General features: G+C 40.4%; 10 protein-coding genes and 4 pseudogenes across 13 annotated transcripts in view; 12 read left to right on the forward strand and 2 right to left on the reverse strand.

Annotated features, from left to right (window-relative positions):
* Positions 1-56331: 56331 nt before the first annotated feature.
* On the forward strand, positions 56332-59804 carry LOC133712882 (G-type lectin S-receptor-like serine/threonine-protein kinase At1g61500; annotated as a pseudogene).
* On the forward strand, positions 59672-60034 carry LOC133711597 (G-type lectin S-receptor-like serine/threonine-protein kinase SRK). Its single transcript, XM_062137702.1, has one exon. The coding sequence runs from the start codon at positions 59672-59674 to the stop codon at positions 60032-60034; it is 363 nt and encodes a 120-aa protein (XP_061993686.1).
* A 3572-nt stretch (positions 60035-63606) lies between these two features.
* Positions 63607-65509, forward strand: LOC133711598 (probable leucine-rich repeat receptor-like protein kinase At1g35710). The gene is made up of 2 exons (XM_062137703.1): positions 63607-65389; positions 65475-65509. Exons 1-2 carry the CDS (start codon positions 63607-63609, stop codon positions 65507-65509), a joined length of 1818 nt encoding a protein of 605 aa, XP_061993687.1.
* A 21-nt stretch (positions 65510-65530) lies between these two features.
* Positions 65531-67057, forward strand: LOC133711599 (MDIS1-interacting receptor like kinase 2-like). Its single transcript, XM_062137704.1, has 2 exons — positions 65531-66586; positions 66729-67057. Exons 1-2 carry the CDS (start codon positions 65632-65634, stop codon positions 67055-67057), a joined length of 1284 nt encoding a protein of 427 aa, XP_061993688.1. The 5' UTR covers positions 65531-65631.
* Positions 67058-72221: 5164 nt separating this feature from the next.
* Positions 72222-74898, reverse strand: LOC133711602 (uncharacterized; annotated as a pseudogene).
* Positions 74899-78543: 3645 nt separating this feature from the next.
* Positions 78544-82246, forward strand: LOC133712881 (G-type lectin S-receptor-like serine/threonine-protein kinase At1g61500; annotated as a pseudogene).
* Positions 82247-85818: 3572 nt separating this feature from the next.
* LOC133711603 (probable leucine-rich repeat receptor-like protein kinase At1g35710) lies at positions 85819-88099 on the forward strand. The gene is made up of 2 exons (XM_062137705.1): positions 85819-87747; positions 87962-88099. The coding sequence occupies exons 1-2, from the start codon at positions 85819-85821 to the stop codon at positions 88097-88099; spliced, it is 2067 nt and encodes a 688-aa protein (XP_061993689.1).
* Positions 88100-88181: 82 nt separating this feature from the next.
* LOC133711604 (MDIS1-interacting receptor like kinase 2-like) lies at positions 88182-89269 on the forward strand. The gene is made up of 2 exons (XM_062137706.1): positions 88182-88798; positions 88941-89269. Exons 1-2 carry the CDS (start codon positions 88246-88248, stop codon positions 89267-89269), a joined length of 882 nt encoding a protein of 293 aa, XP_061993690.1. The 5' UTR covers positions 88182-88245.
* A 5200-nt stretch (positions 89270-94469) lies between these two features.
* LOC133711605 (uncharacterized) lies at positions 94470-97063 on the reverse strand (annotated as a pseudogene).
* Positions 97064-98111: 1048 nt separating this feature from the next.
* LOC133711606 (MDIS1-interacting receptor like kinase 2-like) lies at positions 98112-100754 on the forward strand. Its single transcript, XM_062137708.1, has 4 exons — positions 98112-98452; positions 99405-100051; positions 100185-100367; positions 100660-100754. Exons 1-4 carry the CDS (start codon positions 98112-98114, stop codon positions 100752-100754), a joined length of 1266 nt encoding a protein of 421 aa, XP_061993692.1.
* A 2547-nt stretch (positions 100755-103301) lies between these two features.
* On the forward strand, positions 103302-108566 carry LOC133711607 (uncharacterized). Its single transcript, XM_062137709.1, has one exon. It carries the CDS (start codon positions 103302-103304, stop codon positions 108564-108566), a length of 5265 nt encoding a protein of 1754 aa, XP_061993693.1.
* A 3337-nt stretch (positions 108567-111903) lies between these two features.
* Positions 111904-113164, forward strand: LOC133711608 (uncharacterized). Its single transcript, XM_062137710.1, has 2 exons — positions 111904-113021; positions 113113-113164. The coding sequence occupies exons 1-2, from the start codon at positions 111904-111906 to the stop codon at positions 113162-113164; spliced, it is 1170 nt and encodes a 389-aa protein (XP_061993694.1).
* Positions 113165-119144: 5980 nt separating this feature from the next.
* LOC133710329 (uncharacterized) lies at positions 119145-125225 on the forward strand. Of its 2 annotated transcripts, none has more exons than XM_062136373.1 (15): positions 119145-119351; positions 119768-120049; positions 120140-120219; positions 120504-120604; positions 120746-120871; positions 121082-121151; positions 121529-121615; positions 121703-121768; positions 121887-121979; positions 122209-122265; positions 122365-122493; positions 122599-122689; positions 122939-123027; positions 123840-124033; positions 124830-125225. In XM_062136373.1, the coding sequence occupies exons 2-15, from the start codon at positions 119827-119829 to the stop codon at positions 124969-124971; spliced, it is 1548 nt and encodes a 515-aa protein (XP_061992357.1). In that variant the 5' UTR covers positions 119145-119351; positions 119768-119826; the 3' UTR covers positions 124972-125225. The 2 variants fall into 2 exon arrangements, with proteins under 2 accessions (XP_061992357.1, XP_061992356.1); XM_062136372.1 differs by having other exon boundaries at positions 119149-119351; positions 119787-120049.
* A 15096-nt stretch (positions 125226-140321) lies between these two features.
* The window catches only part of LOC133710537 (putative clathrin assembly protein At5g35200), a 5904-nt gene continuing 2046 nt past the window's right edge, over positions 140322-144179 (forward strand). The window contains exons 1-15 of one of the 3 annotated variants that reach the window (XM_062136635.1): positions 140322-140434; positions 140808-140937; positions 141028-141097; positions 141319-141416; positions 141693-141834; positions 141915-142015; positions 142284-142367; positions 142612-142662; positions 142747-142812; positions 142909-142974; positions 143062-143142; positions 143236-143313; positions 143551-143706; positions 143795-143870; positions 144011-144162. In XM_062136635.1, coding sequence (XP_061992619.1) covers positions 140854-140937; positions 141028-141097; positions 141319-141416; positions 141693-141834; positions 141915-142015; positions 142284-142367; positions 142612-142662; positions 142747-142812; positions 142909-142974; positions 143062-143142; positions 143236-143313; positions 143551-143706; positions 143795-143870; positions 144011-144162 — 1305 coding nt within the window. In that variant the 5' untranslated portion in view covers positions 140322-140434; positions 140808-140853. Of the gene's footprint in view, positions 140435-140807; positions 140938-141027; positions 141098-141316; positions 141417-141681; positions 141835-141914; positions 142016-142283; positions 142368-142611; positions 142663-142746; positions 142813-142908; positions 142975-143061; positions 143143-143235; positions 143314-143550; positions 143707-143794; positions 143871-144010; positions 144163-144179 lie in introns of those variants that run through there. The other 2 variants (XM_062136636.1, XM_062136637.1) reach the window with 2 other exon arrangements.

The raw sequence follows: 144179 nt of genomic DNA on the forward strand, positions 1-144179 counted from the left end.
GGAAATAAGTGGAATTGCGGAAATCGAGAGAAAATGGTGAAAAATTGAGCAAAATGGAATTTCCGACAAAATGACAAAATAGTCAATGCGGGTCAACATGATCAACGCCATCAAGGGAGCGGAATATAATTGTCTCCGATAGTATTTGCGGAAATGCTTTGAGAAGAGAGAAGAAAATAGAAAAGAAAAAAAGAAAAGAAAAAGAAAAAGAAAAAAATAATAACAAATGACCTTGCTTTTCTCCCTCCCCCCCCCCCCCCCCCCCCCTATGTGCATATGTCTTTTTTCTTTCCTTTTTATTTTCTCTTTTCTATCCTCTTACCCTCTCTTGTGCTGCCATGTGGCAGCCTATCTCTTTTCTCCTCACATCCACACAACCCACGGTCTCACCCTTTAATTCCAGACCCATATATACTCTCCTACACCGAATCGAAGAGAGGAGAACCCGAGAACAGTGCCGCACCACAAAACAGAGGCAGCCATTTGGGCTGCTCTCTTTCTCATTCTCTTCTCCCATCCTCTTCTCCTCCATTTTCCATATTTTCTTTAGTTTTATTTTAGGGATTTGAAGGATTTACTCACCCAAAGCTTCAAAGATTCATGAAAGACTTCTCCTCTACAAGATTCAAGACTTGGGTAATTGTGGGAGTTGTAAATCAAGACTGGTCATGCGAGCTTTTTAGCTATTTGTGACTATTCTTGTTTTCTCCTACACTTCTCTTCTCTTTTGTATTTGAATTTTGTAATTTTGATGTCTATGATTATGGGTTGTGAGTAATTTCCTTGTTGGGGGTTAGGGTTGTGTCCCTAACTCAAATTTTGTGTAAAAGATGTTTAATTTAATGTAATGATGCAATTTTCATATGATGGATGCTTATATCTATTTTTGTTGGGTTAAAATGCATGTCTAGGAGCCTAGTCAACTCTAGGGTTTGTATTTTGAGCATGTCTAGGACGGAGTTAGAGGCTTGACTCCCTCTAATTCCTAAGCTAGAAACCTTCAATTTCGTATTCGAGGGGTTATAAGCATGGTGATTTACACCCGTTGCGTGATTGCGCGGGCGGGTTGCTTAGTAGTCTAATTCCTCAATCTCTACGCCTCTTGATGTGAATTAGTGACCCTTGAACCGGCTCTAATTCATGCCAAGTGAGTTTCTACGGCCCTTGAACCGGAGTAGGAAACGGCCCTCGAACCGGAGTAGGAATACCATGAAAGGGAATTTCGGTCCTTGAGCCTTGAACTGCCTTGGATACGACTACCGCCAAAGTAGGAATTTGCATCTACATTAAATTAGCTTCCGACACATAGAATTTGGGTGAAGGAGCCTCCCTAACACCCGACATTCCCATTTATTTGGTTACACTTTTATTAATTTATTTGCATTTTTATTAATTGCTTTACATTTTCATTACATTTTGTTAATCTAAAATCAACTCTCAAAATATTGAACTCCAACTCATTGTAAATATTCATCACTAGGCTCTTAGTTTTGATTAGGCTTTGGTGAAAATCAAAGCTGAGCATTGCTAAGGCTTGGTGCCTTAGATTAGCATTTTTATTTATTTTCTTTTTTTCTTTTTCCTTTATTTGCTTAGTGACTTTAGTTCCGACTATCCAAGGATTGTGGGTTAGCCACTAATCCCCGTGGTACGATAATTTTGGGCTTAATATTTCCCTATCTTGACACGATTCGTACGCTTGCGAGAGTTTATGAGTCAAGTCAGGTTACAACGGAGAGGGATTAGTTGGCTCTCGTTAGTTCAAGGTCGTTCTAGCAATCAGAGCTCCGTTTTCGGCTAGAGAATTTTGGCAAGTTGATTTGGGTAATACTTCTTTTCTTAGGCTTTGTTATAGTTCATGGGTGGAATGTGAGATTATATGTTAGACTCATGACCGAGTATGAATGAATTTTTGATGGGTTTCTAGTTGCTAATGGAAATTTGCAAACTTTCTCATTTGAGGCACAACCGTACCAGTAATTCTTTTCTTGTTTATAATAATAACTAATTTGTTCAAGTAAATCCAGAATATGTGTCTGGCCCAAACTCTAGGTTACTTGACCTAGTTGTAATAGGGTTATGAGTGTTTGAGCCCAAAAGTAATTTTGGCAAGATCCTTTAGTGGATTTAGCACAGCGGGCCGATACTTGCGGCCCAAAAATAAGCTTACTCGGGTTTGGGTTACAGCTTCACCCATTCCGTGATTCATGAGGAAAACGAAGCCTTATTGGAGTCGGGTAGCGGGGATTGAATAGGAAACTTCAATCAATATTTCTTCTATGACAAGGAACAGTCGAAACCCTAGGTATATATACCAGGTTTTAAGGACGAAAAAAGGATCTCTCTCAAATCAATCAATCCCAGCGATTACAAAGCCTCCCCGGAGAAAACCTTCAACCTCACTGAAACCCGGTGACCGCGCGCCAGTCCTAGTCTCTCCAAGAGCCGACTGTCAGCATCACCAGATCAACCCGGTGACCGTACTTCCAGTCCCAGTCTCTCCAAGAGTCGACTGCCAGTGCCACTGCCACCAATACTACCAGCGAAGCAAGGGTAACGCCCTCACAACCCAGCGAAGCTAAAGTCACGCTTTAGCGCAACCCGTGCTTTCTCCAAACTTCCCAGTGATTGTTCTGCTTAGTCTACAATACTAAGTATCGATTCGGTGACGTGAAGAGATCACACCCAAAGTCCTTATCCGTAAGGCAGAAAGTCCTTTCTCGGAAGGCTAGAGAAGAACCTTGTGGCGAGGTTGGTGCTCTCCTCGTCCACAACGCTTGAAGAAGAAGTCAGGTCAAGGGACTCCCCCGACGACTGCACCCCACGGTGCTGGCACACCCGCAATCACAGCAGCAAAAGAGACAGTTTGCAGGCCAACTGGTTTCCGCGTCAAACATTTTGGCACACCCAGTGGGACTAACTAGTGTCTCTTCGTCAGCATTAGCCATTGGGAAGTCAAGCGAAAATCCTTACCAGAAGGTTTATGCTAACTGCTCAAAGCATAAGACCTCCAGTCACAAGCCGCATTCTCGCGCGGATTGTCGTGGTCTTTCTGAAGAACAAGTGACTAAAAGATTCTCTCTTCATTCCCAATCCTCCGATATGTCAACCGAACAGGGAGAGAATCACCCTACCTCTATTGAGGGTCAAGCTGTCACTACTAATCAGGCCAGCGAGCCTGTTAACACTACCGCTGTCTCCAATACAGTGGGAAGTGAAGAAAGAGAGGCTTTCGTTGCGAAGCCTATTCCAGAGGGAGCGACCTCTGAGGTCAGTTTCGCGATCATCCTGGAGAATATTGAAAATCATCGCAAGAAGATAGCTGCTGATCTTGAAAGGGAAACCGCGAAGACAGACCGGATCATACGCGAAATAAACCAGCGTATTTCCCGACAGGCTGAGGATACTAAGCAACATATTGCACAAACAGAGAGTGCATTGAGGGCTCATGCTACAGGTATCGCAGATGAGCAGAGTCAGCAGCAGAAAGTAATCATAGAGGCCATTGCGAACCATACCAAGCAGACGGTATCAGATATGGCAGGTCTTCGCAGGGACGGAGCGAATCTCGCGACCGAGGTGGCCATGCAAAGAGCTGAGTTGAACCAAGCTAGAGAAGTGTTGAATAAAACGTTGGGAGATCCTAACGCTATCCTTGGCTCTTTGGGCTCCCTTGGCCAACCGTCTGGTTCGGGAAAGTACGTGCCGCCAAACCAGCGAGAGAAGGTTAGCAGCAATACCGCTACGCCTTCTGCAACTGTTGCTGCTACGCCACTAAAAAATAAAGAATAAGCATTGGTTATCGGCAGTAGCAAAGAAAAGGGCACGTCGTCAGGCGGACAGTCTGCCAGACAGAAGCAGCAGGCATCAAAAGGTAGTGAAACTTCGTCCGATTCCACCGTGTTCGTTCAATAAGACAGCGATGGGGCAGAAAACGTATATCAAGAGCTGCCAGGAAGCTATTACGGGATTGACCAGGCTGGTAACCCGGTCAAAATAACGGCTTTGGAAAAAGAGATGCCTATGCCAGCAGTGACTCTTCAACAACCAGCTACAACTCGTGTTGTACAGATAGGAGAAGGGGCAGCAACTGTAAACCAGGCAGTACCCTTGCAGGCTGCTCGCCATATTGTGGCGACACCTCCTCCTCCCCCTCCGGGCCCAGAATATGTGAGACGAGATGAGGTGGAGGAGATGATCCGGCTGGCTAATCCTAGGGCCCAAATGGACGGGGTCTATGAGGGGCCTTTTCCACCGCATATAATGCTCGCTCCTTTCCCCAGGGGTTATAAAAATATCATATTTTCTACTTTTTTCAGGGGAATACACCGAGAATGCAATAACTCACCTGGCCAGGTTCAAGGTACAATGCGGTCAGTATCAGAATGATGACATCCTCAAGTGTAGGATCTTTGGCACCTCTCTTTCGGGAGCTGCCTTTAGATGGTTTTCCAAACTCCGGCCGGGAACAGTGGCAGATTGGCCCGCAATGGAAAAGCTCTTTCGAGAAACTTTTGGAGCCATTGAGCCTGAGGTTGATTTGGCTTCTCTCACTCAGATGGCCCAGCAGCCTACTGAGTCCGCTGTTGCATACCTCCAACGTTTCCAGATTCAGAAGGCCAAACTGAACGTGATCCTGCCTGAGAAAGAGTTGATCAAATTGGTAATCAAGGGCTTAGAGCCTCGCCAGCGAAAGAAGCAACATGGCAGCATGATCCAGTCAATGGGAGAGCTTATCACAGAAGTGGGCAGCTTTGAACATCTTCTCAGAGAAACTGACGCGAGAAAGAATGCGTCCAAAGGGACATATGTGCCAGGAAAACATCGCACCGTTGCGGCCCTGCACTATCAGCCAGCTACTTATGACCCTTACTACCATCATCAGGAAGAAGAGATGGTTCAGGAGGAGGATGAGGAAGAGGAAAATGATATTGCTGCCTATGAGCTAACAGGGAGAAAGAATCCGGCCTTGAAACAACTGAAAATTGCCAAAGAACCTGTCAAGCTCAGATCAATGGCTTTCACCAAACCTGAGTTCGCGACATATACATATGATGCCAACAAGGCACACGAGATTCTAGATGAGATGATCGCCGCGAAGATGGTAAAGACCGACTTTGGACCATTTCCTCGACCAGATCAGCTGAAAGGGAAGAAGTACTGCAAATTCCACAACCTGTGGAATCATAATACAGCTGACTGTGTGAAACTCAAAGACCAGATTCAGGTATGGCTTAACAATGGTAGTTTGCAGGTCGAAGCCCCAGTAACAGCGGCAGCGCTCGTAGACCTGAACCCTTTTCCGGACACTGGGATCAATATGGTTGACGTGAACTGGTCAAAGCAGAACCGGAGGAAACCAACCCTGGATTTGAATACAAAGGGGCAAGGAGACCAATCTGACAAGGATGAGGCCCCTGCAAAGAAGAAGGCTGAACCAGTAAGCCAAGCCTCATCCATGGTCCTTTGCTCGCGATGTAAGGAAGAGTGTGGCATCCAGGTGTCACATGAAGAGGTGGAGCAGACATTTCGTTTTGGCTCTCTCCCGCCCATCAAGTGGGCCTCACCATCGAGAAACTATCAACCTTCTAGCCCTAGAGAAAAAGATAAACTGGAGTCCACATCATCCCCAAAGGACTCCAATCTGTTCAAAAAGCTGAGAGCGGCCGCGGTTGATCGGAAACAAGAGGAGAAGGCTACTACCAAGCACAAAGATATTCTGAACAAGCCCTATATCCCACCTGCTTCAACCGCCACCATCAAGGAGGGCAAGTGGTACACTAGGGAAAAGGGGAAGGCAGTGGAAATAAGTCATTCCAAGAAGAGGAAACTGCAGCGCCGATTTGGGGAAGCCAAGCGCGCGCTAGAGGCTCTGGACCAGGGCCTAATCAAACCTTCGCAGTTGGTCAAATCACCTGAGCAGTATCAAAAGGAGATGGAGGCACTAGCTGCTAAGCCATTAATGACTCCCCGCAGCTTCCAAAAGCAAGCGAGCTCAGCATCAGGGGCATCTAAGCCCAGTGTTTTTTGCAGGATCACCGACGAAAGGAAACCTCCGCCAGCTTGAAAGGAGAGTTCGCCGACTAGGCGACCGCATATCAGGCGCAAGTTGTTTCGTGAAGACCCAGAGGCCAAATCCTCAGTTTTTGAGAGACTAGGGGGCAAGGACAAGACTACCGATACTTTACAGTGGAGGCCTAAAAAGGTCCAGAGTGTAGTAGTCGCCCCTTTTGAGGCGAACATAGCAAGGGAACCAAAGTCAAGCTCTCCTAAGCAGGTTACCAGGATACAGGAACATGAGCAATGTGAGGTAAAAGGTCTTACAGAGGAATCATTGGTAGACCGGCTGGCTAAGCAATTCAACATTGATACCCCTGTCAACGAACCCAAGCTGAACCTGGAAGAGGACATTGACTTGACTCATAAACTCTAGCAAGCGTACGAATCGTTGTCAAGTAAGGGAAAGTATTTGAACCTTGATTATCGTACCTCGGGGATTAGGCGTTGGACCTAACCGAGGTAATTGGCGGTAGAATCACTCAAATGCATACAATGAAAAATAAAAATAAAATAAAGTAAAATAATATTCACAAGGCACCAAGCCTCGGCAATGCTTGGCTTAGCTCACACTAAGCCTAATCAAAGCCACTAACTTGTAGCCCAAATGAGTTATGCACAATGGAAGGTAGAATTTTGTTCGAGAGTTTTGAATTGGAATTAACTAAATTAAATGCAAACTAAAATAAAAACAAGCAATTAATTATCAAGCAAGAAATTAAAATTAGATTTTCAAATTAATGGGAACATGGGAGTGTCGGGTGATTCACACTAACTATCTTGCAAATATCGATACCAATTTCACAAATGCATGCATTTCCTATATGTGTCAAGTCCCATATCTAGTACCGGTTAAGGCTACTAAACCAATTATCCTTTCGGTGTATTGACTATGCCGGTTAAGGCCACAATCAACTCTCTAATTTGGGCATTACGCCGGTTAAGGCCGCAATATCTAAAATTAGAGGCCTAGAGTGCAAGATAATAGAGACCCAAGCAAGCTTAGCTACAATTAAGTTAGCTAATGATTACCACACTTAAATCCTAGATGCAACAAGATCAATAAGTTGTCAATTTATCAATCTACTCATCACAATTGCCCACAACATAATTTCAAAGGGTGACAAAGCCTAGAAACATGCTTCTAAGGACCAATAAATTCGGATTTAAAGCATACACAATGGAAATTGCATTTATTTCATTTAAAGCATTAATATTTATACAAGATGAGTTAGGGCTTCACAACCCTAACTCTCAAAATTGAACTACTCACTCATAATTAAAACAAGATTTAACATCAAAACCATGTACAATTAAAATAGATGAGAAGAGAGAGGATAAGCTTTGCCTAATTTCAACAATGCTAGAAAGCAAAGAAAACTAAGCTAGCTTGAATCCTCCTAACTACCCAAGATGAAATTAAGGTCTTGATGATCTTCCTTGATGAATTTTGAGAAGAGCCCAATAATTTAGTATGGAAGAGTGAGTGAAAATGGAAGAGAGAAAATGGGAAGGAATGATAAAAATGGAGGTGGTTGTTTGGCTGTAGAGAAGAAGAGAGAGGATTGGGGTTTTTTGTGGATTGTGCGGCCGAACTGGGATTTTCGTGAGAGAGAATATATATTTCTTCAATTAAAGGAGGTGGCTGGTTATGAAGATTGAGATGGATCAGGAATGGACGGCTGAGATTAAAGAAGAAAATAAATGGTCAGTGAGGAGTCTGGGAGGAGGGAGAGAAAGGGAAGGAAAAATAAAAGAAAGAAAGCTGCACGTGGGATGAGGAGTGATCAGCCATGCTGACGTCATGATGACGTCAGCAACTTCAATTTCCTTTTTTTTTTTTTTGTTCTCTTTCTCTTTCTTTTTTATTTCTTTTCTCTTCTTTATTCTCTCTTCTCAATGCACTTCCGCATATAATATCAGAGGCAATTGGATTCTGCTTCCTTAATAGTGTTGACCACGGTTGACCCGCATTGACTATTTCGTCCTTTTGTCGGAAACTACAATTTGCTCCAATTTTGTACCATTTTCTCTCGTTTCCGCAACTCCGGTTATTTCCTACACAATAAATAAAAATAAATTAATTACATAATAATTGACTCGATGATTAACATATTTTTAGTGTTTTAGATACAATTACATGCATAAAAATGCATGTGTATGCATGTAATCAGACATGGATGGGACAGTTATGACTGATACGTCCTGCAACATGGTTTACGTATTGCCCGCGAGGTATGCACTACCGGTCGCGAGCAGGATTGTGTGGAAGCTGAGGAAAGTAGTGCACAACCCTTGCAGATTACGTCAGCGGTCACGACATCTGTGGAGGAGGCTGTCTTTCTTGAAACAGAGGATGCCAATAGCAGCGAATTCTTCATGAGCTTCACCAGGCCAACACCTGCTATGGTCCAACACATTCGACCTTTATACATCACAGCGGAAGTTGGCGGTACCAAAGTTAGCAAGATCATGGTTGATACCGAAGCTGCTGTTAATGTTATCACTACCAGGACCATGCACTTGCTCGGGATCAAGAAAGAGAAAATCCAGTCTACGTCCCTTACACTCAAGAACTTCGCGGGGACTGTAACAAAGACCCTGGGATTACTTTTCTTGCGCATCAAGGTTGGCCCTGCAGAGGGAGTTTATGCTTTCTTTGTGACAGATTGCTATGCAGCCTATAGCGCTATTCTGGGCAGAGACTGGATCCACAGGAGTTATTGTGTTCCATCAACCCTCCATCAGGAACTCATTATGTGGAACAGGGAGACAGATAAGGCTGAGGTGATCAAGGCGGATCCTCGTCCATTCCCAGTTTCTGCGAATTATGTAGATGCCAGATACTACTTGGAGCATATTACTCCATTGCAGGTGAGTGGTATCGACAACAAGGGCCGCCCCACAGGGGTGACGGCCTCAGATCTGGCATAGTGGGGGCTCACGCTCGCAAAAGAAGGCTTGGAAAGGTCTGGCCACGCTGTGCTCAAACCCTTAAACGATTAATGGATTACGACCTTCCGGAGGAAGGGATAGAGGCCCTCCACTCGCTGTATGAACGGCTATCGTCGTACTTAGTGGAAAAAGAGGCCTATGATCGAATAGCGACCTTAGAAACCGTCAATGAAGAACTCTCTAATCAGGAACAGGATGATGAGGTAGAAATTCAGCTTGCTCCGGCAGCGCTGGACGATACACCCCCTAAGGTCAATCTTGGAACAACAGAGGAGCCTATGGAAGTGGCTATCAGCGCTTACTTAGAGCCTAGCGAGAAACAGAGGCTCATTGACCTATTACTGGAATTCAAAGACTGATTTGAGGAGAAATATAAAGATATGCCCGGCCTATCACCGGACTTGGTTTGCCATCAACTGCCAACACTTCCTTACAAGAGGCCTGTGAAGCAAGAGCTGCGACGAATGAATTCAGAAACCCAGGTCCTCGTCAAAGAGGAAGTCGAAAAAATGCATAAATCAGGCATTATCAGGGTGGCCAAGTACAATCAGTGGCTATCCAATATAGTGCCTGTTCGCAAGAAGAATGGCAAGATGAGGGTCTGCGTGGACTACAGAGACCTTAATGTTGCTACACCTAAAGATGTTTACCCCATGCCGGTAGCGGATATGTTGGTAGACGCCGTAGCAGGACATGAATTGCTGTCCTTCATGGATGGCACAGCAGGGTATCACCAAATCCCGGTCGCAGAAGTGGACAGGCATAAAACCGCGTTCAGGTGTCCTGGGTTCGCGAGCGTTTTCGAGTATATGGTTATGCCTTTTGGGCTCAAGAATGCTGGGGCCACTTATCAGAGAGCCATGAACCTAATCTTCCACGATATCCTGGGAAAGATTTTACAGGTTTACATCGATGACGTAGTGGTGAAGTCTAAGAGGAAAGGGGACCACATCACAGATCTCAGGAGGGTCTTCGAGCGCATGCGACAACACAAACTCAAGATGAACCCTGCCAAATGCGTGTTCGGAGTTCAAGCAGGAGATTTCCTGGGCTTCATTGTCCATCAAAGGGGAATTGAGGTCCCTGAAGACAAAGCAAGCGCAGTCATCAACGCATCCCCTCCGCGAACAAAGAAGGAGCTACAGCGCCTGTTGGGTAAAATCAACTTTCTCAGACGTTTCATTTCTAACTCTGCAGGTAAGATCCAGCCCTTCTCTCCATTGTTGAAGTTGCAAGGACATAACGAGATTGTATGGGAATCTCAACATCAAGAGGCTTTTGACAAAATCAAGGTCTATTTGGCGAGCCCACCAGTGCTTGTTCCCCCTCGGGCTGGGTTTCCACTAAAGCTATATATTTCAGCAGCTGAGGCTTCCATTGGCAGCTTGCTCGCCCAAGATGACGCGGAAGGGGTCGAGCATGCCATCTTTTACCTCAGTAGGACACTTACGGATTGCGAGACAAGGTATACTCCTATGGAAAAACTGTGTCTCACATTGTAGTTCTCCGCGTGCAAGTTGCGACACTACATGTTATCCTTTACTACATGCATCATAGCTCAAACCGACCTGGTTAAGTACATGTTGTCGCGACCTATTCTGAGAGGTCGCATTGGCAAGTGGGTACTAGCTCTATCCGAATTCTCGCTACAATACGTTCCACAGAAGGCAGTGAAGGGACAGGCTATTGCAGACTTTCTAGCCCATCACCCTATGTTGGATATTCCCCCAGTGAAGGAATTAGAGATAGCGACCGCTACCACAACTCGACCAGATTTGGCACGCATTCCAAAGTACGCCATATGGCATCAAGCCACGGTCTCCTTGCAACCCTGGGTATTATTTTTTGATGGTTCCAGAACTGAAACATTAGCAGGGGCAGGGATTGTCCTGGAAAACCCAGCAGGTGACCGTTTCTCTTATTCTTTCCATTTGGAGTTTAAATGCACAAATAACCAAGCAGAGTATGAGGCCCTTATCATTGGCCTAGAAGTGTTATTGGAATTGGGAGTGAGGGACGTTTAGGTACGCGGTGACTCTCTGCTCGTGATAAATCAGCTCCACGAGAAGTACAGGTGACAGGACCCGCCCCGAATTTCCCCCTGAAATCCGAAGTGGCCCTGCGGGGCCCACCTTAGAAGAAATTCTACCAAAAAAATTTGGCAGAACTTCCCCTAAAATGGACTACCCAAAACCTGTTAAAAGACACAAAGTACTTCAAACAAACCAACCTTATACTCCTGGAGCCACCTGCTCCCCAAATCACAACTTCAATTTCTCAAATAACAGTCTCAACCCAAATACAATATTATTCCCACAGCTTATCAGAGCAATATTAATCTATTAGGTATCACAGAAAACAGAAATAGAATGAGTACGCGGAAGCAATGCTGTTGGCTATGCCTCGACTCCATGTACGCCCGACCATAATTAACCTAGCCTGCAACTGGGCATTTGAAACCGAAGGGCCCAGGGGAAAGTACATAAAAACATTAGTGTGAGTGGACAAAAATAAATAATTGTAAAAACAGAAGAGTGTATACTTTCCCACATTTATCTCTTTAAAAACCCGATGCATGCAACAATTTAAAGAAACACAACTTTAGTTCAGCTCAAGAAAACCGACTAGCCCCGCTAGCCACAACCAAGCAAAGAGGAAAGAACTCTGATACTCAAGAAAATAAGACCAGCCCCGCTGGTTAAGGGAATTGGACTAGACCCCGCTAGCCCAGCAATAATATAATGAGTAGGGGAAGATGATAGTCATACGAATGAGCCACCCAGGCTCGGGTGATAGCCTCCCAGGCTAAAGTACTCCCATATACTCCCGTTATATACCCACACGCCACTATGTGTAGCGATTAGGATACTGGGCTTCAGCATTACTGTCACAAAGACAGTAACTAGCGCCACAAAGGCGGACGGGCTTCGGTGATCCCATCACCTCGCCACAAAGGCGGACGAATCAATGCTAGCAATGATAATACTCACCCAAAGTATGGCAAAAGAAAATCCGAAAACCGCATAAATCCATAAAGCCTCCCCAACTCTCGCAAATGAATTTCCAACGACGTGTCCCACACGCCAAGAGTATCTCCATAATTCGAACAAAACCAATTTCCAAAATCATCATCAAGGCATCCCCAATGCCAAAACAGAAAGTCGATAAAATAAATAAGAAATAACTTCATCGAAATCCCATTTCGAAAATCTTTCCAAAAATCTCAAATCAACGAATAGAAATATACTTAAAAAGTATAATTCCGGAAATCACCTCGGAAGAGAATTCATTGACAATCACAATATCATAATTAAAGAAAGATTTATAAAGAATTTCTGAAAATCAATTCATATTCTCAAAAACAACTCGTAAATCCAAATCCGAGCATAATAGATTCGTTTCAGAAATTCATATGGAAAAACAATGCCAAAATTATAATCCAAACCAAATATTAGGTCCGATGAATAAAACGATAATTAAATAAATCAATAATTTCAAAATAAATGCATGCATCATTATTTAAAACAAAAGTCCACTCACTGTACTAGTTGGTGACCATGCAAACGAGTTCATTCGTCAAGCAGTAGCTCGATATATCGTCCTGTACACAAGTACACTTCCGTAAACGACAATTCGAATAAATAATTACGAACCTAAACGAAACCCGAAAATCCCTATCTCCATTACTTCTCGGATTCAACCCAAATCACACCCATAACACCAATTCCTCGATTTACATATTCCACAACGAAAACGATAGAAATCAGACGGCCGGATTTCCCACAATTAAATCACAAAACTCCGAACTTCGGAAAATCACAAACAATTCCAAACTCCTCCAAAATTCACCAAACTTCACATACAAACTCTACAACATTTATAGGATTTAATTGGGCTAAAACAGGAATTAAAAACCAACCGTACACCGCCTCCACGCGCCACCCACAGTGGCGGCGAGTGGGGCCCACGCGCCGGTGGCCACCACCTCCGATGGCCACCAAATTCAGGCAGCACCACCTACTCATCTAGCCCAACGTTTCTCTCAACTACAACAAAGCCAGAATATGCCTAGAACTACCTCAACAATTACGGTGAAGATTATACCCAAAACGTGAACAGTGTCAAGAAATTCAAACCTCAAATTCTTCCTCCACGCTATGAATCGCTGCACAAGATTCGGGGGGTAGCATCTACATCCCAAGGCGCTTCCAAAGAACTGGACTTTATCGTCTGGGGTGGCCGGAATCGAAAGAAATCGGCGTTGACTCAAACTGCTACAGTAAAGTTTTCGGGCTTGATTCTTCGTTTTCCGGCCAAACCGCCGTGAGTTACCGCCGTGGGGAGGTTGTGTAGGAGTAAAGGAGTCCAACGGTGCCACTCATTCGTCCCCAGGTGGCCGGAATCGTGAGGTGGCCGGAGCTGCAGATCGCCGAAGGAAAAGAGGAAAACGCGGGGGAGGAGGAGAGAGAGAGAAAAAGGAAAAGTTACCTGCCAACAGTAGAAATTCAAATATATACTACTTACCGTGAACAGTAACTTTCATAATTTCGCTTATAACTTTCGCATACGAGCTCCGATTTTTACGTACCACAAATGCACGCGCTCGGTTTAACGTCCTCTACGACTTCCATGAAGAACATTTTCTCAAATTTTGGCCCGAACTAAAAGTCAACTTTTAGCGCCACTAAAATTACCGAAGCGACAGTAAAAGTGAAAGAAATTGTCGTTTACCGAACAAGTAACTAGTAAACTGGTAATTTAAGATACGGGACGTAACAACAGGTGTGCAAGCTGTTTGCTCGTTCCATATTTGAATCGCGCCATCGAGCTACTGGATCAGTTTGATGACGCAGATTTGGAATACATTCCTCGCGAGCGCAATTTTGCGGCCAATGAGCTTGCTCAACTGGCTACAGGCATTACATTGAAATATGGGGTTCGCGAGCGCATTCTGAAAGTCGAGCGCCGCACGCTGCCTTCGTGGCTCGCTCGGCCTGACCCGCCTGACGATCTGGTCGTCGCAGTCCTAGAGCCTATTAACGTCGATTGGCGAATCCCATTGATCGATTACCTCAAACAGCCAGACCCTACAGCAGACAGGAAGATTTGTTTTCTTGCCTTAAACTATTTCCTCAGGGGTGACGAGCTGCGCCGCCGTGGGGAAGATGGCATAGACTTTCGATGTGTCTATGGCCGCGAAGCAAAGCGTTTAATGCGCGAAGCACATGCAGGAGTATGTGGCGCCCATCAAGCGGGCCCTAAGATGCGTTGGCTTATCCGCAGACATGGGTATTATTGGCCCAACATTTTGAAGGACTGTATCACGTTCGCGAAAGGATGCCAGGATTGCCAGGCACATGGTCCAGTGCAGCACATCCCCAACATTCCCATGCAGCCTATTATTAAGCCTTGGCCTGCACGAGGATGGGCATTGGACTTGATTGGGATGATTCACCCTCATTCCTCTCTCCAACACAAGTTCATCATTGTGGCCACTGATTTCTTCACCAAATGGGTCGAAGCTGAGCCTTTGAAAAAGGCTTCAGGTGCCACCATTAGACAATTTATTTTTCACAACATCATCTGCAGGTTTGGTATCCCTGAAGTGCTTGTCTCAGACAGGGGGGCAGCTTTCATGGGCGGTGAGGTAGAGAAACTCGTCAACGAATTGGGCATCCAGTTCATCCACAGCACTCCATATTATGCTCAGTCCAACGGTCAAGCAGAGGCCAGTAACAAGATTATTATCACCATTCTCAAGAAGATGCTTGTTGAAAACCCTCGCCTGTGGCACGACACGTTGTATGAGACACTTTGGGCTTATCGCACCTCCAAGAGGAACCCTACTGCTACAACACCCTATGCACTAATGTTTGGTCATGACGCAGTTTTACCCTTGGAACTCAACGTTCAATCCTTGCGCGTCCAGGATCAGCATCACTTGATCGGCGAAGATTATGTCCAAGCGATGTGGCAAGAGCACGAAGACTTGAGCGAGCAGCGCTTAGCGGCTCTGGATCATTTAGTGATGGAAAAATAGCGTATCGCCCGCGCCTATGATAAGAGGACGCGTGGCCGTAGTTACAAAGAGGGCGACCTTGTTTGGAAAGCTGTTCTGCCCTTTGGCGAGAAGTTGACCGGTCGTGATAAATGGACTCCGCGATGGGAAGTACCCTTTGTTGTTCACCGCATTCTGGAGCGCGGGGCCTTTCACCTCAAAGATTTGGACGGCGACATCCATCGCAATCCCATCAATGGGCGGTTCCTGAAGAAATATTACCCTAGTGTTTGGGAATACGAGGACCCTCCAGATCCGCCTTCTTCCTACACTGGGGGGCAACCATAGTCTTCCTCGGCTCCCATCATCCCTTCATATTCAGGCCTCTCCTGTGGCCTTAGTTTCATGGATTTGCTTCGCCTACGAACACTAGGGGGGCAACACTCTATACAATTATTTCAAATCCCTTGACAATATGTGTTAAGAATATATGTAATGGCCTATGCATGAGGCCTTATGTTATAACAGTTTTTTTGAAACAATATGTGTAATCCCTTGACAATATGTGTTAAGAATATATGTAATGGCCTATGCATGAGGCCTTATTTTATAACAGTTTTTTTGAAACAATACTCAGAAACTTTCATTCATAAAGTGGCTTTGCGGCCAGAAACTTTCATTCATAAAGTGGCTTTGCGGCCAGAAGCAGTTCAAATCAAAACAATTACATTTGCGGTTTACAAGGCCAAAAGTGGCTTAAAAATCATAAGAGTTGCAGATATGTTTAGAATTTCTGGATCTTGTGGTGACAAAGGGGGGCTGTGCTATGATCATGTATACTCTCCCTCTCTTCACCCACATCCCTCCTCTGATGTGAGTCACAGCTGCTCTCATTTGTACTGGAGGCAGAAGGAAGGAAATAATCCATCGCAATCCTTCTAGTGGCTTACCGTCCGGGATGGAGAGGGTCTTCCGAGAGAATGCGACTCATAACCACATCTACCTCCAGGGGAATAACAGAAGTCTGACAGTCTGTCCCCGGAGGTAGGCTGCGGAAGAAGAACAGCCGGCCTCGAGTGGCCTTCCGCCCTTCTTCTGCCTGCTCCACGCGAGAAATCTGAGGAGAGGGATCCCTCAGAATCAAGTTCTGCAGCGTTAGGAGCGCCGCGTGTTCTTCAGCCTAACGGAAACCGGGGAATCCCATCCGGATTTCCAGAGACCAAAGACATGCGGATGGACTTGAGATTAGGCCATAAGACCTACCCAGGCATTGAGATTAAGCCATAAAACCTAAGGATTTGGGGTTGAGGCTGAGATCGTGAGGAGAGGATTTCAGAAACAAAAGGAAGAGAAGTAGGGTTTGTGAAACTATTACTGGGGAAGCCATATTTGCTTGAGTGTTTATTCTCCAAAGTACAGGTATTTATAGGACCAACTTCAGTGGCCTCGACTGTGCGATGGGCAGTTGGAGTTTTTTCAACGCCATCAATAAGAGTATCGATGGAATTGAATGCAAGGATCTCGGAAATGAAGATAATTGAAAACGCGTGGGAAGCGGGGCAATTTTCAAGGAGGTAACCGCTTTGTTTCGAGATTATCTTTTCAAACAGTTTCAATAGCAATAAAGGCAAGTTAAATGCTAAATTGCCTAAAAAAAAAAAAATTTGAGCATATATTTGGGCTAAGCAATGTGGGCTAAATATTTGAATTATTAATAATAATATTGTTCATACAAATATGGGCCTGATACTGGAATACTAGAGGCCCAAAAGTCTTCGGCCTGCATGGGTCAAGCGAAGAAAAAGCTCGTCCAGGCGAAAGCTAGCATCCGCAGCAGCTTGTGCGGCTTGTTGGGCTGCTACACGAGCTTGGGCCAGTTCTTGGGACAGCATCTTGAAGGCAGCAAGGGGTTGTTCTAATTGAGGCTCCGCATGGGCAAGCCTAGCAGTGACATCAGTCAACCGGGCCTGAAGGGCCTGAATCTGGGACCTCAGATGGTTCTTCTTGAGCGTCAGATCCCTGATGAGGTCAGCTTGGTCACCCAAGAAATCACGCGCAGTGTCCGTTTGACGAGTAAGGGTCTGGTAGTGTGTTTCGGTCTGCTTGGCTTGAGCGTTTGTAACCGCCCTCTCATTGAGCCCTTGCGGGAGATTCTGCAGCAGCTGGTCAACCTCTTGAAATTGGTCTTCAGTGACAGCGCCCTCGCGGAGAAGCACTCTCAGATACTCCAAAACTCTCGCGGGCGCGCCAGGAATTAGAATATCAGGACCCAAGAGGCGACGAAGGCCTTCTCTGGCATCGTCTACGACCCCAGGTGGGGTCACTTCGAGCACACGAGCTAACCGTTCTAAAGTGGACGGAGTAGGTTGCTCAGCGACAGGGGCCTCAAGAGGCTCCACGACAGGTACTGCTTCTGGCACTGGTTCAGGAAGTTCTCCTATTTCTTCGACTTCAATGATTTGGGGGGCATGAGGAGCAGGTTCCTGACCAACCACATTGGGAACAGGTTCAACAGGAGCCTCATCCGCTATTTCTCCGACTACCGCTTCTACATTTGGACCCTAGAAAGGAACATCTTTAGAATGACCAAGTCAAGGGTAAAGATAAAACATTTTTTTGTTAAGAGAGGTACCTCTTCAACTGGTAGCTTGCGGGAATTTGCTGTTGGTGCTGGGGCAGTCTCACCAGAGGTTGGACCCGAGTCGGGCACTGTTGATTCCAGAAGGAGAATTGGTTGCTCGCGGGGAGTATGGAGGAGCGGCAACCTTTCTTCAAACACAGGCGAGCTGTCATCTATGACTTGTGCCGGGACTATAACCAACTGCATGTTGCTTGCAGCATTGATCGCAGAGGGAGAGTCACCATTGGTTTCTTGGGCTTGCGTGCCAGACACACCCTCGCCGGCAGTAGAGGAGCCTTCCCTAACTTGCCTCGAAAACCTACGACGAACCTGAAGCAGAGAAACGTTATAAAATCATACATAGCAAAACAAAGTATCAATGCTCACTTTAAGAGGAATATTACCAGTCGATCAGCGACTGGTTCATCTGTTGCCCATAGATCGGTCCGGAATTCAGCGCGACTGCGTTTGCGCGCTAGAGCAGCAGCAATCTGTTGGGATTTAAACAAAGTCAAATTAGAATTTGAAAAGGCTGCTAAAATATACGTGCTAAGAAGAGAATCCTTACAGTTTGAGGGTCATCATCATCAGAGGAAGAGTCCTCTACTTCAGGCTTGCTCAGTTTTGCTTTCTGTTTAGCGGCCGGGCCAGTGGCCGGAGGAACACCCACGGCGCGATTGCTTGAAGGCGGTGCGCGTCCCTGCTATAGACTTCGAGTTAAGGGGAAGAGTTTGGAGGTAAAAAAATGATCAAGGAAACAACGAACACGCTAAGGCAATTACCTCTGGAGGATGCTCGCGAATTACAATTCCAGCCTGAACCAAGCGCGGGGCTCGCGCGGGTCGCGGAGCCGGCTCGGGTAGCGGAGATCTTGCTTCATCATCATGAAAATGAGCAAGTTCTTCAGTATCAGCGTCGTAAGGATATTTCAATTCTTCGAAGATGGCCGCTTCGTCATCTCTTTGCCTTCAGCAGTTAACAGAGACTTCCTTCCACCATTGATCATAATCTTCAGCGGTCCCATCCACGGGGACGATATTATCCGCCCAGTCAGGGAGATCGACCAGTACAAGCATGCTTTGTGCTGGCGGAGGTCCATTTAAGGGGCCAATTCTGCGCCAAGAGGTGTTGTAATTCCAGGCATCATAGAGGGGAAATGGCACCAATTGGATAAGACCAAACTGGCGAGCAAAATGGTTGGGAGCATAAAGCTCATAACTGAGTTCGTCAGCAGCGAGCCTAATGTCTGAACAAGAGATCGCGCTGCGAAAGGCTAAGCGCGCGCGATAGCTATAATCAGGTGCCCCAGGAAGGAACCCATTTTCAAGAGGAGCGGGGAATCTCCTATTAAGTATTAGATCGCAGTAGGGCATCTCGTGCAGGAGGTACAAGTATGAGAAACACTCAGAATATGGTGGAGATATGTACCTCGCCTCGCGACAGAACCATTGACCAAGAAGGGCATCAGCTGGTGGTAGCAGTGGAATGTCGTCACGGCGGAAGAATGGAAAGTAAGTTTGAATCCAGAAATCAAGGATCCAAAAGGGGCCAGAAATGCTAGTCTCAAAAGGATGCATTGTGGCTTGGTATAGAGTACGGTAGAGGGCACCCAACACTGGTTGTCCTAACCCCACGCGGCGGCCGTTGTAGAGGGCCGTTGCTAGAAGAGTCCAGGCGCCAGTGGGCTTACAGGCAGAAGTACAAAATATGAACTTGCAGAGCCAGTACTCCAGAAAAGCAATACCACCAGTCGCGTTGCGCTCTTTGCGATAGTAAGCCAGCCACCGCGGGTAGGAACCGCTATAAGCACTGCGACCAGTTTGGTCCATGGTTGATGTGAAGGTATCAGAATCAAATTGGCCATGCAGGTAGGGCTCGCCATCAATGGGCAACCCAGTAATGGTGAGGATATCCAACAATGTTATACTCATTTGGCCAAATCGAAAGTCAAAAGTATTGGTAGCAGTATGCCAAAAGCAAAGGAAGGCAGCGAGTGGTGAGCGATTCCTACCGCGAGGAAGGCGAAAGCATAAATCGATAGTGTGGGTAATACCTGCCACGTTCCAGCGAGCCAAATCTCGTGCTCTCACTTCACGATACCAGGAAAGCTCATCTGCGCTAATTTTGGAAGGCCAATGCCCTATTTTTGCCCGATGATTCTGCGCACCCCAACTATTGAAATCTGCAGGGGTCCTCCGGAGGACCTGAATGGGTCGACGAATGGGCAGGCTGTAAAGGACGAGAGCGTCAGCGGGAATGGAATCTCGTGGTGTCGGACCTAGTCCGGCATGATGGTTTGGAAGCCTGAGAAGCAGAGGTCTCTGGACGGAAGTATGGATGCGACAGCGGGCACCGATGTTGGTTCCCCAGGTGCGAGCGATGTTATCAGTAAGCTCTTCTTCCTGATCGATGATCACCTTCTTTGGGGGAGCCATTTCTGGGCTTCTGCAAAGTGGGTATGGAGCGAGAGTTTTTTCTGGGTTTAGGAGACTGGAAGGGTTTCTGATGTGACAGGTCTAGAGTGGCTGCGGTATTTAAATAAAAGATTTTGTGAGGGAAACGATGCGACGAAAGGACGTTTTGCCAAGCGAATAGACGCAAACTTCATTAATTACATCGTTTCGATCATCAGATGTGTCGTTTTAGTCCCCTTCAATCAGTTACATTTTCGTGGGCCTGATATCGGGGCCTGGGGGGCAATGTTTGAGCCCAAAAGTAATTTTGGCAAGATCCTTTAGTGGATTTAGCACAGTGGGCCGATAGTTGCGGCCCAAAAATAAGCTTACTCGGGTTTGGGTTACAGCTTCACCCATTCCGTGATCCATGAGGAAAACGAAGCCTTATTGGAGTCGGGTAGCGGGGATTGAATAGGAAACTTCAATCAATATTCCTTCTATGACAAGGAACAGTCGAAACCCTAGGTATATATACCAGGTTTCAAGGACGAAAAAAGGATCTCTCTCAAATCAATCAATCCCAGCGATTACAAAGCCTCCCCGGAGCAAACCTTCAACCTCGTTGAAACCCGGTGACCGCGCGCCAGTCCTAGTATCTCCAAGAGCCGACTGTCAGCATCACCAGATCAACCCGGCGACCGTACTTCCAGTCCCAGTCTCTCCAAGAGCCGACTGCCAGTGCCACTGCCACCGATACTACCAGCGAAGCAAGGGTAACGCCCTCGCAACCCAGCGAAGCTAAAGTCACGCTTTAGCGCAACCCGTGCTTTCTCCAAACTTCCCAGTGATTGCTCTGCTTAGTCTACAATACTAAGTATCGATTCGGTGACGCGAAGAGATCACACCCAAAATCCTTATCCGTAAGGCAGAAAGTCCTTTCTCGGAAGGCTAGAGAAGAACCTTGTGGCGAGGTTGGTGCTCTCCTCGTCCACAACGCTTGAAGAAGAAGTCAGGTCAAGGGACTCCCCCGACGACTGCACCCCACGGTGCTGGCACGCCCGCAATCACAGCATCAAAAGAGACAGTTTGCAGGCCAACTGGTTTCCGCGTCAAACAATGAGCTTGAGATATTCTCGGAGATATTCATATATATATCCGATTAATTGTACGATTATCTTTCCTTGTACAACTCTGATTCTATGTCTTGTAATCCTCTATATAAAGAGGCCCTTATTATCAATGAAAGTACGACTCAATTTTCTCCCAATTTTGGTTTTCCTTAAACACGTTATCAGCACGAAGCCCTAACACTGAAACCCTAAATTTGTAGCCTTCAAACCCCAGCCACCACCACCCCATATATTGAAGCCCTCAATCCCAGGATTCCAGAACCGGCGGCTGAACCACCGGAACCGGCTGGAAAACCAACGAACCGGCCACCGGAAGTATTAAACCAGCCCTCCAAGAAGAAAGAGAAAAGATTCCTACACGGTTCACCAGCTTCCGGACAACCTTTCACCGTCAAACTTGGCAGCCATCACTGTCCTGACCCCAGGTTCTTGGAACCGGAACCGAAACCAGATCCTCCGGAACCGGCCAAAAAGTGACCAGACCGGCCAGCCTAGTGGAAGAATTCCAGGCAAGCGAAAAAAAAAAAAAAAAAAAAAAACAGAGAGATGCAGCCCACAGAGGCGGTCCAAAGAAGAAAGAAGGCTCGGCCCAGAAAAGAAGAAACCTGACGGGGCCCAAGTTGAAGAAAAAAAAAGGGGCAGCAGGCCTGGGCCTGGGCCAAAGAAGAAAGAAAAAAAAAAAAAGTAGGGAGCAGCCCAGCCCAGGTCAAACTTCGGTCAACCACCGCCGACGAATTTTCTGGCGATTTCCGGCTACTTTTTCCGTCCAAATTTCCCGGCGACCTATTTCGATGTATTTTTTACTAAAAGTTCCCGTTTTTGAAGTTTTTATTTCTTTTCTCTTCTTTTTCTCGGGGACTTGCAAACTCCCTTCTTCTACCCCCCTTTCTGCATCATAGGGGAGACCTAATTAAGCCGAACTATGGGGGTTCGTGCTCACTCCAAGCTTGGAGCTTGTTGAGATCTCCAAAGTTAGAGTTTGTACAGAATTTATGATCAACCACTTACGTCATTGTTTCGATCTAATCCAATACCTCTTGGAATTAAATTTCTTAGAAGCGATTACGCTCAGAAATTCATAATTTCTTGGGAGCAACTACGCTCAGAAATTTTATATTTTTTTGTGGTAGCCTTTTAGGCTCCGAAACTATCCCTAATTTCTTGTTCTCTTTCAGGATGAGTAACCTGAACAAATTGGACTTTACTCCATTGGGAACAACTGGCTCTGGATATCACAGGTGGGTTCGTGATGTCCGCCAACATCTCAAGGCCGATGGAATCCTGGATACGATTCTCGAGCCTAGCCAGGACATGCTAACTGTTGAGCAAGCTCAAGCTTTGGAAGCAAATAGAGCAGCCTTAGAGGCAAATAAGGCGAAAGCCATCATCCTAATGACTAGTCATATGGATGATTCGCTCCAGTACGAGTGTATGAATGAAGAAGACCCCAGAAGGCTGTGGGTCTCACTCGAAGATTGATTTGGCAACGTCCGTAACTCCCTGCTTCCTGACCTATAAGTGAGATGGCATAGCCTCCGCTTCTGTGATTTCAAGTCAGTTCTTGACTATAACTCGGAAGCACTTCGCATTAAATCCTTAATGGAATTCTGTGGTAAAGAGATCACAGATGCGATGTTGATTGAGAAGACTCTCTCTACCTTCCCCGTCTCTGCATTGATGGTTGCTAAGAACTATCGAATCGATGTTACTGTTGGACGGATCACAAGGTTTCATGAGCTCATTGGAGCTATGAATGTCGCTGAAAAGCATGACAACATCCTTGTGAAGAACTATAATTCGAGATCCGTGGAAACAGAGCATATTCCGGAATCCAATTATAGTTGCGCCCATAAGAGAGGGCGCCAAGAGCGAAACCCTAATCTTAGGGATACTTCTGGACATTCTGGTCCATATAATCGCTCTACTTGGGAAGGTAACCGCCAAAATAGGCAAACACGGAACAGAAGAGGTCAACGTGAAAAGAGAGAGGGAGGCAACACCTCTGGCCATGTTGGTGGCACCACCAACACTAAAAGCCATCTAAATGACGCTTTCAAAGCGCCTCAATCAATGGAGTCTGAGCAAAGAGATGTATGTTCTCGATGTGGAGTATCCGGTCATTGGGTACACATTTGTAGAGCTCGTGAAGAAATTGTCACCGCCTACAAAGCATATTGTGAAGCAAGAGATGCTCACTATGTGGAACAAGAAGATCAAGAAGATGATCTAGAGTGAAGGGTTGTAGACTACAAATCTGGCTGGGATAAATAGATCGCCAATTCTGTTTAAGTCTTTATTTTTCCAAGAGATGTAATAGGTAATTGCCATATACTTTGTAGTAAATGCCATTGGTTTAGTTTTTCTTCACATAGGCTCATCCAACATAAGTCTGATGTCTAGGAAGGTTTTGAGATAAGTGGTACTTAAGCGAGCTTTGCTCCACTGACATCTCTCTGCTCACCTGGTCATATTTATTTTGGAGTTACCGAAAGAAGTCAAACGACTACCTTTGTTTTGCATTAGCTAGCGTTTGGATTAGATTCTCTTAATGGTTAAGAGACAATGATGTACTCCGTTGGCTTATGAATAAAATTTCGAGTTCTTTTTGTTATGACTCCATTTTGATTCTGAGCATATTACTTTGTGACTACGATGGCTGGGCCATCAGTATTAATTCAAGGACATGGAATAGCCCAAGTTCCCCTTGCATAATGGCACCTTGATTACCATCACAAAAACTCTCTACGCTCCTAGGGCAAATCGCACCTATGAATAGCCAACGGATTCCATGCGAAAATGCATGTAGAGAACAGAAATGAGTTTCTTTGCAATACCTCTAACGATTGCGAACAAAGGCGCATCTTAGAGAAATTTATGTGTCTCTCTAGTGGACTCTATGTCACTATTCGAGCTATTAAATCCAATAAAGTCATAAGAGAAGATCTCTTGGATTTAGACACATATTGGATTTGTCACGACAGGATAGGTCATCCTAGTCATGATATGATGATCCGTCTACTAAAGACTTCACATGGACATCCTTTCTTTCGAGCGAAACGAAGCATGAATCAAAAGTTAATTCCTGGACTAAGTGTGACCGCCGCCGCTGCCTCTGGCGCAGTCGTCGTCCACCACCAGCCTAGGGCTGGCACAGTATTTATCCATGACGCCATGGATGGCATCCATCATGGTGATGGCGCCCTAGGTGATGCTGCAATCACCAACTTTGCTTCAAATAGTGTTTCAAACGCTCAGGCCCAACCAAAATCCTCATTGGTTGCTTCTAAAGCCTCTCGCTTGTTTTACAAAGCCCGTTCCTTCGGGAAATTAGGACTGAGACCGTCCTATGCAAAGGATATGAAAATACTCATTCTGTTCTTACATAGAATCCATGGGGATTCTGTGGACTGATTCAACCAACTTGCAGACGTTTAAATATCTCATGATCATTGGTTGACACGCAAACACGCAGGTCACGTGTTGTGCAATTGTCCACTTGTAATGCTGCTTATGCTACACTCCTAGCAAATATCATATGACAACGGACTCACTTTTCGGATCATCTTATTCCGTCAATTGCACTTGACGATGCTAGAGAGTTTACATCGAAAACTTTCGATGGTTATTGCAATGAGACTGATGTTGGACATCATATTCCCATGAACACACCCAAAAGGTCTCGCAGAAACGACTACGATAGTAGTCAGAACATTGGTAATGCGCACCAATTTCCTTATATCCGCTTGGGGTGATGCAATATCTCATGCAGCTATGCTAATTCGTCTACGACCCACTGCCACTCAATCTACCTCTGCATTACAGCTAGTGACTAGGTACAAGTATTTTGTACTTACGCATATTTGAGTGTGCCATTTATGTGCCAATTACGCCGCCACAACACCCTATGATGGGTCCTTACAGACGAATAGGCAACTACGTTGAATTTAAGACTCCAACAATCGTCCGCCACGTAATGCCCTTGCAAGGCGATCTCCTTACCGCTAGATTTGCGGGTTGTCACTTTGATGAGACAGTCTTCCCGTTTTTAGGTGGAGATAAGAACACGGATGTTCAGCAGGAACGATAGGAATTGTCGTGGCCTGTCCCCACTATGTCTCATCTCGATCCCCGTTAAAGTGACGAGATCACACAAATATGCTGCAAACATGCCTGCAAGGAAGGACGTCCCTATGAGAGGACGTAGCGCCACCTTACACGGAGGTAGGCATGGCGCCAACGCCAAAGAGAGTGACATTCTGGCGTTATAGGCCATGGCCCCAGCTAGGATGCATGGGAGGCCCGTGGGTTCGAAGGATACTTTGGCACACTCCAATCCTTTGATCATTGACACTCAAAATCCATCTCATGAGTATCTTCCGGGTTATGGTTATCGTTGGGGGACGCCTCAACGTCAGAACCTATTCCTGAGAATATAGAGCTCTAAAATTACACTAGTGTACATGAGACGTGGGATGGAAACTCCATCATAATTGATGATGTAGTCACACATTTTGTTGCGCATGAGTTTGTTGAGTCTGATGATATCGAACCACGCTCCGTTGATGAATGAATGCCAACGTAGAGAAATTTGGCCTAAATGGAAAGATGCGATCCAGGTTAAGTTGGATTCTCTAATGAAGAGGAAGGTTTGAGCCAGTGATGCCAACACCTCCTAACATAAAACCTATTGACTAATGGGTCTTTGTTAGAAAGCGTGATGAGAAAAAGAGATGGCAATCTCGCCTTATGGCGCAAGGCTTCTCACAAAATGCCCTGGAATCGACTACGATGAGACATATTCTCTCGTAATGGATGTCATTGCACTCCACTACCCTGTCAGTTTGGTAGTTTCCGAATAACTGATCATGCAGCTTACGAATGTGGTCACTACGTATCTCTATGGGGATCTAAATACGGAATATACATGAAGGTTCATGGTGGACTTCATTTACCCAAGTCAAGTGGCTCTAGACCACGGAGCGCGTTTGCAATAAGGTTGAAACGCTCACTAAAGTGACTACTTGATTGGGAAGTGATAGGAGCATTTTAATGCGACGTTTTAACTGCATTTCCCTACATTTTCTGCGTTATTTCCTTAATAAAACTCTGTTTAGGAAAGTTTCCATTCTTCGATTGGGAAAGTTTCTATTTTGTAGTTTCTATTTTTCATTTTTGGAAAGTTTCCATTTTCAGTTTAGGAAAGTTGCCATTTTTCATTTTAGGAAAGTTTCTATTTTTCTTACTAGTTTCTATTTTCAGGACCTCGGAGCTAAAAAGTGGAAATGAACTCATAAATGGAAAGAGGAGCTTGCGAACATTAAGGGGAGCAAAAATGAGAAACAATGAGCCACAGAAATGAGCAGAAATGAAGAAAAGAAGTTTTCCTGCTTCAACCCGGAAACCCTGCGAAAAGGAGGAAAGCTTACCAATGAAGTTTCCAACGTTACTATGAAAAAGAAATGGAAAAATAAAGTGTTATGGCGTTGGAAGGTATCAAGGCTTGAAGTTGAAGCAACAAGGCCCAAGAACTCTCAAGACTGATTGGATTTTCGGCAAAATGGATCAAAGGCCCACAAGAGCCCATAGAATTAGGGTTGTGACGCAATGGATTAAACCCTAGAAGTCTTTTGCCGTGAAATATCAAGAGATAAACAAGGAATGGCGTGAAAAGTCAGAAATTACAAAGAAGATTTCGGTGGAGATTTTCTCGGGAGATTTTCTTGGAATGAAATATTCTTGGAAGAATTATCTTGTGTCTTTGCCGTGCAAAGAGAGAGAGAACAACGTGAGAATCAAGAAAAATCAAGAAAAAAACGTTGGGAGAAGAAATAGGGAGAGTTTTAAGGAAAGAAGAAGTGTGGACATCAAGAAAAGGTTCAAAACGTGTCTAGGTTCATCCCTATATTCCCTAAAGGAGTTTTGGCCGAATTTAAAGTATAAAATCAGAATATATCCATGGAATTTCGGCAAGATTATTTAGGGAATTAAATTGGAATTATATGATTGGTTGGACCACCTCATAGGGCTTATGTGGCAAGCTATCATTGGAGGAAACTATGTGGCATTTTCAGATTAATTCCATGGAAAATAAAGAAGAAATATACGGCTTGGAGACCAAGTTTTGCCGTCCCTATATATACTCTCTCAATGAAGACGTCTAGGGTTCCTCTCCATACAATTTACACTTTAGAAAAAAATCAGAAAATCTTCTTAGCATAGCCGTGAATTCCTCCATCCTCTAGAGCAAGCCACGAGTTCAAGCAAGGCCAAGGGAGAAGAAGAATTGCCGTGAGCATCATCATCCACCACCATTCTTGAAGCTTGCTTTCGAGATTCAAGAGACCACAACGTTAATCATCCATCTTCATCCTCCATCCACGGTGTAATCCGATTCTCCTTTGTAACCTTTGCTTTGATTTCGTTGGTTTTGTTCTAGTTGACATATATGTTTGAATGAATATTAATTTCTGGAATTTTTTATGATTAAATGGAATTTTCAGATTCATATTATTGTTCTTTGAAAGTTGCTTATGTGGGTTTGTTTAATTAAATTTGCGTTATAGATAACTTTTGTATTTTAATCTTATGTGGTTGCAAACACTTAGGGTTTCGATATGAATGGTGCTAGGTTTAAGAACATGAAATCGACTTTTCGTTTTGTGTAACTTGAATCAAAGTAGTAAAGGTTTTGAGCAAAGATCGAATTTAATTAACGAGGATTGCAATTAGGTGGACTTTTCCATACTAAGTTGTACACTTGAGTTGATAGCCTTTCTTTATGTGTAAAGCATTAAACATGACATGATTGACTAGCTTTCTAGGGTTTGATTGCATGTTTGATAGGATTAATCTAGGTGCTTTCGCTTAGATTAATTAGCATTGAAAAGTAAAAAATGGGAATTCATTTGCTTTCGAATGTTTCACATGATCAACTCCTTTCTCATGACTTAGATGAACAATATTAGGGTTTGAATCGATTTTAATCATATGTTTCGGTTTTTGATCTTTGTTCTCTCATTCCATTTGTATTTTTATGTTTTTGCATTTTAATTGTTTTGTTAACTTATTTTTATTTTCGAAAAACCAAAAACAAAATCCCCCCTTTTCGTGTAAAATGTTTATAGTTGTGAATATCTTTGTGAATATTATACTTTGTTTTAATTTTAATTGTTTAATTGTTTGACAATGACAGGTGTACCCTCAATCCCCGGAATAGAAGGATCCCTATTTGCTTATACTACTAACGATATTTTCAGGGTTAAATTATGCGCTTGCTATTAGCGTGTCAATTTTTGGCGCCGTTGCCGGGGATTGAAAAATCATTTGTCACTTTGTGAATATGTGTTTTGTTTATATTGTGACCCAAAAAAAAAAAAAAATTACTTGTTAATTATTTTTGTAATTGTCGAAATTTAGTTACTTAATTAATTAGGTTGTTATTTATATTGTTGAACACGAGTTTAATTGTGAGTTGTAAATTAAAGAAGGAATAGGTGAAGTCGTGTTTATTAATATTGGCCTAAACCCCTTATTGGTACCTAGTTCAGGTCCCTTAAGGTTGAGGGCGGCCTTTATTAACATTCATTGAACTGTCTTCACACTTAGGACCTTTTATATCCAAGTAAGTATAGCCTATGTGAGATGGTGTCTAGGAAGGGGACAACGTTCATAACGGGTTCTGGATTCAGAAGTGCTTACAAATGGGCGTAAACCACTATGTGGGAGTAGCCTATGCCAAAATGGATCATACCTCTTGTGTTCGTCCTCCCCTACCTGGCCATTTCAGTAAGGTTGCCCAAAGGATGTAGGAGGGACTTAGTGTCTAGACGATTATACTTGGGCCGCACGTCCACTTGATTTACCGCTTGGAATTAGATTTGATATCAATAATATTTATGACAAAAGAAAATGTAAGAATATGTTGTGATACATTAAGGTATATTGGATTAAACATAATCTTGGAAAGGTAGCTGTTACAGCCCATTGCACTCCGAGATTCCCTGTTCCCGTACCTAAGTGTTGAAAATAATTGTAAAATAAAAGAAGGAAGAAAAAAGAGAAAAAAAAAAAGATAATTAGATGTGAATAGTGACGTTTTGTACATGTATTTGTGTGAAAGTTTTGTGCATATTTTTGTCTAATTATATTTGTAAAGAAATAGAATTAAAGAAAATAAGATGGAGTTATGAATTTGGTTAAATACTTATGTACATACCTCCAATAATATGGAGTATTTGCTATCTCACCAAGCATAAGTAACGCCCACTTTGGGACATCCACAAAACATGGCAAGGCCCAACCGAGACATACATCGTGTAGCCCTATGTTCAGGCTACGCGGCAGTATCCGGAAGTCGCAAATCCGCCACCGGGAAGTCGTGTTCCCGCCCTTGCCAACATGCCTCCATAACATAGCTTTCTACATGTTAATTAGACTAAAGAATAGTTGGTTTTTGCTCCCACATCGGAAACAATGTAAAGGGAGAGCAATCCTTCACCTATATAAGGATTGCTCCTCCCACTTAGAAATTCCATTCCATTACATACTGTGTAATCTTGTTAGGCCGCAAGGCTCGACACACTAGTATAGCTTTCAAGTGGACGTAGTCTCCCGTTCATGCGGAGGCGAACCACTATACATCTTGTGTCACTCTCTCTCTCTCTCTAAAGCTAACTAGAGATCCCACGGATCACTAACGTTAACATTGGCGCCGTCTGTGGGAAGCCAACACAATGGCTTCGTCACCTACCGTGAGCTAAGTCTGCTTAGCGGAACTCAAAGAAATTCCTTCCCTCCTTCTTTGAGCTACTTCAAATTCATTGGTCACCCATTTCACTTTAGTCATTCTTGAGTTTTCATTGGTTCCCAGTGAGTTCATGTTTGAATTTATGTTTCTTGGCGGCAACTTTTGCCAAGGCATGATCAACATAACTCCAGCGGTACAACTAGAGCAGAAATGTGCAGAAAATTGCACCTTGAGGATGGTCAACACGCGGTCAACGCCCATAAGGCTTGGTCAACGCTGACCATGGTTGGTCAACGCCAGCAACAAAAAAAAAAAAAAAACTTGGCGGCACATCTTCTCTGGACACCCAGAGATCTTCTCTGGACACCCACTCTCTTCAACAAGGCCTCGTCTTCCTCGTTGCATCGCTCAGCGGCATGACCAAGCCACCTCCGCCGATCAAGGTTGCCTCCTCTGGCCATTACTGCCGGATAGCTTTGCATCCAAGCTCCACTCCCGCTGGCCCAACGCTCCACCTCCGCTGACCAAAACCAGCTCCGACTATCCCCGAGCTCCAACTGCTCCTCTGCTAGCTGCCATAACACTTCCTCCGCTAGCTGGTCTTGGCTCCGCCAGCTGCAACTCCGAGGCTCCGCCCAGCAAGCCCTCCGCCATGCTTTGATTCCGCCAGCAAGCGTTACCGCCAGCGAGCGAGCCATCCGCTAACGAGCCTACCTCCAGCGACCCCTCTGCCGGCGAGGGCTACCTCCCAGCACCATCTGCCAATGGCCTGGCCGTAGAGCACACAACCGCCAGCGGCAGCAGTAGCTGCAACCTCCAGCAACAACCAGCGGATACTTCGTTAGCCTAAAGCTCCGCCAACCTCCAGCAGCAGCTCGCACAACGCCATCCAGCGGCCATCTAGCGTTCAGCGGCTAGCCAATCATCCTCCGCCAACTCTCTAGCGGCGACGTTTACCGCTAGCACTACCCAGCGTTCATTTCTCCGCCAACCTCCTCCGCTTGCCAAACGCTCCGCTCCGCCAGCTGTTGGATCATAATTCATATACATATTTGTCCCCTAAAACATGGAAATTACTTGTTCTAAAGTCCAAATTTAATGTTGACTTCCCTAATCTTGTACTTTTGCTTAACCTTTGTGTTTCTTTATATATATTTATTATGTTTTCCTTATCATGCTAGAAAATGATGGAGAAAAATGGAAATGCACTAAAAATGTCAACTTTACACATTTTCCTACTTCGGCTAGGAGAAACCAAGCCAAGCAAGGAAGAAGGAGCGACCACCTGACCAAATGAACTTCAAATGAGCTGAAACCTTCCAGATCCATTCTAGACATCCTAAGAAACATTTCTTATGAAGAGTGCAAGAGCCAAATAGAAGTGGAAGGCCTTCAAACAGTCAGCCCAATTTTATGCAGAAGCAAAACTGGAAAACTGGACCTGTAGGGAGTCCAGCAGCGATTTCAGCCCAATGGCATGGAAATAAATTCTGAAAATTTGACACAATGATCTACACTCATAGAGGAACATTTGATATGAAGAAATTAGAGGCCCATTCTGAAGTCTTGGTGGATAAATAATTGAAGGAATAAAGGGGCAGAAAGTGACCTAAAAAAAACAGTTCAACATATTCCTACCCACATGAAGAAAGCTAGATGCTTTTCTCTTTTTCCTTGGATATATTTTTCTACTCCATCATCTTTAATATATCATCATCACTTCCATATTTCTGCACCTTCATGCCTTGCTTTCATTTCATCATTACTCCATCTTTTCCATATTTTACAAACCACTTTCATTATTTTTATTTCACTCTTCTTTTTCTTCCCTATATAAACACCTTCTCTTCTCACACTCAACATCAACCATTCCATCCCATAACATCTTCTTTCTCTCTTCATCTCCTTCATAAAATCTCCATTTCCACCACCACAACCTTCATCATCTTTTCCATCTACCCATTCCATTTCATAGACAAAAAGCTTCACTACTCCACCATTTCACCACTTGATCATCTCTACATCTCATATTCCATCATCAACCTTTGAAGAAGAAGGAGAGGAGTCTAGCATCACTTGAGGAATCATCATCACCATCACCATTTTCACCATGTCAATGCCTTCATGAGTTCATCTACACCATCCTCAACTTGATTATCACTAGTCTTTTCTCTATCCATACTTTTTAGTTTGATGTTCATAAACATGTTGAAGCTTATGTATTTGATTATGAGTGAGTAGTTAGTTTGTTTGGGCTAGGGTTGAAAGCCCTAGCCAAACTTGTAATGAATTGATGTTTGAGTCTTATTTGATGCATTTACCATGATCATCTTCACATGCTAATTCAAGAAGTGAATGCTTGTATTTGAATCTAGCTAATTTGAATACTTTGCATTTGTCATTACATGAACAATGTTTAGAGAATAGCTAGCTTTAGACATTGAAAGCATGATAGCACACTAGGTGTGCATGTGAGGGTAGTGAGTTAAAATCACCTAGATCTAGGACTGGTTTGCTTGCTTGATTATCTAAACTCAAATCTTTATGCATCTAGGAGCAAGGAATTGATACTTATCCGGTAATATAACTTGTTCTTGGGTAGTTAGTTTCGCACTTATCCGGTGGAAATTGATAAAATAAAAGAAGTTTAGGCCTTAGTAGTCTTATCCGGATGCTAAGAGGGTAATTGGATATTTGGGATTGCATTACTTATAGTTTGAACATCAATGCATGTCAAGGGAGGCTATGGTGAACAACCTAAAGCTCTAACTTCCATCCATTTTATCACATCTAGTTTAACATAGCCTAGTTTACATTTCAAGTTTCATTTTGTGTTAATTTGATTCGAAACCATTTTCAAAGCCAAAAATCAAACCACTACACCATATTGCATATATTCACCATGAACTTTGGTTCACTTGTGAGCTCTTGTTTATGACTTGTACATTTGCATATTTATCTAGCATCCTCTAGGTTTTCCTTAGCTAGAGTGGATTTTCCAATCCCTTGGGTACGATATCCCCTACTCAAAATCCCTACGCTATAACTTGGCCCTTATACTTGAGGGTGGCTATTTGGCTAACAAGTTTTTGGCGCCGTTGCCGGGGATTGGAGTAAAATCCGATTCCTAGCTCGGTTTGTCTTCGGGTGGCTAGAATTTTACTTTTTTTTTGTGTTTCAACTTGTGTTCTTATATTTTCTTTGTTTTGTTAATTTTTGTGGTAGTCACCTTATTTTCGAATTTGTGGTAAGTACTTTGATAAGTAAATTAGTAAATTGTGGTAAGAAAAATTGTGAGCTTGTTGAAAATAAAAAAAAAATTAATCTTGCCTATTTGCTATTTGCTTATTACTTATTGCAATTTCACTTTCTAGTTGCAAAATTAAATTTTTGATAGTTAGATTTATTTCTTTTGGATTAGAAGTTGGTAGAAATTTGTAAAAAATAATAAAATAAAAAAATAAAAAAATAAATAAAAAGTGTGTTAGTGTTTTAATTGTAAGTTGTAAATTGAGAGGAATAGGTGAAGTCTCTTTTGTTAATATTGGCCTAAACCCCTTATTGGTACCTAATTCAGATCCCTTAAGGTTGAGGGCGGTCTTTATTAACACTTGTTGAACTGTCTTCACACTTATGACCTTTTTCATCTTAGTAAGTATAGCCTATGTGGAATGGTGTCTAGGAAGGGGACAACGTTCATGACGGGTTTTTTTTTGGATCCAGAAGTGCTTGCAAATGGGCCTAAACCACTATGTGGGAGTAGCTCATGCCAAAATGGATTCTACCTCTCGTGATCGCCCTCCCCTACCTGGCCATTTCAGTAAGGTTGCCCAAAGGATGCTAAAGGGAATTTGTGTCTAGGCGACTATACTTGGGCCGCATGTCCACTTGATTTACCGCTTGGAATTAGATTCGATATTAACAATATATATAACAAAAAAAAAAAAAAAAAAAGGATTGTGATTTTTTTTTTTTTTTTTTTATATATATACCTTGCATTTTATTTTAATTCTAGTTATTTATATCATTTACTTTGTGTGTTCTTTAGGTGTGTATGAATCTTATAGCTCAATCAAGTGAAGAGCATCCATCTCCTCCAAGCACACCAAGTGACGATCAAGACTATATCATCCAAGAGGATAGTGGTGAAGAAGAACCTTGTCCCATCGGTCCACCCACTTTATTTCAATACATTGATCAAAGAGCACAGGAGTTGTTAAGGCAACTAAGGGAGGAGTGTCCTGAACTAAAAATGGGTGATGAACCAAGACCATTGAAGGACTACACCGTTCCTACTTTCACAAATCATCCGAGTTGCATTGTCTTGCCACCATGTGCTCATGCCTTTTCCATTATGCCAAGTACCTTGCAACTTCTACCGGCTTTTGATGGTGGCTTCACCGGCGATCCATTTAGGCACATCAAGCTATTTAATGAAGTTTGCTCAACGGTCCAACTCAATGGTATTGATGAAGACAACCTTAGGCTAAGGCTTTTCCCCTTCTCATTGAAGGATAAGGCCAAGGATTGGTTGTACAAGATTCCAGCGGCAAGTATTAACTCATGGGATGACATGAATGCCGCATTCCTCAAGAAGTACTTTCCACCATCAAAGAGCAATGCATTAAGGAATTCACTCATGACTTTTCAAGAGTTCCCATCGGAGTTGTTCCATGAGTCTTGGGAGAGATTCAAAGACATGGAGCAAAATTGCCCTAATCATGGTGTCAAGAAGTGGTTGCTATTGAGCACTTTCTATAATGGGTCAAGTCAAGATACCAAGAGAAGAATTGACAATGCTTGTCAAGGGAGCTTCATGGATAAAAATGAGATTGAAGCGGAAAGCGTTCTTGAGTCACTAGCCGAGTCATCCCAACTCTATGATAATCAAAGTGATAGAAGACCGGTAAAGGAAGCCAATGTGATTTTGAAAGATCAACAAAGAAGAGGAGGTATGTATGAGATGGATCCACCAAACACTCAAATGCAAATTGAGTTGAAGAGGATTGAGGCCAACATGAATAAGAAGCTAGACTTGATTCTTAATGCTCAAGGAAACCGGGAGCAACTCCAACCTATGTCAAGCAAGATGGTTGAGCAAGTTTGCTTAATTTGTGAGAGTGATCAACATGAGACAATGCTTTGTCCAAGAGGAGGTGCACTTCAAGTTGACATGGAGCAATGCAACCAAGTTGGTTTCCAACCAAAGCCAAGAAATGATCCATATAGTAACACCTACAATCCCGGATGGAGAAACCACCCTAACTTTGGGTGGGGAGGCAATCAAATCAGAGAACAAGGGTTGGGCAATCGTGATCAAGGCCAAGGCTTTCAAAGGCCTAGTAGTGGCTATCAAGGTGCAAGCTCCTCCAACTACAACAATCAAGGAGCCAACAATCAATACCAAAGAGCACCCTATCAACCTCCACCTCAAGCACAACCTATAGTGCCACCCCAAGAGTCATTGAAGAAGCCTAGTGTTGAAGACATGTTAATGAGTTTCTTTGTAGAGAACAAGGGTACTCAAGCAAAGCAAGATGAGAAGATCAATGTCCTTCACCAAAGCATGAGCAAGCTTGAGATACAAATGGGGCAACTAGCCCAAGAGTTAAGCCAAAGGAAGCAAGGTGTGTTTCCAAGCCAAGTAGAGAACAACCCAAGGCATGAAGCCAAGTCCATTACTACTTTGAGAAGTGGGAGGCAAGTTGAGAATAATGTGTACATGCCTACCAATGATGAAGTTGTGGATCCAAGGGAGCCACCCGGTTTTGAAAAGAGAGAAAAGGGCAAGGCAAGAGAGTTGTCACATAAAGAAGTCATCTTGGGGTTTAATGATGGCGAAGAAGAAGCTTTGAATGAGAAGACGAATGTCTTTGACAAACCTTTGGGTTTGAGAGTAGCTTTGGAAGAACAAGAAGTGCAAGAGGAAGCCTTGAAGAACAAACTTAATACCAAGGCCGGAACTCATGACAAAGAAGGCTCTACTTCAACCGAAAGACCATTCAAGAGAGGTATCACTTTCAATCCTCCTATGAAGATAGTTCAAGAGAAAGAAGTTTCCCTTCCTTATCCTCAATTTCAAAGGAAAGAGGCATTGAAGCAAAAGAATGAGAAGGTGAAGAAGGAGTTTCTTGACTTATTTAGGAAGGTGGAGATTAACATCCCTCTTTTGGATGCAATCAAAACCATTCCTACATATGCCAAGTTTCTCAAGGAGCTATGTACCCACAAGAGGAAGTTTGAGAAGGATGAGAAAGTGTGTCTAAGTGAAGAAGTTAGTGCGGTTTTGCAAAGGAAGCTTCCACCAAAGTTGAAAGATCCGGGTTCATTCACCATTCCATGCAAGATAGGTAAAACTTTCTTTGATAAAGCTTTGATGGATTTGGGTGCTAGTATCAACTTAATGCCTTATAGTATCTATGAGTCTCTTGGAATTGGTGAAATCCGGCCCATTGCTATCTCTTTGCAAATGGCGGATAGGAGTATTGTTTACCCAAGGGGGGTTGTGGAAGATGTTCTTGTGAAGGTAGAAGACTTGATCCTACCGGCGGATTTCATCATTCTAGACATGGAAGAGGCTCCTCTTCATGAAAAGGAGTTGCCTATCATCCTTGGGAGAGCATTTATGGCAACCGCCGGTACTAAGATTGATGTCAAGGAGGGATTGATGACCATGACCGTTCATGATACTACCATTGCTTTTAGAATCTTTGATGCAATGAGTAAGCCATCAAATGCCTATGATTGTTTCCGGATTGATGTTTTGGATGGTATTGACAAGATGGTGGAGAAAACTTTCATTGAAAATGCATCTCAAGATCCATTGGAGACATGTTTGCATCATAATGGTATAGAGTTCCTTGAGGAGACAACCAAAGAAGCCGAGCTTACGCTTGAAGCCTTACGGCCTTGCACTCCGCATTTGCAACCAAAGATGGAGATACCTCTTACTAACTCTACCCCTTTACTTCCATCAATTAAATGTCCTCCTACTCTTGACATGAAACCACTTCCTCCTCATTTAAAGTATGCTTTTATTGGTGAAAACCACAAGTTGCCCGTAATTATCTCTTCATGTTTGAGTGATTTGCAAGAACAAAAGCTACTTAGGGTGTTGGACGATCACAAGGAGGCCATTGGTTGGACTATTGCCGATATCAAAGGCATAAGTCCAAGTATGTGCATGCATAAGATCCTCCTTGAAGATGATATGAAGCCTAGGAGGGATCCACAAAGGAGGCTCAATCCTCCAATGCAAGAAGTAGTAAGGAAGGAAGTAATGAAGCTACTTGATGTTGGTGTCATCTACCCCATTTCCGATTCAAAGTGGGTGTCACCGGTTCAAGTGGTTCCCAAGAAGAGTGGCATGACGGTTGTGGCTAATGATAAGGGAGAGCTTGTCCCTCAAAGAGTAGCAAATGGGTGGAGAGTGTGCATAGACTACCGGAAGCTCAACAATGCCACAAGGAAGGATCACTTTCCATTGCCATTCATTGATCAAATGCTAGAGAGACTTGCCGGCCATGAGTATTATTGCTTTCTTGATGGGTATAGTGGCTACAATCAAATCCCCATTGCTCCGGAAGACCAAGACAAGACCACCTTCACTTGTCCATATGGCACCTTTGCCTATAGAAGAATGCCATTCGGTTTGTGCAATGCACCAGCAACTTTTCAAAGGTGCATGATTTCCATTTTTAGTGATATGGTGGAGAGATTCATTGAAGTGTTCATGGATGACTTTAGTGTCTTTGGGGATTCATTTGATCAATGCCTACACCATTTGGCCCTTGTGCTTCAAAGATGTGAAGATTGCAACCTAGTCTTAAATTGGGAGAAGTGCCACTTCATGGTGAATGAGGGAATTGTTCTTGGGCATGTGGTGAGTTCAAGAGGAATGGAAGTTGACAAGGCCAAAGTGGAGCTCATTTCCAAGTTACCACCTCCACACAATGTCAAAGCAATTAGAAGCTTTCTTGGACATGCCGGTTTCTATAGAAGATACATGAAGGATTTCTCCAAGATCTCTAAGCCCATTTGTGATTTGCTAGCTAAGGATGCTCCTTTTGTGTTTGATGAACATTGCTTAAAGGCATTTGAGACAATCAAGGTAATGCTCACTCAAGCTCCTATCATGATTGCACCAGATTGGTCTCTTCCTTTTGAATTAATGTGTGATGCTTCGGATTATGCTATGGGAGCGGTTTTGGCTCAAAAGAAGGAAAAGGTACTTCATGCTATTTACTATGCTAGTCGTACCTTGAATGATGCACAAATTAATTACACCACAACGGAGAAAGAACTTCTTGCAATTATCTTTGCTCTTGAGAAGTTTAGAAGCTATTTGCTTGGTACCAAAGTAGTTGTGCACACGGATCATAGTGCCTTGAAATATCTTTTGTCAAAAAAAGAGGCTAAGCCAAGATTGATAAGATGGATTTTGTTGTTGCAAGAGTTTGATATTGAGATCAAAGACAACCGGGGAAAGAAAACCAAGTGGCGGATCATTTGTCAAGATTGGTTAAAGGAGGTGACGACTCTTCCATTCCTTTGAAGGATACTTTTCCGGATGAGCAATTGTTCAACATCAATGTCAAGGAGCTCCCATGGTTTGCTAATTTGGTGAACTACCATGCAAGTGAAGGGAAGTACATTCCAAGTGAGCTTGATTACCAAGGAAGGAAGCGGTTCCTCAAGGAAGCACGCCATTATTTGTGGGATGACCCATATTTGTTCAAGTTTGGCAAGGATCAAATGTTGAGAAGATGCATAGCTCAAGAGGAGGTTCCTAGTATCCTTTCCCATTGCCATACACTTGCTTGTGGAGGTCATTTTGGAGGAAAGAAAACGGCATTCAAGGTACTAAGTTGTGGTTTTTATTGGCCTACTCTTTTCAAAGATGTATATGCCTATGTTAGTACTTGTGATCGATGCCAAAGAAGTGGTAACATTGCTTCAAGGAATCAAATGCCCCTCACCAACATCATGGAAGTAGAAATTTTTGATTGTTGGGGCATTGACTTCATGGGACCATTCCCAAGCTCTTATGGCAATCAATACATCCTTGTTGGAGTTGACTATGTTTCTAAGTGGGTAGAAGCAATTGCAAGTGCCAAGAATGATCACAATGTTGTCATCAAGTTCCTCAAGGATAACATTTTTCAAAGGTATGGCACTTCAAGAGCCATCATAAGTGATGGAGGATCCCACTTTCTCAACAAGCATTTTGAAGCTCTATGCAAGAAGTATGACATCAAGCACAAGGTTGGCACTCCCTACCATCCCCAAACAAGTGGTCAAGTTGAAATCTCAAACCGGAAAATCAATAGCATTCTAGAGAAGGTTGTGGGGATCACAAGGAAAGATTGGAGCACCAAACTTGGAGATGCACTTTGGGCATACCGGACCGCCTACAAGACTCCACTTGGCATGTCACCTTATCGGTTGGTTTATGGAAAAGCATGTCATTTGCCGGTGGAATTGGAGCATAAAGCATATTGGGCTATCAAGAAGTTTAATTTTGATCTTGCTAAGGCAGGAGAGAAGAGGAAACTTGATCTATGTGAGCTTGACGAAATTAGAATGGAGGCATATGAGAATGCCAAGCTATATAAGGAGCGAACCAAGGCCTATCATGACAAGAAGTTGATCAAGAAGACATTTGAGGAAGGGCAACTTGTTCTCCTCTATAATTCAAGGCTCAAACTCTTTTCGGGAAAGCTTAGATCAAGGTGGTATGGTCCATTTGAAGTTGTGCAAATTTTTCCCCATGGTGCCATTGAGATCAAGAACCCAAGTAATGGTAGCACATTCAAGGTTAATGGCCACCGATTGAAGCCTTACTTGCTAGCTAGCTTGGGAGTTGAAGAGGAGGTCATGTACTTCATGGATGCTCCTCTTGTTCCTCTTCATTGATTTGGAGAATCATCGGACCGACAAGATGTCTTTAAAGCAAAGCCCTACTTGGAGGTAGCCATGCTTATGATGCAAGTGAAGGATGATGAGTTCCCTTGAAGCCACCTTTTTGAAATAGCATCACCAAATTTGAAAGCATTGGATTGTAAGGCTTTCATGCCTTGTTGTGGGTGATTGTTGGTGACTTTTGGAGCACTTGTGGTCTACAAGGGGGAGCAATTCTAAACCTTCTTTTGCATTAAATTTCTTATATCTTACTTAGTTAGTAGTTTGTTTGTATTCTTTGTGTGTAAATGTGTGTTAGCTCTTCCTCTCCACGCTTAGACTTTTTCATTGAAATTGCTTTCAAGAAAATACTTTGTAACATTGGGGACAATGTTAAGTTCAAGTGTGGGGGGAATGTGTATTAGTGTTTAATATTGTGTGCTAGCTAGTGTTTAATAAAAAAAATATATATATAAAAAAATTTGGTTTTCTAGTACTTTTTGTGTTTATTCTAGGTTCCTTCCAACACCAATGATGAACTTGAGCTTAATATAAATGTGGGCTAGAAAGAATGGTTGGGTCTTATGAGCTTTATTTTTCAAAATAAACCATTATGGATCAAGTGTTTGATTTCATTTATATCCATATTTGTCATATCAATATATTGAGCTAGAGAAGCATAGTGAGACTTGTGGGAGCTATTACATGCCATATAGTGAGATTTGAGCTTAATTCAAGTGCATGCATAGTTCTAAGCACTAATTTCTTCATGAGTGAACATCTCATTTGCTTTGCATCTCTAGAACTTGCTTCATATCTTTCGAAACTCTTTGTCTCAATTTTACATCTTGAAAATGATTTAGGCAATTAGGAATCCACCATGGCCAAATGAGTATGCCCCAAAAAGATTGAATATCCTTAGATTGCCATTTGAGCCTTTATGTTAGCCTTTCAATTCTTCACACCATAAATGTTTACCCTTAACTTAAACACTTGCCTTACCCTTTCAAGTTTTCTTAATGAGCAATACGAGATTATTTGTGTCATGATGCTAAAATAAACAAGTTTGGGGGTACTCGGAAAAGAATAAGTGTGGGGGTATTCTTTGTTTTGCAATTTTACTCAATATTAGTGAAAGAAAAAAAAAAAAACAAAAAAGTAGTATAAAAAAAAAAAAGAAGAAAAAAAAAAAAGAAGAAAAAAAAATCTCAAAAGAATGTCATTTCAATTCAATAATTAGTTTTTGTTTAAGTTTGGGGGAGTGGTGAGAAAGTGGAAATTTTGAGCATCTTTAGTTCTTAAGTTCTTAATCTCAAAAGGATTGTTGCTTATTAAGTTGCTTGAAAATTGTTATTCCATTCCATTTCATTTCTTTAACTCCTCACCTTGAGCCTCATTACATCCAATAAAAGCCCTTTTTCATCCAAGATGTGATTTTGTTGATAAGTGGAGATAAGATTGAAGAGCAAGCATATGGCGGTATTGCATGAGATTGTTTTGAGTGTAGATTAGTTAACCCATAAACACTTGTGTGAAAAATAGAGTGAATATCTTGTGAGTTTATGGTTAACATGGTTTGACATGCATTCTCAATTTTGGTACGTTGAAATGACAAATTAGAGACATGCTACACATTTCAAAACGCAAGCATTTGATCCATGATCCATGAAGTTTAAGACTTAACTTGATTTCCATGCCCTATCTATATTGTGTTATTTGAGGAAATTGTTGGAAGGATTAGGTAGTTGTTGTAGTGTCAGATTTGGGTTAGTTTGCTTGAGGACAAGCAAAGTTCAAGTTTGGGGGTATTTGTTGGATCATAATTCATATACATATTTGTCCCCTAAAACATGGAAATTACTTGTTCTAAAGTCCAAATTTAATGTTGACTTCCCTAATCTTGTACTTTTGCTTAACCTTTGTGTTTATTTATATATATTTATTATGTTTTCCTTATCATGCTAGAAAATGATGGAGAAAAATGGAAATGCACTAAAAATGTTAACTTTACACATTTTCCTACTTCGGCTAGGAGAAACCAAGCCAAGCAAGGAAGAAGGAGCGACCACCTGACCAAATGAACTTCAAATGAGCTGAAACCTTCCAGATCCATTCTAGACATCCTAAGAAACATTTCTTATGAAGAGTGCAAGAGCCAAATAGAAGTGGAAGACCTTCAAACAGTCAGCCCAATTTTATGCAGAAGCAAAACTGGAAAACTGGACCTGTAGGGAGTCCAGCAGCGATTTCAGCCCACTGGCATGAAAATAAATTCTGAAAATTTGACACAATGATCTACACTCATAGAGGAACATTTGATATGAAGAAATTGGAGGCCCATTCTGAAGTCTTGGTGGAGAAATAATTGAAGGAATAAAGGGGCAGAAAGTGACCTAAAAAAAAACAGTTCAACATATTCCTACCCACATGAAGAAAGCTAGATGCTTTTCTCTTTTTCCTTGGATATATTTTTCTACTCCATCATCTTTAATATATCATCATCACTTCCATATTTCTGCACCTTCATGCCTTTCTTTCATTTCATCATTACTCCATCTTTTCCATATTTTACAAACCACTTTCATTATTTTTATTTCACTCTTCTTTTTCTTCCCTATATAAACACCTTCTCTTCTCACACTCAACATCAACCATTCCATCCCATAACATCTTCTTTCTCTCTTCATCTCCTTCATAAAATCTCCATTTCCACCACCACAACCTTCATCATCTTTTCCATCTACCCATTCCATTTCATAGACAAAAAGCTTCACTACTCCACCATTTCACCACTTGATCATCTCTACATCTCATATTCCATCATCAACCTTTGAAGAAGAAGGAGAGGAGTCTAGCATCACTTGAGGAATCATCATCACCATCACCATTTTCACCATGTCAATGCCTTCATGAGTTCATCTACACCATCCTCAACTTGATTATCACTAGTCTTTTCTCTATCCATACTTTTTAGTTTGATGTTCATAAACATGTTGAAGCTTATGTATTTGATTATGAGTGAGTAGTTAGTTTGTTTGGGCTAGGGTTGAAAGCCCTAGCCAAACTTGTAATGAATTGATGTTTGAGTCTTATTTGATGCATTTACCATGATCATCTTCACATGCTAATTCAAGAAGTGAATGCTTGTATTTGAATCTAGCTAATTTGAATACTTTGCATTTGTCATTACATGAACAATGTTTAGAGAATAGCTAGCTTTAGACATTGAAAGCATGATAGCACACTAGGTGTGCATGTGAGGGTAGTGAGTTAAAATCACCTAGATCTAGGACTGGTTTGCTTGCTTGATTATCTAAACTCAAATCTTTATGCATCTAGGAGCAAGGAATTGATACTTATCCGGTAATATAACTTGTTCTTGGGTAGTTAGTTTCGCACTTATCCGGTGGAAATTGATAAAATAAAAGAAGTTTAGGCCTTAGTAGTCTTATCCGGATGCTAAGAGGGTAATTGGATATTTGGGATTGCATTACTTATAGTTTGAACATCAATGCATGTCAAGGGAGGCTATGGTGAACAACCTAAAGCTCTAACTTCCATCCATTTTATCACATCTAGTTTAACATAGCCTAGTTTACATTTCAAGTTTCATTTTGTGTTAATTTGATTCGAAACCATTTTCAAAGCCAAAAATCAAACCACTACACCATATTGCATATATTCACCATGAACTTTGGTTCACTTGTGAGCTCTTGTTTATGACTTGTACATTTGCATATTTATCTAGCATCCTCTAGGTTTTCCTTAGCTAGAGTGGATTTTCCAATCCCTTGGGTACGATATCCCCTACTCAAAATCCCTACACTATAACTTGGCCCTTATACTTGAGGGTGGCTATTTGGCTAACACCAGCCTCATCACCGCCGAGCGGCACCGCTGGAAGTTCACCGCCGAACTTCGCACTTCACCGTCGAGCATCAGCACAGAGCTTCACCGCTGAGCTCCTCTTCCGCTGGGCATGACGTCGCCGCTCCGCCGAGCACAACTCCGCTATCGCTGGCCACGACCACGCTCCCCCAACTGGCGACCTCTGGGCAGCCTCTGCTGACTTCCTCCGCCAGGAACCAGCAGCGGTAACCGCTTCCTCTGCTAGGCACCAGCAGCGCCGAGCTCCTCCGCTGGCCTTAATTTGAGTAATCCTTCGTTGACGCACCAAGTCTCCCTCCTCAGAGCCTCTGATCTTGGCACTCAAATCTCCGCCAACCTTCAGTAACAGACATTAATTGTGATAATCACCCTTGATGCTCATTCTCATGTTCTTCCCAGAACAACCAATTTGAATCTCTTCGATCCAAACATCTGGTCCCTGCACTGAGGTCACCTGCACCATTGCAGCAAAGACATATCAAGATAAGCTTTCTCTTTCTTTATTTGGTGTACACGTGCCTATGCCTCCACATATAAATTATCCTTGTCCCTTATGCACACATATAGATCAAGCGTGCGCAGCCACTCACATATTATATTCAATACCACCAATGCATACTTAGCTTGGCCCATATAATTGCATGTCGGCACTTACTTTGCCATGCAAAATAATTACCTCATTGACACATAGCTGTCCACAATACATGTGCAGCTCCCTTAAACTTAATCTTGAGGGGGACCACCTAAAGTGCTATGCAAACAATTGCTAAACAATGCTATTGCAACTTTACTACTAGGCATCTGTACATATGTCTAGACAATGTTTCTTATCTCAAAAGCATGCTTCCAACATCATGGTATGTGTGCTTTCATCATCCATTCATGTTGGGATCACATACCACACGGCCATGCATTCTGAATTGTCACATTCTAAAACATGTACATGTTTACACCTTTAAAAAGTTTAAACGGCCTTGGGGAAAATAAACTCAATTTATACATGGTGTGAACACACTTGGCATCTTACAAATATATATTACTAATTATTTATTTTATCCTAAAGGGGCATAATCACCGATCACCTCCTCAAGTGATGAAATCATCAACCCCCTATTAAGATGCTTCGCCGGAGCATTGGAGCGTCATGCTTGGACAACTCCAACATGATTTCGGTACTTACATCAATGCCAACTCCGCTAGCCTCCAAATCGGCATAAGATAAGTCACTCTCTTATCTTTTCCGCTCTCGCAATTAGAGCTATTGCCATGTCTATACATGTCTCCATGACCCTTAACCATGCCTACGACATGTTCTTGGCCACTTTACTACTAGTACATGCTTGCTCTATGTGTTTGTCATTCTTTCATGCAGATACAAAACTTTACGAGTCCACGGTCTACGACCAAACCGCCAAGCGGTCAGGCAACGCCTCATAATAGCCTACGGCAGCCATTGATCCGGCAGCAAGGGACTAGTTAACACAGCCTACGGCAGCCATTGATCCGGCAGTTAACCCCGACGCTTGGGTACCAAAGATTGGGATCGCTTCCCAACACCCTCTGCTCCGTGCAGCTCCCCCTCAACAAACAAATTACCGCCCATCCGGAGGTCCGTCATGGCTGGGGAGTCGGGGACTCTCTAGCGGGCCTAGCAGGGGCCCACCCATTGAGCTTCCGCTCATGCCTTCCTGGCACCCCATTGAGCTTCCGCTCATGTCTTCCCGGCACCCCATTGAGCTTCCGCTCATGCCTTCCCGGCAACCCATTGAGCTTCAGCTCATGCCTTCCCGGCATCCCCTTGAGCTTCCGCTCCTGCCTTCCCGGCAATCCTCGAGCTTCCCGCTCACGCCTTCCCGGCATTCCCAATCTTCACATTCATGTCTACTCGACACACCACACGTTAATGGAACATGGAATTTTTCTACCATTTGTCGCCCGCGACAAATCAAATTCTTTTCACGTTCCATTAATACAAGCGGCAACCAAACAAACGCTTACCTTCGCAGCGCTCATACAACTTACATTTATCATATGCAATCCATATGCTCACACGGCCATACGCGCTCTCGAGTTTGTACGTCATAATCGATCGTACTCGACGCCATTCGCGTGTATACATCAACATGTATCACGCACCCCATACGTTTATATATGCCAACGCATATCCATACAATTCACATTTGTTGCTCAATGCAACGAGCATTCTACGTATGCCTGCTTTTTGTTTTTGTTGTGCAGGTTAACGAGTCACTTCTTGCTTACGGAGTTCGGGGACTTGTAGGGGCTCCGTACCGCCCGGTTACTTATGCTTGATGACTTCATGATTTGAACTCCCCAACCAAGAAGCTCCTCTTACTTGGGGACTTCGGGGACTTGTACATACCTCCAATAATATGGAGTATTTGCTATCTCACCAAGCATAAGTAACGCCCACTTTGGGACATCCACAAAACATGGCAAGGCCCAACCGAGACATACATCGTGTAGCCCTATGTTCAGGCTACGCGGCGGTATCCGGAAGTCGCAAATCCGCCACCGGGAAGTCGTGTTCCCGCCCTTGCTAACATGCCTCCATAACATAGCTTTCTGCATGTTAATTAGACTAAAGAATAGTTGGTTTTTGCTCCCACATCGGAAACAATGTAAAGGGAGAGCAATCCTTCACCTATATAAGGATTGCTCCTCCCACTTAGAAATTCCATTCCATTACATACTTTGTAATCTTGTTAGGCCGCAAGGCTCGACACACTAGTATAGCTTTCAAGTGGACGTAGTCTCCCGCTCATGCGGAGGCGAACCACTATACATCTTGTGTCACTCTCTCTCTCTCTCTCTAAAGCTAACTAGAGATCCCACGGATCACTAACGTTAACAACTTAATTGTTGTGAGTGTGTAAAATCGTATGAGTAGATAAGGGCCCTTTTGTTAATATTGGCTTTAACCCTTCATTCGTACCTTTCTAAGGTCTTATGAGGTTGAGGGCGGCCTTTATTAACATTTGGAGAACAGTTTAACACATGAGTTACCTTCCAAGTTGAGTAAGGGGCATTACAGATGGTGTCTTAGGTTGAGACCCTGGGTGATGGGTTCAAATTGGATCTCAGAGATACTATAGACTGTGCGTAAACCACAATGTGGAAGTAGCCAATAGGGGCGTAAACCTCAATGAGGGAGTAGCCTCCGTAGCATGGGCGGAGCCACGTGGGGACCTACTGGGTCCCGTGCCCCACTTGAATTTTTTTTTTCAAAGTTATGTAAGTAAAAACTGTATAACAATAATAGAGTTTCTCAAAATCATTGACAACCAAGTTGGTGTAGTGGCAAGGCTTGCATGTTTTTTGCAGGTCCCAGGTTCAACTCATGTTGGCGTTGGCAAAAATTAAACTGATGGTTTTACAATTTTTTATTTTTGAGAACATTAACACTTCTTTTTTTATGAAAACATTAACACTATAAGGACTTATAGTTTCAAAAATAAAAAATAAATTATGTCCCCAATCCCCATAATAAAAAATTGTCTAATATCTAAACACTATAAATCAAATTTGTAATTTTAAGAAAAATATCAATCTTATTGTAACTTTATTCTAATTTATTATCTTTGATTAAAATTTTTGGTATATGTTTTAATTTCTAAAAATTTCGAGTGCCCCACCTGAGATGAAATTCTGGCTCCGCCACTGCTCCGTAGTATCACCAAAATGAGTCCTCCCTCTCACTTACCTCTTAATCTGGCTATCTGGCCTTCTGAAACAAAGGAAAGTGACTTATGTCTAAGCGACTATCCCTATATCGTAGCTCACCAATAGTAGTGGTTTCTATTGGGCTCGACTTACAACTTGGAATCAATTGAGATATTAACTATGTTTATGACAATTCCATGAAAAAAAAAAAAAAAAAAACTTGTACATACCCTTCACGCGTAAATTGGTTTGTTTTATACTTTTTATACTTGTACAAACTTTTCTCTATTGTATATTTGTGAAAGTTGTACATTTTTACTTCTAATTATACTTGTAAAGAAGTAAAAAAAAAAAAAAAAAGTGAATAGTGACGTTTTATTGTATAAATTATTAATTTGTATTTCTTTGTTAATTATAGTCACTAACTTTATTAAATGGAGGTACAAGTCTAGGTTGAAAGACTATGAAAATCAAGCGCTGCTTGGGAGGCAACCCAATTCAAAAGTAGCTGTGGAGGAGCCTTCAACGCAGATTTGTTTTTTTCTCCCTACTTCTTTCTTTTGTAACTTTTATTTTTCTTTGCACTTTAGTTTCGTAAATTCCATCTCTATATGCTTAAGTGTTTCATTGCATGCTTATAATTGATTACATTGAGGACAATGCAATATTTAAGTGTGGGGGAAGGGATTTATATTTGAGTCTTTTATTTTTTTTGAGTCATATATATGGAAAAATACAAAAAAAAAATCGAAAAATGTCAAAAATTACAAAATTTCGTTGTTTTTGTTTTTGTTTTGAGTCATAGGATGCCCCTTCAACTGTCTAGGATGATTCTATATCTCTGAAATCATGACTAAAAGAGGATCACAATATTGAGATGATTTTAACATGGTATTCTTTGGTTAATTGAGATATATGAAAAATGTATGCATGTGTAGTGGATATGGATCTCGTGACCTTGGTACAAAATATGAGCATGTTAAGATAAGTTTTGATTCATAAAGCCCATGTGAGATATTTGAGCCATGTTCCTTTTTCTTCGAGTGAAAATGAAAAATATATATTCTTAATTTCTTGGCGATGTTTTGATGATCTCATTATTCTTTCATCTTGATTGATTGCTTGCCATAGATTAAGTTTAATGGACTAGAGAATGCTAGAATTCGCTCTTGTGCTTGTTGAGACGTTATATCAATACATGGCCCTGATTCTGGAAAGGATAGAGGCACCCTAGGAATTACCACCATTGCCAAATAAACTTGTGTCCCTATTTGTGCCCGTCGTGGGACCCTCCTAGATAAGCCCCTTTGAGCCTACATTAAGCCTTTTCGTTCATCACCCTTAAAATCCTTAACCATGAAGCTTAGTATAGTTACAACCTTACCCTTTGTTCTAAGAACTTAGTGGAGCTATCTTTTGAGACATACTACATGGGTTTGGTGCTAAGGATGAAGATTGAGAAGAGGTGAAAGTTCAAGTGTGGGGGTAGACTTGTCCATGAAAAGAAAAATTATGTGATAGCCGTGAAAAAAATGAAAAAGAAAAAGAAAAGAAAAATGTGTACGGCTAAAAAGAAAAGAAAAGAAAGAAATATTTATGGATTTTAGTCCCCCATACTTAGTGATTTTGGAGTTTGCTTTGAATTGAAGGCCCACTTAAGAAAATTTGGCCTTTGTCCATTTCACTATAGTTCAAGGGAAGTTTACAATGAAGATTGGGCCCAACATGAAGACATTAGGCCCCTTTTATGTTACCTCTAGGGGAAGTGACGTTTTTGCAATGCTTTGGTGGATTACTTGAGGTCTCTACATTTACATGTGCTCTCCTAGGTTTTTAGGACACTTTGATAAATCCTTATCTTTCATTTCTTTAAACCTTGAGCCTTGGCCCCATTACAACCCTTGAGAAGACCTTCTTGATCCTTAAGATGGGACAGCCCTTGATGTGGAGATGAGTTACAAGAGTTGAACCTATGGCAGTCCATTCGTGCAAGTAGTTGATATCTTTTATGAGATCTTTAAAAGAAAAATTATGTGCTTTCGTTTCTATACATATGTGATCTACTTTGTTTATCTTTCACATATACTTGAGCGATAAGCTTTTAAGCATTGCCATGATCTGAGAGAAGAAAGAGTGGATATACTTGTGAGATTTGAATCATACTTGTCTGAAGCATGCTGAGCTTAACCCCATCACCATTGTTACAACCAAGTCCTACTTATGTATGTGCGGATTATATGTTTTAATTAACTCTTGAATGCTTAAACATTGAATCTTGGTTGAGTGCTAATCTTGGTGTTGTGAAAGTAAGAGATTGCTGAGACAAAAAAGTTGAAGGGCAATAGAGTCATTGTATTTGTTTGAGTCTTTAATTTTCGTTGAGTCTTGGTGTGTGTCTTAGTGTGATTTTGCTAAGGGACTAGCAAAAGCTAAGTGTGGGGGAATTTGATAGGAGCATTTTAATGCGACGTTTTAACTGCATTTCCCTACATTTTCTGCGTTATTTCCTTAATAAAACTCTGTTTAGGAAAGTTTCCATTCTTCGATTGGGAAAGTTCCTATTTGTAGAAAGTTTCTATTTTGTAGTTTCTATTTTTCATTTTTGGAAAGTTTCCATTTTCAGTTTAGGAAAGTTGCCATTTTTCATTTTAGGAAAGTTTCTATTTTTCTTACTAGTTTCTATTTTCAGGACCTCGGAGCTAAAAAGTGGAAATGAACTCATAAATGGAAAGAGGAGCTTGCGAACATTAAGGGGAGCAAAAATGAGAAACAATGAGCCACAGAAATGAGCAGAAATGAAGAAAAGAAGTTTTCCTGCTTCAACCAGGAAACCCTGCGAAAAGGAGGAAAGCTTACCAATGAAGTTTCCAACGTTACTATGAAAAAGAAATGGAAAAATAAAGTGTTATGGCGTTGGAAGGTATCAAGGCTTGAAGTTGAAGCAACAAGGCCCAAGAACTCTCAAGACTGATTGGATTTTCGGCAAAATGGATCAAAGGCCCACAAGAGCCCATGGAATTAGGGTTGTGACGCAATGGATTACCATCGAAGTCTTTTGCCGTGAAATATCAAGAGATAAACAAGGAATGGCGTGAAAAGTCAGAAATTACAAAGAAGATTTCGGTGGAGATTTTCTCGGGAGATTTTCTTGGAATGAAATATTCTTGGAAGAATTATCTTGTGTCTTTGCCGTGCAAAGAGAGAGAGAACAACGTGAGAATCAAGAAAAATCAAGAAAAAAACGTTGGGAGAAGAAATAGGGAGAGTTTTAAGGAAAGAAGAAGTGTGGACATCAAGAAAAGGTTCAAAACGTGTCTAGGTTCATCCCTATATTCCCTAAAGGAGTTTTGGCCGAATTTAAAGTATAAAATCAGAATATATCCATGGAATTTCGGCAAGATTATTTAGGGAATTAAATTGGAATTATATGATTGGTTGGACCACCTCATAGGGCTTATGTGGCAAGCTATCATTGGAGGAAACTATGTGGCATTTTCAGATTAATTCCATGGAAAATAAAGAAGAAATATACGGCTTGGAGACCAAGTTTTGCTGTCCCTATATATACTCTCTCAATGAAGACGTCTAGGGTTCCTCTCCATACAATTTACACTTTAGAAAAAAATCAGAAAATCTTCTTAGCATAGCCGTGAATTCCTCCATCCTCTAGAGCAAGCCACGAGTTCAAGCAAGGCCAAGGGAGAAGAAGAATTGCCGTGAGCATCATCATCCACCACCATTCTTGAAGCTTGCTTTCGAGATTCAAGAGACCACAACGTTAATCATCCATCTTCATCCTCCATCCACGGTGTAATCCGATTCTCCTTTGTAACCTTTGCTTTGATTTCGTTGGTTTTGTTCTAGTTGACATATATGTTTGAATGAATATTAATTTCTGGAATTTTTTATGATTAAATGGAATTTTCAGATTCATATTATTGTTCTTCGAAAGTTGCTTATGTGGGTTTGTTTAATTAAATTTGCGTTATAGATAACTTTTGTATTTTAATCTTATGTGGTTGCAAACACTTAGGGTTTCGATATGAATGGTGCTAGGTTTAAGAACATGAAATCGACTTTTCGTTTTGTGTAACTTGAATCAAAGTAGTAAAGGTTTTGAGCAAAGATCGAATTTAATTAACGAGGATTGCAATTAGGTGGACTTTTCCATACTAAGTTGTACACTTGAGTTGATAGCATTTCTTTATGTGTAAAGCATTAAACATGACATGATTGACTAGCTTTCTAGGGTTTGATTGCATGTTTGATAGGATTAATCTAGGTGCTTTCGCTTAGATTAATTAGCATTGAAAAGTAAAAAATGGGAATTCATTTGCTTTCGAATGTTTCACATGATCAACTCCTTTCTCATGACTTAGATGAACAATATTAGGGTTTGAATCGATTTTAATCATATGTTTCGGTTTTTGATCTTTGTTCTCTCATTCCATATGTATTTTTATGTTTTTGCATTTTAATTGTTTTGTTAACTTAGTTTTATTTTCGAAAAACCAAAAACAAAATCCCCCCTTTTCGTGTAAAATGTTTATAGTTGTGAATATCTTTGTGAATATTATACTTTGTTTTAATTTTAATTGTTTAATTGTTTGACAATGACAGGTGTACCCTCAATCCCCGGAATAGAACGATCCCTATTTGCTTATACTACTAACGATATTTTCAGGGTTAAATTATGCGCTTGCTATTAGCATGTCAGGAAGGGATATGCCCGAGCGTTTCCATAACAAGTTTCGGATTCTATTGCAGTTCATGTTGGACATGATCTTCATTGGAAGCCCTTAAAGAGTTAAGGGAAACCGCTGAACACTTGAAATCCGAGTTTGAGATGAAGGATTTTGGGAGAACACGATTATGTCTCAGTTTGGAACTTGAGCATCGTGTTGATAGATGCTTAGGCATTTTGACAAAGTCAAGCCTCCAAGCACCCCCATGATCGTCCGTAGTCTTGATCCTTAAAAGGATCCTCTTTGTCCAAAGGATGATGACGAAGATGTGCTAGAGGCAGGAGTGCCTTACTTAAGTACAATAGGCGCATTATTGTACTTAGTTCAATGCACAAGATCGGACATCTCATTTGCAGTAAACTTGTTAGCTAAGATATAGCTCTGCGCCAACGCGACGCCATTGGATTGGTGTAAAAGATATCTTTCGGTGCTTGAGATGTACGATTGATATGGGCTTGTTCTATCTCTACAGAGAGACAATGGATTCAAACCCATCACACACGGGGAACGCCGCCAACATTAGCCTGCGTCCGCTATCCCCATCCCAAAACGACATGCGTTTTGGAAGGTTTTGCTGATGTTGGGTATCTCTCTGACCCACACAAAAGTCTTCCCAAATTGGTTAAGTGTTCACCATGGGTAAATACTATGATATCTTGGAGGTCTACATAACAGACCCTAGTCGCTATACCTTCGAACAATGTAGAGATCATTGCTCTTCATGAAGTGGTTCGTGAATGTATATGGATTGGATCCATAATTACGCATGTTCGAAAAATTATGGTTTGAAGTCTACCACAGATGAGCCTACGAGCATTTAGGATAATGCTGCTTGTTTTGAACAAATGAAGCAAGGCTACATCAAAAGCAACAACACCAAGGATAATCAGCAACAACAGACTCTCCTCAAGATCAAAGTGAACTAGGTTCGATTTGAGGACAGTGTGGCAGACTTGCTCACTAAGTCATTGCCTAAATTCCACTTTCGAGAAACATGTTGGTAGCATCGTTTGCGGAAGTTATGCGAACTCCCATGACCGTTGTCATCAGGGGGAGATGAAGACATCGGGGGGAGATGTCTACATGTATGGTCTCGAAACGTGAAGGGTGTGTTATGCTCTTTTTCCCTTTCGACCGAGGTTATTTTTGTCCCACATGGTTTTTGTTACTCGGCAAGGTTTTTAATGAGGCAACGAGAGGAGCACCACGTTTGGGCGACACATGCAAGGGGGAGTGTTCAAGTAAATCCAGAATATGTGTCTGGCCCAAACTCTAGGTTACTTGACCTAGTTGTAATAGGGTTATGAGTTTGAGATATTCTCAGAGATATTGACAGGACCCGCCCCAGATTTCACCCTGAAATTTGAAGTGACCCTGCGGGACCCACTTTTAAAGAAAATTTTACCAAAAATTTCAGCAAAATCTCCCCTAAAAGTAGGCAACCCAAACCTGTAAGAAACCAAATACACTTCTAATAACCCAACCGTATCCTCCTGGAGCCACCCTGCTCCCAAATTCCAAACAACTCAAACTCAAAGATAGAAATAATAATTCAAAAGCTTAAAGTCCAACGAAGCTCCATAATTTAAAATACAACCATTCACAAAAGTTAGGTCATGGACCTCAAATACAATTCATTACAAGTCCGGGTCACAATTCCCATAGTAATCAGAGCAATCTAAAACAGAAATTTATATAAAGTTCAGTAGGTTAAACAGGTAACCTACTATACGAGATGACAGAAGCAGGTGCGGTCACTATGGCTCACTCCAAATGCGCCGAGCAGCAACGCTGTGAACTGGGCATTTGAAACCGAAGGACCCAGGGGAAAAGTATATGAAAACGTTAGCGTGAGTGGACAAAATAAATAATTGAAAAGAAAAAGGATTTTATACTTTCCCACATTTATTTCTTTAAAAACTCGATGCATGCAACAATGGTAAAACATTTATCTTTAAAAATCAGGAAACTGGAAACTGGAAACTGTAAATCCAACCTGCTGAATATCGTATCATCGGACTAGACCCCGCTAGCCCAAAAATAATATAAAAGCCGGGGAAGAAGATAGCCATATGAATGAGCCTCCCAGGCTCGGGTGATAGCCTCCCAGGCTAAAGTACTCCCATATACTCCCGTTATATAGCCACACGCCACTATGTGTAGTGATTAGGATACTGGGCTTCAGTATTACTGTCACAAAGACAGTAACCAGCGCCACAAAGGCGGACGGGCTTCGGTGATCCCATCACCTCGCCACAAAGGCGGACATCAATGCTAGCAATGATAATAGTCACCCAAAGTATGGCAAAAGAAAATCCGAAAACCACATAAATCCATAAATACAAAAGGCTTCCCCAACTCTCGCAAATGAATTTCCAACGACGTGTCCCACACGCCAAGATAATCTCAAGTTCAAAATAAAATAGGCGAGAAATAATAATAAATCATAATCTCAATTAATCGAAACAAAACCAATTCCAAGATCATCATCAAGGCATTCCCAATGCCAAAACCAAAAGTCGATAAATAAATAATAAAATAACAATAAATCAACGGCGTGTCCCACACGCCAAGATATTCTCGGGTCAATGATGAATAAGCAAGGAAGTTCAATAATGAACTAATATTCCATTTTGGAAAAATACCATGGAAAATACTTTGTTGAAAAACAACATAAATCATAGTTTCGAATCCGAGCATAACAAAATTTATATCCGAAATTCACAACCGGAATGAATCATAATCACTTCATGAAAATCATCGTTGAAAGTAATTCCACGAGATAAATCGAAATCAAAATCTGAAAACAGTCATATGCTCGAAAGTAATATGATAATTAAATAAAGCACTTGTTCAAGAATTAAATGCATGCATCAATCTTTAAGAAAATAAGAGTCCACTCACGGTATGCGGTCAATCTTGACGTCGCTCGATATCCTCCTCGTATGAAGACTCCTCTCGTCCTGTACGAATAATACTCGTAAAAATGAAATTACAAAACGGAAATTAAGTTTACGATAATTAGATAATGAAAATCCTAATCATCCCCTTAAACCGAACTCTTTCAATCCATCTCGGATTCCCTCCAAACTACACCATAGAATCCAATTCGTCGATTTATAAATTCTAGGTATTATTCAAGAGAAATCCGATCTTCGGATTCTCGATATTCGATAACCGATATTATAGTTTTCCAACAATTCGAACTCTTCCAATTTTCACCAAAATCACAATTACAACCTCTATAACTCATGTACATTTTAATTAGCTAAAAACAGAAACCAAAACTCCACCCTACGCTCCACCACGCGCCACCCACATTGGCGGCGCATGGGCGCCGCCGGCAACACCACCACAGGCCACCAAAATTTGGCAGCACCACCTACTCAACAGTCCAAGTATTTTTCACAACTACAATAAGTTCCAATTTTACCTGTAAGTGATTGAAATTGGCCGGTGAAGTTTTTTTCCAGAAAAACCCAAGAACCCTAGGATTTGAAATCGTCGATTTGACCTCCACACTGCAAATCGTGGCTCAAGGCTAGGGGCAAAATGATCCTTGGCAAAAACCGAACCTTCGACGCCGATTTGGTGGCCGGAAACGGCCGGAATCGCCGAAAATCCACGAAAGTTCCGATCGGCTACAGTGAACTTCAGGGCTCAAATTCGAGCTCCTCCGGCCGAATCACTGCAAAACACCACCACAGATGTAACAAGGAGGAAGAGGCAAGCTTGCCGGTGCCAGGATTCCGTCGTGGGTCGGCCGGAGAAGGAAGAAATCGAAGGAGGAAGAATCGGACCGAAGAGGAGAAAAGGATCGGGGAAGAAGAGAGAAAAACTGGGTAGGTTTCCAAAAATGGCCATTCACCACAGTAACTTTCTATATTTATAGAAAGTTACCGTGAACAGTAACTCTTACATTTTCGGCCATAACTTTCACATACGAACCCCGATTCTTACGTACCACACGTCCACGGACTCGGTTTAACGTCCCCCACAACTTCCATGAAGAAAATATTCTCAAATTGTTAACCCAAAAAAAATCAACTTCTAGCACCCCCCCCCCCCCCTAAATGGTAGAAACTGAAACCAAGGACGGTAAAACGTATAGTAATTCACTCAGACACAGTAAAAAGGATAAATCGGATACGGGGCGTAACAGATATTCATAGATATCCGATTAATTGTACGATTATCTTTTCTTCTGGGAAACATATTGGGGTAGGGATGCAACTGGGTAGTGCGCGCTACTTTGTTTTTCTCATTCATCTTCAGTTTGCTTCGGTCACAGTATGGCGCTGAAGTAATATATAACATAACTCCTTCACACCCATTATCCAAGGGACAAACTCTAGTGTCTCCTGGCCTAAAATTCGAATTGGGCTTTTTCAGTCCTAATAGTTCTGGTAACAAGTTTGTGGGGATATGATACAAGGATATATTTCCACGTAAAGTGGTATGGGTGGCTAACAGAGATAAGCCTCTTGCTCTTATAGACACCTTGGCTAGTTTGAGAATTAGCAGCAATGGGAGTCTGGAGCTTGTAGATGGGAAACAGAATTCTGTGTGGTCAACCAATGATACTATACAGGTTTCATCATCTAATACTAGTTCAGTTGCTGCAGTTCTTTTAGACGATGGAAACTTTGTTGTCAAAGATGTTATCGGAGCTGATCAATCAATATGGCAGAGCTTTGATCATCCGTGTGACACTATGCTACCAAACATGGTGTTGGGATATGATAGTAAATATGGAAACAACCGTTTTTTGACTGCCTGGAAAAGTGAGAGTGATCCATCTGGTGGGATATATACAGCTGAATTCAGACGGCCAGCAGATGTGCCATCACAAGTGATCATTTGGATTAATCGATCAATTCCCTTCTGGAGAACTGGGCCATGGGATAAATCAAAGTTCATCGGCATACCAACTATGGATGATCGATATCTAAGTGGATTTAAACTAGATGACAATGTGGAACATGGAACAAAGTATTTCTCTTATTACTTACCCGAGCAAACTCTCGCATATTTAGACCTCTCTTCACAGGGAAAGATAAAGCTTATGAGTTCAGAAAATGGTAGGAACTGGTCACTCTACTACGAGACACAAAAGAATCGATGTGACATCTATGGAGCATGTGGGCCTTATGGGGTTTGCAGCATTTCCAAATCTCCAATCTGCAAGTGTTTGAAAGGGTTTGTACCAAAGTCACACCAGGAATGGAGCAAAGGGTCTGGACCAGTGGGTGTGTAAGGAAAACTGAATTGTTCTGTGAGAGACAAACAAATAAGAAGTCAGTACCATTGCAAGGAAAACAAGATGATAATGATGATGGGTTTTGGAAGATCATACGGGCGAAAGTACCAGATTATCATCAGTATATTGCATCTTTGGATCTTGAAGACAAGTTCAATGACTGCAAGATACAGTGCCTAAATAATTGTTCATGCCTGGCTTATGCACTTGTTAATAATATTGGGTGTCTAGTCTGGTACAAAGACCTTATTGATATACAGAAATTTTCCAAGGAGGGAGTTGATATTTATATTTGCCTAGCACGTAGAGAACTAGGTAAGTGATAACAATGCTTGCAAAACTATAGTTAGCAATATCTAATCTTTTCCTTATGTTTGTTTTTGTATTGTAAATTAATGTGCAGGTGAAGGAAAGCCAATTAAGTTGATTGCCTGCCTTACAGCTATTGGTTTAATGATTATCATGGTTGCCATAGTGTTGGGTTTGCACAGGTTGCGAGCTAACCGAAAGGGTAAGAGAATGAGATAGAGGAGATCAGTTATTCTGATATATTAGCACATTTATCAGTCTCTCTGTGGAGTACTAGACTACGCATTAATCAAATCATTATAACTTCCCTGCAGAACTGTATAAGAGCATGCATAGTTATATACTGGTTGATATTTATAACTTTTGTTGTTTTATTCTGACTTGGTGTTTGAGGTTTATACTTGCAAATTAACAAAGCTTGCCTTTGAATGAACAGAACCGATTCCAACTTCTAGGGACACTCTTCGAGAATATATTGGAAAACATGATCCATCAGAGCTATTGATCTATGATTTTGATACCATATTAACTGCTACAGACAATTTCAGCATTACAAACAAACTCGGGCAAGGAGGCTTTGGTCCTGTTTATAAGGTACATATTTGTTTACTTTTGGGTAATACAGCTTTGTAACTGGTAAAGAAGACAAACATGAACACCATGATTAACTTGAGGACCTCGTATAGGGTATGCTACAAGATGGGAAGGAAATAGCTGTAAAAAGACTATCTAGTAGCTCAGGACAAGGTATTGAAGAGTTCAAGAACGAGATGATGTTGATCTCCAATCTTCAACATAAAAATCTTGTTAGGATCATGGGTTGCTGCGTTAAAGAGGATGAGAAGTTACTGATTTACGATTTCATGCCAAACAAAAGCTTGGATACTTTTCTATTCGGTTAGTTTTGTTAGTGTTTTATATTCAATTGCAGTGCAAAACTCATCTTCACCTATCTTCTTATTCAATGAAAGTATCTCTGCTATTTGTAAATGTCGAACTTGGGGTAACCATGAAAATTTCTTTGTAAAGTAAGATCTGACCTATTTTTGCTATTTAACAAAAAAAGATGAGAAAAGTTTGTAAGTATTCAACCTCGGCATAATTTGGGTTTTGGAATCACAACTGCATATTAAGATAAAGCTATGAATAGAGTCACATGAAATAAATTACCCAAGAGACACATAATCCACTGACTACTTTCAGATATTAGATATCGATTATGTCTGTCATATATAATGCAGAGAACCATTAGATATTGAATGTGTCTGTACAATATAATCTCTATTGTTTGTTTAGTTCAGATCTCTATGATGCATTCACTACTATTTTCATATAATTGTGTGTGCATATCCTAGCAGTTAAAGAAGGCTAGAAATTTGGTTTTAACCAAGTTGTGAAAGGGTAACAGTCTCATGATATTTCATTGTTGCATGCATGGGAGTCATGATTTATGAAAACCCATTACTGATTACAATGACTAGGTGCATTGATTATTTAATCAGATACGAGGAAGAGAGCAGTGCTTGATTGGGCAACACGCTTCAATATTATTCAGGGTGTTGCTAGAGGGCTTCTTTATTTCCATCATGATTCCTATGTGAAGGTAATACATAGAGACCTGAAAGTCAGCAACATTCTCTTGGATGAGAAAATGAATCCAAAAATTTCAGATTTTGGATTGGCACGCATAGTTGAAGGAACACAAAATCTAGAAAATACTAAAAAAGTTGTGGGAACACGGTAAGAATCATTTTCTTTCTAATCTTCAACATGTTGCATTCGTTACGTACTAATTAGTTGCTATGCAGTGGCTATATGTCTCCGGAGTATGCCATGAGGGGGATGTTTTCTGAAAAATCTGATGTCTACAGCTTCGGGGTATTGGTCTTGGAGATTATTAGCAACAAGAAGAATACCAGCTTCTCTTTATATGACCAACAACTAGGCTTTCTAGGCTATGTAAGTTCATACTTCTAATGTAAAATGTGGACTCATGAGCAGTTTCTTTCGTATAGCTTAAACCACATATATGAACCTTTACAGGCATGGAACTTGTGGAATGAAGACAGGGGATTGGAGTTGGTAGATGAAATATTGGGTGATTCATATTCCTCATCGGAAGTATTGAAATGCGTGCAAATCAGGCTTCTCTGTGTACAAGACAAAGCTGTGGATAGGCCAACCATGGCGGATATAGCTTTGATGTTAAGTAGTGAGAAAGATGGTCCACAACCTAAGATGCCTGTATTCACTATCCAAAACTCAGCTTTTCATCCTCAACCACACTCTGAGGATACTAATTCCTCCAAAAATGAAGCTAGCATTACAATGATTGAAGGTCGATAAGTGCTAGCAAATTGTTACATCACAATGCAATGCCTTTTGGTCATTCTTAAGGGGTTCTTATACATATGGAAGGTTTTCTTCTTGGTGTAGAAAACAAACCCTTTCTGTTGGGGTAGGTAGTATATGAAGGTCTTTTCATAGAGGAGATGCACCTTCATTGATGTGTTTACACTTTGTATTGACAATTTTGTATACAAAAGTTAAGTCTTCACCATGTGATAGTTTTTCCTCGAAAGAATTTCAACAATTGAAATTGGTTCCTCTAGATTTATCATGACAAAATTTGATATACATAGTTGAGTCATTTCGGACCAACATAGTTTTTGAGTTGTCATTGCAACACTGCACCACTTCAACCCACAATTCTTTGTTTATATATTTACTGCCGTATGAGATTAAAATTCAAGTAATTATGAGATGTGACCTGTGGAATTATCAATGAGAAGGTTTCCAAGTTTAGCTATTGTATAGCACCTTAGGTTTTGATCAGCAATGCTGACACTCATATTTTGTTATTTTGTATATAGCAATGTCATCTCTAAGGTGGAGTGGTTGTACTTAAATTGTTTTAAACCTAACAGTTTAAACTCTTTGGGAAAGCATAAGCTCTGACATTTTGTGAGATTGTAGTTCTATATGTCTCGTGTTTTCCCATATAAGGCTTCTGCATTTGGAGTCCTAAAACTCTTGGAATATCGGTTGGAATGTTGAAGGGTCAAAACAGAAAAATTATTGTAGATTGACTTTGGAAAGCTATAGTTCCTAAACCAGTGGGAATATAGCGCTGAAATTTGCAGTAACTTAGACCTACATATCTCGTATAGGCCTGAGAAACAGTTTTTCATTTTGTGCCCTGTAGCTTCCACAATGGCAAAGCAAGTACACCATTGTCAGATTCAGCTTATAGCAGAATCTACATAACAGAATAGTGACTTTGTAGGCCTATAGCTTTCTATTCAGATTTAATTGGATTGTGAAATTAATGGGAAGAAGGGAAAATGTGTTTAGTTTCATTTCCAGGTGGTTTCACACTTTTTAATCGTCTAGATATGGAGAAAGAGCAGTTTGAGTGACTATAGGTCTGCATCAGTTTGTAGGAATCAATTTATTTGTAGACCAAAGTGAGCACCTTCACTTTGTTCTTTTCTAGTTGCTTCAATCTTGCATTATATAACACTTTGACTAATACTTAATGGATCTCTATGTCTTCATTGGATACTATTACTTTATTTTGTGTTTCTACATAGCATTAGATCGTCATCAGAGTTTTCACACAACTATTGAGCTCATAATTGATTAAGACTAACATGTCATCGCATTATTGCTGGTATATAATGACAATTTTACTTTTACATTATTGTCTTCTATACTCATTATTGGTGGGTTGACAACGAACAAAATCATATTCATTGTTGCACAAAATAATGAACAAATGTCTCGTCTTTTAGTGTGTAAAACATATAGAATGATACAATTCCCAGCATGTTAGGAACTCTTGATTGCTAGTATGAATGTTTCTATTATGCTAGGAATTGTATGAGAAAGTCTTGCGTACGGCAGACGCAAAGTACACGTGGTACGGGCTGACCAATCAGACCCTTAGCAGGGGGGTATTTTGGGTATTTTTGATATTAGTATATGTTCTCGATTTACTTTACAAATTGGTTTCTAGGTAAAGTATAGCTGATTTCTTTTTATTCATCAAATGCACACTATAGTATCATGCTTTGTTTCTACCTGTATTTCCTAGCTAATTTAGTTGATGGTTTCTTAGGCTAAATAGTTTCAGTTTCAGTGTCATTCAATTGGTTTTAATCTTTTATTCCTTATTCAGGGTCTTTGGTCTAGCTATTTTTTTACTTTTGATTCTAGATTATTGTTCTAAAATTAAACTGATTAAGTGGTCCGTGTTTTGATTAATGATACACTTAATTATCATTTGTATATAATTATGATTGAATTTGTTTGATCTTATTTATAGTGTATTCCGCTTCAGCCTGGAGTTCTTTTTTTCTTTTCCTTTTTTTCCCCCCTTTTTGTTGTCTCATTTGCTTTGCCCTATAAGAATATTGTGTCGAGATTAGCTTTCATCCATATATAACTAATTCGATGATTTTGTTGCAGATTTCTTCACCTTTTAAAAACTTTATGCAAAGTAGCCTGTGCTTCATTAGTTTGCTGCTGTTCCTTGGTTTTGCTACTTTATATTTTTATTTGTTGTTTAAAATAGATTCTTGAATCCATGTCTTTTGACTTTAGACCTTACTGGAACATGTCGTGCATTTCAATTTATTAACTATATATGAACAGATGCATGACCTTCATAAGAAGTTATTCTATGAGAAAAGGAGGCTTGATATATCAGTGTAATACAAATACTATATTTGAAACAAATGCTCCTTTAATATATAGACGTCGTCATGATGATACGAAATTTGTAATAAAAAATAATGTACAAATTGGAAATAATTTTGTTGTACCTTATAATCCTAATTTATTGTAAAGATATAATGCTCATATTAATGCTTTGTACATGCTTCAATTAGATTCATACATTGTAAACTAAATTCTGAAAAATTTGTTTAGCGCATATTTTTTATTTCATTTAAATACAGCTTGGTTGTTTTTCTGAACCGAAAACTTAAAACCGAACATAAAAAAATTAAAATAGAAAGAAAACAATCCCGCGGCATCGCGCGGGTTCTCTTGCTAGTTTCATATTAGGGGAGGAATATCCATCAATTCGATCAGATTCTTGTTTTATAATTTTCCAAAGCACATGCTATTGCTAAAGACTCGACTGAACCGAGTGACACGGCAATTAACAGGTCCATTAGACTGTGTCATAGTTAGTCCACATCAATTAACCAGGTTTGGATAAGACTTGACCTAATTCTAGACTCATTTTATAACCACCATAAAAATTAGAAATTCCATATTTTCAGGTCCTAAGAAATGAATGAGCGTCAATGGAAACAAAGTACATCATATTTTCAGTCCTACATGCCATTATAGTCTCTATCTTATCGTTTTATACTTGTGGATGAGCATAAAGATTCCTATTAGTTGTCAATTCTTAATGGAAGCTCAATTTTTTTTTGAACATTAATGGAATCTCAGTTATGGCATAAACTTCAGCAGAGTTAACAGTCAATTAATGTTTGGTGTGTGTGTTGGTGGGGTGGTAAGGCTCTGAACTCTCATTTGGGAGGTCAGGAGTTCGAGCCCCACTATGGGTGGGTTGGGGTGGGGTTTAAAAAAAAAAAAAAAAACAGTCAATTAATGTCTCCATCCCTTACATTTTCTTCCCTTTTACTCATGGCATTCTAAAAGAATCTTTGAAAAAGTAGTCACTAAACATCCAAATTTGGAAAATTCATAACTTCCAATTTTAACATTATTGTTCAAAGACTTTGACTCGATCAAGTGTATCTGTGTATTAGAAACTCCCAAATATACCCCAAAAAGAAGATGTGTGTAAAAAGCCTATAAATAAATCCTATTGGGTCTAACAGCTATAAGCCTATAACATACTTTGTAGTCTGTATAGCCAAATAAATCAAACAAAAGCCATGAGATCTTTAGCTTTTGAAAAAGTATGCCCTCTAGTTTACTGCCTTTTTTTGTACGTTCACCTACTTTCATCACAAAACTACTTTCCACATTTTGCTTCTGCTAGTTCAACTACTGAAGTAGAGGCTCTTCTCAAATGGAAAGCCAGATTTCTAAATCAAACCTCCCATAATAACCAGCTCAAGGATTGGATTTACCTTCCCAAGACTTCTAATACAAATGCCACCAATTCTTCCAGCAACCCCAAGGTAAACGAAAGCCCATGCATTTGGGCTGGTATTTCATGCAATGCTGCTGGAAGTGTCACCAACATAACCATTGCCAGTTTCGGTATACAAGGTACGCTACATGAATTCTCATTCTTGTCCTTCCCCAATCTCGAATATCTTGATATCAGCGTCAATAATTTCTTTGATGTCATCCCACCTCAAATCAGTTCCCTTTCAAAACTCCTTCATCTTGACCTCTCTAATAACCAATTCTCCGGGAGAATTCCACCAGAAATTGGTCTTCTTAGAAATCTTACATTTCTCTATCTCCACAAAAATAATCTTTCTGATGTTATTCCTCCTTCGCTAGGGAATTTGAAATCGCTAGTGAATCTATCAATGAGTTATAATCTACTCAATGGTTCAATTCCAGCATCACTTAGTGATCTCATAAACATTAACAGGCTCTACCTCGGCCAAAATAACCTCTATGGCAACATTCCAAAAGAGTTAGGGAACCTGAAATCATTGGTCGATCTAGAGTTGAGCACCAATCAACTCAGTGGTTTAATTCCGACAACATTGGGTGATCTGACCAACCTTACCACTCTCTATCTCCATACAAATGACCTCTCTGGCACCATTCCAAAAGAGTTAGGGAACCTGAAATCTTTGGTGGATCTAGAGTTGAGCACCAATCAACTTAGTGGTTCAATTCCGAAAACATTGGGTGATCTGACCAACCTTACCACTCTCTATCTGCATTCAAATAATCTCTCTGGCACCATTCCAAAAGAGTTAGGGAATTTGAAATCCTTGGTGGATCTAGGGTTGAGCACCAATCAACTTAGTGGTTCAATTCCGAAAACATTGGGTGATCTGACCAACCTTACCACTCTCTATCTTAATTCAAATAATCTCTCTGGCACCATTCCAAAAGAGTTAGGGAATTTGAAATCCTTGGTGTCTCTAATGTTGAGCACCAATCAATTCAGTGGTTCAATTCCAACAACATTCGCTGACTTGCAATCCTTGGAAGTCCTTTTCCTTCGTGACAACCAACTTTCTGGCTCTATCCCTCAAAATATAGGAAATATCCAGAAGTTGACAAAATTGCACTTGGGTATAAACCAATTTTCTGGCTATTTGCCACAAAACATTTGTCGAGGTGGATCACTCACAAACTTTTCAGCAGAAAGCAACAATCTAATTGGTCCAATCTTAGAAAGCTTGAAAACCTGCACGAGCTTAATCAGAGTCCATCTTGAAGGGAACCAATTGACAGGTAACATCTCAGAACACTTCGGTGTTTATCCGAATCTGAATTTTATAGACTTGAGTCGCAATAAATTTTATGGTGAACTCTCACAAAATTGGGGACTGTGCCCAAATTTAGCAACTCTACGAATAGCCGGAAACAACCTTACTGGTTCTATACCACCTGAGATCGGAGAAGCAACCCAAATTCATGAGCTAGATCTTTCTTCAAATCGTTTGGTCGGGACGATTCCGAAGGAGTTTGGGAGATTGACTTCAATGGTGAAGCTGATATTGGATGGCAACCAACTTTCAGGTCGTGTCCCTTTAGAGTTAAAATCATTTACTGATCTAGAATATCTTGATCTATCAACAAACAATTTCAATGATTCAATTCCAAGCTTTGTGGGTGACTTTGTCAAGTTATATTACTTGAATTTGAGCAACAACATGTTCGGTCAAGTAATTCCATTTCAGCTGGGGAAGTTAATTCAGCTGTCCCAACTAGATTTGAGTTCTAACGCACTTGAAGGTCATATAGCATCAGATATTAGTAAAATGCAGAGTCTGGAGATACTTAATATATCCCACAACAATCTTTCTGGTTTCATTCCAACAAGTATGGAAGACATGCATGGGCTAACGTATGTTGACATATCCTACAATCACTTGGAAGGCCCACTTCCCAACATCAAAGCATTTCAAGCTGCTCCTCGAGAAGCATTACAAGGGAACAAAGGCTTGTGTGGCAACACAACATTTTTGCAACCCTGCACTTCTAGCCAAAAAAAGGACCCTAAACTCATACTTTTGATGATCTTCCTTTTTCTTGGAACAATTGTACTTCTAGCCTTTATATTTGCTTTTGTACCAAAAAGGAAAAAGAAGCATCAACATCTAGAAGCAAAAAACAGGGATGAGGAAATTTCTTTTTCGATATTGAAGTTTGATGGGAAGACAATGTATGAGGAAATCGTCAGGGCAACAAAAGATTTTGATTCTATGTATTGCATAGGGAAGGGAGAACATGGAACTGTCTACAAAGTAACTTTGTCAAATGCTAACACAGTAGCTGTGAAGAAACTCCATCTGTTATGCGCTGATGATGAGAATCTTCAAAAGGAATTCTTGAATGAAATCAGGGCACTAACTGAGATGCGACACCGAAATATTGTGAAGCTTTATGGTTTCTGTTCACATAGGCGACACTCATTTTTGGTGTATGAGTATCTTGAAAAGGATAGTTTGGCCACAGTGTTGAGCAAAGATGAGGAAGCTAAAGAACTAGGGTGGAGTAAAAGAGTGAATATTCTTAAAGGTGTAGCTCACGCCTTGTGTTACATGCACCATGAGTGCTTGCCACCAATTGTGCACCGGGACATATCGAGCAAGAATATTTTGCTGGATTCTGAATATGGGGCCTATGTTTCAGACTTTGGCACCGCTAAGTTCTTAAATCCAAACTCAGCTAATTGGACTGCCGTTGCAGGCACTTACGGATATGTTGCACCGGGTAAATGTTTTTCTCTGCTCCCTATAGTATCTATCAAAATTCATGCTTTTGTTTTTAGGCAAATGATTCCTTTTAGAACCTTGCTGACTTAACTAAATGATATTTATTTTTGTGTGTGTGTGTGTGTGTATTCTGTGAGCAGAGCTGGCGTATACAATGGAAGTAAATGAGAAGTGTGATGTTTATAGCTTTGGAGTGGTGGCATTGGAGATAGTTATAGGAAGACATCCTGCAGATCTTCTCTCATCTCTATCATTGGGGTTGTCGTCATCGTCAACTGCCTTACCAGCCCATACAATGCCAGTTGAGGATGTTTTGGACCAACGCATTTCCCCTCCAACACATCAGGTTGTAGGGGAAGTGCTCTCGCTTATGAAGATAGCATTTGCATGCCTGAGTTCCGGTCCTCAATCTCGTCCAACAATGAAACAAGTTTCTCAACAATTTGAAACAAGTTTCTCAACAATTTGAAACTCATCAGAGACTACAGTTGTCAAAGCCATTACGTATGACAACACTAGGTGAATTGCTTGCCCTCGATGGTTTGGCTTTGGCTATCTGAGAATGTTTTTCTTTCCTAAATTTCATTATATCAGTGGTCTTGTAATTCTTCTTAAAAGTTGCCTCTTTCTAAAGTTGTATTCTATTTCATTTCCAGTTCTGTACTTCTCATGCTTTAATTTGGTTGGGTTGCAGATTGAAATGTTTTGTCTACGTGTAGAGATAAATAAATCAAAGATTTCTTTGTATAATTGCATGGTTTGACATTTACACTATCATGTTCTATTCTAGCCACTGTGAAGCAAGTAAGACAATAGTCCTATTGGATTTATAGGTGAGATGTAAAAGTTTTTGGGTTTGGGTTATGGTAGCCCTGTACTATTCGTTGTTCTTCTACAGCCTCGGTAAAAATGGTGATTGAGAATAATGATTGCATAGAATAATTCTCTATTTTCTCATTTCTGTTTAGTAGAATGTGTTGCAATTATATACAAAGAAAAGAAGATTCTAGAGGCTGAGAATCAACTATACAATCATCCTATAATTACAACAAGATATGACAATATTTATTGCCAGATTTGTAACCTATCGATTACAATAAAATCCCAACAATTAGTCTCACGTAATTAAGCTAATAAATCAATGATAGTCATTGTGATTTTCAACACTGCCCCTCAAGTTGGAGCATGAATGTCTAGAATTCCCAACTTGCGTGAATGTCAATGGAAAAGTGTAACACCTAGGGGCTTAATAAATATGTCTGCAACTTGTTAGGTAGATGGTGTATAGGCTATTGAAATCACTCCCATTTAAATTCTTTCACAAACAACATGACAATCCATTTCAATGTGTTTAGTGCGATGATGAAATACAGGATTTGCTCCTATATATAGAGCAGCTTGGTTGTCACAAACCAACCTTGCCAGTTTTGGATGATGTACTTGAAGAAGATATTTCAACCAAGTGAGCTCACAAGTAGCAGAGGCCATAGAACGATACTCTGCTTCTGCCGATGAGCGAGATACAACACTTTGCTTCTTAGATTTCCAAGAGATAAGAGAATCACCAAGGAAAACACAATGACCAGAAACTGATCTCCTTGTTGTGGGGCAACCACCCCAATCTGCATCACAATAGCCTTTTAGCTTTGAAGAACTTTGTGATGGGAATAATAAATCACTATGTCAATAAACTCATCAGACGACAGAATGGTTAGTTTCTGTTGTCTGAATAATTTTAACGACAGAATGAAAAAATTCTGTTGTCTGAATATAGTGTATATCATAGTAAATCAGTTTTCTGAAAAAGGCTCTGTTTCAGACAACAGATTTCTGTTGTGCATTACACTAAGATTGATTTAGTTTTGGTTGTTTGGGTTTTTTTTTTTTTGAAAAAAACTGTTTGAAAATGTTATGTTTCAGACAACAGATTTCTGTTGTGCATTAAAGCAGATTGATTTAATTTTGGTTGTTCACTTGTTTGGACATTTTTTTTCCCTTTCAGTTTGGGTTTTTGGTACAACATAAAGACATATTCGTCTAACACTAGATGAAATTTTGGCCCGACAAATTTATCAGACTGAGAGAAACCTAAAAACCATCTCTCAGCTCGCTCTCACTCTCAAACCCATCTTCTCTCTTGCGCGCTCTTGCTTTCGCAGAAACCTAAAAACCGTCTCTCAGCTCGCTCTCACTCTCAAACCCATCTTCTCTCTTACTCTTGCTTTCGCTCTCGCACACAACAGAAATCTTCGAACTGAAAACCCAATCCAATATCAATTTCTTCCAATCCAACATCGAACTGAAAACCTAGAAAAAATCTCAACCATCTCGCCTTGCAAACTAGAAAACCCCATTCCAGCCAAAGAATCTCAGTCTCGATCCGTATCTTGGTCTCAATCTGAATCCGCATCTGTCACTGGTAAGCCCTTGGTTAAGTGTTAATAGATTTAGGGTTTTTGTTGGATTGGGTATTTAGGGTTTTCTCGATTAAGTGTTCATCTCACTTTGCCTAGGTGATTGCATTGGGCAGCAACACAGGCGGTTTAGGCGGAGGCTGTTATCTATTGAATCCAAAATAGGAAGAGGAAAGTTCAAGGGCAAGCCCACGGGTCAGTGCCACTTCTGCACTCACGAAGAGATGGGTATTCAATCTCTCTCTCATTCTTTCACTTTTTCCTCTATTTCTATATCTATTTGCAAGGTCTCAGTTGCTTGGTGTTTTCTCCACCCACAAAGAGATGGGTATTCAATAGATGAATTTGTAAATGTTTTACGCATTCTAATTTTGAATTTGGGGTCTTCATCTAAAAGCTCGTACTTCTTTCATGAAATTTTCTTCCTTTAATGAACTTTGGTCCAGATAAGTTCTAGGTTTCTGGTAGTTATTTGGCTTGAAGTTTGGTCTACCCTTATTGGATTATTGACTCAATTGATTCAATTCCAATGGTTTAATTGTAATTCCGAATTGGGATTAGATGATTGAATTCATTTCGACCTTATGCGGTGAATAAGGTCATATATACAGTTAAATTTGTTCTTCCTCACTACTTTAGCTTCGAAAAAAGTAGAGAGACTTGTCTAAATTTCGTTTTTAATGTTGATTAGAGGGTATACTATATACCTTGGTAGGAAAGATTGTTTCTTTCCACTCATTTGATTTTACATTTAGTGGCACAGTTATGTATATGATTCCTGAATAGGTAACAATAGTAACTGTCTAAACCTATTAACTTTTTTGAATATGTATATCTGCTTCCTTATGTATTAGTTATTGTGTGCTTGGTTTCTTTATGTGGGTGATCGGTGAAACCCAGTAGTGACTATTACTGCAATGTGGATTTCATAGTGTTTTGTAATATGCTGTGTTTCTTTATTCTTGCATGTTAATTAATTATATATTTTGGTGGGATCTGGTATCATAAATTTCATATATCGACCTAACTAGCTAATTTAGATATATGGTTAATTTAATAATAACCAGAATAAACAAAACAATTCATACAAAATGAGTTTGGAAGTTATTAGTTGCCTTTTCTTTTGCTATTCGATCACCTTATAGATTGGTCTTTGATCATCCCCTTTATTTCTGCAGTTCTTTATTAAGTAAATAGCTATTTTTCTATATTCTAATAGATATGCAATATATGGCAGCATGAACAATTAGTGAGAGAGCATTGTGTTGAATATGTATATGGTACTCTCAACAAGATACAAGTGCACTTATTACCTTTCATATTATTAGGAGGGTAGACATATGGCTCTGATTTGGTTACGAACTTGGTTTCGTAGGGGTGAGATGGCTGGACCTGGACGCATGGCAGCTCTCGAGGAATGAGGTAATTTGGTGAATTGACACCTTTCACTCCTCCAAAATTACAGGTAAAGGAATGTTTTGTAGTTGTATTTGTTTAGTTACTCCATTAAATACTACTATTATCAGATGGTTGTGCACTCGGGATTTGCAGATAAATGGGATTAATTTAGTGAAAACAATTCTTCATCCTGCACTATGCATTTTGTATGTGTTCTGCAATTGTTTTTTTTTTGGTTAGTTTTCTTATGAAACATGTTATGTATATAGATGTCTGCAGACATATTTGCCTCTGAATGATAGCATTTTTTGCATTCTTGATTTGGATGATAGACGTGAAAGGGTGCTCACTGATTTGTTGATTTTTTTTTGGGTTACATGTGGTCAATTGGAGAAGGAAACAAATCTTATTGAGGGAGTTTCATGGTTAGATTGTGGCCACCGTGAAATGCAGGTAAGGAACTGTTGATATTATGTGTTACTGCTGATGTCAAAGTTTATAGTAGCTTTAGCATTTTTTGTTTTTGGCAATTAACTTTATCATTTTTGAGCTATGCCAACTATAATTTTATCTTGTCTGATATTTATTCTGGTTGGAAGTTTACTTTTTACAGGTTTGGCATCCATCTCTGAGTGTTGACCCTTTAAAGTAGGGTGATTTCTTGTAGGTACGCATGTACTTAAGAAAGCATGTTTATACTGCTTCTTTTTGACAGATTGTATTTGACCTGAGATGGTGAATTCTTGTCTAACATGCACGTCTCAAATTATCAGATGGGGTAAAGTATTATGTTAAATATAGGTCAATAACCCTGTATGCTTTGTATTATTCCACTCAAATTCGATGCTTGTTTCTTTGGCCTTCATTCAAAGGCTCTATAACCGAACTTTTACCATTCTCTTTTTGCATCATATTATTTATATGATATAGTGGTTAGTAGTGATGATACTTTGGTTGGTATAAATGGTTAAAGAATTTCAGTTCGTGTTCTTTATACTTCCAAAATTTTATTGATAGGTGGAGAATCAGGAAGGAGTCGCAAACTTTGATGATATCCTTGCAAATTCAGATGCATTCATGGTGGCACGAGGTGATCTTTGAATGGAAATTCCAATAGAAGATATCTTTTTGGCTCAGAAAGTGATGATCTATAAGTGCAGCATCCAAGGAAAACATGTTGTCACGACAATACAGATGTTGGAACTAGCAGTTGTTGAATATGTTGATGAATTGTACAAGTTCTACAAACTTGAAGAGGTAATCCCTTATCCTTTTTCCCCCTCCCCAGATCTTCCCTTTTAGGCTTCTTCTATTATACCTTTTCTTACACTTGAATATTACTTATGCAGGATGACTACCGAGTTGGAGATTACTTGGACATTGATCAAGTCTGGGTTGAATGGGCAAGCATGTTGTCAAGTTTCAGATCACTAGTGTTGTATGTCTGTGGTAGATCAGTAGTTAGGAATCATTTTGTGCATATAGCTAGAACTCACTTTGGTGGCTGTAATGATTCATGATGATATTCAAATAAATAGACCAATTTTTCTAAAATTGTGTCGTGCAAATGCTCTTTCTAAGACAGAAATAAAAACCAATTAAAGTTGACATCCAAACCAACATCAGACTACAAAATTTAATATTTGAAAGACGTCTCTTCAACAGAAAATATAAAAAACCCTAGAAGCCGCAGCACACAAGTTTGGTTGAGATTTAGCTGAGTTCCTCTCGTCCGGCGGCGTTCATCATTGGCATGGGGCTTGCCTCGCTGTCGTGGGGAGGCTGCCGGACGGGTGATGGTGGTCTATGGTTCTCTGGCTTCTAGGATTTGCAGTAACCCGAAGTCGACAACGGGATCTGGTTTTCGTTCTGGTTTGAAGCCTCCTTAAGAGCTTCAAATGGTGATTCAGAAGCTACTGTCCATTGAAATCCTCCCAACTTCAACATGTCGGTAAGTGGTTTTGCTATAATACCAAAATTGCGGACATACTTTCGATAATATCCAGCCAGTCCCAAAAATCCTCTTAATCTCTTGACCGTTTTGGGTTTGGCCCATGTCTTGATGCACTCAATCTTTGCAGGATCCACTGATACACCTAAGGCACTAATGACATGTCCCAAATACTCAACAGAAGAGACTCCAAAACTGCACTTGCTTTTCTTAACCTTCAAGGAATGCTACTGAAGTTTTTGAAAGACCTTCTCCAAATCTTCCAAGTCGGACTCCAATGTATGACTATACACCAAAATATCATCAAAAAACACCTGAGCAAACTGTCACAGATAATCTCGTAACACATCATTCATCACGGACTGAAAAGTGGAAGGGGCATTGGTGAGCCCAAATGGCATAACCAGGAATTCATAATGTCCATTGTGAGTTCGAAAATCAGTTTTACTCACATCTGAAGCATCCATTCTGATTTGATGATAACCGGACCTTAGATCAAGCTTGGTGAATATAGTGGAACCATGAACTTCATCTAGAAGCTCGTCCACCAGCGGAATAGGGTACTTGTCTTTAACAGTGACAGAATTAAGTGATCTATAATCCACACACATTCTCCAAGTACCGTCTTTCTTCTTGACCAAAAGTACAGGAGAAGAGAATGGACTCACACTTGGCTTGATGACACCATTGTCCAACAGTTCTTGTACAATCTTTTCAATTTCGGCCTTCTGAAAGTGAGGATATCTGTATGGTCTCACACTAATAGGTGGAGTGTTAGGCAACAACTCAATTTTATGATCTTGAGGCCGAGCAGGTGGTAAAGTGGTTGGGGCACTGAACAAATCCTCATACTTGCTGATCATGGCTTGTAGCTTCGGATGGGGACTTGCAACAACATTGTGCATTAGGGCAGGTTGCAGCTGGACTAGCATGGCTTCCTTCTCCTTCCTGAGTAGTCTGGTCATGGCTTTACAGCTTATAACAGTAGCCTCGGCCTTGGTTTCACCCTGCAACAAAAACTCACTCCCTTGAACACAAAATCGCATCTTCATTGAGTCAAAATTCCATAGAATGTCCCCAAGTGATCTTAACCAGCCTGGTCCTAGCACGATTTCACAACCTGTTACAGGCAAAACATAAAAATTGTCCATAAATGTGAATTGCTGCAATTGAAGTTCTATGTTGACTTCACCCCGGGTTTTCATCTTTGCACCACTTGCCAAGATAACATTAAGTGGTGAAAGTTTGTGAACCGATACTTTAGTATTCTTCAATAACTGTGGATGAATGAAGTTGTGTGTTGCTCCCGAATCAATGAGCACATGGACATTCTTTTTATTGAACATCCCTTTTAACTGCATGGTAGCTGGATTAGAGTGTCCATCTCCCATAACGTGCAACCGGATCAATGGTTCTTCAAGATCAGTGATTGGGGGAACCTCTGGATCGAGAGGCTCTTCTATACTCAACAAGTCCTCCTCATCTTGTGTGACCTCCATGATCATCAACCGGCCCTTCCTGCAATTATGTCCCGGTTTAAAGGTCTCCTCACAAAAAAAAACACTGATTCTTGGCTCTCTTTTCTTGATATTCCGCTTGAGACAACAGTTTGCCCCCATTAGGATTTGGAGCATGCACATTTCTTGCAGCAGAAGGATTGTGAAATCGTTGACCCTGGCTTGGGACTTTCTGGGGTGGAGTAGAATGGAAACTACTAGTAGGCCTGTGATGGCTAGTAGTCCTAGCAAAGTGCCTATGACTTTCATTCCTGGTCTCATATACTCGGGCTAATTCACAAGCCTCATATAGTGTCCGAGGCTTTTGAGCTTGAACATCTACCCAAATGTCCTCCTTGAGTCCCCCTATGAAGCAAGATAGCAACACTTCAGGAGGGAAACCCGGGGCTCTCCTCGATAACCTGGTGAATTGTTCCATGTAATTCTCCACACTACCTGTTTGTGACATTCTTGCCAAAGCAGCCTGATACTCTGACCTATTGTAACCACTAAATTCTCTCATGAGTAGGTCTGCCAAACCTTGCCAAGTATGGGGAAACTCGTGCCGGAACATATACCATCGATCAGAGGCCTTGTCTGACAGATGCATGGTAGCGATTGACAGTTTCCATTCCTCCGGAATTTGGTAGAACTCAAAGTACTGTTCAGCCTTGTTTAACCATTCAACCGGATCCCCACCACTAAACACACTGAATTCAAGCCTCATCTGCTTCATAGTTGGAAGGTTTGGATCCACATGGGGCATTTGGGATGGGTAAGGTGCCATGTAAGGCATGGGGTGGTACATGTTTGGAGATAAGAAGTGGAGAGGGTATGGTTGAGGTGATAGATGAGCCTGAGTAAACTGGGTGCTATAAGGAGGGGTGACGATGTGAGTTGTGGTTGTGGTAGCAAAAGTGGGAATAGCCATGGTGGTCTGGGAAATATGTTTAGCTTGAGTGTACTGTGAGGATGCAAAGGGTGATGTAGCATTAGCAGTACTAGCTGACATGGTGTGCATGGTGGCTGTGTAAGGACCAGAATAAGTCATCATGAAATGATCATTTTCAATCCGCGGCGGACTAGGGTGAGGAGGATTGGTAAAAAATGGTTGGCTCATATTAGTATAGTAGGTGCTAGGGTAGGTGTTAAAGGGTTGCGAGCCGAAACGAGGGTGCTGGAGAGCACTAAAATTGAGCTTGGGAACCCATAGAATGACTGGCAAACTGAGGCACAAGGCCGCCACCCTCAATAGGTTTGGATCCCTCAACCGATGTCTTATCAGCCAACGTAGCCATGTGCATATCAGAGTGTGAACTCACAGGATTAGTAGATCCAACAGTGTTAGTGGTAGATTCACTAGTTAATCCAAAGAGTACATCATCAGTAGGAGGATTTATAATTGGGCTATGAGTATTACCATCAGATCTGGCCATTCCAGCTGAAGTAGTAACCAATCCGGATGAAGAAGCCTCTGAAATCGGTGGTGAGATCTGCTGAAGCACCGGTGATGGGATCGAACCGTTCCATCCGGTTGAGGCACAGCGGTGCCACCCTGCTGTGCAAGCTGCAGCTGGCGCATCTCGTCCAGGAGCACCGACTTGAAAGTAGCAAGGGAAGAAGCCATGGAATCCTGGAAAGTAGCCTGGAGAGTGGCTTGCATTTCGTCCAGACGAGCAGAGGTTTCGTCGCGGTGAACCTGGAGCTCAAACTCCAAGTGGGAGAGTTCACCGGAAACATGCGGCGGCGAAGGGGGCTTCGTTCCCAGGCCCTTGAGTTTGACCATGGCCAAGCTGTGATACCAGTTGTTAGGGTAGGAGCCCTAACTATGGTAAATTGCAGAGGAAGAACTGAGGAAAATTGAAGAAAGAAATGCAAATTATTAACTTGATATATTGATCGATGCCCAGAGTTTACAGAATTGGGGGTTTTATACCCAAGCTGCTCACATGGATAACGACACGTGTTGGCCATGAAGGACGCAACACTAACGACCCAACTAACCTCCAATTAACCCTAATTAACCAATTAACCAGAATTATCTGAATTAAAGAACACGTGTGCGGCACATGCACGACTAAACGTTCTAATCCCATAACATGAACATGCACTACCTGAACTTGAGCAACAACAAGTTGAGCCCAGGAACCCCAACTAAGTTGGGTCAGTTGAAGCTGCTGTCTGTGCTAGATTTGAGTCATAATTCTCTTAGTCAAGAGATACCAACGGAGTTTTGTGATTTGGAAAGCTTGTTGACACTGAATCTGTCCCACAATAACCTCTTTGGTGTAGTTCCCCAGACTTTTGCTGACCTTCGTGGCTTGGAGTTCGTCGACATATCATACAATCGATTAGTGGGTCCGATTCCAGAAAACAAAGCATTTCAAGAAGCTCCTATAAAAGCATTGCAAGGGAATCAAGGTCTGTGGCAATGCTACAGGTCTACAGCCCTGCACTAGGACTCCTGGAAAAAAGAAGCACAGCTCTAACTGTTTGGCACAAAAACCAGTTGGCTTGCAAACTGTCTCTTTTGAGCGTGTGCGCAGGCGTGCCAGCACCGTGGGGTGCAGTCGTCGGGGTAGTCCCTTGACCTGACTTCTTCTTCAAGCGTTTGTGGACGAGGAGAGCACCAACCTCGCCACAAGGTTCTTCTCTAGCCTTCCGGGAAAGGACTTTCTGCCTTACGGATAAGGACTTTGGGTATGATCTATTCGCGTCACCGAATCGATACTTAGTATTGTAGACTGAGCAGAGGAATCACTGGGAAGTTTGGAGAAAGCACGGGTTGCGCTAAAGCGTGACTTTAGCTTCGCTGGGTTGCGAGGGCGTTACCCTTGCTTCGCTGGTAGTAACGGTGGCGGTTGTGCTCGCAGTCGGCTCCTGAGGAGACTGGGACTGGAAGTACGGTGGCCGGGTTGATCTGGTGATGCTGACAGTCGGCTCTTGGAGAGACTAGGACTGGCGGGCGGTCACCGGGTTTCAACGAGGTTGAAGGTTTGCTCCGGGGAGGCTTTGTAATCGCTAGGATTGATTGATTTGAGAGAGGTCCTTTATTCGTCCTTGAAACCTGGTATATATACCTAGGGTTTCGACTGTTCCTTGTCATAGAAGGGATATTGATTGAAGTTTCCTATTCAATCCCCGCTACCCGACTCCAATAAGGTTTCGTTTTCCTCATGAATCACGGAATGGGTGAAGCTGTAACCCAAACCCGAGTAGGCTTATTTTTGGGCCGCAGGTATCGGCCGGCTGTGCTAAATCCACTAAAGGATCTTGCCAAAATTACTTTTGGGCTCAAACACTAACATTGGTTACAAAGTCGTGTGCTTGGTAATTCCACCTGTGGTAGGAGTACTTAGACTTGTTTTTTGTGGAATTTGTATCACTTACAGAAGTAAAAAGAATTGTCAAAAAACAGATGAAGAGGACATGCATCCTAAAGAATTTGAACTTCGTTCAATGTCGATTTTTGAAGGAAAATTGTTGTATGAAGAAATTGTAAGAGCAACTGAGGATTTTGATGATGCTTATTGCATTGGGAAGGGAGGCACTGGAAGCGTTTACAAGGCAAAGCTTCCATCTGATGACTTGGTGGCTGTAAAGAAACTCCACAGTACTCACTGTGATGGTGAGAGGAGCTTTGAAAAGGAGTTCTTAAACGAGGTGATGGCATTGACTGGGATACGCCACAGAAACATAGTGAAACTTTATGGCTTCTGTTCACATTCACGACACTCATTTTTGGTTTATGAGTACCTTGAAAGGGGCAGCTTGTTCTCAATCTTGTGCAATGAAGAAGCAGCCAAGGAATTGGATTGGAGCAAGAGGGTGAATATCATTGGCGGCGCATAGGCGCCGCCGGCAACACCACCACAGGCCACCAAAATTTGGCAGCACCACCTACTCAACAGTCCAAGCATTTTTCACAACTACAATAAGTTCCAATTTTACCTGTAAGTGATTGAAATTGGCCGGTGAAGTTTTTTTCCAGAAAAACCCAAGAACCCTAGGATTTGAAATCGTCGATTTGACCTCCACACTGCAAATCGTGGCTCAAGGCTAGGGGCAAAATGATCCTTGGCAAAAACCGAACCTTCGACGCCGATTTGGTGGCCGGAAACGGCCGGAATCGCCGAAAATCCACGAAAGTTCCGATCGGCTACAGTGAACTTCAGGGCTCAAATTCGAGCTCCTCCGGCCGAATCACTGCAAAACACCACCACAGATGTAACAAGGAGGAAGAGGCAAGCTTGCCGGTGCCCGGATTCCGTCGTGGGTCGGCCGGAGAAGGAAGAAATCGAAGGAGAAAGAATCGGACCGAAGAGGAGAAAAGGATCGGGGAAGAAGAGAGAAAAACTGGGTAGGTTTCCAAAAATGGCCATTCACCACAGTAACTCTTACATTTTCGGCCATAACTTTCACATACGAACCCCGATTCTTACGTACCACACGTCCACGGACTCGGTTTAACGTCCCCCACAACTTCCATGAAGAAAATATTCTCAAATTGTTAACCCAAAAAAAATCAACTTCTAGCACCCCCCCCCCCCCCCCTAAATGGTAGAAACTGAAACCAAGGACGGTAAAACGTATAGTAATTCACTCAGACACAGTAAAAAGGATAAATCGGATACGGGGCGTAACAGATATTCATAGATATCTGATTAATTGTACGATTATCTTTTCTTCTGGGAAACATATTGGGGTAGGGATGCAACTGGGTAGTGCGCGCTACTTTGTTTTTCTCATTCATCTTCAGTTTGCTTCGGTCACAGTATGGCGCTGAAGTAATATATAACATAACTCCTTCACACCCATTATCCAAGGGACAAACTCTAGTGTCTCCTGGCCTAAAATTCGAATTGGGCTTTTTCAGTCCTAATAGTTCTGGTAACAAGTTTGTGGGGATATGATACAAGGATATATTTCCACGTAAAGTGGTATGGGTGGCTAACAGAGATAAGCCTCTTGCTCTTATAGACACCTTGGCTAGTTTGAGAATTAGCAGCAATGGGAGTCTGGAGCTTGTAGATGGGAAACAGAATTCTGTGTGGTCAACCAATGATACTATACAGGTTTCATCATCTAATACTAGTTCAGTTGCTGCAGTTCTTTTAGACGATGGAAACTTTGTTGTCAAAGATGTTATCGGAGCTGATCAATCAATATGGCAGAGCTTTGATCATCCGTGTGACACTATGCTACCAAACATGGTGTTGGGATATGATAGTAAATATGGAAACAACCGTTTTTTGACTGCCTGGAAAAGTGAGAGTGATCCATCTGGTGGGATATATACAGCTGAATTCAGACGGCCAGCAGATGTGCCATCACAAGTGATCATTTGGATTAATCGATCAATTCCCTTCTGGAGAACTGGGCCATGGGATAAATCAAAGTTCATCGGCATACCAACTATGGATGATCGATATCTAAGTGGATTTAAACTAGATGACAATGTGGAACAGGGAACAAAGTATTTCTCTTATTACTTACCCGAGCAAACTCTCGCATATTTAGACCTCTCTTCACAGGGAAAGATAAAGCTTATGAGTTCAGAAAATGGTAGGAACTGGTCACTCTACTACGAGACACAAAAGAATCGATGTGACATCTATGGAGCATGTGGGCCTTATGGGGTTTGCAGCATTTCCAAATCTCCAATCTGCAAGTGTTTGAAAGGGTTTGTACCAAAGTCACACCAGGAATGGAGCAAAGGGTCTGGACCAGTGGGTGTGTAAGGAAAACTGAATTGTTCTGTGAGAGACAAACAAATAAGAAGTCAGTACCATTGCAAGGAAAACAAGATGATAATGATGATGGGTTTTGGAAGATCATACGGGCGAAAGTACCAGATTATCATCAGTATATTGCATCTTTGGATCTTGAAGACAAGTTCAATGACTGCAAGATACAGTGCCTAAATAATTGTTCATGCCTGGCTTATGCACTTGTTAATAATATTGGGTGTCTAGTCTGGTACAAAGACCTTATTGATATACAGAAATTTTCCAAGGAGGGAGTTGATATTTATATTTGCCTAGCACGTAGAGAACTAGGTAAGTGATAACAATGCTTGCAAAACTATAGTTAGCAATATCTAATCTTTTCCTTATGTTTGTTTTTGTATTGTAAATTAATGTGCAGGTGAAGGAAAGCCAATTAAGTTGATTGCCAGCCTTACAGCTATTGGTTTAATGATTATCATGGTTGCCATAGTGTTGGGTTTGCACAGGTTGCGAGCTAACCGAAAGGGTAAGAGAATGAGATAGAGGAGATCAGTTATTCTGATATATTAGCACATTTATCAGTCTCTCTGTGGAGTACTAGACTACGCATTAATCAAATCATTATAACTTCCCTGCAGAACTGTATAAGAGCATGCATAGTTATATACTGGTTGATATTTATAACTTTTGTTGTTTTATTCTGACTTGGTGTTTGAGGTTTATACTTGCAAATTAACAAAGCTTGCCTTTGAATGAACAGAACCGATTCCAACTTCTAGGGACACTCTTCGAGAATATATTGGAAAACATGATCCATCAGAGCTATTGATCTATGATTTTGATACCATATTAACTGCTACAGACAATTTCAGCATTACAAACAAACTCGGGCAAGGAGGCTTTGGTCCTGTTTATAAGGTACATATTTGTTTACTTTTGGGTAATACAGCTTTGTAACTGGTAAAGAAGACAAACATGAACACCATGATTAACTTGAGGACCTCGTATAGGGTATGCTACAAGATGGGAAGGAAATAGCTGTAAAAAGACTATCTAGTAGCTCAGGACAAGGTATTGAAGAGTTCAAGAACGAGATGATGTTGATCTCCAATCTTCAACATAAAAATCTTGTTAGGATCATGGGTTGCTGCGTTAAAGAGGATGAGAAGTTACTGATTTACGATTTCATGCCAAACAAAAGCTTGGATACTTTTCTATTCGGTTAGTTTTGTTAGTGTTTTATATTCAATTGCAGTGCAAAACTCATCTTCACCTATCTTCTTATTCAATGAAAGTATCTCTGCTATTTGTAAATGTCGAACTTGGGGTAACCATGAAAATTTCTTTGTAAAGTAAGATCTGACCTATTTTTGCTATTTAACAAAAAAAGATGAGAAAAGTTTGTAAGTATTCAACCTCGGCATAATTTGGGTTTTGGAATCACAACTGCATATTAAGATAAAGCTATGAATAGAGTCACATGAAATAAATTACCCAAGAGACACATAATCCACTGACTACTTTCAGATATTAGATATCGATTATGTCTGTCATATATAATGCAGAGAACCATTAGATATTGAATGTGTCTGTACAATATAATCTCTATTGTTTGTTTAGTTCAGATCTCTATGATGCATTCACTACTATTTTCATATAATTGTGTGTGCATATCCTAGCAGTTAAAGAAGGCTAGAAATTTGGTTTTAACCAAGTTGTGAAAGGGTAACAGTCTCATGATATTTCATTGTTGCATGCATGGGAGTCATGATTTATGAAAACCCATTACTGATTACAATGACTAGGTGCATTGATTATTTAATCAGATACGAGGAAGAGAGCAGTGCTTGATTGGGCAACACGCTTCAATATTATTCAGGGTGTTGCTAGAGGGCTTCTTTATTTCCATCATGATTCCTATGTGAAGGTAATACATAGAGACCTGAAAGTCAGCAACATTCTCTTGGATGAGAAAATGAATCCAAAAATTTCAGATTTTGGATTGGCACGCATAGTTGAAGGAACACAAAATCTAGAAAATACTAAAAAAGTTGTGGGAACACGGTAAGAATCATTTTCTTTCTAATCTTCAACATGTTGCATTCGTTACGTACTAATTAGTTGCTATGCAGTGGCTATATGTCTCCGGAGTATGCCATGAGGGGGATGTTTTCTGAAAAATCTGATGTCTACAGCTTCGGGGTATTGGTCTTGGAGATTATTAGCAGCAAGAAGAATACCAGCTTCTCTTTATATGACCAACAACTAGGCTTTCTAGGCTATGTAAGTTCATACTTCTAATGTAAAATGTGGACTCATGAGCAGTTTCTTTCGTATAGCTTAAACCACATATATGAATCTTTACAGGCATGGAACTTGTGGAATGAAAACAGGGGATTGGAGTTGGTAGATGAAATATTGGGTGATTCATATTCCTCATCGGAAGTATTGAAATGCGTGCAAATCAGGCTTCTCTGTGTACAAGACAAAGCTGTGGATAGGCCAACCATGGCGGATATAGCTTTGATGTTAAGTAGTGAGAAAGATGGTCCACAACCTAAGATGCCTGTATTCACTATCCAAAACTCAGCTTTTCATCCTCAACCACACTCTGAGGATACTAATTCCTCCAAAAATGAAGCTAGCATTGCAATGATTGAAGGTCGATAAGTGCTAGCAAATTGTTACATCACAATGCAATGCCTTTTGGTCATTCTTAAGGGGTTCTTATACATATGGAAGGTTTTCTTCTTGGTGTAGAAAACAAACCCTTTCTGTTGGGGTAGGTAGTATATGAAGGTCTTTTCATAGAGGAGATGCACCTTCATTGATGTGTTTACACTTTGTATTGACAATTTTGTATACAAAAGTTAAGTCTTCACCATGTGATAGTTTTTCCTCGAAAGAATTTCAACAATTGAAATTGGTTCCTCTAGATTTATCATGACAAAATTTGATATACATAGTTGAGTCATTTCGGACCAACATAGTTTTTGAGTTGTCATTGCAACACTGCACCACTTCAACCCACAATTCTTTGTTTATATATTTACTGCCGTATGAGATTAAAATTCAAGTAATTATGAGATGTGACCTGTGGAATTATCAATGAGAAGGTTTCCAAGTTTAGCTATTGTATAGCACCTTAGGTTTTGATCAGCAATGCTGACACTCATATTTTGTTATTTTGTATATAGCAATGTCATATCTAAGGTGGAGTGGTTGTACTTAAATTGTTTTAAACCTAACAGTTTAAACTCTTTGGGAAAGCATAAGCTCTGACATTTTGTGAGATTGTAGTTCTATATGTCTCGTGTTTTCCCATATAAGGCTTCTGCATTTGGAGTCCTAAAACTCTTGGAATATCGGTTGGAATGTTGAAGGGTCAAAACAGAAAAATTATTGTAGATTGACTTTGGAAAGCTATAGTTCCTAAACCAGTGGGAATATAGCGCTGAAATTTGCAGTAACTTAGACCTACATATCTCGTATAGGCCTGAGAAACAGTTTTTCATTTTGTGCCCTGTAGCTTCCACAATGGCAAAGCAAGTACACCATTGTCAGATTCAGCTTATAGCAGAATCTACATAACAGAATAGTGACTTTGTAGGCCTATAGCTTTCTATTCAGATTTAATTGGATTGTGAAATTAATGGGAAGAAGGGAAAATGTGTTTAGTTTCATTTCCAGGTGGTTTCACACTTTTTAATCGTCTAGATATGGAGAAAGAGCAGTTTGAGTGACTATAGGTCTGCATCAGTTTGTAGGAATCAATTTATTTGTAGACCAAAGTGAGCACCTTCACTTTGTTCTTTTCTAGTTGCTTCAATCTTGCATTATATAACACTTTGACTAATACTTAATGGATCTCTATGTCTTCATTGGATACTATTACTTTATTTTGTGTTTCTACATAGCATTAGATCGTCATCAGAGTTTTCACACAACTATTGAGCTCATAATTGATTAAGACTAACATGTCATCGCATTATTGCTGGTATATAATGACAATTTTACTTTTACATTATTGTCTTCTATACTCATTATTGGTGGGTTGACAACGAACAAAATCATATTCATTGTTGCACAAAATAATGAACAAATGTCTCGTCTTTTAGTGTGTAAAACATATAGAATGATACAATTCCCAGCATGTTAGGAACTCTTGATTGCTAGTATGAATGTTTCTATTATGCTAGGAATTGTATGAGAAAGTCTTGCGTACGGCAGACGCAAAGTACACGTGGTACGGGCTGACCAATCAGACCCTTAGCAGGGGGGTATTTTGGGTATTTTTGATATTAGTATATGTTCTCGATTTACTTTACAAATTGGTTTCTAGGTAAAGTATAGCTGATTTCTTTTTATTCATCAAATGCACACTATAGTATCATGCTTTGTTTCTACCTGTATTTCCTAGCTAATTTAGTTGATGGTTTCTTAGGCTAAATAGTTTCAGTTTCAGTGTCATTCAATTGGTTTTAATCTTTTATTCCTTATTCAGGGTCTTTGGTCTAGCTATTTTTTTACTTTTGATTCTAGATTATTGTTCTAAAATTAAACTGATTAAGTGGTCCGTGTTTTGATTAATGATACACTTAATTATCATTTGTATATAATTATGATTGAATTTGTTTGATCTTATTTATAGTGTATTCCGCTTCAGCCTGGAGTTCTTTTTTTCTTTTCCTTTTTTTCCCCCCTTTTTGTTGTCTCATTTGCTTTGCCCTATAAGAATATTGTGTCGAGATTAGCTTTCATCCATATATAACTAATTCGATGATTTTGTTGCAGATTTCTTCACCTTTTAAAAACTTTATGCAAAGTAGCCTGTGCTTCATTAGTTTGCTGCTGTTCCTTGGTTTTGCTACTTTATATTTTTATTTGTTGTTTAAAATAGATTCTTGAATCCATGTCTTTTGACTTTAGACCTTACTGGAACATGTCGTGCATTTCAATTTATTAACTATATATGAACAGATGCATGACCTTCATAAGAAGTTATTCTATGAGAAAAGGAGGCTTGATATATCAGTGTAATACAAATACTATATTTGAAACAAATGCTCCTTTAATATATAGACGTCGTCATGATGATACGAAATTTGTAATAAAAAATAATGTACAAATTGGAAATAATTTTGTTGTACCTTATAATCCTAATTTATTGTAAAGATATAATGCTCATATTAATGCTTTGTACATGCTTCAATTAGATTCATACATTGTAAACTAAATTCTGAAAAATTTGTTTAGCGCATATTTTTTATTTCATTTAAATACAGCTTGGTTGTTTTTCTGAACCGAAAACTTAAAACCGAACATAAAAAAATTAAAATAGAAAGAAAACAATCCCGCGGCATCGCGCGGGTTCTCTTGCTAGTTTCATATTAGGGGAGGAATATCCATCAATTCGATCAGATTCTTGTTTTATAATTTTCCAAAGCACATGCTATTGCTAAAGACTCGACTGAACCGAGTGACACGGCAATTAACAGGTCCATTAGACTGTGTCATAGTTAGTCCACATCAATTAACCAGGTTTGGATAAGACTTGACCTAATTCTAGACTCATTTTATAACCACCATAAAAATTAGAAATTCCATATTTTCAGGTCCTAAGAAATGAATGAGCGTCAATGGAAACAAAGTACATCATATTTTCAGTCCTACATGCCATTATAGTCTCTATCTTATCGTTTTATACTTGTGGATGAGCATAAAGATTCCTATTAGTTGTCAATTCTTAATGGAAGCTCAATTTTTTTTTGAACATTAATGGAATCTCAGTTATGGCATAAACTTCAGCAGAGTTAACAGTCAATTAATGTTTGGTGTGTGTGTTGGTGGGGTGGTAAGGCTCTGAACTCTCATTTGGGAGGTCAGGAGTTCGAGCCCCACTATGGGTGGGTTGGGGTGGGGTTTAAAAAAAAAAAAAAAAACAGTCAATTAATGTCTCCATCCCTTACATTTTCTTCCCTTTTACTCATGGCATTCTAAAAGAATCTTTGAAAAAGTAGTCACTAAACATCCAAATTTGGAAAATTCATAACTTCCAATTTTAACATTATTGTTCAAAGACTTTGACTCGATCAAGTGTATCTGTGTATTAGAAACTCCCAAATATACCCCAAAAAGAAGATGTGTGTAAAAAGCCTATAAATAAATCCTATTGGGTCTAACAGCTATAAGCCTATAACATACTTTGTAGTCTGTATAGCCAAATAAATCAAACAAAAGCCATGAGATCTTTAGCTTTTGAAAAAGTATGCCCTCTAGTTTACTGCCTTTTTTTGTACGTTCACCTACTTTCATCACAAAACTACTTTCCACATTTTGCTTCTGCTAGTTCAACTACTGAAGTAGAGGCTCTTCTCAAATGGAAAGCCAGATTTCTAAATCAAACCTCCCATAATAACCAGCTCAAGGATTGGATTTACCTTCCCAAGACTTCTAATACAAATGCCACCAATTCTTCCAGCAACCCCAAGGTAAACGAAAGCCCATGCATTTGGGCTGGTATTTCATGCAATGCTGCTGGAAGTGTCACCAACATAACCATTGCCAGTTTCGGTATACAAGGTACGCTACATGAATTCTCATTCTTGTCCTTCCCCAATCTCGAATATCTTGATATCAGCGTCAATAATTTCTTTGATGTCATCCCACCTCAAATCAGTTCCCTTTCAAAACTCCTTCATCTTGACCTCTCTAATAACCAATTCTCCGGGAGAATTCCACCAGAAATTGGTCTTCTTAGAAATCTTACATTTCTCTATCTCCACAAAAATAATCTTTCTGATGTTATTCCTCCTTCGCTAGGGAATTTGAAATCGCTAGTGAATCTATCAATGAGTTATAATCTACTCAATGGTTCAATTCCAGCATCACTTAGTGATCTCATAAACATTAACAGGCTCTACCTCGGCCAAAATAACCTCTATGGCAACATTCCAAAAGAGTTAGGGAACCTGAAATCATTGGTCGATCTAGAGTTGAGCACCAATCAACTCAGTGGTTTAATTCCGACAACATTGGGTGATCTGACCAACCTTACCACTCTCTATCTCCATACAAATGACCTCTCTGGCACCATTCCAAAAGAGTTAGGGAACCTGAAATCTTTGGTGGATCTAGAGTTGAGCACCAATCAACTTAGTGGTTCAATTCCGAAAACATTGGGTGATCTGACCAACCTTACCACTCTCTATCTGCATTCAAATAATCTCTCTGGCACCATTCCAAAAGAGTTAGGGAATTTGAAATCCTTGGTGGATCTAGGGTTGAGCACCAATCAACTTAGTGGTTCAATTCCGAAAACATTGGGTGATCTGACCAACCTTACCACTCTCTATCTTAATTCAAATAATCTCTCTGGCACCATTCCAAAAGAGTTAGGGAATTTGAAATCCTTGGTGTCTCTAATGTTGAGCACCAATCAATTCAGTGGTTCAATTCCAACAACATTCGCTGACTTGCAATCCTTGGAAGTCCTTTTCCTTCGTGACAACCAACTTTCTGGCTCTATCCCTCAAAATATAGGAAATATCCAGAAGTTGACAAAATTGCACTTGGGTATAAACCAATTTTCTGGCTATTTGCCACAAAACATTTGTCGAGGTGGATCACTCACAAACTTTTCAGCAGAAAGCAACAATCTAATTGGTCCAATCTTAGAAAGCTTGAAAACCTGCACGAGCTTAATCAGAGTCCATCTTGAAGGGAACCAATTGACAGGTAACATCTCAGAACACTTCGGTGTTTATCCGAATCTGAATTTTATAGACTTGAGTCGCAATAAATTTTATGGTGAACTCTCACAAAATTGGGGACTGTGCCCAAATTTTGCAACTCTACGAATAGCCGGAAACAACCTTACTGGTTCTATACCACCTGAGATCGGAGAAGCAACCCAAATTCATGTGCTAGATCTTTCTTCAAATCGTTTGGTCGGGACGATTCCGAAGGAGTTTGGGAGATTGACTTCAATGGTGAAGCTGATATTGGATGGCAACCAACTTTCAGGTCGTGTCCCTTTAGAGTTAAAATCATTTACTGATCTAGAATATCTTGATCTATCAACAAACAATTTCAATGATTCAATTCCAAGCTTTGTGGGTGACTTTGTCAAGTTATATTACTTGAATTTGAGCAACAACATGTTCGGTCAAGTAATTCCATTTCAGCTGGGGAAGTTAATTCAGCTGTCCCAACTAGATTTGAGTTCTAACGCACTTGAAGGTCATATAGCATCAGATATTAGTAAAATGCAGAGTCTGGAGATACTTAATATATCCCACAACAATCTTTCTGGTTTCATTCCAACAAGTATGGAAGACATGCATGGGCTAACGTATGTTGACATATCCTACAATCACTTGGAAGGCCCACTTCCCAACATCAAAGCATTTCAAGCTGCTCCTCGAGAAGCATTACAAGGGAACAAAGGCTTGTGTGGCAACACAACATTTTTGCAACCCTGCACTTCTAGCCAAAAAAAGGACCCTAAACTCATACTTTTGATGATCTTCCTTTTTCTTGGAACAATTGTACTTCTAGCCTTTATATTTGCTTTTGTACCAAAAAGGAAAAAGAAGCATCAACATCTAGAAGCAAAAAACAGGGATGAGGAAATTTCTTTTTCGATATTGAAGTTTGATGGGAAGACAATGTATGAGGAAATCGTCAGGGCAACAAAAGATTTTGATTCTATGTATTGCATAGGGAAGGGAGAACATGGAACTGTCTACAAAGTAACTTTGTCAAATGCTAACACAGTAGCTGTGAAGAAACTCCATCTGTTATGCGCTGATGATGAGAATCTTCAAAAGGAATTCTTGAATGAAATCAGGGCACTAACTGAGATGCGACACCGAAATATTGTGAAGCTTTATGGTTTCTGTTCACATAGGCGACACTCATTTTTGGTGTATGAGTATCTTGAAAAGGATAGTTTGGCCACAGTGTTGAGCAAAGATGAGGAAGCTAAAGAACTAGGGTGGAGTAAAAGAGTGAATATTCTTAAAGGTGTAGCTCACGCCTTGTGTTACATGCACCATGAGTGCTTGCCACCAATTGTGCACCGGGACATATCGAGCAAGAATATTTTGCTGGATTCTGAATATGGGGCCTATGTTTCAGACTTTGGCACCGCTAAGTTCTTAAATCCAAACTCAGCTAATTGGACTGCCGTTGCAGGCACTTACGGATATGTTGCACCGGGTAAATGTTTTTCTCTGCTCCCTATAGTATCTATCAAAATTCATGCTTTTGTTTTTAGGCAAATGATTCCTTTTAGAACCTTGCTGACTTAACTAAATGATATTTATTTTTGTGTGTGTGTGTGTGTGTATTCTGTGAGCAGAGCTGGCGTATACAATGGAAGTAAATGAGAAGTGTGATGTTTATAGCTTTGGAGTGGTGGCATTGGAGATAGTTATAGGAAGACATCCTGCAGATCTTCTCTCATCTCTATCATTGGGGTTGTCGTCATCGTCAACTGCCTTACCAGCCCATACAATGCCAGTTGAGGATGTTTTGGACCAACGCATTTCCCCTCCAACACATCAGGTTGTAGGGGAAGTGCTCTCGCTTATGAAGATAGCATTTGCATGCCTGAGTTCCGGTCCTCAATCTCGTCCAACAATGAAACAAGTTTCTCAACAATTTGAAACAAGTTTCTCAACAATTTGAAACTCATCAGAGACTACAGTTGTCAAAGCCATTACGTATGACAACACTAGGTGAATTGCTTGCCCTCGATGGTTTGGCTTTGGCTATCTGAGAATGTTTTTCTTTCCTAAATTTCATTATATCAGTGGTCTTGTAATTCTTCTTAAAAGTTGCCTCTTTCTAAAGTTGTATTCTATTTCATTTCCAGTTCTGTACTTCTCATGCTTTAATTTGGTTGGGTTGCAGATTGAAATGTTTTGTCTACGTGTAGAGATAAATAAATCAAAGATTTCTTTGTATAATTGCATGGTTTGACATTTACACTATCATGTTCTATTCTAGCCACTGTGAAGCAAGTAAGACAATAGTCCTATTGGATTTATAGGTGAGATGTAAAAGTTTTTGGGTTTGGGTTATGGTAGCCCTGTACTATTCGTTGTTCTTCTACAGCCTCGGTAAAAATGGTGATTGAGAATAATGATTGCATAGAATAATTCTCTATTTTCTCATTTCTGTTTAGTAGAATGTGTTGCAATTATATACAAAGAAAAGAAGATTCTAGAGGCTGAGAATCAACTATACAATCATCCTATAATTACAACAAGATATGACAATATTTATTGCCAGATTTGTAACCTATCGATTACAATAAAATCCCAACAATTAGTCTCACGTAATTAAGCTAATAAATCAATGATAGTCATTGTGATTTTCAACACTGCCCCTCAAGTTGGAGCATGAATGTCTAGAATTCCCAACTTGCGTGAATGTCAATGGAAAAGTGTAACACCTAGGGGCTTAATAAATATGTCTGCAACTTGTTAGGTAGATGGTGTATAGGCTATTGAAATCACTCCCATTTAAATTCTTTCACAAACAACATGACAATCCATTTCAATGTGTTTAGTGCGATGATGAAATACAGGATTTGCTCCTATATATAGAGCAGCTTGGTTGTCACAAACCAACCTTGCCAGTTTTGGATGATGTACTTGAAGAAGATATTTCAACCAAGTGAGCTCACAAGTAGCAGAGGCCATAGAACGATACTCTGCTTCTGCCGATGAGCGAGATACAACACTTTGCTTCTTAGATTTCCAAGAGATAAGAGAATCACCAAGGAAAACACAATGACCAGAAACTGATCTCCTTGTTGTGGGGCAACCACCCCAATCTGCATCACAATAGCCTTTTAGCTTTGAAGAACTTTGTGATGGGAATAATAAATCACTATGTCAATAAACTCATCAGACGACAGAATGGTTAGTTTCTGTTGTCTGAATAATTTTAACGACAGAATGAAAAAATTCTGTTGTCTGAATATAGTGTATATCATAGTAAATCAGTTTTCTGAAAAAGGCTCTGTTTCAGACAACAGATTTCTGTTGTGCATTACACTAAGATTGATTTAGTTTTGGTTGTTTGGGTTTTTTTTTTTTTGAAAAAAACTGTTTGAAAATGTTATGTTTCAGACAACAGATTTCTGTTGTGCATTAAAGCAGATTGATTTAATTTTGGTTGTTCACTTGTTTGGACATTTTTTTTCCCTTTCAGTTTGGGTTTTTGGTACAACATAAAGACATATTCGTCTAACACTAGATGAAATTTTGGCCCGACAAATTTATCAGACTGAGAGAAACCTAAAAACCATCTCTCAGCTCGCTCTCACTCTCAAACCCATCTTCTCTCTTGCGCGCTCTTGCTTTCGCAGAAACCTAAAAACCGTCTCTCAGCTCGCTCTCACTCTCAAACCCATCTTCTCTCTTACTCTTGCTTTCGCTCTCGCACACAACAGAAATCTTCGAACTGAAAACCCAATCCAATATCAATTTCTTCCAATCCAACATCGAACTGAAAACCTAGAAAAAATCTCAACCATCTCGCCTTGCAAACTAGAAAACCCCATTCCAGCCAAAGAATCTCAGTCTCGATCCGTATCTTGGTCTCAATCTGAATCCGCATCTGTCACTGGTAAGCCCTTGGTTAAGTGTTAATAGATTTAGGGTTTTTGTTGGATTGGGTATTTAGGGTTTTCTCGATTAAGTGTTCATCTCACTTTGCCTAGGTGATTGCATTGGGCAGCAACACAGGCGGTTTAGGCGGAGGCTGTTATCTATTGAATCCAAAATAGGAAGAGGAAAGTTCAAGGGCAAGCCCACGGGTCAGTGCCACTTCTGCACTCACGAAGAGATGGGTATTCAATCTCTCTCTCATTCTTTCACTTTTTCCTCTATTTCTATATCTATTTGCAAGGTCTCAGTTGCTTGGTGTTTTCTCCACCCACAAAGAGATGGGTATTCAATAGATGAATTTGTAAATGTTTTACGCATTCTAATTTTGAATTTGGGGTCTTCATCTAAAAGCTCGTACTTCTTTCATGAAATTTTCTTCCTTTAATGAACTTTGGTCCAGATAAGTTCTAGGTTTCTGGTAGTTATTTGGCTTGAAGTTTGGTCTACCCTTATTGGATTATTGACTCAATTGATTCAATTCCAATGGTTTAATTGTAATTCCGAATTGGGATTAGATGATTGAATTCATTTCGACCTTATGCGGTGAATAAGGTCATATATACAGTTAAATTTGTTCTTCCTCACTACTTTAGCTTCGAAAAAAGTAGAGAGACTTGTCTAAATTTCGTTTTTAATGTTGATTAGAGGGTATACTATATACCTTGGTAGGAAAGATTGTTTCTTTCCACTCATTTGATTTTACATTTAGTGGCACAGTTATGTATATGATTCCTGAATAGGTAACAATAGTAACTGTCTAAACCTATTAACTTTTTTGAATATGTATATCTGCTTCCTTATGTATTAGTTATTGTGTGCTTGGTTTCTTTATGTGGGTGATCGGTGAAACCCAGTAGTGACTATTACTGCAATGTGGATTTCATAGTGTTTTGTAATATGCTGTGTTTCTTTATTCTTGCATGTTAATTAATTATATATTTTGGTGGGATCTGGTATCATAAATTTCATATATCGACCTAACTAGCTAATTTAGATATATGGTTAATTTAATAATAACCAGAATAAACAAAACAATTCATACAAAATGAGTTTGGAAGTTATTAGTTGCCTTTTCTTTTGCTATTCGATCACCTTATAGATTGGTCTTTGATCATCCCCTTTATTTCTGCAGTTCTTTATTAAGTAAATAGCTATTTTTCTATATTCTAATAGATATGCAATATATGGCAGCATGAACAATTAGTGAGAGAGCATTGTGTTGAATATGTATATGGTACTCTCAACAAGATACAAGTGCACTTATTACCTTTCATATTATTAGGAGGGTAGACATATGGCTCTGATTTGGTTACGAACTTGGTTTCGTAGGGGTGAGATGGCTGGACCTGGACGCATGGCAGCTCTCGAGGAATGAGGTAATTTGGTGAATTGACACCTTTCACTCCTCCAAAATTACAGGTAAAGGAATGTTTTGTAGTTGTATTTGTTTAGTTACTCCATTAAATACTACTATTATCAGATGGTTGTGCACTCGGGATTTGCAGATAAATGGGATTAATTTAGTGAAAACAATTCTTCATCCTGCACTATGCATTTTGTATGTGTTCTGCAATTGTTTTTTTTTTGGTTAGTTTTCTTATGAAACATGTTATGTATATAGATGTCTGCAGACATATTTGCCTCTGAATGATAGCATTTTTTGCATTCTTGATTTGGATGATAGACGTGAAAGGGTGCTCACTGATTTGTTGATTTTTTTTTGGGTTACATGTGGTCAATTGGAGAAGGAAACAAATCTTATTGAGGGAGTTTCATGGTTAGATTGTGGCCACCGTGAAATGCAGGTAAGGAACTGTTGATATTATGTGTTACTGCTGATGTCAAAGTTTATAGTAGCTTTAGCATTTTTTGTTTTTGGCAATTAACTTTATCATTTTTGAGCTATGCCAACTATAATTTTATCTTGTCTGATATTTATTCTGGTTGGAAGTTTACTTTTTACAGGTTTGTCATCCATCTCTGAGTGTTGACCCTTTAAAGTAGGGTGATTTCTTGTAGGTACGCATGTACTTAAGAAAGCATGTTTATACTGCTTCTTTTTGACAGATTGTATTTGACCTGAGATGGTGAATTCTTGTCTAACATGCACGTCTCAAATTATCAGATGGGGTAAAGTATTATGTTAAATTTAGGTCAATAACCCTGTATGCTTTGTATTATTCCACTCAAATTCGATGCTTGTTTCTTTGGCCTTCATTCAAAGGCTCTATAACCGAACTTTTACCATTCTCTTTTTGCATCATATTATTTATATGATATAGTGGTTAGTAGTGATGATACTTTGGTTGGTATAAATGGTTAAAGAATTTCAGTTCGTGTTCTTTATACTTCCAAAATTTTATTGATAGGTGGAGAATCAGGAAGGAGTCGCAAACTTTGATGATATCCTTGCAAATTCAGATGCATTCATGGTGGCACGAGGTGATCTTTGAATGGAAATTCCAATAGAAGATATCTTTTTGGCTCAGAAAGTGATGATCTATAAGTGCAGCATCCAAGGAAAACATGTTGTCACGACAATACAGATGTTGGAACTAGCAGTTGTTGAATATGTTGATGAATTGTACAAGTTCTACAAACTTGAAGAGGTAATCCCTTATCCTTTTTCCCCCTCCCCAGATCTTCCCTTTTAGGCTTCTTCTATTATACCTTTTCTTACACTTGAATATTACTTATGCAGGATGACTACCGAGTTGGAGATTACTTGGACATTGATCAAGTCTGGGTTGAATGGGCAAGCATGTTGTCAAGTTTCAGATCACTAGTGTTGTATGTCTGTGGTAGATCAGTAGTTAGGAATCATTTTGTGCATATAGCTAGAACTCACTTTGGTGGCTGTAATGATTCATGATGATATTCAAATAAATAGACCAATTTTTCTAAAATTGTGTCGTGCAAATGCTCTTTCTAAGACAGAAATAAAAACCAATTAAAGTTGACATCCAAACCAACATCAGACTACAAAATTTAATATTTGAAAGACGTCTCTTCAACAGAAAATATAAAAAACCCTAGAAGCCGCAGCACACAAGTTTGGTTGAGATTTAGCTGAGTTCCTCTCGTCCGGCGGCGTTCATCATTGGCATGGGGCTTGCCTCGCTGTCGTGGGGAGGCTGCCGGACGGGTGATGGTGGTCTATGGTTCTCTGGCTTCTAGGATTTGCAGTAACCCGAAGTCGACAACGGGATCTAGTTTTCGTTCTGGTTTGAAGCCTCCTTAAGAGCTTCAAATGGTGATTCAGAAGCTGCTGTCCATTGAAATCCTCCCAACTTCAACATGTCGGTAAGTGGTTTTGCTATAATACCAAAATTGCGGACATACTTTCGATAATATCCAGCCAGTCCCAAAAATCCTCTTAATCCCTTGACCGTTTTGGGTTTGGCCCATGTCTTGATGCACTCAATCTTTGCAGGATCCACTGATACACCTAAGGCACTAATGACATGTCCCAAATACTCAACAGAAGAGACTCCAAAACTGCACTTGCTTTTCTTAACCTTCAAGGAATGCTACTGAAGTTTTTGAAAGACCTTCTCCAAATCTTCCAAGTCGGACTCCAATGTATGACTATACACCAAAATATCATCAAAAAACACCTGAGCAAACTGTCGCAGATAATCTCGTAACACATCATTCATCACGGACTGAAAAGTGGAAGGGGCATTGGTGAGCCCAAATGGCATAACCAGGAATTCATAATGTCCATTGTGAGTTCGAAAATCAGTTTTACTCACATCTGAAGCATCCATTCTGATTTGATGATAACCGGACCTTAGATCAAGCTTGGTGAATATAGTGGAACCATGAACTTCATCTAGAAGCTCGTCCACCAGCGGAATAGGGTACTTGTCTTTAACAGTGACAGAATTAAGTGATCTATAATCCACACACATTCTCCAAGTACCGTCTTTCTTCTTGACCAAAAGTACAGGAGAAGAGAATGGACTCACACTTGGCTTGATGACACCATTGTCCAACAGTTCTTGTACAATCTTTTCAATTTCGGCCTTCTGAAAGTGAGGATATCTGTATGGTCTCACACTAATAGGTGGAGTGTTAGGCAACAACTCAATTTTATGATCTTGAGGCTGAGCAGGTGGTAAAGTGGTTGGGGCACTGAACAAATCCTCATACTTGCTGATCATGGCTTGTAGCTTCGGATGGGGACTTGCAACAACATTGTGCATTAGGGCAGGTTGCAGCTGGACTAGCATGGCTTCCTTCTCCTTCCTGAGTAGTCTGGTCATGGCTTTACAGCTTATAACAGTAGCCTCGGCCTTGGTTTCACCCTGCAACAAAAACTCACTCCCTTGAACACAAAATCGCATCTTCATTGAGTCAAAATTCCATAGAATGTCCCCAAGTGATCTTAACCAGCCTGGTCCTAGCACGATTTCACAACCTGTTACAGGCAAAACATAAAAATTGTCCATAAATGTGAATTGCTGCAATTGAAGTTCTATGTTGACTTCACCCCGGGTTTTCATCTTTGCACCACTTGCCAAGATAACATTAAGTGGTGAAAGTTTGTGAACCGATACTTTAGTATTCTTCAATAACTGTGGATGAATGAAGTTGTGTGTTGGTAGCTGCATGGTAGCTGGATTAGAGTGTCCATCTCCCATAACGTGCAACCGGATCAATGGTTCTTCAAGATCAGTGATTGGGGGAACCTCTGGATCGAGAGGCTCTTCTATACTCAACAAGTCCTCCTCATCTTGTGTGACCTCCATGATCATCAACCGGCCCTTCCTGCAATTATGTCCCGGTTTAAAGGTCTCCTCACAAAAAAAAAACACTGATTCTTGGCTCTCTTTTCTTGATATTCCGCTTGAGACAACAGTTTGCCCCCATTAGGATTTGGAGCATGCACATTTCTTGCAGCAGAAGGATTGTGAAATCGTTGACCCTGACTTGGGACTTTCTGGGGTGGAGTAGAATGGAAACTACTAGTAGGCCTGTGATGGCTAGTAGTCCTAGCAAAGTGCCTATGACTTTCATTCCTGGTCTCATATACTCGGGCTAATTCACAAGCCTCATATAGTGTCCGAGGCTTTTGAGCTTGAACATCTACCCGAATGTCCTCCTTGAGTCCCCCTATGAAGCAAGATAGCAACACTTCAGGAGGGAAACCCGGGGCTCTCCTCGATAACCTGGTGAATTGTTCCTTGTAATTCTCCACACTACCTGTTTGTGACATTCTTGCCAAAGCAGCCTGATACTCTGACCTATTGTAACCACTAAATTCTCTCATGAGTAGGTCTGCCAAACCTTGCCAAGTATGGGGAAACTCGTGCCGGAACATATACCATCGATCAGAGGCCTTGTCTGACAGATGCATGGTAGCGATTGACAGTTTCCATTCCTCCGGAATTTGGTAGAACTCAAAGTACTGTTCAGCCTTGTTTAACCGTTTAATCGGATCCCCACCACTAAACACACTGAATTCAAGCCTCATCTGCTTCATAGTTGGAAGGTTTGGATCCACATGGGGCATTTGGGATGGGTAAGGTGCCATGTAAGGCATGGGGTGGTACATGTTTGGAGATAAGAAGTGGAGAGGGTATGGTTGAGGTGATAGATGAGCCTGAGTAAACTGGGTGCTATAAGGAGGGGTGACGATGTGAGTTGTGGTTGTGGTAGCAAAAGTGGGAATAGCCATGGTGGTCTGGGAAATATGTTTAGCTTGAGTGTACTGTGAGGATGCAAAGGGTGATGTAGCATTAGCAGTACTAGCTGACATGGTGTGCATGGTGGCTGTGTAAGGACCAGAATAAGTCATCATGAAATGATCATTTTCAATCCGCGGCGGACTAGGGTGAGGAGGATTGGTAAAAAATGGTTGGCTCATATTAGTATAGTAGGTGCTAGGGTAGGTGTTAAAGGGTTGCGAGCCGAAACGAGGGTGCTGGAGAGCACTAAAATTGAGCTTGGGAACCCATAGAATGACTGGCAAACTGAGGCACAAGGCCGCCACCCTCAATAGGTTTGGATCCCTCAACCGATGTCTTATCAGCCAACGTAGCCATGTGCATATCAGAGTGTGAACTCACAGGATTAGTAGATCCAACAGTGTTAGTGGTAGATTCACTAGTTAATCCAAAGAGTACATCATCAGTAGGAGGATTTATAATTGGGCTATGAGTATTACCATCAGATCTGGCCATTCCAGCTGAAGTAGTAACCAATCCGGATGAAGAAGCCTCTGAAATCGGTGGTGAGATCTGCTGAAGCACCGGTGATGGGATCGAACCGTTCCATCCGGTTGAGGCACAGCGGTGCCACCCTGCTGTGCAAGCTGCAGCTGGCGCATCTCGTCCAGGAGCACCGACTTGAAAGTAGCAAGGGAAGAAGCCATGGAATCCTGGAAAGTAGCCTGGAGAGTGGCTTGCATTTCGTCCAGACGAGCAGAGGTTTCGTCGCGGTGAACCTGGAGCTCAAACTCCAAGTGGGAGAGTTCACCGGAAACATGCGGCGGCGAAGGGGGCTTCGTTCCCAGGCCCTTGAGTTTGACCATGGCCAAGCTGTGATACCAGTTGTTAGGGTAGGAGCCCTAACTATGGTAAATTGCAGAGGAAGAACTGAGGAAAATTGAAGAAAGAAATGCAAATTATTAACTTGATATATTGATCGATGCCCAGAGTTTACAGAATTGGGGGTTTTATACCCAAGCTGCTCACATGGATAACGACACGTGTTGGCCATGAAGGACGCAACACTAACGACCCAACTAACCTCCAATTAACCCTAATTAACCAATTAACCAGAATTATCTGAATTAAAGAACACGTGTGCGGCACATGCACGACTAAACGTTCTAATCCCATAACATGAACATGCACTACCTGAACTTGAGCAACAACAAGTTGAGCCCAGGAACCCCAACTAAGTTGGGTCAGTTGAAGCTGCTGTCTGTGCTAGATTTGAGTCATAATTCTCTTAGTCAAGAGATACCAACGGAGTTTTGTGATTTGGAAAGCTTGTTGACACTGAATCTGTCCCACAATAACCTCTTTGGTGTAGTTCCCCAGACTTTTGCTGACCTTCGTGGCTTGGAGTTCGTCGACATATCATACAATCGATTAGTGGGTCCGATTCCAGAAAACAAAGCATTTCAAGAAGCTCCTATAAAAGCATTGCAAGGGAATCAAGGTCTGTGGCAATGCTACAGGTCTACAGCCCTGCACTAGGACTCCTGGAAAAAAGAAGCACAGCTCTAACTGTTTGGCACAAAAACCAGTTGGCTTGCAAACTGTCTCTTTTGAGCGTGTGCGCAGGCGTGCCAGCACCGTGGGGTGCAGTCGTCGGGGTAGTCCCTTGACCTGACTTCTTCTTCAAGCGTTTGTGGACGAGGAGAGCACCAACCTCGCCACAAGGTTCTTCTCTAGCCTTCCGGGAAAGGACTTTCTGCCTTACGGATAAGGACTTTGGGTATGATCTATTCGCGTCACCGAATCGATACTTAGTATTGTAGACTGAGCAGAGGAATCACTGGGAAGTTTGGAGAAAGCACGGGTTGCGCTAAAGCGTGACTTTAGCTTCGCTGGGTTGCGAGGGCGTTACCCTTGCTTCGCTGGTAGTAACGGTGGCGGTTGTGCTCGCAGTCGGCTCCTGAGGAGACTGGGACTGGAAGTACGGTGGCCGGGTTGATCTGGTGATGCTGACAGTCGGCTCTTGGAGAGACTAGGACTGGCGGGCGGTCACCGGGTTTCAACGAGGTTGAAGGTTTGCTCCGGGGAGGCTTTGTAATCGCTAGGATTGATTGATTTGAGAGAGGTCCTTTATTCGTCCTTGAAACCTGGTATATATACCTAGGGTTTCGACTGTTCCTTGTCATAGAAGGGATATTGATTGAAGTTTCCTATTCAATCCCCGCTACCCGACTCCAATAAGGTTTCGTTTTCCTCATGAATCACGGAATGGGTGAAGCTGTAACCCAAACCCGAGTAGGCTTATTTTTGGGCCGCAGGTATCGGCCGGCTGTGCTAAATCCACTAAAGGATCTTGCCAAAATTACTTTTGGGCTCAAACACTAACATTGGTTACAAAGTCGTGTGCTTGGTAATTCCACCTGTGGTAGGAGTACTTAGACTTGTTTTTTGTGGAATTTGTATCACTTACAGAAGAAAAAAGAATTGTCAAAAAACAGATGAAGAGGACATGCATCCTAAAGAATTTGAACTTCGTTCAATGTCGATTTTTGAAGGAAAATTGTTGTATGAAGAAATTGTAAGAGCAACTGAGGATTTTGATGATGCTTATTGCATTGGGAAGGGAGGCACTGGAAGCGTTTACAAGGCAAAGCTTCCATCTGATGACTTGGTGGCTGTAAAGAAACTCCACAGTACTCACTGTGATGGTGAGAGGAGCTTTGAAAAGGAGGTCTTAAACGAGGTGATGGCATTGACTGGGATACGCCACAGAAACATAGTGAAACTTTATGGCTTCTGTTCACATTCACGACACTCATTTTTGGTTTATGAGTACCTTGAAAGGGGCAGCTTGTTCTCAATCTTGTGCAATGAAGAAGCAGCCAAGGAATTGGATTGGAGCAAGAGGGTGAATATCATCAAAGGTGTGGCTCGTGGCTTATCATACATGCACTCTGATGTATCACCACCAATTGTTCATCGAGACATAACCAGCAAGAACATTTTGCTAGATGCCGAGTATGAGGCTTGCATTTCAGACTTTGGCACTGCTAAGCTGCTAGAACTCGGTGCATCTAACTGGACTGCTGTGGTAGGCACATTCGGATATGTAGCACCAGGTAACATAACACACGCAAATGTCAAATATGAATTTATCAATGATTTTGTAACATGACATGTCCCAATGTGTCTAAATCATTGTCAGCTGTATATCATAAGTTCATAACTTCTAGTGTTTACCCTTTTTGGCAGAGCTTGCTTATACATTGAAGGTGACTGAGAAATGTGATGTGTACAGCTTTGGAGTATTGGCACTCGAAGTGATGAATGGGAAGTACCCGAGTGATCTAATCAGGTCTTTGTTGTCACAAGCTGAAATCAGAGAAGGAAATTTGCCTGAAGATGTGTGGGATGACCGGCTTAAACCTCCCACGGGTAAAATTCTGGAAGAACTTGTTACTGTTTTAATGCTAGCAGTCGCATGCTTACATCCAAACAGTTTAGGCCTACCATGTATATATGACGTTTCTCTGGTTATAACAATGCAAATCGATCTCTCAGACAGACTTGGACTAATACAAGGCTCAATCTGTGTTTGATTATTTAGTGAGCAGAATCTGAACTTGGTTCTTCTTTGTATAGGCTAGATGTGCAGCTACCAATTAAGTGAGATTTATCTTGGTATGGATATTCAAGGTTGCTGGGCTTTTCATATTTCTGGTTCAAGGTTCAGCTGGAGACGAGAAGAAGGATTGGCCTTTTGTATTTCTGGCAAGTAACATATATATTCAAGTCAAAAATATGGTTGCTTATTGTTTTTGATTGTGTTCTGAAGTTTTTCATTGTTCTTGTGGTGTGGAACAGAATCAAGGGCTTCGTGAGAGTCAATTTAGCTCATTTTGAGTGAGTAGGAATCAGAAGATTTTGGATTGGCTATTGTATGAATCGTCTGGTATTATATGTCTCCAGGTAATCTTTGTGTACCCTTTTGCTCTTTTGTGCTGAATTTCTGTCTAAACTGAAAAAAGTGAACTTTTCAGTTTCTGTCCAACTATATGTGCTGAATAGACCCTTTTTTGTAAAATTAGGAGTTCTGGGTTGGAAATGAAGAATTTGTGAATATGTACCTGAAGAGGCTTGGTGATGCTGGCTATAGTACCTTCAAGCTTGCCCGAACTAACAACCGTGGAGACGGTATGTTATTACCTTTAATCGGTCCCTTTCCCCCTCAGTTCAAACTTTAGACACATTGGACTTGTTTGGCATCATTCATTTTGCTGTTAAATTTGGTAAACTTATAATCTTATTGCTTTTTCAACTTTAGTTTAGCTGTATAAGTAACTGGAAGTTCTGATTAAACATGTACGTAATTCTTGACACATGTAGTTTAATTTGATGGATTCATGTTTTACGTAGTTACATAGGTTTCTACTGTCAATAATCTATAAATCATTTATTTCTATGATTGTTGTCATGAACTGATGACTGAGAAGTTGCTTACTTTTGACTTGAATATATATGTTACTTGTCATGCCAGTAGTAACGTACTCTTATTCTAATTGAAACTAGCCTTCCTCCACACATGCTCTGCATGTGCAAGTATTTTTTCTTTTTTTTCAGAAAATAAAAAAGAAAAGATAATGGAAGAAAACGGTTATTGCAGAGAGAAGTTAGTGGAAGAGAAAAGTAGGTTGTGGGATTTATTTTGTTTATTTTTATTAATAAAAATATAATTTGTAATTGTCGTAATAGCCCTTGTGATTTAATTAATTCTCAAAGTATTTTAATCTCTTAAGGTCATTTCTGTCAAAATTTTTTATTTTGGCTAACAAAACTTCTTCTCTTAATAATAGTATAGATGAATGAAAGGAATGGCTGGTTATTGTTGGGTTAAAAATTGCACAGAGTGTAAAATGTCACCCAACGTAATTTCACTCGTATTCATTAACTGAATAGAGTTTTAATTATTTCGGGTTCGACCCATTCAAGACAGAATGTGTCTCTTAATTACAATCCCTTGTTACAAGGGAACACCCTTTGATTCCATTTATAAAGAAACCAGTGTGTGGTTGTTTGTTTTTGCGGCTGCACCCGAATTTTGGAATGGGTTGCCTACGTACCCGGGAAGGGATCAAGCCACTCGTAGTTCAAGAGTTCCAATGAGTGAATGACTCAGTGGAAGGCTTGGATTTTTGGAATAGGAATAGTGTTTGGGATGCGGTTGCATCTAGATTATTTGATTCCAGATTTCCTACATACCCTTGCGGGATCAAACCACATGTAGTTCCAGCATTTGGGATTTAAATGGGTAGATGACCCATTTATTTTTGGATTTGTGTTTGAGATATTTGTGAGGGTTTAGAGCCCTTGCATTTGCTTTTGGATAATTTGGGAATGATTTTATTTTTTCTGGTGTTTGGGTGAATTTGACTGGTGGAGTCAGAGATTCGGATTGGCTGAATTTGACTGGTGGAGTCAGGGATTCAATTTGAATTTGTGGTTGCATCTAGTGGGTCGCTAGATTGCCTACATACCCTGTAAAGGGATCAAACCATTGTAGTTCTGAAAGATTTTAGGATTTTCCTTGGTTTTGTACCAAAAAGATATTCTCAAGTTCCGAAGTATTTTTAACGAAACCAAATGTTTAGGTATCTTGAAAGGGAAACCCGTAGCCTCGAGCTTCGCCGATTTCCTCAAATGGGCCCAAATTTAGACGTGGGCTTTGCTTGCGAGCTATGTTGCTTGGTCTACACCAATCAAGGCCTTTGGGCCCCAAATTTGATATGGGCACCCGTAAGGACCCAGCTGCCAAGGGGTTGTAACTCTTCCTTGTTTTCTTTTTATTTTTTTTTACTCTCTCTCCCTGTCTCTTTTTTTCTTTGCTGAGTCCAGACGAACCTCGAAGCATCGCAAAATGCTCCAAGAACAAGGCGTACCCCCTGCCAATCGAAGATGAAATTTAATTTGGAGATCGGAACTCGCTTGGGTCTTTGACGAAACAGAATTTCTCAGCCTTTGAAGCTTGCAATTGTCTTGATTGCTTCTCCTTGTGGAGAATTGTTATGAGAATAGAACGTTGGTCGTGCATGCGAAGCGCACGTGTCCCTTAATTAAGATAATTCTGGTTAATTAGTTAATTAGGGTTAATTGGTGGTTAGTTGAGTTGTTAGGTGTTGCGTCCTTCATGGCCAACACGTGTCGTTATCCATATGAGCAGCTGGGTATATAACCCTCAATTCTGTAAACTCTTGGCATCGACGAATATACCAGTTAATTTGCATTCCTTTCTTTAATTTTTCTCTCAATTCCTCCTCTCCAATTTACCATAGTTAGGGTTTCGACCCTAACAACTGGTATCAAAGCTTGGCCATGGTCAAACTCAAGGGCCCGGGAGCGAAACCCCCTTCGCCGCCGCATGTTTCCGGTGAACTCTCCCACTTGGAGTTTGAGCTCCAGGTTCATCGAGACGAGACCTCTGCTCGTCTGGACGAAATGCAGGCGACTCTCCACGCCAATTTCCAGGATTCCATGGCTTCCTCCTTTGCTAACTTCAAGTCGGTGCTCTTGGACGAGATGCGTCAGCTACAGCTTGCACAGCAGGGTGGCACTGCTGTGCCTCAGCCGGATGGCACGGTCCAATTCGGTTCGATTCCGTCACCGGTGCTTCAACATATATCACCGCCGATCTCGGACGCTACTTCTTCTGGAATGGCCAGATCTGAGGGTACTGCTCATAACCCAGCTCTAAATTTTCATACTAATGATGTACTACTTGGATTTGCTAGTGAATCTACCACTAACACTGTTGGATCTACTAATCCTGTGAGCTCACACTCTGATATGCACATGGTTAAGTTGGATGATAAGATAAACCCTAATGGTAAGCCATCGGTGGAGGGCGCCAAGCCTCTTGAGGGTGGCGGTCTTGTGCCTCAGTTTGCAGGTCATTCTATGGGTTCCCATGCCCAATTCGGTGCTATCCAGTACCCTAGTTTCGGCTCACAACCCTTTAACACCTGTTCTGGCACCTCCTATGCCAATATGAGCCAACCATTTTTTACCAACTCCCATCACCCCAGTCCATCACGGATTGATCATGATCCTTTCATGATGACTTATTCCGGTCCTTACACAGCCACCATGCTCACCATGTCAGCAAGCACTGCCCCTACTACATCATCCCTTGCAGCATCCCAGTACACTCAAGCCAAACATGTTTCCCAGAGCACCATGGCTATTCCCACTTTCGCTACTGCAACCACAACTCACATTGTTACTCCTCCCTATGGCTCTCAGTTTACTATGAATCCTCCATCATCTCAACCATACCCTTTCCACATTTTCCCTCCAAACATGTATCACACCATGCCTTACCTGACACCTTACCCATCACAAATGCCTCATGTGGATCCCAACCTCCCAACTATGAAGCAGATGCGGCTGGAATTCAGTGTGTTTAGTGGAGGGGATCCGGTTGAATGGTTAAACAAGGCTGAACAGTACTTTGAGTTCTATCAAATTCCGGAGGAAAGAAAACTGTCAATAGCTACCATGCATCTGTCCGACAAGGCCTCGGATCGATGGTATATGTTCCGGCACGAGTTTCCCCATACTTGGCAAGGGTTGGCAGACCTACTCATGAGGGAATTTAGTGGATACAATCGGTCAGAGTATCAGGCAGCTTTGGCAAGAATGTCACAAACCGGCAGTATGGAGAACTACAAGGAACAATTCACCAAGTTATCAAGGAGAGCCCCTGGCTTTCCTCCTGAGGTGTTACTATCTTGCTTCATAGGGGGACTCAAGGAGGACATCCGGGTAGATGTTCAAGCCCAAAAGCCTCGGACACTATACGAGGCTTGTGAATTAGCCCGAGTATATGAGACCAGGAATGAAAGTCATAGGCACTTTGCTAGGTCGTCTAACCATCCCAGGCCTACTAGTGGTTTCCATTCTACTACGCCGCCGAAAGTTCCAAACCAGGGTCAACGGTTTCAAAACCATTCTACTGCAAGAACTATGCATGCTCCAACTCCTCATGGGGGCAGACGGTTATCCCAAGCTGAATACCAAGATCGGCGAGCCAAGAATCAGTGCTTCTTTTGTGAAGAGCCCTATAAACCAGGACATAATTGCCGGAAGGGCCAGTTGATGATTATGGAGGTCACACAAGATGAGGAGGACTTGTTGAGTGTAGAAGAGTCCCTCGATCAAGAGGTCCCTCCAATCACTGATATTGAGGAACCACTGATCCGGTTACATGTCATAGGAGATGGCAGCTCTAGTCCAGCGACAATGCAATTAAAAGGGCTGTTCAATAACAAGATTGTTCATGTGCTCATTGATTCGGGAGCAACACACAACTTCATTCATCCACAGTTATTGAAGAATACGAAAGTACAAGTTCACCAACTTTCACCACTCAATGTCATCCTGGCAAGTGGTGCAAAGATGAAAACCCGAGGTGAAGTCAACATAGAGCTTCAATTGCAGCAATTCACATTTGCAGACAATTTTTATGTTTTGCCTGTAACAGGTTGTGAAATAGTGCTCGGAGCTGGCTGGTTACGATCACTTGGGGACATTTTATGGAATTTTGACTCAATGAAGATGCGATTCTGTGTTCAGGGGAGTGAGTTTTTGTTGCAGGGTGAAACCAAGACCAAGGCTACTGTTATAAGCTGTAAAGCCATGACCAGATTACTCCGTAAGGAGAAGGAAGCCATGCTTGTCCAGTTGCAACCTGCTCTCATGCACAATGTTGTTGCATGTCCCCATCCTCGGCTACAAGCCTTGATCAGTAAGTATGAGGATTTGTTCAATGTCCCAACCACTTTACCACCTGCTCGGCCTCAAGATCATAAAATCGAATTGTTGCCTAACACTCCACCTGTTAGTGTGAGGCCTTACGGATATCCTCACTTTCAGAAGGCTGAAATTGAAAAGATTGTCCAAGAACTGTTGGACAATGGTGTCATCAAGCCAAGTGTGAGTCCCTTCTCCTCTCCTGTACTTTTGGTCAAGAAGAAAGACGGTACTTGGCGGATGTGTGTGGATTATAGATCACTTAATTCTGTTACTGTTAAAGACAAGTACCCTATTCCGATGGTTGATGAGCTCTTAGATGAAGTTCACGGTTCTACTATATTCACCAAGCTGGACCTACGGTCAGGGTATCATCAAATCAGAATGGATGCTGCAGCTGTGAGTAAAACTGCTTTTCGAACTCATAATGGCCATTATGAATTCCTGGTTATGCCATTTGGGCTCACCAACGCCCCATCCACTTTTCAGTCTGTGATGAATGATGTGTTACGTGATTATCTGCGAAAGTTTGCTCTTGTATTTTTTGACGATATTTTGGTGTATAGCCCTACATTGGAGTCCCATCTGGAGCATTTGGAGAAGGTCTTTCAAAAGCTTCAGCAGCATTCCTTGCAGATTAAGAAGAGCAAGTGCAGTTTTGGAGTTTCTTCTGTTGAATATCTGGGACATATCATTAGTGCCTTAGGTGTTTCAGTGGATCCTGCAAAGATTGAATGCATCAGGACATGGACCAAACCCAAAACAGTCAAGGGATTAAGAGGCTTCTTGGGACTGGCTGGATACTATCGGAAGTATGTACGCAACTTTGGCATTATAGCAAAACCACTTACTGACATGTTGAAGTTGGGAGGATTTCAATGGACAGCAGCTTCTGAAACAGCGTTTGAAGCTCTTAAGGAGGCACTTATGAATACACCAGTGTTGGCTTTACCTGATTTCACTAAAAAGTTTGTCATAGAATGCGATGCTTCCGGTATAGGGATCGGAGCTATTCTATCTCAAGAAGGTCACCCTATAGCCTATTTGAGCAAGGCTTTAGCACCTCGACATGTAGCTCTCTCAGTGTACGACAAGGAAATGTTGGCCGTTGTCTACGCCGTACAACAGTGGAGACCTTATCTATTGGGCAGACATTTCAGTATTTACACTGATCATCGAACTATTCAGTATTTCTTGGAGCAGAAGATATCTACCCCTACTCAACAAAAGTGGCTGCTGAAACTTGCAGGATATGACTACTCCATCCACTATAAAGCTGGGAAAAATAACTCTGCCCCGGATGCCCTATCTAGGAAGGAGGAATTAAGCAACAGGGAGTCGGAACCCATTTCCAAGTACGGCTCGCTGAACACAAGCACTGGTATTTCTTCTCCTGTCCATAGCTTTGTGAGTGAGATCCAGGCTGCTTGTTTAGTGGATCCGGAGGCGAGAGACATTATTCAACAGGTCACTCAAAATGTTAATGCTCTCCCCCATTATTCGATCACCAACTCGCAGCTAATGTACAAGGGTAAGATCTTTGTTCCCACCCATGACAACTGGAGGGATAAGATCCTAGCTGAATTTCATAATGGTTTGAATGGAGGGCATGCTGGCCGGCAGAGAACGTTCAAAAGGATTACTAGGTCCTTTGCTTGGCCGGGACTGCATAAGGATGTCAAGACCTTTGTGGCTTGCTGCCATATATGTCAACAAAATCACTATGAAACCATCAATCCCCCAGGTCTATTACAACCCAATGTGATCCCTGAGCAGGCTTGGACAAATATTTCTATGGATTTCATTGAGGGTTTACCAAGCTCTGCAGGCAAGACAGTGATTATGGTGGTTATCGACAGGTTCACTAAGTATGCGCACTTCATTGCATTAAACCATCCTTATACAGCTGCCATCGTAGTTCAACACTTCATCACTGGAGTTTTCAAATTACATGGAATGCCAAAATCAATTATATCCGACCGAGATCCAGTGTTCTTAAGTGCTTTCTGGGAGGCATTCTTTCAAGCTCAAGGTACCAGTCTCAATAAGAGTTCAGCCTATCATCCACAAACAGATGGACAGACGGAAAACCTCAATCGAACTTTGGAGCAGTACTTGCGATGTGTAGTTGGTGAGAAACCTCATTCATGGGTGACTGCACTACCTTGGGCTGAATATTGGTACAATACTGCTCACCACTCGGCCATTGGCATGACTCCCTTCCAAGCGTTGTATGGCTATGAACCTCCTACCATCACACTCTATTCTCCAGGGTCAACCGCGGTAGAAGCAGTGGATCAGCAATTGCAAACAAGAGATGAACTGCTGGCTGTGCTCAAGAGAAATTTGCAAGTGGCTCAGGCTCGGATGAAACAGTTCTACGATAAGAAACATACTGAACGGGTTTTTGCAGAAGGAGATTGGGTATATCTCAAGTTACAACCCTATAGACAACAATCGGTGGAGAGAAGGTCTGTCCCTAAACTAGCTCCTCGTTACTATGGACCCTATCAGGTCGAAAAACGGATTGGATCAGTTGCATACAAGTTGAAGCTGCCACCTTCTGCTCGAGTACACCCGGTGTTCCATGTGTCTCTGTTAAAAAAGAAAATTGGTGATGCAGCTGTGGTTTCCGCTCACCTGCCCCCAAATGTGGATCCCCATAACCCCAGATGGTACCCCGCTGCAATACTTGACCGAAGAATGTTTAAAAAGGGGAATGCTCCAGTTACCAAGTGGCTCATCCAGTGGTTAGGGTCATCAGTTGAGGAGGCAACGTGGGAGGAGGCTGATGAGCTACTACAGCGTTTTCCAGATTTCCAAGCTTGAGGACAAGCTTCATCTCCAGGGGAATGGATTGTTATGAGAATAGAACGTTGGTCGTGCATGCGAAGCGCACGTGTCCCTTAATTAAGATAATTCTGGTTAATTAGTTAATTAGGGTTAATTGGTGGTTAGTTGAGTTGTTAGGTGTTGCGTCCTTCATGGCCAACACGTGTCGTTATCCATATGAGCAGCTGGGTATATAACCCTCAATTCTGTAAACTCTTGGCATCGACGAATATACCAGTTAATTTGCATTCCTTTCTTTAATTTTTCTCTCAATTCCTCCTCTCCAATTTACCATAGTTAGGGTTTCGACCCTAACAAGAATTGGGTAAGTACCCTCTCTGTTTTGATTCTTGCTTCTAACTCTGTAGTTCAGGAAACCAAGTGCCGACAACACCTTTATTGTACTTTACAGTCATTTTGAAGAAGTACCCACTGTTTAGGAGCTTGTTTGTTCACATTTGGTGTTCAACTTGACTGCCGCGTTTTATCGAACAGGTGCTGTGTTATAATTCTTCAATAGCAAAGCCAATCATCCTTCATCGTGGCTTCGTAGAGATTAGCTTTGTTGCAGGCTTTAATTTGAAGAAGAAAATGTCTCTTGCTTTGAAACTTTATTCATTGAAACTGTTAGCTCCACTTTGACTGCAGGTGTATTAAATGGAAAACCACTCGGCCTATCATGTCCTGAGAACTATTGTTTTTAGTTCGATGCTTACGAACTGAGCTTTGAACGCTTGTTCTTCTATTTGCAAAGAAACAAAACTTGCTTTAATTAAATCTGCTTCTTTTGTCTTTATTTCATGGTGGTGCCATCATGTTCCAGCACACTTTGTATAATAAGAAGACATGTTTAAATAAGCCTTCCTCTTAATTATTTTGGAAGACCACCGCCAAACTTCACTCTTGTCTTCTTATTATGCTTTTTTTTTTTTGGGTTTTGTCCTTGGTGTGTTGGAGAAAGCTTGATCATGTGATTATGCTCCATTAATTGACTTTCCAAGAGGTGGCTCTGTCATCTTTACTGATGGAGAACGACATGCCACACATCATTTTTCTTTTATTTTTAATGAACTGCACTCTCTTAGCTCTTTGGTTTTCTTCTTTGACTTTTTGAGAGAAACCACCGAGCTCATTTTGATTTGAAGAGCAGCAAAGCCAAAGTTTTCAAGGACTCCTTGCTCGGATTTTTTTTTTGTTTGGACAGTTTGACAGGGAAGCTCTTAATTTGCTTTCTTCTTTTTTTTTACTGACAGTGAGGCTGAAAGAGAAGTGTTCAGCTCTGTTTCGATACTCCTTGCAGATTTGTTGCAGGTTTTGATTAAGGCAATTGTGAGCACAACAGTTTTATGTTGCTGCTGGAACTTGGGAAGCAAGGTCTGCTGCTGGGATTTTAAGAACCAACGGCCCTTGCCTGGAACTTGAGGGCAAAAATGGTGGCCCAAGGCATAGCCGGAGCTCGACGATGATACGGCACCCTAAGGCACGCCGTGTCGGAGCTTGGGGATGATACGGCACCCTAAGGCACGCCGTGCGGGAGCTCGACGACAATCGGCACCCTAAGGCACGCCGTGTCGGAACTCGATATCACTGGAAGCCTGCATCATTTGAGAACAGCAAAGGAAACGGTGCAGATCGGTGGAAGTCTCACCCTCTTCTTTCTTGCTTTCTTCCTCTCCTAGCCTGCGGTCCTCTGCTTCTTCACGGTCCTCCTCAAGCTGCTGTGTTCCTCTCCTCCGTCCTCCCCTTTTTTTTGCCGTAGAGTGACTATATATAGGCAACTTGGGTTTGCCAAGATGACGTGATAGTGATGGAGTTGGACTCAAACATATTATCATCAAGGCTGAGAGTCAGTGATTAATTTGGAATCAATAACTCCAGCTTTATTAACGTGTACAGTTCAGCTTCATTGTTCTATTCTTTTACTTCTCTCTTCTGAATTTGAGCAAAGCTACAGTAGATAGACTTGTGGAAGAAGCGTGCTACTTTTACACTTTCTCCTTTACCGAAAATGTTTTTTTTTTTTTTTCTTTATGGGCTTTTGAATTTTTTTTTTCGGTTTCAACAGTTATATAATTGAAATAAATAATGGAATTAATATATGTTGAAGGAACTAATAAGGTTTTGACTTTTGACCCTTGAAGCTATAAGACAAGTGCATGTAAATTGTTCAACAGCTTTTTAGTATTTAAGGTTCAAGAGTTGTAAACTACATTTGAGTAACAAGACACACTTTAGAGTGCATGCAGATTATAGGTTTGTATATATGCATGCAATATGTCCTTTGAGGGATGCATGTACAGTATTTTTTATTTTATTTTCCAAGTTTTCAGCAATTTGCATTATTGTGTTTTGAACTTCAAATTACCTCTGGTTTTGTTTTTTTAGTATTTGTTTTGAGTCAAATTGACTCATAAAATCTGCTCCTTAGGAACCAATAAACTATCTCTGATGGCATGTTGATCAAATAAACTATGTTCACCATTTTCCCTTGGATGTGAGATATAGATAATTCCACTTCTAGAGTTCTAGTGCTTTGCTTCGGATATGCATTGCGAGAACAAAAAAGCTCGATAAGTTGTTTCAGTAAAAATAATTCTCTTTGCCATCTCTTTTGTATTTTTGATATGAACTCTTTTTGTTTCCTTATTATCTTATTTCTTTTTGTCTGTTAGCACATCTAGAACTGTCAATATATGAGGTCTTGTTGTGACTTTGATTCTTATGGAGCTAATTGAATAGCTCGGTTCAATGATTGGTATAGCAGGGACCTCAGGGTATATATTTATGGGCAGTCAAGGACTAAACATCTTTCCTAATGGAGACTAAATCAGTAAATCCTTATCATAATGTACCTTGGAAAACAGTAATCCGTATCTGTACAACTATTATAGCAATAGACATCGCTTAACAATGATTGAATGTTGAACTATGTTTACTGGACTAGAACATATCTTTCTATTCCTATTCCTTATTCTACAAGAAGTATGATCAAGTGCATTATAACAAAAAGCTGTTACTGTAATATCATTAACTTGTCCAATTTGTGCAGCTCTCAACTACTGAATAGGAGCCAACAAGTCTCAATATCCAATTTACAGAAGAAGGTAAGACTTCTTTTGTTATTTCTTATTACAAACTTTTTTTATGGTTATCAAACATAGATATGCTCTATCTTATATTAAAATATACTAAAACATAGATATATAGTACTTCTTGGCTAGTATAATCAAAGCAAGATGGTCCTTTATTGAATAGCTTTCTGTTGAAATTTAGTTGTTATAACTTAGTTTACTGTCTCTTTTCTAATATTTGCTAGAGTTAGTCTGTATCGTTGATGGATAGAAGTTGGATTCAGTTACCCACTAGGGGAAAGAGAGAATATATCAATGGGGTGAAACAATTCATGAATTTCGCAATTGCTCACATGAAGCCAGGGTCTGATTTGATACCTTGTCCGTGCATGGATTGCAATAATTTTCGTAAATATAGCCCAGACCAAGTTGAGGATCATTTATATGCAAATGGAATGGCTAAGGATTACACTAAGTGGACAAATCATGGAGAAAATGATGATGATTTTGAACTAGAAGATGATATTTTGGAATCTGAAAATGAAGAGGATGTTGATGATGTTGTTGAAATGTTAAATGATTTCCAAGCTCATGATGATAGGGAATCTCAAGAACATGTCCCTATTATGGAAGAAAATAAGTTTAGACGATTGATGAGGGATGCAGAGCAAAAATTATGTCCTGGTTGTCGAAAATTCTCTAAATTATCCTTCACTGTAAAGCTGCTTCATTTAAAGATAATGTTTTGTGGTAGCAACAAGTTCTTTTCAGCGTTGCTTGAGTTAGTGAAAGAGGCATTACCTGATGGAAATACATGTCCTAGATCTCATTATGAATCAAAGAAGATTATACGAGACTTGGGTCTTAGTTATGACAAGATCCATGCATGTAAAAATGATTGTGTACTCTTTTGGGAGGAGTATGAAGATAAATTGGAGTGTCCAATATGTCAGGAACCTAGGTACTCTTTTGATAATGGCAAGAAGAAGATTCCCCAGAAAATCTTGAGATACTTTCCCTTAACTCCAAGGCTGCAAAGATTGTTTATATCAAAGAAAACAGCTGTAGATATGAAATGGCACAAGGATAAACGACCAGATGATGAGTATATGAGGCATCCTGCTGATTCTCAAGTGTGGAAGGACTTTGATCTAAAGCATGAGTCATTTGCCATGGATTCTCGCAATGTTAGGCTTGGATTATCAACTGATGGTTTTAATCCATTTGGTAATTTAAGTACCTCTTATAGCATGTGGCCTGTTTTTCTTGTTCCATACAATCTTCAGCCGTGGAAATGCATAAAAGATCCATACTTCATGATGTCATTGCTTATTCCTGGACCAAGAGCTCCTGGAAATGACATTGACGTGTTTCTACAATCGTTAGAGCAAGTTCACCTGTTGAGCTTGACAGGTCAAGACTATTCACTGCTTTTTTGCCTTGTATTTCCACTATTGTGGTTGGCTGGTCAGATACTGTTCACAAAATGTCAAGAATGGTCATATTCGTAGTCAAGAAACTTGACTACGAATATGACCATTCTTGAATAGCTGTGAACAGTATCTGACCAGCCAACCACAATAGTGGAAATACAAGGCAAAAAAGCAGTGAATAGTCTTGACCGGTCAAGCTCAACGAGTGAACTTGCTCTTAATCAAAGAATTGAAGCAATTATGGGAGGTTAGGGTTGATACATATGATGCTGGTTCTGGACACAATTTCCGTTTAATCAACTTAAGGAAAACAACTCACACATTGATTCCTTTCAAAACTCAACCGAGGACAACAACTCACAATTAAATATGAAACCCATGTCCCTCTTGGACAACAAAAGAAAGAATACTTTTAAAAACGCGTACTCATGAGTCGCAATAACACAAAGTTACCCCCATGATAGTGCAATTGCAAACAAACTAGAGCTGTAACTGATCGTAACCACTCACTCGGCCAAAGACGTGGTTCCTGATTTACTTGCACTGAGGTTGTCACTGTAACCTCCGGACTTTAGGCCTTTTAGCCCTCAGAACAAAACACTTTAAAGAGGTCACACAAGACCCAAAAATGTTACACCAATCTCTATAAAAGATTCTCTTGGTACGAAGACCAAAATATTTAAATAGGTCACACAAGACCCAAAATGTTACACCACAACTCAAAGTACTCTTTACAGTAACCGGTTTTACAATCCAAAACCAAAACAAAACAATAGAATTGACTGCCACAAAATATTGTTTTCAAAACTCAATTCCAATCTCAAAACTATATAGAAATCAATTTAATAAAATTGTTTTCACACCTTAATACCCAACACAATTTGACACATATAACTCTCATATATGACAAGTCAATAAAACAATTATTTCCATTAGAACTCATTTATTTCCTCAGAAAATCAAATCACAAGCCATAGCATGATCATAATCACAAAACAAACTATTTCTACCTCACTACACAACCGCATCAATATAAATATCTCACGTAATATATATATATATATATATATATATATATATATATATATATATATAGGGACGTTCTTAAACTCTTAAAGTGAGGATGTTTTTATTTTAGGATCTATTTTAATAATCACAACCACTCATTCTTTAGTTACCTACAGACATATGAATCCTACAAAAAATTAGCCAAATCGGAAAATATTTAACCATTTGATTAGCACATTGTTCGTTTTAATTTTATCTAACGGATTACATTTGTTTACACAATTTTGAATGACCAAATGATTATGGATTTGGTTGATTTTTTGTAGACATCATTCTTGCATAGGAATCTAAAAGATCAACGGTTGAAATCATTAAATTAGGTCACCTACTTGTGTAAAATAACAAAAATCCTCAAATTCTTAAAGTAAGGAGGTCCTCTCTAGAACGGGCCTATATATATATATATATATATATATATACGCGTAGTCATTCACTTAGGAATGCTACTAATACCAACTATTTTAATTTTATCTAACAGATTACATTTGTTTACACAATTTTGAATGACCAAATGATTATGGATTTGGTTGATTTTTTGTAGACATCATTCTTGCATAGGAATCTAAAAGATCAACGGTTGAGATCATTAAATTAGATTACATACTTGTGTAAAATAACAAAAATCCTCAAATTCTTAAAGTAAGGAGGTCCTCTCTAGAACGGGCCTATACACACACACACACACACACACACACACACACACACACACACACGTAGTCATTCACTTAGGAATGCTACTAATACCAACTATAGTTCACAATTCGCAAAAACCCATGAAAAAATCTTTTTATTTTTATTTTTTATAATAAAACTATATTTTTAACTTACCTATGAATCGTAGACGATCAAGTTCATATAATTTAAAACAAATATATATTTCCAAAAATGATTTCACAATTTAACAAATAATTATGAATAGTGAGGTAACTCTGTTCATAAATAAACCTCGTGAGATTTACTCACCTCTAAATCCCGCTGCGTCTTCACACACCACACGAGATAACACAATCACAACAATCCGTCCAAAACAATTTCGTCACGTATCTAGTCACATCAAGGTCACATTTTAATATCACTTGAGATACAAAGGCATCTAAGTTAGAAACATGCGAACTAAAGTCCGAATACTACGTCAATCAAGACGAAGCATCATCCAAGACTGCCCAAAGTCTCCGGAACACTCCTAGAGTCAGATCACCCAAATAAAAGGACTACCCAACAGCCGGATCCTCACGGATCGAAAATCGAGATAATTGAAACCACTAAAAACCCTAACATGCTCATACGATCTCCAAATGCTACAAATCATATAACAAAACGCTCGTATCGACGAGTAGATGATAACAGAGGAAACATAAGCACAAAGAGTGGCCGGATGAGAAGCCACGCGCCACCCGATCAATCACCAAACCAGGTCAATCCAACCGGTCAAAATGAAGATAAAAAAGAGAGGAACAACATTCATACTTGGAGCTAAGGCTGAATCGGTCTAGATCAAGCTAGAACAAGCTCGAAAAATCTCAACTGTAGAACTTCAACTCGTGATTCTGGCCACCACCCTTCGAATCGAGCTTCAAGGCTGATATGGATGTGATCTAGAGGAGGAGAGCTTCAAAACGTGATATGTTTCAAGCTTAGCCGCCACCGGAATCGGAAAATCCGACTGGGTCCACCGTCGTTGAAACCGCGCTTTTCGATCTCCAGTTTCCGGCGATATTTGGTGGTGACTACCACCACAGGGAAGACGACGACGACGAGATGCGCTGGTCTGGGTTGGTGGTGCTATCGGAGGACGTCTGGTGTGGCCGGAAAAGCTGGGTCGGGTCGGCAGCGAAAAAAGGAAAGTTAGAGTTTCTGAGGAGAGAGAATGGAGGGAAGGGTTTCCGAAAATGGAAATCCGGAATTATGAAAATATTTTTGGAAAATTTCTATTTATAGGAAAAATTTTCGAAAATAGAAAATATTCTGCTGACCATAACTTTTTCATACGAAATCCGATTTTCGCGTGCCGCGTGTCTAGTAACTCGTATCGACGCGCTCTACGACTTTCAGAAAGAAAGTTTCCTCAAAGTCGCAATGAATAAAAAGTCAACTTTTGGAAACAAAGCATTCCGGGCAATTTAACGTTTGAAAATCTTCCACTTCACCAACAACTCAAGAAATCGTACAAAAGAACACTTTATTAATTTTAGAAAATTCCAAGAAATTAATAACGAATTTTCAGGGTATTACATCGAGTGTTGGGGGGGGGGGGGGGGGGAACTAAAAGCCGAAAGTTCGGCAGCTCCGGCGGTTCTTCGACCCAGTCTTTCTTCTACTGATGATTTGAAGACTTAAAGACAATCCCAGATCAAAGATTGGTTTTGTGTGTATTGCAGAGTGGGTGTCGTTGTGAACTCTACTTGGTTTGATTTAGACTGCTTTCAAATCAAATCATTTCATCCTTAATTTGTCAGTCACGTGATCACACAGCCCATCTGCATGGTATGCAAGTCTGCAGGGTAGAATTTTCCAATTATATAATGAGAAATATATAAAGATCTAAATAAAGACTTAAAGACTATATATAGACTCCCAACTTGCTTAGCTCATTCCTACAAACCATAATTACCAAACCATATTAAAAATAAAAGGAAAAGAAGTTATCCAAATTTGGAAAATGGATGAAATAGTTGGACAAGTTTAAAATAGGTTCCACTAATCAAGCTTTTATTGGATTAAGCTAATAAGAAAGAGCCTTAAACTACTCTTTGTTTTTGTTTTTTTTTTAACCACCATCAATATCCGTTGATGTAAGAGTTCAACTGCTATGCAGCGCTTATCACGAAAAGTTTCACGCCTGTCGTGCTTGGAGTTTCGTCGGTTTATGTGGTTCAGTCCGGCGGCGCGTCCCTGTGACGTTGTCGTCGGACTCGTAGAGGTAGTAGGTTTCGTTTGTCGGCCCACAAGTGGAGGTCGGAATCGGAGTAGCGAAGGGGACCAGAACAACCGATAGTGGAGCAAGGTGTTTCGGCGGCAACTTCTGCAACCACCAAGACGGGTCACCGGGGCCGCCAATCCCCTCTTCCCCGGTGTATGGGGGCCTGGTGGTGGGATACGATCCGGATCCACATGGTTACTTGGCACCATGGCAGTCTACCGCGTTTCGTCGTCTCCGGTCTTCATGTTTCATCGTCGGCGTTCACAGGTGGCAGGTTTTGTTGGTGGCCTGGTCCGGCCACTGGTGCCTGTCGCGGTTCGTCGACAGTGTGCTTCGTCGATGGCAGTGCTCCTTCTCAGAGGACACGCGCGGGAGGCAGACGCCCAGTCCGGGTCGGTGGCAGTGCTCCATCCTGAGGGATTGGGTCTCTCATGGGGCTCTGGGCCTGTTGGGCGGGTTTGGGCCTCTCCTATAGGTTTGGGCCTTTGCTTGTGGTTCTATCCTAGGTATTATGTTTTCCTATTATTAGGTTTCATTTGTAGGTGTATTTTATTTACAATAAATCCTTTCCGAGTCTTGGTAAGGACATGTGGGTTTTGTCCCGGCTTGCACTTTAGGTGTGCCTTGTCTGCCCTAGTGAGGAGGCGTGTTGTTGTTGACTGGACGCAATCTCCTAGTGACACAATGAAACAGAGTGTCATCGGTATTCGTTCCGATTGGCAACATTGTGAGACAGCTGATTTTATTTGTCAACTAATGATCCTCTTCGTGAGAGTGATCTTGCCGGTCTGTCTCCATAAAGCAAATGAAGTTGCTAGAGGTGTAACCATTGCTATTTATTGTATGTTAGGATACATTATTTTTGTAGATGTTCCTGCTGTTATTGCGGGACATTCTCTTGTCGTTAGTTGTAAGTTGGGGTTAAGGCACCATGTCCCCCCCATGTATCATTCTGTTTCATTAATAAAGGCTTAAGGGCAGCCGCACCGGCCATTCTTCAAAAAAAAAAAGAGAGCCTTAAACAATGTGCAGCCACGCTTTAAATCACTTCTTATGGATTAGTCTCAATAAATTATCCACTTTGAAAATCCTCTATTAATATCTAAAATGCAAAACCAATCCAAACTCATCTTCCAGTTTTCCATTCGTAGCTTATCTCTACCAAAACCTCTCTCTAGCGATGGGATGCCAGATATCCCAGAAATTAAAATCAAATCTTTTCTCCCAAAATAAAAACTTTTCACATACCTATGAACCGCCAACTGAGACGGTGAAGAATCCGAACCATCATCGAAGTTCAGACCCAGTAATCTTGCAGTAAAGTTATGAACTTTGATCAGAAAATGGCAGAAGGATTCTGGTTCAGTTATGAAATTATAGAAAGATGGAGGCTTTATGAGAGAGAAGAATCCTGTTGCTGATGGTGGGTGATCTAATGAACAAGTTTCGCCCAAACTTGCCGCACAGTCAATCCCACCCAACTGCCTAAGCCACCTAGGCGCCTGCCCAAAATTAGACTGCCCACCCCCACCGATTACCCATTAGTCAAGGCGGAGACTCACCGCCCACCGCTAACCACCCAGCGCTTAAGCGGCTTGGACGGCCGAGTTTTTTGGTGCGATTAAGAGGAATAATTTCTTTAAATTAGGGTATTTGGACATTTTCTCTAATCTAAATACAATAATACATCAAATAGAAGATAGACTTATTCCATAGATTCATATTTAATAGACTAGATCGGCTAGATTTCAGGCTAGTCTTAATATCGTAAAGAATTAATCTACCGCTGTAAAGATTTGATCAACCTTTATCCATCATAATTTATTAAAAAACAAACAACAATAGTGAAGAATAAACTCCCCGGACGCCCGACAAGTGCCTACGAATTAAATCAATAGTGGCGACCGGCCATCGCCCCAAACCGACGGCATGGGTTTTTCCTAGTGGGCCAAACATGCCCATCCTATCATCTTCCCAGAAAAGAAAAGAAAAAGGTGAATATTATCCGAATATTTTGTGCGAGAATAAAAACCAACACGATGAGCGCATGTGAGTTTGAAGGACAAACTTAATATTATACGCAATGATAGTGATAATGACGTTGAGATGACTCGGAACATCCAAAAACACAAAACCGTTCAGATGCCCATTTATGTTATTGCCATCATCACAACAAGTCAAAACAGGAGCACAGACGCCAAATCAAGAGCTGTGTTTTCTGGGTCTTCCCTCACACCTCTGTTTCTGTCTTCTTCGAGATTAAGGATTTGCGATTACTATAAAAACCACGGTATCTTTTTCTTTCTTCTTCTCTTTATTTAATTAATTATTTTATATCTCATCTCCTCTGTTGTTGGAAGCTCAAAAGCAGCAGATAGTTTCCATATTAGCAAAATCTCCTGTTTTCAGGGAGCTCTCATAAATTCTGGGAATTTTTTTGTTTTTAACATTCGGGTATGATTTTGGTGTGAATTTGTTTACAACAAAAGCTGTGCATGCAGATTGATGATGATGATGATGTGATTGTGCTCTTTTTCTGCAAATAATTTTTGCTATGTTTGATGGATTTGACGGTATTAAATTTTTAAAAAGCACGAATCTTTTGACTTGTTATGTATCATGAAAATTGTTTTACAGTTTGGTTTGCAATCAAGAATATATTCTGCTTTCACCTTGTTAATTTTTAAATGCCATCCGTTGAATCAGAGCTGTGTGTGTCTTGTAGTTGGAGTGATTGAGGTTTGCAGTGGAGTCCTGGATTAAAAATGAGAGCAATTGCTCGTTCTATCCACCAATTTAGATCAGCTCTGCGGCGGCAAACATGTAATTACTCCACTGGTTTTGTGAGAAGGCGGAAGCTTTTGACAAATAACTATTCTGGGTTAGCTCATGAACTCCCTAACAATGCCAAATTCAATAGATTTCCACACACGACGATTTTTGGCTCAAGAGCTCTGTCGGTAGATGCTGTTCAAGTTACTAATGGAGGTACTCTTCTTTTTTTGGCTGTCTTATTATTCTGGTGGAGAATTTGGTGCATAGTTTCCTCAGTGTTGTTGGTTTTGGGTTCAATGGCAGATGCAAGCAAAGGAGGGCCACTTGTTGAGTATGAGCGAAGAATTGCTGCGGGCGAACTTGTTGATGGTGATGCCTGCCAGGTATGACAAACGGTGGAGTGGGTGCATTCTTATCGGTTTACATAAGAAATAATTGAGGAACATATTGTGATTAATGCAAAGCTTGGAATCCAGTTTTGTGTCATTGACACTTCGCTTATTTTGAAATTCAACCTTGATATGGTTTCATTGAGTAAATCCTGTGTTAAATATGGGGTGCACTGAATGGATCTGCTGAATGAACTGTAGTACTATAAAAGGCTATTAATATGCCCCGCCTTTCCATTGGCTTTTTCTTTGTCAAGTATTCTGATTAATCTTTGCAGGTGGGCACCTTAAGAGAACTTCAAAGGCTATATGATGAACTTGTTCAGTCAGCTGATGTCTGCCGGCTGGATAGATATACAGCTTCGAGGAAATCTGGAAGGTAACCTTTGAAGTCTTACCTTCACTTTGAATAGTGATACAGCTGTTCATTTTCTTGGTGTTCTTTTCTTACGTTTTTTACTTCTAGGTTATTCCAACTAGGAGTAGTTTTATTATTGATTATCCATTTGTCTATATGCAGGAGTAGATGGTTGTGGTCTCGTTTCATCCCACAGTCTTCAAATGCCTCCCCTGTTAAAGGTCTTTATCTTTATGGAGGAGTGGGAACTGGAAAAACCATGTTGATGGACTTGTTTTTCGATCAACTGTTAGTCACCAATGTTTGTTTTTTCTTTTCTTTTTTATTTTTTTATTATTTTTTATTTTTGTATATAGACCATGCTGTTATTCATGATTCTTGAGAATAGTGATTCTAAATTTGATATACTAGTGGATACAAAGAATATTTGGTCCATATCTAAATTTTATGTGTTTCCATTCTTGATTGTCTCCTAATACTCTGATTTTCACTTCTCAGACAATGCAGTTGGAGGAAAAAGAGGATTCATTTTCATGATTTTATGTTGAATGTCCACAGCTGCTTGCGAGTAAGAATGCAACTCTGTACAAGTTTACTTTTTTGTGTGGACTGAGAAATATTTTCATTCTGAAACTTCTACTCTGTTGGTAAAAGTTCTATTACTAAATTTCTTAACCAAAACAAATATACAAAAACGTACGCATGTCCTGCTTTTATATTACATCATCAATACAGAAGTACATTCTGTTGTTTGTCAGGAAATATCCTAAATGGATGGAATCCAACGAGATTGTTCTGATGGTTGGGCTCAGTAGCTCTTCTTCAGGCATTCAGTTTTTTTGACATTTCTTGGGATAAAATTCATTCTGCATTCTTGTTATTTGGATACTATGTGTTCTACAAATGCCATAGTAAGGTTAACATGAATCTTGTTTAACTTCTCAGAAGCACCAGGGTGTAGAAGACCCTCTTGAAGTTGTTGCAGGAGAGATATCTGATGAGGCAGTCTTGTTATGTCTTGATGAATTCATGGTAAAGAACTAGTATTTACATCTCTGCCTATAATAATCCCTGGCTACTTGTATATTACTGTACTGATTTCCTTTTGGTTTTTGATAGGTGACTGATGTTGCTGATGCATTAATACTAAATCGTGTATTTAGACATCTATTCGACAATGGCATTGTAAGCACTTTGTTTTCATTTACTAAACTGTTTACTTAGACATCTATTCTACAAGATAAGTATATGCATTTGACTGAAAACCATACTATTTTGTTTTTGTGGTATCGGGCAAGTATAGATTCTTGTTGCCACCTCCAATCGTGCTCCAGATAACCTGTATGAACGTGGATTGCAGAGGGATCTGTTTCTGCCCTTTATTGCTGCTTTAAAGGTTTGTATCTGGATGTGATCTCTTTCAGTTACTAGATTGCCTGAAATATAGTATGTTACTGCTCACACTTTTGGTGTCACTTAATTTGTAATTAGGTTGTTAACCATTGTCTAATGTGCACAACCTGAAGACTATCTGACTCCAATACTCATGTAATCAAACAAGTTTATCCCCTGCTTGTCTATTGATTGGGTTTCATTCATAACTAGGATCTTTTTCTTGGTTGTAGGAAAGATGTGTGGTTCATGAAATTGGTTCAGCAGTAGACTACCGAAAACTGACTTCAGTAAGATATAACTGTACCGAGCTTTGTTACCTCGGCACAACCATTTCAGTGATCTGATGTTTATAAATTTGTATTTTCATGTTTGCACCTGAACCACAGGCTGAGCAAGGGTTTTACTTTGTTGGTAAAGATTTGTCAGGCTTTCTTAAGGAAAAGTTTCAAGAATTGATTGGGGATTACGAAGCTCATCCTGAGGAGGCAGAAGTAGTTATGGGAAGAACATTAAAGGTATTTTTTCCCTTATCTTTTGGCGTGGCATGTGCAAAGCTTATTATAGAGTCACATTCTTTTTTTTTATCTGACCTTATAATCTATATATTTCAATATTTTCAGGTTCCACTAGGTGCTAATGGATGTGCATATTTTCCTTTTGAGGAACTCTGTGACAGACCAATGGGAGCTGCAGATTATTTTGGATTGTGCAGTAAGTAAAATCTAGCATAGTTGAAAACAAGATTCTTTTTTTTTTAAAAAAAAATTTATTATTTTTTTTGAAATAGTTGAAAAACATGATTCTACTTTGTGCTTTTGGAAAAAGTCTAACTTGATAGAAGACATATCCTTGGTGCAGCTGCCCACTAGTGAATTTCTATCTTGGGTTTGTGAATGCCAAACACCTAATATGTCTTTTGCTATATCAAGTCTCATGAGGTTCTTCATTTTTCTTTTACAGAGAAATACCATACCTTGGCCTTGGAGGGTGTCCCTATTTTTGGACTCCACAATAGGACAGCAGCATATCGGTTTGTTACTTTAGTTGATGTATGTTCTCTTTACTCATAACTAGTTTGACTATTTTTGTTACACTTTACTTTTGGTATTCTTACTTCTGGAACCAAAATTTATGGATAAAAGTTTTATTTCTATCTTTGGTCATCCTCCGCAAGATACTGTTCTAACTGTTGTTGCCATCTCTACCATTTGTTGTGTAATTGTTTGATTGGTAGTTCACTATCATCTGCAAAATTCTGATGAAGCAGTACCAAGTTTCTTCTAAAGTTATATCATTGTACTTGGGAGTTCCTTTCTGACTTATGATTTGTATGTTTCAAATAAACTAAGCTGTACATTCACCTTTGTTAGTTAGGGAAGGAGAAAATCCCCAAATGGATCAATAGCAGTTTGTATTGCTTTATATAACTATCAGAAGTCATTTCCCCTGATTCGGTCCTTCCCACCATTCTCTTCCACCTATATATATGACTGTTACTTGAGGTCAAATTTAGTAGCAAAAGTCTAAACAGTGGACAATGTTTCATTTGGCCTTTTGAATGCATTTCCTTTCTTCTCCCTCTTTACTGCATTTTCATTGTGTTCCTTGACACAGAAAAAAAAAATTGTATTTTCAGTTGCTGCCTGCCGGTAGGAACTGATATTAAAGGGAAAATCAGTTTTGGAAATAATAGGATTCATTTCGGACTACAGGTGTTGTGTAAATAGTTTTTTATTTTATTTTTAGTGTATGAGCATTCCTCAAGAAGTCATTAGATGCATATTTTAATTTTTATTCCAATTTTGTGCTATTACCCGCCTAAGAAGTCAAAACAGTACCAACGCTACTAATATGGTCACAGGTGATGTACGAGAACAAGGGCAGACTGATGTGTACAGCTGAGGGGACTCCGTTTGAACTTTTTGAAAGAATAGTGACAATCTCTGATGCCCAACAAGTGGCACCTAGAACCTCTTCGAGATCAAGGAAAAATGATGATTCGGAGCTATGTGTAGATAATGAATTGGGATTTGCTAAAGACCGCACCATTAGTAGGTATGTTCCTGTGCTGAATCCATAATATGAATTATTATAGAATGCAATATATGATTCTTGATCTGCTGACAATGAGTTTAGAACTGTGTTAATTAGGCATTTCGTGAGAGATTAACGCCTCCTTATAAATAAATGGCACTCGTATCATTTTGTGGTAATAAGTCCACTTCAATACAATGTATTGTCATAGGAGTATTCAATCAATTCTCTGGATTTGGGTTGGAAACTCTGGTCGCCAAAACTTTAATGAAGACATGATAATATGCAGTCTAGGTTTGGGTTTCTTTCATGTCTTTTAGGCATGCTTTTGTCACCATTCCAACCTTCTACAACCTGAGTCGATCCCAGGGCATGCGCACGCTTTCAAACATAATCCAAATTCCTGGTAGGTGGTTGCAATGCTCACCTGAGGACTTTCTTATTTGTTCTGTGCAGTCAATCTTCGTGCCCCTTTATTTAGGGATCTGGGAAAACAAATGGTATCATGACAGGCTTATATCTTCTGTGAATTAAATTGTGCCTGAGAAAAAAATAAAATAAAATAAAATAAGAGAGGAAAAGGGAAGTAAAAGAATGGACACTTCTATCCAAAAAAAAAGAAAAAAAAGAAAAAAAAGAATGGACACCCAAAGAATAGTATTGGCATTTACATATTTCACTTGCGTAGAACTCTTAACCCTTGGTTTTTGCCGTCAAAGCTAATGGTGTTATTGTCTCCCTATGCTATTCTTTCTGTCTTCGTTTCTTTCTATGGGAAATTCTGATTGTCAAACGCCTAAATGGCCTATGAATGCAGATTAACAGAAATGAATAGCAAAGAGTACTTGGAGCATCATGCTGCAGCGCTGGAAGAGAACGACTCCCATGAAGATGCTCCAGCGCTGGAAGAGAACGACTCCCATGAAGATCTGAATCAGGATAAAACCGTGCACGCATGATGCAGAAAAAAGACAGAATTCTTCCTAGTACAGTTAACCATTGTTGTAGTAAAACTGTACGGGATTATATCAATAAGAAAAGGATATACTTGTTCCATGTAAGCATTTTTACCTGTTCTAGTGAGGCTGTCCTAATTTAATATAGGATTGACTAGATCTATTTCTTTGTGTTCAATAATGCAATCTCTCATATGTAAATGCGCCATCGGTTGGCATCCTGTTTAATAAATTATGTGGCCTAATGAATTTCCATACAGCGGGCAGATCCTTGACATTGAGATATGGATATTTAGTATTTAACTTTGGTGTTACAATGACTTAAAAGAAAAATATGTTTACTGAGGGCACCATCGTAGGGGAACATAGCTAAATGAAGTAAAATCGAACGCCATAACTAGAGATGGAGAGATGGAGTTCGATTCTTCACTAATGGCTAATGAGCATCGGACTGGACTTGGATTTGGCAGCAATATAACCTACCTTGGGGCTTTGTAAACCGAAAGGTTTAGGGGAAAATAAATGAGGGGAAAGTAAAGAGAAATTTCATTCACACACCTCTAAATATTTACACACCCAACATCACATTTTATGGGTAATTTAAATTAACAATAAAGAAACATAGTTGGAATTAAGAAATATATGCAGTTTTTTTTTTGTTTCCAAGTCTACCGCAGATGGATATTGAATTTGATTCTCAATAATTTAGCATGCATGGAATCGAGCCTTCTTATCAATCTAGTTTCAAAAATGTATTAATTGTCCAAATGATATGGACAAACAAGAGCAAGTGAAAACCGTTGAAAAATTCCTCAATAACTCTTGTGATGTATTGTTTTGTTTCGCTCCAATTTCATCATCAGTAATTCACAAATCTCAACAATTGGCATATGAATATTGTCTTGGTCAAATCCTCAATGACAAGCAATTCCCCATTGGCATTTGAGTATATTCAACCCAACAAGTGAAAAACAATTAAAACATTCTTTGAGCCATTGAGGAATTGATGCTGAGTCTTCTAGTGTAATCTGCCATTCTTTGGGTCTCGTTTTTTTTTTTTTTTTTTTTTTTCAACTGCAGCAATGCAATAGGTAGTCTCTCTTGTATAAAAAAAAAGAGGTAGTCTCTTATCAGATATTTATCTCAATTTATTTCAGCAAAAAAAAAAAAAGGATATTGTTCAAGTAAATCCAGAATATGTGTCTGGCCCAAACTCGAGGTTACTTGCTCTAGTTGAAATAGGGTTTATATTAGAGATATTCTCTGAGAATCTTAGGAGATATCCAATCAATGTACGATTATGTTTCCATGTACAACTCTATCTCTATGCTTGTAATCCTCTATATAAAGAGGCCTCTATTATCAATGAAAGCACGACTCAATTCTCTCCCAATTCAGTTTTCCTTTTAAAAAAAAAAAAAAAAAAACCCCACCCCATTCCCACCCTTGATGGGGCTTGAACTCCTGACCTCTTATATATGAGACTAAAGCCTTACCACCCCACCAAACACACACACCCCCCAATTCAATTTTCCTTAAACACGTTATCAGCACGAAGCCCTAACCCTGAAACAAATAGCCAAACCCTGAATCAAGAAGCTAAAAACCTTGAATCCGAATACAAAACCTTGAAGCCTTTTCTGCCTCCGCCTCACACCTTGAAGAACTCGATTCCAGGAGTCCAGAACGGTCGGCGGCACCCCAAGAACCGGCCGGAAACCTACCGAACCGGCCACCGGAAGCTCCATACAACTCGCAGCAAATATTCCACCGGTTCACCATCTTCCGGACCTCCAATTTCCACCAAATTTTGGTATCAGAATCCTGTTGATCTCAAGTTTCAGAAACTGGAAGAAAAAGTCCAAAAACCGGCCTAAAAAGACGTGAACCGGCCAACTGACCAGCTGCATCTTGAACCGGCAGAAAAGAAAGAAAAGAAGAAAAAAAAGGGGGAGAAGAAGCTTGGCCCAGAAAGAAAGAAGGAGCCCAGCCCAAAGAAGAAAAGCCCACTGACCTGACCCGGCCGACTGACACACCTGACCCACTGCCACGTCATCTTCCACGTCAGCACAGCCACATCAGCCTCCCACGTCAGCGACAGCGACACCTCATCCTGACAGGTCAGCATCAGTACCACGTCAGCCTCCAGTCAACCTTCTGGTCAACCCCCTGGTTAACGCAGGTCAACCACTTTCCGGCAGTTTTCCGGCGACTTTTTCCGGTGATCTATTTCGAGGTATTTTTTTTCTAAAAGTTCCCTTTTTTTTAAGAGTTTTTTAATTCAAATTCTCTTCTTTTATCGGGGACTTGCAACCTCCCTTCTTCTACCCCCCTTTCTTTATCATAGGGGAGACCAAATTAAGCCGAACTGTGGGGGTTCGTGCTCACTCCAAACTTGGAGCTTGTAGAGTTCTCCAAACTTAGAGTTTGTTGAGATAAAACGATCGACCGCAAACATAATTGTTTCGATCTAATCCAACCCCTCTTGGAATCGAATTTCTTGGAAGCGACTACGCTCAGAAATTTTATTTGTTTTCGTGGTAGCCTTTTTCGCTCCGAAACTAACCCTAATTTCTTGTTCTCTTTCAGGATGAGTAACCTGAACAAATTGGACTTTGCTCCATTGGGAACAACTGGCTTTGAATACCACAGGTGGGTTCGTGATGTCCGCCAGCATCTCAAGGCCGATGGAATCCTGGATACGATTCTCGAGCCTAGCCAGGACGTGCTAACTGTTGAGCAAGCTCAAGCTTTGGAAGCAAATAGAGCAGCTTTAGAGGCAAATAAGGCGAAAGCCATCATCCTAATGACTAGTCATATGGATGATTCGCTCCAGTACGAGTGTATGAATGAAGAAGACCCCAGAAGGCTGTGGGTCTCACTCGAAGATAGATTTGGCAACGTCCGTGACTCCCTGCTTCCTGACCTATAAGTGAGATGGCATAGCCTCCGCTTCTGTGATTTCAAGTCAGTTCTTGACTATAACTCGGAAGCACTTCGCATTAAATCCTTAATGGAATTCTGTGGTAAAGAGATCACAGATGCGATATTGATTGAGAAGACTCTCTCTACCTTCCCCGTCTCTACATTGATGGTTGCTAAGAACTATCGAATCGATGTTACTGCAGGACGGATCACAAGGTTTCATGAGCTCATTGGAGCTATGAATGTCGCTGAAAAGGATGACAACATCCGTGTGAAGAACTGTAATTCGAGATCCGTGGAAATAGAGCATATTCCGGAATCCAATTATAGTTGCGCCCCTAAGAGAAGGCGCCAAGAGCGAAACCCTAACCTTAGGGATACTTCTGGACGTTCTGGTCCATATAATCGCTCTACTTGGAAAGGTAACCGCCAATATAGGCGAACACGGAACCGAAGAGGTCAACGTGGAAAGAGAGAGGGAGGCAACGCCTCTGGCCATGTTGGTGGCACCTCCAACACTAAGAGCCATCTAAATGACGCTTTCAAAGCGCCTCAATCAATGGAGTTTGAGCAAAGAGATGTATGTTCTCGATGTGGAGTGTCTGATCATTGGGCACACATTTGTAGAGCTCGTGAAGAAATTGTCACCGCCTACAAAGCATATTGTGAAGCAAGAGAAGCTCACTATGTGGAACAAGAAGATCAAGAAGATGATCTAGAGTGAAGGGTTGAAGACTACAAATCTGGCTGGGATCAATAGATCGCCAATTCTGTTTAAGTCTTTATTTTTCCAAGAGATGTAATAGGCAATTGCCATATATTTTTGTAGTAAATGCCAATGGTTTAGTCTTTCTTCAAAGTAGGCTCACCCAAAGTAAGTGTGATGTCTAGGAAGGTTATGAGATTAGTGGTACTTAAGTGAGCCTTGCTCCACCGACATCTCTCTACTCACTTGGTCACATTTATTTTGGAATTACCAAAAAAAGTTAGACGACTACCATTGTTTTGCATTAGCTAGCATTTTGGATTAGATTTTCTTTGGTCAAAGAGACAATGATGTAACTCCGTTGGCTTATTAATAAAATTTCGAGTTCTTCTCATGATGACTCAATTTTGATTCTGAGCATATTACTTTTGTGACTACGATGGCTGGGTCATCAATATTAATTCAAGGACATGGAATAGCCCAAGTTCCCCCTGCCAAATGACACCTTGATTACTGTCGCAAAAACTCTCTACGCTCCTAGGGCAAATCACACCTACGAATTGCCAACGGATTCCATGCGAAAACGCATGTAGAGAACGGAAATGAGTTCCTTTGCAATACCTCTAATGATTGCGAACAAAGGCGCATCTTAGAGAAGTTTATGTGTCTCTCTAGTGGACTTTATGTCACTATTCGAGCTATTAAATCCAATAAAGTTATGAGAGAAGATCTCTTGGATTTAGACACATATTTGCTTTGTCACGATAGGATAGATCATCCTAGTCATGATATGATGATCCGTCTACAAAAGACTTCACATGGACATCTTTTCTATCGAGCGAAATGAAGCATGAATCAAAAGTTGATTCCTAGATTAAGTGTGACCGACGCTGCTACCTAGGGCACCGCCTTCGTCCACCACCAGCCTAGGGCTGGTGTAGTCCTCATCCATGACGCCATGGATGGCGTCCATCATGGTGATGGAGCCCCAGGTGATGCTGCAATCACCAACTTGCTTCAAATAGCGTTTCAGACGCTCGGGCCTAACCAAAATTCTCATTGGTTGCTTCTAAAGCCTCGCTCGTTTTACAAAAGCCGTTCCTTAGGAAAATTAGGACTGAGACCGTCCTATGCAAAGGATATGAAAATACTCATTTTGTTCTTACATAGAATCCGTGGGGATTCTGTGGACTGATTCAACCAACTTGCGGACGTTTAAATATCTCATGATGTTGGTTGATACGCAAACACGCTGGTCATGTGTTGTGCCATTGTCCACTTGTAATGCTGCTTATGCTACACTCCTAGCACATACCATATGACAACGGGCTCACTCCCCAGATCATCCTATTCAGTCAATTGGATTTGACATTGCTTGAGAGTTTACATCGAAGACTTTCGATGGTTATTGCATTGGGACTGATGTTGGACATCATATTCCCATGAACACACCCAAATGGTCTCACGGAAACGACTACGATGGTAGCCCGGACATTGGTAATGCGTACCAATCTCCTTATATCCGCTTGGGGTGATGCAATATCGCATGCAACTATGCTAATTAGTCTACGACCCACCGCCACTCAATGTACCTCTGCGTTACAGCTAGTGACTGAGTACAAGTATGGTACTTACGCATCTTTGAGTGTGCCACTTATGTGCCAATTGCGCCGCCACAGTGCTCTATGATGGGTCCTTACAAATGAATGGGCAACTATGTTGGATTTGAGACTCCAACAATTGTCCGCCACTTAATGCCCTTGCAAGGTGATCTCCTTACCGCTAGCTTTGCGGATGTCACTTTGATGAAACAGTCTTCCCGTCGTTAGGGGGAGATAAGAACACAGATGTTCATCAGGAACGACAGGAATTGTCGTGGTCTGTCCCCACTATGTCTCATCTTGATCCCCATTAAAGTGACGAGATCACACAAATATGCTGCAAACATAGGCGCAAGGATGGATGTCCCTACGAGAGGACGTAGCGCCACCCTACACGGAGGTAGGCATGGCGCCAACGCCAATGAGAGTGGCACTCTAGCGTTATAGGCCATGGCCCCAGCTAGGATGCTTGGGAGGCCCGTGGGTTTGAATGATACTTTGGCACATTCCAATCCTTTGATCATCAAGACTCAAAATCCGTCTCATGAGTATCTTCTGGGTTATGGTTATCGTTGGGGGACGCCTCAACGTCAGAACCTATTCCTGAGAATATAGAGCTCTATGAAACTTACACTAGTGTACATGAGACGTGGGATAGAAACTCCATCATAACTGATGATGTAGTTGCGCATTTCGTTGCGCATGAGTTTGTTGAGTCAGATGATATCGAACCACGCTCCGTTGATGAATGAATGCCAACGTAGAGAGATTTGGCCTAAATGGAAAGATGCGATCCAGGTTAAGTTGGATTCTCTAACGAAGAGGAAGGTTTTTGAGCCAGTGATGCCAACACCTCCTAACATAAAACCTATTGAATAATGGGTCTTCGTTAGAAAGCGTGATGAGAAAAAGAGATGGTAATCTCGCCTTATGGCGCAAGATTTCTCACAAAACGCCCTGGAATCGACTACGATGAGACATATTCTCTCGTAATGGATGTCATTGAACTCCACTACCCTGTCAGTTTGGTAGTTTCCGAATAACTAAACATGCAGCTTACAAATGTGGTCACTACGTATCTCTATGGGGATCTAGATACGGAATATACATGACGGTTCATGGTGAACTTCATTTACCCAAGTCAAGTGGCTCTAGACCACGGAGTGTGTTTACAATAAGGTTGGAACGCTCACTAAAGTGACTACTTGATTTATGCCCGCGCGTTTCCATAACAAGTTTCGGATTCTATCGCGGTTCATGTTGGACATGATATTCATTGGAAGCCTTTAAAGAGTTAAGGGAAACCGCTGAACACTTGAAATCCGAATTTGAGATGAAGGATTTTTGGGAGAACACGATTATATCTCAGTTTGGAACTTGAGCATCGTGTTGATAGATGCTTAGGCATTTTGACAAGGTCAAACCTTCAAGCACCCCCATGATCGTCCGTAGTCTTGATCCTGAAAAGGATCCTCTTCGTCCAAAGGATGATGACGAAGATGTGCTAGAGGCAAGAGGGCCTTACTTGAGTACAACAGGCGCATTATTGTACTTAGCTCAATGCACAAGACCGGACATTTCATTTGCAGTAGATATAGCTTAGCGCCAACGCGACCCCATTGGATTGGTGTAAAAGAGATCTTTCGGTACTTGAGATGTACGATTGATATGGGCATGTTTTATCCCTATAGAGAGATGATGGATTCGGACCCATCACACACCAGAAACGCCGCCAACATTGGCCTGCGTCCACTATCCCCATCCCAAAACGACATGTGTTTTGGAAGGTTTTGCTGATGTTGGGTATCTCTCTGACCCATACAAAGGTCATTCCCAAAATGGTTAAGTGTTCACCATGGGTAAAGATCGCGATATCTTAGAGGTCTACAAAGCAGACCTTAGTCGCTACCTCTTCTAATCATGCAGAGATTATTACTCTTCACGAAGTGGTTCATGAATGTATGTGGATTGGATCCATAATTACGCATGTTCGAAAAGGTGTAGTTTGAAGTCTACCACAGATGAGCCTACGAGCATTTAGGATAATGCTACTTGTTTTGAACAAATGAAGCAAGGCTACATCAAAAGCGACAACACCAAGGATAATCAGCAACAACAGACTCTCCTCAAGATCAAAGTGAACTAGGCTCAATCTGAGGACAGTGTGGCAAGCTTGCTCACTAAGTCATTGCCTAAATTACACTTTCGAGGAACATGTTGGTAGCATCGTTTGCGGAAGTTATCCGAACTCCCATGACCGTAGTCATCAGGGGGAGATGCAGACATCAGGGGGAGATGTCTACATGTATGGTCTCGAAATGTGAATGGTGTGTTGTGCTCTTTTTCCCCTTCGACCGAGGTTATTTTTGTCCCACAAGGTTTTTGTTACTCGGCAAGGTTTTTTAATGAGGCAACGAGAGGAGCACCACGTTTGGGCGATACAAGGGGGAGTGTTCAAGTAAATCCAGAATATGTGTCTGGCCCAAACTCGAGGTTACTTGCTCTAGTTGAAATAGGGTTTATATTAGAGATATTCTCGGAGAATCTTAGGAGATATCCAATCAATGTACGATTATGTTTCCATGTACAACTCTATCTCTATGCTTGTAATCCTCTATATAAAGAGACCCCTATTATCAATGAAAGCACGACTCAATTCTCTCCCAATTCAGTTTTCCTTAAATAGATATGTATTTAATGAAAAGATATTGTGTATTGTGAATGAGGATAGTTTAGGAAGTTTGGGGTTGTGTTTCTAGTAAAATATTAAAATAAAAAAGTTAATAGGTTTTTTTTTTTTTTTTTGAAGAAGGGCCGGTGAGGCTGCCCTTAAGCCTTGATTAATCAAACTGTAGAATACATGGGAGGGACATGGTGCCTAAACCCCAGATTACAATATGCATCAAGAGAACTTCCTAAGATAATAAAAAGAGTCTCAACTAAAACAATGTATTCTAACAAGCACCGACTAGCGAAGAGTGCTCTACAGGCTACTCCATTCGCTTTACAAATGTGGTGACATATCGGAAAGATAACTCTATTACGAAGAAGCATCATTACAAATAGCACAGCTTTCCCACTATGTTGCCACTGGAATATAGATCCAGTGACATTTAGTTTCACCCTACCACTAGGGAGGTTGCGACAATTTGACCAAGCAAGGAAGTCGTCGCCTACCCAGAGCAGACACATTATTGCCACTAGGAGGTTGCGACCATTTGCCAATGCAAAAAACTCTCCGCCTACCTAGAGCAGACAAGGCACACAAGGTGCATAGACTGGGACCAAGCCCACTTCGTACTACAAAAAAGTGGTAACGACTTATTAACCAATCTACTAATAAGTAAACATGAAGATAACTAAAAACTTTAAAATAATAAGGAAACCATCTTGGACCTAGAGTGGTACCCCAGGCCCAAGACCCACTAGGCCCAGCAAGGGATAAGCCCGAGTCAAACAACCCAATCCAGCACCTCCACAGACTCGACTCCGCCGCCTCCATCGCGCCGCCATCTCCTCGCCTCCGCCTGGCCCCATTCTCCATCCAGATCCCAGCCACTTGAACAGGCAGATAGCAGACCGATTTGATCCCAAGCAGTCAAAACATAGGCAGAGACATCAAAACCCCAGAAACACGTAGCATTGCAGAGGCTTGAACATCAACCCCATTCCTCCATCTCAGCCATCTAATCCGCCTGTCCCCGGCTACCCCTTGCCAACCGATGCAACCTATCCCTCCATCCAACACACTTGATCGTAGATCAAGACGGATCCGACCTGAATCAAATGGTTCAGTCTCAATGAAGGTCAAAGCTCGACCACCACAGTCACCTCGACAAGATACCAGGCCAAGACAGCCCCTAATTGCCCGTCCGACAACAACGTCTATAGGACAAGCTGTTAATTTATTTCAAAGAATAAAACCGACGCCCAGCTAGTTAACTAGCCCCGCTAGTTAAAAGTTAATACTTTCCCACTTGTATATTTATAAAATCAACGATGCATGCAAGTGTTTAGGAAAATATTCGAAAGAATAAAATCGACTAGCCCCGCTAGTTAAAAACAGTAAAATATAAATAGGGGAAGACAATAGCCATACAAGTGAGCCTCCCAGGCTCTGGTAATAGCCTCCCAGGCCAAAAGTACTCTCATACACATGTATCTTTACGCCACTAAGGTGAATAGGTATTGGGCTTTCGTGATACCGCCACTAAGGCAACACCACACACCATAAAGACGGAAAGAGCTTTCATGACTCCACCCTGAAGGTAGTAGTCACATCGCCTAAAAAGGCATAACAAGTACAACATGCTAGCATTACCATATAATCACAACAAGTATGACATAGGAAAACTCATGTGAAAAAAGAAATCAGTAAATCTTCCCCAAAATCTCACAATAAACAATAATTGTGAATCAAAACACGAATACGGTTTCCAACCACGCTCGGAAAATCTCAACTAAGATCATTCTCAAAAACATAGTAAAAAATGCGATTATTAAACTTAATTAGATTTCTCAAATTGATAAATATATATAAATGTGAGATTAACGACTTCTCATCACAAGTCATATAGTGAAACCATTTCTGAAAATCATAACCAATATCCAAAAGTAAACCAAACTCAAATCAATTTTTTCTGAAACCAAGTCATACTCTCAAATAAATAAAAAGTGTCCACTCACAGTATATGGCTAAGACTGCCGTCGCTTGGAACTCTCCTCAAGTGGGGTCCCCTCACATCCTGTAGAAAATAGTACTCATGAACAACCAAACCAAGAACCGAAATTTAAGTTTACATTAATTAGAAACCGAACCCTAATCGTCGACCTCGGAACCTAAAAACTCCTATCATTCTTGGATTCAACCCAAACTTCACCACCAATATCGATTCGTCAACTTAAATGTTCTGGAGCGAAACCGAGGGAAATCCAACGGTTGGATTTTTGTAAATCGACAACCGAAACTCCGAACTTCAGAAATTCCCGATCGATGTTAAATTTTTTCCAATTTCCTCCGAAATCATATCCACAAGTTCTAAATGCTAAACTCAACCCAACTAGCCAAAGTAAAAGGCCCGAATTGGCCCCACAGGCCACCAAGTCAACCCATGATTCGGGTATCAAGACCTATACCAAAATCTTCCTCTCAACATCCCCAATCATTTTCCTAACTACACTCCATACTTAATACACCACCCATTTAATTTATCATTCTAATAATTTACTAAATACACAACCAAAGTACCTTTTTTTTTTTTTGAGATGAATGGTGTCATACTTTATTAAAAAGAAGTAGCTAGTGATTACAAAGTTCATGAGTAATAACCTCATGAAGAAAAGAAGGAACAAAAGAATAAAAGAGAGCTTGGCCCGTAGCAGATGCCTGTGCATCCATTAGATGAGCTGCCTTATTTGCATCTCTTCTTGTATGCATTATCCGAACATTAGGCAGTGCTTCCAACAACACTCCTAGGTCTTCATATATACGCCCTAGTCTAGACAAGTTAACAGCAGAACTAGATAGCTGTTGTTTAATAACCAAAGAATCTGTCTCCACAATTGCAGGATGCAAGGACTGCTCAATTATAAGCTCAAATGCCTCCTTGCACGCGAGAAGTTCAGTATGCTCAGCCGAGAGCAACCCCCATACTGGCCTTCCTTTACTCACAAGAAAGTTTCCTGAACTGTCTCGCAAGACCAAACCAATGGCACCTGCTCCAGAAGCAGTCACAAATGCCCCATCTATATTTATTTTGATACAGCCAATTGGATGACTTTGCCAACGAACCTCCCTATCAGCTCATCTACCACAATCAAGATTACAAGAATGATGATAGACATAATCTTGTAGCCTGGAAGTGGAAAATAAAACAACATCCCCCACACTCCTAGCTTTACCTTCCCAAACTCTAGTATTCCTTTCTTTCCACACACTCCACAAAAGAAAGATAAAGAGATCAAACAGAGTTGAAGACAACCTACTCGAACAAAACATAATCCATTCCAGAATTTCCATTCCATCTGATTTAGTAGTGAAACATACCTGAGCCAGCGTAACATTTGAACGCAAAACTTCACGAGTAAAGTTACAATCCCGGCACAAATGCAGTGTAGATTCAATCCTCCCAATGCAAAGGTACACACAGTTGTGAGTCAAGAGTAACATGTTTTGTCACCAACCTTTCCAGAGAAGGAAGAATATTGTGACAAATCTTCCACATATTCACTTTAGCAGTAGCTGGAACCTTAGCTTGCCAGATTCGCTTCCAAAATTGAGGAGTCGTACCAACCAACATCATTGGTCTCTCCACATTTTTAGAGCAAACATGTTTGTAAGCTGTCTTTACCGAGAACTCTCCTTTTTTTTCAAGTCTCCATGCAATCCTGTCATGCACTAGACGTCTAGAGAGAGGGATTGCCAAGATAGCTTCTGCCTCTACCCCATTAAACAAGGACCGGATTTTAGCCTCATCCCACACACCTGGTGCACAAAACAATTCCCCAACAGTCATATTCTCATTATACCTTGTCCGACCAGAGATGAGAGTGGAATTTGGTAACCCTGGCACCCAAGCATCAGTCCAAACACTCACCATATGCCCAACACCCACCTGCCAATACGAACCTGATTTTAACAAATCTCTCGTCCCAAAAATGCTCTTCCAAGAATAAGATGGAGCATTATGGGTCGAAGCATGCCAAAAGGAACTATCAGGAAAGTATTTTGCCTTAAAAATTCGAGCAATGAGAGACTGCGGATTGCTAGCTAACCTCCAAGCTTGCTTTGCAAGCATAGCTAGGTTGAAATCAGATAGACTTTGAAATCCCAAACCTCCCTCTTCTTTAGGAAGGCAAAGCTTCTCCCAAGCTTTCCAATGTATCTTTCTTTTGTCGTCTATACTCCCCTACCAGAACCTTGCACACATTTGTTCCAAATCCTCAAAAAAATTCTTTGTTAATTTAAACACACTCATGGCATATGTTGGAAGGGCTTGAGCTACAACCCGGATTAGAATGTCCTTTCCTGCTCCACTAAGCATTTTCCCTTACCAACTCTTTAACTTCTTGGCCAAATATCCTTTATGTACTGAAAAGTTGCTGTTTTCTTACGTCCCACGTAGGTTGGCAACCCTAAATATCTTTGATGAGACTCCACTATTTCTACTCCCATTAACGAAGCCACTTCCTCCTGCAAATCTGTGCTAACATTTTTACTGAACACAACTGAGGATTTATTAAAGTTCCCAAGTTGTCCTGAAGCTCGGCCATAAATTTCAATCACATTCTGTATCTCATAACATGCCTCAAGTGAAGCCTCTGCATACAACATACTATCATCTGCAAACAGTAAATGATTAACAGAAGGGGCACCATGACAAATCTCAATACCTGGTAGCAAGCCAAGATGTTGTTTCTGTTGTAGAAGCGCAGAAAAACCTTCTGCACCAATCAAGAACAAATAAGGTGACAAGGGGTCACCTTGCCTCACACCCCTGCTAGGTGTAACAAGTCCTATAGGCTTTCCTCTAATCAAAAAGGAAAACTTTACCGAGTTTACACACTACATTACCAGGTCAATCCAAACCCGAAAAAAAACCAAATCTTTCCAACACCCTCTCAAGGAACTCCCATTCCATTCTGTCATATGCCTTGCTTAAATCCAATTTCAGAGCCATATAACCATCATGCCCAGCTCTTTTGTTGTGTACAAAATGGGCAACTTCATTGGCAATAAGGATGTTGTCTGTGATCAATCTACCAGGAGTAAAAGCGCTTTGAAAAGGTGAAATGATTTCCGGCAATAACACCTTAAGCCTGTTTGCAATGGTCTTTGAACATATCTTATAAAGAACATTACAGAGTGCAATTGACCGTAAATCCGACATCCTCAAAGGATTGTCAACTTTCGGAATTAAACAAATGTGAGTAAAATTCACCTGTTTTAACAGCAGCCCGGTATGTAAGAAATTCTGCACAGCCTCTGTTACATCCTTTCCAATCTCTTGCCAGTAGTGTTGAAAAAATAACAGGGGCATTCCATCAGGCCCTGGTGATTTTGTAGGATACATTTGAAATAAAGCAATCCGAACTTCTTCCTCCGAATATTGCTCACAAAGTTGAGCATTCATTGCTGGTGTTACACAAGGCTGTATAGCATTTAACGTGTGAAGCATAGCATCCATGTCAATCGGAGAAGAAGTACCTAAAATATCCTTAATCTAAAAAATCATGAAATATCCTACTTTTTACTATATTAAGGTTACTATTTAATATGATTAGTATATTCTAGTATATTGACATTTTGTAAATGACCATATTGATTACTTGTGTTAGTTATTGAGAAATCCATAAAGATTTATTATTGTTCCCTTTAAATAGATGCATATAAATAGGTTTTATGTTATTTGAGCTCTTATCCACCAAACACCATGTTAATCAAGTATAAAATATGAGCATGAACATTCAACCAAAACTATATCAGTAGTTTCTCCACAGTGGCAGAACTTAAAAGTTGTCATTAGAGGGGCCAAACAAATTAACAATTACAAAGTTTTTTCACCTGTGATGTTTTATATTAGAAAATAAATTGATTAATCATAACTTTTAGAACAAAAAAGAAAATTAACTAAAAAATGGGAGTAAAGCAAAATGTTTTAAAAACATTTAATGTCATTGATTTTGAAATTCTAAATATTATGGTTTCTAACCTCATTTAATTACAATTTATTTAAGAAAAAATTAAATTAGATAGTTTCTAACTTTATTCTTGTATTAAATTGGGAGGCCATGTATAGAAATTTGTTGTGTTTATATAACTATTTATACATAAATAGAATAATATAAGGAAAATATGACTATTTTTTCTTCTTCTTCTAATGCATAGATGTCTGTTTTGGTCATTTAACCTACCTACAAAATCTAATTTGAAATATAAAGTAATAGGGATGTGTATTAAGTGATTAGGGGTGAGTATTTAAAATTGAGTGTTTCTATTGGGACCTCCAAATTTGCTCACTTAACCTCACTCTATTTTGAATTATTAAATGACATATATAACCTACTATAAAATGACTATTAAGGACAATAATTATACCAAAGAAATATTATATTAATTTTCTCTAGACTTTCCAATTCAATAACATCAGATTGTATTCTTTATTATTTTCCTTATCTATTTTCATATTTCAATTTCACTACATACTCATTAAAGTATTCATATATATTTAATAAGAATTAAAACTATGATTAAGATCATGTGACATAAAAATGTATGATATACGTATTGAACTCATATTGATGAGAGAAAACAAAATAAATCATATTATGACCTAAATCTAAGTCTATCCATTATATTTGTAAAAAACAAAAAATGAGCTAGTAATTAAAAAAAACTAAATAAATATTTAAATAATTAATCATGAGATACAAAAAATGGAGAAAATAAAATAAACATTAAGAAAAAATTATTAATCTTTTTTTTTTTGCACAGCTAAAAAAGAAAAGAAAAAAAAGCCACATAATAGTTCATGTTATTTTCTTGTTGATTAGAAATTAATTTTGGAAAATCAATACCTTGTGTTTGATTTTCTTTTATTGAAAAAGAGATTTATGTTATCTGATTAAGGAATGGATATGTAATTATGATTTATAGAGTAATTAAATCATTGAAATGACTAAGTTTTTTTATTTTAAACATAATAGTTTGTTTAATTATATGAATGAGGTTATTTGAGGAACTTTAGTGAGGTTTAGTGAGTAAATTTAGTACTTGCAAAGTTAATAGGAGGTGTAAAAAGCATAAGAGGTCAAGTGAGTAAATTTGGAGGTTCCAATAGAAAAACTCTTTAAAATTTCTCTCACCACTTAGTTGAATGAATAATGGAGATATCAACTGGATGATTTCAGTGATTATAGATATGGAATGGACCAATTTTCTCTTTTACAAAAATTAATCCGAGCCAAACACTCAAATTGAGGCAAAATGTTCGTTTCCATTACTCTATGATCACATTGAAATACTCGTGAGGTGCAATGTAAAAAAAGAAAAAAAGAAAAAAGAAAATAAAAAAACAAAACAAATAAACCTCATAACGTGTGTTTAGTGTGTATGACATGTAGCCATTTCATCGCGTCAAAGCCGGAAAGGTGGAAGGTAAGGCGTCCCCTCGTTCAATTCTCCTGCGGTTCTCCATCATCACTGCCTGTCTCCGGCAGGCGATCGAGCCCTCTGGTACATCATATCACATTACGCTCATATTTCTCTTATTTGCACATCATATTAATATGTTCATTTATATATGTATGATCATTGCTTCTTTTGTGTTGTTGATAAAGATTGGTATCTGAAACCATTCAATGCAGGCGCTGGTATTATATTCTTCATTTCCATCCACGAACTTGACCTATAATTCCTTACGTGCTGGTCTATATTTGTATACGCCCGTTGTATGCAGTGATTCTTCCTTGTGACATTGTTTTACTATATTTTAGTTTGACATTTTTCTACAGTATTAGTTAATATATAGTTGACAATGCAATAGATTGTATTGAACGATGTTGAATTGTTAATTAGGGTGTACTTTTCTCCTGTTGTCTTGGTTTAGTTTCTTTGGGGATTAGAGAAGTATACATACATTCTCTCGAAAGGGAATGGCAGCAGGCGCAGGCAGTCAGCAAAGCTTGAGAAAAGCGTTGAAAACAGTTGGATTGGCGAAAGCCAATGGTGAATTTAAGGTAATTGTAGAGCATTTTAGCATTGCATTTTATCGTATCGCTTTATGATCATATATTTTAAGAGGGACATTCGATCCATATACACTGCAGGTATTGGATAATGCCATTTCCAAGGCCACAAGACATGATGACGCATTGCCAAAGGAGAAACATGTTACTAGTTAGTGAAAAATTTCTCTTTTTTGCCAGCATACATGTTTAGTAGAGTTTCATTACTATAGTTTTCATTTGATAAGATATGCCTGCGTCCAAGTTTGGAAATTCTGGTTGATAGGGAAGTTGAGTGTTCAATTGTTCTGTTACATTATACTTGAAAAGGTTCCAAACTGATGAACAATGTTGTCCACTTTTTGTTATGAATTTATTTTGTCATGTTTTCAGCTGTACTACGTGCAATTCCAGCTTCAAGACCTCGTGCTGAAGTTGCTTATTGCATACATGCTCTAGCCAGGCGCCTTTCTAAGGCTCACAGTTGGAAGGTATATGCTCCTACGAACTGAGCACCTTGCTCCAGTTTTGTTACTAATCCTGTGCGGTCTTGTGCACTCAGCATTTGTTCATCTATTTTTGACCTTTTATATCCTTGTACTTTTAAAAAGCTATTCAATCAAAGGAAAAAAACTATACTCTAATATAGATATTATTTCTTATATTCCTGCTTCAAACTCCATATGATTCTTCTTTATGATAATCTGTGCCCTTATTCGTTTAGTATATACACATAAACAATCTCAGATCTTCCAGTGTATGCCTAGGTAGCACTGAAAACCGTGATGATTATACACCGTGCTCTGAGGGAAGTTGATGATACATTTTGTGACGCTCTAATTAAGTATAGCTGGAGTAGAGGTCATATTCTGAACATATCTCATTCGTGGGATGAAACAAGTCCAAGTGGTACTATTCTTTCTGTTATCTTTTCTCATTTGCTTTTCAGTGGGAATAATAAATGACCATGAAGATTCTTTGGCATGAAGCATGGGGTTATTCTACCTGGGTTCGTTTATATGCATCATATCTCGAAGAACGCCTGGAGTGTTTTCGTGTCCTCAAGTATGATGTTCAGAAAGATCACTTGGTATGCAGTTTGAATTGGAATTTATGTTCAATCTCTTTGTATGTATAGTGTTCTTTTTATATATTTAACAGAAAAACCACCCCTCTGGCTTTCTTTGAACTTTTATATTTTGTTTACTTATCAATGCAAAAAGGAATAGGAATGTACCATTTTCTTTAATACGTTACAGTTGTTTACTGCTGATTTACACATTTTTCATATTGTGTTACCAGTGTACATGATGGCATTTAGAATAAAGGATCTGACATGTTCAATACAATCTTTACAGAGAACCAAGGAACTTGAAACCCCAGACTTACTAAGGCATCTACCTGCCTTGCAACAGCTTCTTTCTCGCCTTCTTGATTGCCAGGTGACTGATCCAATATTCATTCCTTTGTTTTTTGTTTTTATTTTTTTATTTATTTTTTATTCTTCCTTTCTTTTCAATCTATCTTCTGTGAAAGGGAGGTGTTATTCCACCAAATTTTGATGATCTTACCATTTATATATTTTACAACTATATATGCTTCTTCTGTTATGTATATAAAGACCACTGACCACATACAACACCTTTTCTGTTATTACTGAAACAATGAAAGCATGTCATTTTGCAGCCAGAAGTGGGGACTATATGTAATAGCCTGATTCAGTATGCTATTTCAATGGTACAAACTCTCAAAAGCTCAATTGTAAGTAGGTCTAATCTGGTGTAATTCCATCCAATATTCCTTATGGTGTTCCTCCATCAGGTTGCAGGTGAAAGTGCCAAGTTGTATGCTGCAATTACAGATGGTATTGTGAATTTAGTTGACAAGGTAGGCCTTGGTTTTCTATGTGCAAAATGATGGGAGGTTTTGTCTTCCTAGTCTTGCCATAAACATCATTTTAGAACTCACTTTCTTTTCTGGCAGTTCTTTGAGATGCAGCGCGATGATGCAGTTAAAGCACTTGAAATTTATAAGAAGTCGGGAAGCCAGGTATACGTTGTGTTATCTATAGTGATTTTTTTGGTCGTAACATTGGCAGTTATAGAGATCTTACATCAAATTTGTATGATGCTCTAGGCAGAGAGGTTATTTGAGTTCTTTGAGATCTGCAGGAGCCTTAATTTTGGACGGGGTCTGAAAACGGTTAGAATTCAACAGGTTGGAACTTTTAATCTAAGTTAGGAACTCTATATTTGTTAAATGGCAATGCCCTTCAATTGATTGTCTCAGTAATAACATCTATAACTGCAGCTCCCTGAATCATTCTTGACCACTATGGAAGATTATGTTAAGGAGGCATCCGGTGTTGTAATGCTTGAACTTCCCCCAGTAAGATGCTTCAACTCCTTATTTTCTGGATCAATTTACGCTGTATAGATAATCTGAAATTATATGCATACTTGTCTTGAAAGAAATGGATTTAGAATGTGACACAAAACCATGCTTCTGAGAATCTTGACTGTTGATCAATTTAGCTGTGCTAAAACTGTGCTTTTGATTTCCTTCATGAATTAATTTTCAATGCATTGATAGTCCCGGAACTAAAAGAGCTCAAGTTGTGAACAGACCATTGAGGATCAAACTGATGCTCCCAAGGAAACTGTTGTGGTAGAAGGGGACTTGTTAATCGACCATGATGATAATAAGGAACAAAAATCAGCACCTCAACATCCAAGTGACCAGAGTGACGCTGCTGCGACAACACAAATTTTTGACCTGCTGGTACTCGTTTCAGCTACCATGTTTGGTTTAACACGGACCATCCTTTTTGTTCTTTACTTAGCTGATCTTGTATCATTAATTCTACCAGAGCTTTGATGAAGTTATTCCAGTAACATCAGAGTCAGATGAAAACAATTCCCTGGCACTAGCAATCGTTCCGTCGGGTAGCTTGTCTTCCTTTACTTTTAAAAACACACACACACACATATATATATGTATGTATTTATGTAAGTTTGTATATATGTTAATGGATGAATCAGTATTTAAGGATACATTTTTATTTGCCTTCTACATCGTCTCACAGAGAATCCGTCAGATTCCAAAACAGATGGTCTCAATTCTACAACCTCCAACTCTAGTTGGGAGATTGAACTTTTTACACCAACTTCTAATGGAGCTGCAGTTCAAGAGACACCATCAACTTCTAATGCAGCTGGAGTTGCAGAAACCAAGTTGGTGAGTCTTCCTCCACA

Source organism: Rosa rugosa, chromosome 5 (assembly GCF_958449725.1).
Source record: "Rosa rugosa chromosome 5, drRosRugo1.1, whole genome shotgun sequence".
Lineage (NCBI taxonomy): Eukaryota > Viridiplantae > Streptophyta > Magnoliopsida > Rosales > Rosaceae > Rosa > Rosa rugosa.

What these genes read in the sequence shown, in the direction of transcription:
- LOC133711597 (XM_062137702.1), top strand. Translation starts at nt 59,672, where the DNA reads ATGTGGACTCATGAGCAGTTTCTTTCGTATAGCTTAAACCACATATAT.
- LOC133711598 (XM_062137703.1), top strand. Translation starts at nt 63,607, where the DNA reads ATGAGATCTTTAGCTTTTGAAAAAGTATGCCCTCTAGTTTACTGCCTT. An exon ending in GGATGGCAACCAACTTTCAG is followed by an intron (nt 65,390 to 65,474) that starts GTCGTGTCCCTT and finishes TTCAATTCCAAG; the next exon opens with CTTTGTGGGTGACTTTGTCA.
- LOC133711599 (XM_062137704.1), top strand. Translation starts at nt 65,632, where the DNA reads ATGCAGAGTCTGGAGATACTTAATATATCCCACAACAATCTTTCTGGT. An exon ending in TTACGGATATGTTGCACCGG is followed by an intron (nt 66,587 to 66,728) that starts GTAAATGTTTTT and finishes TTCTGTGAGCAG; the next exon opens with AGCTGGCGTATACAATGGAA.
- LOC133711603 (XM_062137705.1), top strand. Translation starts at nt 85,819, where the DNA reads ATGAGATCTTTAGCTTTTGAAAAAGTATGCCCTCTAGTTTACTGCCTT. An exon ending in GCAACAACATGTTCGGTCAA is followed by an intron (nt 87,748 to 87,961) that starts GTAATTCCATTT and finishes ATCACTTGGAAG; the next exon opens with GCCCACTTCCCAACATCAAA.
- LOC133711604 (XM_062137706.1), top strand. Translation starts at nt 88,246, where the DNA reads ATGTATGAGGAAATCGTCAGGGCAACAAAAGATTTTGATTCTATGTAT. An exon ending in TTACGGATATGTTGCACCGG is followed by an intron (nt 88,799 to 88,940) that starts GTAAATGTTTTT and finishes TTCTGTGAGCAG; the next exon opens with AGCTGGCGTATACAATGGAA.
- LOC133711606 (XM_062137708.1), top strand. Translation starts at nt 98,112, where the DNA reads ATGAACATGCACTACCTGAACTTGAGCAACAACAAGTTGAGCCCAGGA. An exon ending in GGTCTGTGGCAATGCTACAG is followed by an intron (nt 98,453 to 99,404) that starts GTCTACAGCCCT and finishes TATCACTTACAG; the next exon opens with AAGAAAAAAGAATTGTCAAA. An exon ending in ATTCGGATATGTAGCACCAG is followed by an intron (nt 100,052 to 100,184) that starts GTAACATAACAC and finishes CCTTTTTGGCAG; the next exon opens with AGCTTGCTTATACATTGAAG.
- LOC133711607 (XM_062137709.1), top strand. Translation starts at nt 103,302, where the DNA reads ATGGTCAAACTCAAGGGCCCGGGAGCGAAACCCCCTTCGCCGCCGCAT.
- LOC133711608 (XM_062137710.1), top strand. Translation starts at nt 111,904, where the DNA reads ATGGATAGAAGTTGGATTCAGTTACCCACTAGGGGAAAGAGAGAATAT. An exon ending in ATTGACGTGTTTCTACAATC is followed by an intron (nt 113,022 to 113,112) that starts GTTAGAGCAAGT and finishes TTGGCTGGTCAG; the next exon opens with ATACTGTTCACAAAATGTCA.
- LOC133710329 (XM_062136373.1), top strand. Translation starts at nt 119,827, where the DNA reads ATGAGAGCAATTGCTCGTTCTATCCACCAATTTAGATCAGCTCTGCGG. An exon ending in TGTTCAAGTTACTAATGGAG is followed by an intron (nt 120,050 to 120,139) that starts GTACTCTTCTTT and finishes GTTCAATGGCAG; the next exon opens with ATGCAAGCAAAGGAGGGCCA. An exon ending in ATGTCCACAGCTGCTTGCGA is followed by an intron (nt 121,152 to 121,528) that starts GTAAGAATGCAA and finishes TTAACTTCTCAG; the next exon opens with AAGCACCAGGGTGTAGAAGA.